Below are 144,179 nucleotides of genomic sequence, written 5' to 3'. Positions count from 1 at the left end.
GTTATCTGTGCCAGATAGCTTGTTTCATGTCTCTTAATTTTAGACCGATCATTATTCGTTCCATCGCCCGTTCAGCCGACCCAAGTTTGCTTTCAACTTGTTCAGCAAAGCGCCTAGTTTCCACTCTATAAGTGACAGCCACCTCACATTTATTTTCGAACTTCGACCTAAGTTCTGCATTACTGCCAGTCCCAGATCGTTTTGTCCGGAGGCTTTCACATCTCTCCCAAAGTGAACCGCGTTAGCACGCGCTAGAACTCGCGGCCAAGTGCGAAGCCAGCACCCGCGCTACGAGCCCAAAGGAACTGCTGTGCGCTCGGAATGCGATGATAGCACAATCGAATCGACGCCGGTTTCCCGATGAGAGGGACGCATGTTCAGTTCCTATCAAGGGAAGCGTTTATTTCGTCCCAATTGGCTGCAAATGTTATGGCCACCCGAAACGCCCGAGGTCGCTTGGGGTGGCCCAGTTGGGAGGTTGCCGGTTTCACGGCGTAAAGGTTCCAGGTTCGATTCATGGCACCTCCCTAACCACATTTCTTTCTTGAGGTTTGGACGGATTGGTGTCGGCATAAAGGGCTCTGCTGCTAAAGCCACGCAGTATGTGTGGATAAGTTTTAGTGTTATCTTTTATGAACAAAAAAAAAAGCGAATTACGGATGTCCCCGGATGTGGCGAGAATTTCAGGGTTAAAAATGAAGAAATTCAGGGCTGCCGAAGGGAGCAAAGGTTTGAAGCGTTGCTAGCGCGGAAAGGGGCTAATTCATGACGTTGCACGTACCTTTCTGTGTTGTCTCTCAAGGGATATATTAAAAGGCCTCCCCAGCCATGCGGTTTAAATGATTTGCAATGATATTTCCGTTCATGCTTTTGAGATGCAGATGACTGCATATTATTTAAGGGCCTACGGTCATTTCTCTTGCCGAAAATCCCGGACGGTGGCGCTAATGGGTCCAATTATGTTTCAGGGGTGGAACTGCGCCTCGCTGCTCTCAGTATCGGACTATTGGCTCTCGTGGATCTTTGGCTTTCCAAGACCCTCAAGTAAGCAGTTTAAAACTTAACGAGGCATGCAAAATGTGCATGTTTATGTTGTTCCCTATTGGCGGTGAGCTCGACCACGGGCGGCGCTACGAAGCGTGCCTCCGTGACGTCGGCTTAGGGATTCTCGCATTTGTCGTCTTCTTCCCTCGGGCTCGCTCTCCCCGCCATTTCTTTGCGCTCTGTTGACATCTGATGCTATTCCGCACCAGATTTTGCGAGTGCGTAACTTTTTGTCATGACAATTGGCTTGAAATCGCATACACCAGCTCAGGGCGTGCGTTTAAGTATACTTTTGGATACCACTACGGAATAAACATTGCCCGCGTCGCCTTGCGAACCGGCTTCGCAGGACCGGTTCCTTGCGAAGCCGGTCCTGTGCGGAGCGCGAAGAGTCGGCGCTAGGCGTCAGCTTCGGTATTAAGCAATCCTTCGAACAAAGGCAATAGCGAGCTGCTAGTAACCGACAACAGCGAAAATACAAGACCAAAACAAATTCCAGGCCTTTGGGGCGGTCGGCTTTGGCAGAAGGTATTGCGATTCCCGGTAATCATATGTAAGGTAGAACAGTTTTTGCTACCTTGCCGAACGCTCGAAAGTGTTGCGTCACATCACTTTACGTTGTCATGGCACGAAAGTATGCCGACATGCGCTATGGCACGCAAAAAATGTAAATTGAGTTCCAAATAACCTACTGTAAGTACAGGCCCGTGCGGGCTTTATACCAGGCTTCCAATCAGAATGGAGGTTTATTGAGCAAATCGAATCAAGTCTACGGTAAAGATAGTCACACTATGCTTGTTTAGACCGGGGGGGGGGGGGGCTACTTTGGTACATATCCCACAGCCATTACTTCCCAATATTCAGATATGCGTTATAGGAAAACTGCCCTCAAGAGGAGGTGGAAGAGGAGCAGGAGAAGAAGGGGGAAACTTTAACTTTAAAATCAAGCTGCTTAGTGGGCTGGGTCATCAGTCCAGGACAAGAGAGTAAGAGTAATTGTTTTCAATTCATCGGACGCCATCCCGACTATAGACAAAAATTTCTTTTTTACGCCTGGAAGGGTTGGAAAACGATAGAGAGCTGCTTGGAAATATTCATCAGGTTCGATTCTTGTAATATCTGCACGTATGCTATTTGTTCTGTTTGTTAGCGTGTATATCAAGCCTTCAGCACCGTAATCATGTCATAATTGGTCGGGTTGAGAGTCAGTTCGTTATGATAATGATGGTTACGACAAAAATTCGGAGCACAAAAGCTGCCTTCGGGTACTCTGGGCAACGCTGTCTGGGGCGCGATAGAGGTGGCGTAGCACAAACCTTCTGTTTGTATTTGCATGTGAATAAGCAACGCACGCTGCGAATATGCACCTTCTTGCACGAATTCATAACGAAAGCCAATATGGGAAAAAGGGAATGTGTGCCATACAGCCTTAAGAAAATATACAAACAATCTTCGTGAGCCTACCAAATATTCCCTAACCTACTAATAAGACATTTGTGATGGCGCAGAAAAATTAATGCGTTGGGAACAGAAAAAAAAAATTCATCTGATACTAGTCAACAACAATTAAAGAAATAGCAGACGGCTGTTTTATTTCCTGCTGTGCGATGCGCGTGTACACGGAGGGACCAGCTTCTTGGAGCGTAGCATTAGACTGTTGAGTCTTCATAAGAGCATCTCAAAAACAATTCAGGGAAGCCTACGCATTTCGAATACTTATCGAGGAGCTCTGAGCGCTGAACCCCGCGAATAAGGAAGGAAGGACGAGTTATAAACGATCTTCTGACCGAACCTATCAAGAAGGTTGTTCTCTCTCTCTTCATGTGTTGCAAACTTGTGGGGGATACGGATTGATGTTATTCAGATGTGTCAGAACCTGGCAAAAATAACGGAATCACTAGAAACACGCTTTTTGATGCCCTGAAGCATCAAAGCAGGCGATTTCTAGCGCAGGCCGTGCTACCCCTCACAAGCGGAGTGTAGCAGACGACAGCGGCGCGAATCCCTAAGCCGACGTCAGAGCCAGGGGGCGCCACTCAAACATCTCATCGCCAATTGAAAAATGCTGGCAGGAGCACGCACGCACGCAGGCAGGCATGGACTACGGTAACTACAAGAGAGAGAGAGAGAGAGATAATGCTGAGATATCACAAGGAGGAGGAGAGAGGCATAAATGTAAAATAGATAATTGAAGGTACACGGCAACACCAACGTTATTATGCATATGGTGTTAAAAAAAACCTAATATTTATTTCGACAGAGTTATTACTGCAGTTCATTAGGTTAGAAATACTTAGTGGTGTCATTGCAGCGATAATCGTTTGCTACACATTGGCCTACCTGCGATCCGTGATGACATAGGGTCTTTCCATAGCAGGGAGAGCGCTGACGCGGTAGACCCTTTTGTACTTTACACTCGTTGCCTCGAAAATATAACAGATGTTCGCCACGGAGGCGAAAAGAAAATACAGTGTTGAGGGTTTTCTGCGACCTTAACACTGAATTTGTATATGTGCACACGACGTGACCCGAACCTACCACTTCAGCTTAACAGACAGCTCAAATATATTCATTCGTTACTACTGCGAACAGCCGGTTGTGTGGACAGCGGCGTGATTTTTCCAGCGGGCATTAGCGGCCTTCTATTGTAGTTCGCAGCGGAGGAAATACGGCAGGGAATGTCGTTGTTTCTCATACTGAAATCGTCAACACATTAAGTACAAAAAAGTTCAGGTGTCTAAGTCATTTGACTCAGAATTAAAAAAAGGCCTTTTGTATATATTACAGTGACTAAGTAATCGTTTCATCTGCGAGGTAAATAAAGAGTGAAATCGTAAATTATTGCAGCAATTTAAAGTTTCCCGGTTTCGCCGCTGTTAAAGACCCCACTATTTTTTTATTTTGAACTATATTACCTAAAGCTGTGAATACTTTCAGGTGCTAAATTGAACAGAACAGTGCCACCATTCTGAGTGTAACATAACAATGTATAATTAAGGAAGACCAATATTATTTGAATATTAATTTATTTGAGAGAGTTAATTGGTGTATCCATGGGATGGTGGCCATTATTACACCAGGGTGGCCAATCCTGTTCTGGTGAGGGAGTGCGTTACCGGCAATGGTCGCCGGGACCAGCCGCACCCCAAGCCTCCTCGTGCAATTCCAACATGCGGATTTGTCTAATCCAGTGGGAATTATGCACCGTTATTCGAACTACGTTCCCCCTGCCCGCGAGGCGGATGCTCTACCTTTAGGCCGCCGCTGCGTGGGGGCAGGGCATGTAATGCGAAGGCAAGGTAACCGTTGGTCATTAAGGGTAACAGTGGATTCCTAGAGAAGACAAGCGTGGCGGGGGGCGACATAAAGTTAAATGGGCAGATGATATTGTGGTGACCCGGAGGTTCCGCACCTGATACCAGGCTAGCGGCACACCGACCAAATCCTTTCCAACCTCATCGCCCGCTACGCCACCATCGCTCGTAATATGCCCAGCAAAGTTTACAGACCGCACTGCTCCATTGCAGTCGCAGCATGACTCACGCGAGACGCACGTCGTTGCGCCCCACACCAACCCCGATGTGCTCACGTCTCCCGTCCTGCTGCAGTCAACAGTGCAACCTGGATTCTCAAGGACGTGAAAATGCCACCTGTGACGACTACATTTCGTCCCTCCGGCTACCAGCGCAACGCCCAGAAATCTATGCACAAGAGCACGTCGACAGCACACCCAAGGCCCCAACATCGCGAGACCATGCTATCGCTCGCGACATAGATGACCAGACCGCGGCCACACCTCCCGAACAGACAGTCTGACACGTCGGCGGCACACGTCCACCTTGAAAACTGCTTGATTTCGCAACCAACGGAGTGCGTTTCTGGTATTCGGCGCCGCCGACGTCGTCACCGACGTCCTAAGCAGCAGTCGCCAAAGCGAGTTTCGCCGCTGCGGCTTCTTCACTGCACACGCCCAAGCCGTCAATGGCATCTTGCCCAACGCCCTTGGTACGTGCCCGGTCGACGGCGACCACGGATTCGTGCAAGTACTCATCGGCGTTCCGGGACTTGGATTTCTCGCTGTAGCCGACGTCAGTACAAGCGTCTTACCACGCCCTCACGTCTAACCCGCGCCACGAGGCTTACCCTGAACCCGTGCTCAACACTTTCTCGTCAAGAATATTGTCGCGAAGACAAGAACGATGCAGTTGTCTTGAATGAGAAACACGTTTATTGGAGCGAACTTGTGCTCCCCTAACAACTCAAAAGAATACAGAGGCGGCGAAGCAGCGGTTAACAAAGTGACTTGCACAGGCGAGTGTCGTCGAATCGAATGCTCCGGCGTCCGCACTGCAGGCTTTTTATCTTTCGGCGCGCGTGGTTCTCGAAACGTCGATTCACATCGAGAGCATAGTAGATCCAAGAAGATTATTCCGGGCTGTTCACGTTAGATCGGAATGCTCTCCCTATCACGACAGATAACACATGCGGCACAGAAAGAAAGAATGGAACACGCGCTTCCCTTGGCGCAGAGATAACACAGACCGGCGCAGCCGGGCGGTAAAAGCAAAAGACAAATAAACAAACCCAATGTATGGTTCGCGGCAATATCAGCCTGTTCGTACATGCAGCCGAACGTCAGAGTACCTGCGTAGCAAGTGGCTGCTCGACGAGCACCCATTCTGCCAACATCGCCTTGTCGTCTACGCAGCGGCCGCAGATCGCGTCACTTTTACTTCGGGACTTCTGCATCCTACTCCAGTTCGCCCCTCCTTACACTCCCAGCCAGGACCACCTGAGGCCAATCTACGCTCCGGAAGGAAGGAATACGTTTTTTCGTCCATCGGGATCAGGTGTTGGGGGTGGAGGAGGCCCACAGGGCCGCCGCGACCGCGAGGGCCCGGGAGGTGGTCAGGACTTGGCCTGACTCCCCCGGGTCACGCAACATCTGCTCCCAGTGGTGAGGGGAGGGAACGGGGGGGTACGGGTCTGCGGGGCATTCGCAGAGGGAATGGTAGTGAGTGTCGAGTGCCCCGCAGGATGAACAGGTAGGGTCAGTAAAGAGGTGTGGATGACTGTGTATTAATTGTGTTCTGTGTGGGAAGGTGTGTGTTTGTAGGATGCGCAGCATGTGGCCCGCCTCCGGGGAGAGGTGTGGGTGCGGGGGTGGGTATCGGCGGCGGAGAAGGGAGGCGCACAACGGAATGACCTATACTGCTTTCATAGTTTAGGCACGATTTGACCTGGACTGTCTAAGGACCTTTACCATGGATGTGCCTAGTTAATTATGTACATAGGTTGTACTTCTAATTGTCCTAACGCGCTATGCTCTAGGGTTAGCCCTGTAGTGGCGGCAGCTTCATCCACTATCAGCGCCACTATCATCACCACTGCATCCCACAATCAACATCAGTGGTGCCTGGCCAGGTCAGCAGTGCCACGCGCCACGGAAGTTCGAACAGGACTGCGCTCCAGGGGCGGTCGTATGTCTATGCCGCTCCACCAGTTCCGGTCGGAGCTTGCATACCAACAATAAATGTAGGAGAGCCACAGAATCACCGAGTCCACAGCTACCTTTCCTACAAGTGGTATCAGGTGCCGGTTATCAGTTGCGGAACGTCCGGGCCACCACTTGTAGGAAAGGGAGCCGTGGACTGGGTGATGCTGTGGCTCTCCTACATTTATTTTGGTGTGCAAGCCCCGGCCGGAACTGGTGGAGCAGCGTAGACATGCGACCGCCCCTGGAGCACAGTCCTGTTCGAACTTCCGTGGCGCGTGGCACTGCCAACCTGGCCAGGCACCGCTGATGTTGATTGTGGGATGCAGTGGTGACGATAGTGGCGCTGACAGTGGACGAAGCTGCCGCCACTACAATATCAAGAAGTACGCGGGGATAAAATGGTCGCAGTTAGCACAGGACCGGGATAATTGGAGATATAAGGGAGAGGCCTTTGCCCTTTGCCCTGCAGTGGGCGTAGATAGACTCATGATGATGATGATGATGATAATGTGAGAATTTGAGAAATTTCTATCTAAAACTATAACTGCCCAATCAATCACTACATTTTATGCAGAAATACCGAATTAATCGCTAAACAGTATCACGAAACTGTCTGTTCAACTGACTTTGTAGACTCGTATCACTGGATGTGATTGCCTCGCATGGTTTTTGTCGAATTTCGTGTCTATCAGAAGTACCACCTGCGTTATTTCGAATTCGTAGTGCACCTTGGCCGCATAACCTCGGTGTTCACAGTGCACGTAACCAGAACAACCATAGCTGAACCTTCAATTGTAAACGCAGGCATCGCTTTGTCTAATACTAACCAACTTCAACCGTGCTGCATGTTACCACGCCAGTTTCACACAGTTCCAGCCTTGTGACTAAATGACGTTCGACAGTGGGAAACGAATACTTCCGAAATCCATCTTCACGTATAAAACTAGTCAACTGAAGGCTTTGGTAGCGAAGACTTTTTAGCACCTAAGTTGGAATGCGTTTGTATGGCGGTACGTTACAGGCGACCAACGTTTCCTTATGTTTTTTTTTTTCGCAGGCCACTGGAGCGTGAAAACGAGCCTCTGCTTTATCAATGCCTCCAACGCACTGACTGACATCATCCTTGTATTGGTTCTCTACTACGTAAGTGGATAATATTAGTTCAGCCTACAAATTTAATGTTCTGGACATAGGCTACATTATGTGGTGAACTCTAACAGTATCAATGAGTTTACGTCAACTAAAGGAACGAACGTTGGTTTGGTCAGTTTTTAATGCTTTACATTCTTTGCCCAGTACCCCCCCCAGCCAGAACCGTGTAACGCCCTGCACTTCCATAAAAAATCTGATTTCGTGGAAGTTCCAACCTGTAATCGCTTTAATAGCATAAATGAAGACAACGGCTGGAACAAAATTTTGAAAAACTAAACAATTAGAAAAAATACAATAAATGGCGAAACGTGCAACGCCCTGCATTTCTACAAAATGAAGATTTCGCGAAAGCTTCACCTGTACTTCTTATAATAGTGTAAATGGAAATAAACGGTCGAACGAAATTTAGAAAAAACTAAAAATAGGAAAAATATAAAATCACTAGGGAAACTGGCGACCTGTGTAATCCCCTGCATTTCCACAATAATTCACATTTCGTGAAAGTTCAAATTTAATGGTTATAATAACGTAAATAGAGATAATTGACCCGACAAAATTTTGAAAAACCAGAAAATAGCAAAAAACATTAAAAAATAACGAAAAATGGCAATAGGTAGCGCATGGCATTTCCACAGTAATGCAGATTTCGCGAAAGTTTCACCCGTAATCGTTTTAATACCGTAAATGAAGATAATTCGTCGAACGAAATTATGAAAAAAAACTAAAAACTAAAAAAAATTAGATACTGGCGAGCCCTGTAACGCCCTGCATTTCCAAATAATGCAGATGTCAGGAGAATTCAAAATGTAATGGTTATAATAACGTAAATGGAGATAATTATCTGGACGAAATTTTGAAAAACTAAAAATAACAAAAATGTAAAAAAATAAGAAAAATGGCAACATGAATTACGCATGGCATTTACACAATAAGGCAGATTTGGCGAAAGTTTCACCTGTGATCGCTATAGTAGCTAAGTGGAGATAACTGATATGACGAAATTAAAAAAAAGAGACAAATAATAAAAATATAAAATATTTATGGAAACTGGCGAATCGTGTAACGCTCTGCATTTCCAAAACAATGCACAATTTGGGAAGTTCTAAATGTAATGGTTATAATACCATAAATGAAATTGGTCGGACGAAATGTTTAAAAACCAGAAATTTGCAAAAATATTCAAAAAATTACGGTAGATGCAAAATGTATAATGCATAGCACTTCCACAATAATGCAGATTTCAGGAAAGTTTTACATGCAATCATTTTAATACCGTAAATGGAGATACTTGGTCGAACGAAACCTTGAAAACTGAAAAAATAAAAAAAATATATAAAATAATGACGTATATTGGTGAACCGTGTAACTTCCGGCATTTCCGCAATAATGCAGATTTCGGGAGAGTTGTAAATATATTGGGTGTAATATCGCAACTAGAGATAATTGGTCCGACGAAATTCTGAAAAACTAAAAAATAGCTGAAATTAAAAAAAAAAACATTACGGAAAATGGCAAAATGTATAACCCCTGGCATTTCCCCAATAATGCAGATTTTACTAAAGTTTCACATGTAATCGTTATTACGCGTAAATGGAGATGATTGGTCGAACGTAATTGCGAAAAACTAAAAAAATTGGAAAAATATATACCTACGGAAAAACTGGCGAACAGTGTAAGCCCCTGCATTTCCACAATAATGCACAATTAGGGTAACTTTCAAATGTAAAGGTTTGATAACGTAAATGGTGATAATTGGTCGGGTAAAATTTCGAAAAATAAAGGTTAATAAATTTTAATAAAAAACATTGCGGAAAATGGCAAAACGTATAACGCATTCCATTTCCATTATAATGCAGAGTTCGCCAAAGTTTCACCTGTAATCGTTATAATAGCGGAAATAAGGATAATCGGTAGAACGAAATTTTGAAAAACTAAAATATAACAAAAATATTAAATATTACGAAAAATGGCGAAACGTGTTTACGTGTTTACGTGTTTACAGTATACGTCCCGGCATTTCCACAGTAATGCAGATTTCGGAAAGGTTCCACCCGTAGTCGTTATAATAGCACAAATGGAGATATTTGGTCGAGCTAAATTTTGAAAAACAAAAAAAATATAACACAAATATTAAGCGATTACGGAAAATGGCAACCTTATAGGCCCTCCATTACCACAATAATGCAGATTTCGCGAATATTTCACTTTTAAGCGTTATATAGAAAAATGCAGATAATTTGTCGAACAGGATTTAGAAAAACAAGAAAAATTGGCAGCAAAAACTCACTCTCAAGACAGGTGGCATAAGAATACTGGGCATTAGTAGATAATTCTCTGAATTTCTTCCAATTTTTTTATTGAGTGTAGGAAATTAGAGGTATATTACTGACTAATTGATGAAATTATCATTTAGAAGCATAATACTGTTGAGTTCAGAGCCATGAATTAGTGTTTTGATGTTTTTATAAAATGTAACGTGTTCGAAGATATCATAGGATTTTTCAAGTGTGCCGTCCGTGTGGTGTTCGTCATTCGCTTATAGAAATCCCGTGAAGTTTATTACAATTTATTACAAGTTTTCCGCGAGTGTGGTACTCAACTTCACAACCTGTAAAGCATAATATGCTTGTAGAGGGTTGCTTGTTCCGGTCGTTCTTTTGTCCCTCTTTGCCAAAAATACTGCGCCTTACACGTTGTTATTACAAGTGAAACGCTGTCGTAGATAATTATGAAATGGTGAAGTACTTAGGGACTAGAAATGGGTTTCCGGGCGTTCAACTTGGAATCCCATCTAGTGAAGGAGCTCAATTCAAAGCTAAATAGAAAAACATGGCCGCGTATCTGCCCCTTTCGTTGCGAACGCCGACAAAAGACGATAGCCTTTATCGAGATTTGTCAATTAAATGTCTCCTTTCACTTTACCGCTCACCTCTCAAGTTGTCCCTCTTGCGTCGTGCTCCCCCAAAGGTACTGACGCCAAAGGTTTGCTTAAATCAATTTAAATTTACCGCGTTCCACTGCTCCAGGCCGGGTGCCTCGATGCCAGCGCTGCCGCACGGCGGAAACGCGCGTGAATTGAGACGCCCTACTTTAACGTCTATACAACCACATTGCCCTAGTCCACTTGCGTTCCAAGCAGAACGTGGAGCCTATCTACTGGAACCTTTCGTAACTGTTGCCGCTTAATTTCTTAAAATGCCGCCAGAAGCTATAGTGGCGAGGGCGATTTTTTTTCTGCAGTGGATGAAGTATTTAATTTCGCAAAAATCAAGCATCTATGATTTTTTATAAAGGAATACTGCAAATATCACTTACGTATTAATTTGTTGCCTTATATTTGCGTAATGCCTTGTTCTTCTTCAACAATGTTGACAAGTATTAACATTACACCGGACTTAGGCGGGGAGATTTGGCTTTGACTAAGACAATTGCGCAGGTCTTGTTTAACTTTGGCCGAGTGGCCCTCTAAACCAGAGTTGCTACCCACAATTGAAGCATTGTTGGTAATGAAATAATTTTGAAATCACCCCGCTTGCCCAAGAAGGGCGGCAGTTCTAGTGTTTGTATTGAGTATTGAGTGTACAAATTATCAGTTACGTGTGTTTTTGTTTTGTCATCCTGTCAAAGAAGGCAATAAAGAAAAAAAAGAGTGGCTGAATTGAGTCACAGACAAACAGACATTCAGACAAACCAAAATTTCTGGTTATAAGTAGCCCAAGAAAGACTATCGTCTTTAAAAGGCGTTCTAAACTAGAAGTTAACGCACGTGCAGAAAGGAGGAAATATGTAAGATTCTTGTACAAATGTATGCGTTATTATTACCCATTAAAGAAGAAATAAACTTGATTGCTTGTCTCATCGTAAACAATTATTTTACGGGAGCCGCATGGGAAGGCAATTTTTTAAGTACCCAGGAAGGACGGTGTGAGTTTTACAGACGGGGTTGGTTTGAATGTATACCGTACCGCTAATGTTTTAACACCATAATGACAGTAATCATCTGCTCATCTTTTCATAGCAAAATGTTCTCGTTAAAAAGAGAACCAATGACTGGGTAAGTCGGAAGATCGGTTTGTTTATACTTTAAAATGATAATTCTTTCTGCGGAGAACAGTTGCTCACAGTGATCATTCAATGTTGTAGTTACAGGGCAAAATTATAACACCTATAAGGCGAAACGAAGAACCAAGCCTGTTGGCTTGGCCGATAAAAAGTTTGTAAACATCTTCATAAAGAAAACAACAAAAGGAGATTGGTAGTGCCCTCTGAGGTAGTTCAGTAAATAAAATTTAGTGGCACGAAGCTGAATGAGTACTACATACTTCCGGTTGAGTAGATCTTTTTTAATTACTGTGTAGAGTATTATATTGCAGGGCATGAATACACACTTCGATCTGTGGCAATTGTCAGTGCGATGGTTCAAGCTTCTAACAGCGCTACTTGCAACAGTTTAACAGATAAAGCAAATGGTCGCCACGTCATGCGCCGTGTTTTCTGTAATAGTAGCGGGATCATTATGGGCATTGAGGTGAAGTATAACTAAGAAGACCCTCGCAAAGGTATTCATGACCTATGATTCTCTTGCTAAGCCTGCTCATTCACATAGATAGAATGATGTCTTTCACAATATTGTTTATGCAGAAATCGTTTTAAACTTGTGAATTTCTAATTGCTTTTATGACCGCGTTTACTTTCAGCCACTCGTGGGATTAGTCAAGCTATTCATTTGTTGGAATGCTTTCACAACTTCCTTGCTGTGGATCGTCTTGTGCTTAGACTTGTTTTTCCCATCTGAAAAGGTGAGTGTTTTGCAAAAGGGAGGAGAGTGAGGAGACTCGACTTGTACCCTGAGAATTACTCAGAATTTGTAATGGTGGCATTGTAGTATTGGTGTGAGGGGACACAAGATTTAGGATTTCATAACAGTTTTCTTTAGCGTAAGAGAAAGTTAGCCGGTACATACTAGCGCCGTGAGCAAAAACAGGCTATGCGCTGCAGGAGTTTCTTGTCTGCGCGGAATATGCGAAAACTTGAAAAAGAGGTGTCATTACCGTATGCATTTTTTGCACTACGATTTCTGATTTCCTGGATTGTGCATGGTGAAATGGCATGGCTGTAGCTTCGTGTGGCTACAAGGCACATGAGGGGACTGTGCCCCAAAAGTTCATTTCAATGAGTGCCTTTGTAGGGAAGTACATGATGCAGGAGTTGCACGGTTCTGCAAAAGCGTAGTTTACAAAAAAGTTCAATTAATACAGTGCGATCAAAAGATGCGAGACAGTATATTCATTTTTAGTCGTTTCATTCATCGGCCTCGGCTCTGGAAACAGTGGAAGTACAATTACGGCTCTTCTATCAAAGCGAGAAAAAACTTCACTAAAATAGAACATTATTTAACAGCAAGCGCGATCTTAGTGCGCTCTCCACGTGGAAGGTGTCCTCAGTCCAGTATACCGTCGTGCTTGCTGGCGAAATATGCCTTATCCGCCAGAATACGCTGGGCGGATAGCCAATTTTTGTCATTGGTGCTTATCCCTTGATGATGTTGATGATAGTGTTTCATTGAGGCGGATTGCTTTATTGCTAGCGGTAAAACATTGCCTGTATGAAACACTGTGATTACCAGCTGCACCAAACCATATTCAACTCGAGAGCAAGGAAAAATTGTGATTACAACCTGCATGCACAGCCACATCGATTATTATGCACATTGCATCCCGACTACACCACTAGGAGTTGCGAATGGCTTGTACATTAATTGTATTCAATACATTAGCACTGCGAACAGCTTGGAGGTACAAGTAGACACAAGAAATACACTAATTCGTTGCGTGTACTTCAAGAGAGCGCCAAGAGAAACGATCTCCCACCAATGCACTCAATGCCAACTCAAGCTCTCCTTTCTGATGCAACATTCGCGAAACTAAAGACATGTCTCCTGGGACGTGGGCATCTGCTTCTGTTGTGGATTTTAAGAGCAGAGGCATTGTGCTTCCATGAGCGTGCAAAGGTTCCGCTTTAACTGCGAAACACACTATGCTGGCATAACTAACTGGGCGTTCGTTTCCTTTTTTTTTGATGCTTCAGCCATCATTTCCTTCAAGATTGGACGCTACTATTCCCGACCATCAGCACAACGCCACCACTACTGCTGAGACCAACAGCCTACAAGCGGTATGCACAAGGAAATATCGAGATATTTGCATAGCAGGACTCCATTTGTGAACGACTAAAGCCCTGACACGGCGCTGTACGTTGCCTAAGGCGTATCTCAGAAGTTATGACAGAGGTGCTATTACACAAATATGCACATATTAGTAATGCGGAAGTATCACGTGCCCCATGAAGCGCGGAACGTGCCGCTGTGAGCAGCCGATGCTCCGAAGTAATTATCTATCATTAAGCAGGAGGAGGCAAACGCTTTAATGAGAAAAAAAGAGAAGGGGGGCGGCGTATTCAGATCATGAAGCATCGCGCTTGCGCAACAGGGTGGCCTGGTTGATTAGGCATCGCTGGTCCTCCGGTTGCAAGCTGGTAAGCGCCCTTTACACCTTATCAGGATGTAATGGGAAGAACCATACAAGACGGGCTGTTGTGGAAGAGGGAACGCAGCGGTGACAGAGGTAGGACAAGGATATAGGGCAGATCCACGAGAGTAAGATGGAGAGTACGTTCCGGTCTGTCCGGGCCCCACCAGTAGTGAGCAACAGGTGGGTATGGGGGCCGTGGAAGCGTCTGTGGCGGTAGTGAGAAGGTAATTTAGTATATATGAGGGTCTTCATTGGAGCGGTGGGGTGGAGTACAAATATGCTGTCCTCGGAAGGGAAGCCGCGTAACTTGAGCTCGCGGGAAGCGGCATGTGCTGCCGTATTCCCTGACATGGAGGCGGGGTCAGGTGTCCGCAATATCTGGGTGGTGGGTTGTTGTGAGAGGTCAGGGGACTTTGAGAGGCGGACGAGGGATGCAGTCGAGAAAATAGTAGCGGTAAGCGTGGTGAGAGTCATTTAGGATGCTTAGGTTATCCGTACTCCCAAATGCGGTAGCCGCAAAGGCTATGGCGGTTGTTTCTGCTGTTGGGGTTTTGACGTGAGGTAGAGTGGGAGGTGAGCATGGTCCCCGTTGTAAACAGAAACTGCTAAAGTGGCATGGTATTTGGAACTGCAGTAAAGGATGTTTGTGTTCGGTGTATGGTTGACCAGAGTAAGGTAGGTTGAGGTAGGTGACCCAAGCTTCACGGTGGCCTTTGTTCACTGCGTGTGCATATGGAGCGGTACTACCCTGAATATCTTACGTAGGGCCGGCGGGAGGGGCGAAAGCGGTGTGGCACCCGGTGGTAGAGTTGGTTGGGCTGAGCCTCCAGGAGCCGACAAATGTGCTCGCCGGCAGCTTTTCGGTGGGGGTGAAGGTAGGAAGACCGAGCCCGATTTTGTAAGCTCCATGATTAAGTTCTGCCTCGCAGAGTTTTGGGCCGTCACCTGGAACCACGTGGTCCTAATGTGATCCGGTAGATGACACTGGCCTTTACGATACGGCCGGTGTCTTACTCAAGAACACCGTCCCTGCGGTCGCAAGCGGGCTTTATGGGATGCAAATGGAGCAGGGACCCAGTCAGGTACTTATGTGTACATTTTTACCCGTACCCTTAGTCTTTGGGAAAATAAAGAGTTTTTGTAAAAGCAGATAAAAATTGTGTAGCATTGAGGTGTGAAAAAGCAAAAAAAAAAAATTGGGAGGGGCGGTATTCATACCCGCGAACATGCGTGAAGAGTTGAGGGATTTAAGCACACAAGAAACAGGGTTTTCAAGGTATGGTGAATGCTCCTCAGCTGCTTCGGACATGGTAGGATTACGCTTCCCCTTGCGAAACTCAACTGGTACTTTGAGATTATGTCATGCGGATTTCATGAAGCCGTAATGCAGTCGCCAATAAAGCCATTTTTTTTTCACTTCACGTATTTCTGGAATCAATTCACGTATTCCAGGACGGGATTACTGAAGCGTAGCTTTCGCCTATTTCAATTAAAATCATTCTGTTTCAGGGAAGCTACATCTTGGCTATCCTCGAGTTCACTGGAATAGCTACATTCAAGGTATGTTTCTGGGTATTTTTACACGCGTATTAAATTTCTGTGGAACATTTATGCAGCCTGAAATAAATAGATGGAGCCATTCGCTGCAGTAGCGTGTAGGAAGCAGAGGGGTATACGGGAGGCAGTTACAAGGCGCGAAAAAGGGAAAAGCACGGGTAGCCCTAGGATCTAGTACGCGTTGATCTACAGTTAAACAAGGCAAAAGACGAAACACAGTCACCTTCTGAATTGCTGCTCCAAGAACTCCTTTATTGTCATGAAGATAGGAAGGAGGGCAAAATGTCACCTAAGAAGATTACCACGCTTGAAGAGATGTTCTTAAAATCCATTTGTATAATAATTTGAAATAGGATGGGAGTTTAGTGAATGTTCCGTCTATTTACCCACAATAATAATTTACCCAGCGCATTTGAAATGAGCGAATGCTCTCAGACTTCCCGATCAGGTGGCAGATTCCGCATTTATTGAAGGAGTGTAAGTCTCCAAGGCTCCAAAGTAGGCTCCAAGGATAGGGTCCAAGGTAAAGATTTCATGTTCGGAGAAATCTCAGATTACACGTCAGGAAGGGTACATCATGGTTTCTCATCTTTTAATACGAAAAGATGCTTTGATGTGATTGGTGCAGAAAGTTTCCTGTCGATACTTTATCGTAGGAACAGCAGCCAACACAAAAACACCCTAGGATAAATTTTTATACTCTTATCAGACCCGAACCCCCCGGTTGTGAATATTTTCGCGAATGGAACGCAGCCCATTCCCACAGTGTCCAGTATACGGGTTCTCGGTCTCCGAATACAGGCCAATGGGCACAACTCAGAAACCGTCCTCGCGCTCCAAAAAAGCGTGCATCAGACTACCCGACTCATATCGCGAATCGCTAACCGGCATCACGGCATGAAGGAGCACAACCTTGTTCGATTAGTTGAAGCCTTCGTCCTCAGTAAGATAACCTACGTCACCCCTTTTCTACACCTCAGAAAGGATGAAGAACTCAATATTAACGCCCTTATTAGACGGGCCTACAAGCAGGCCCTCGGCATCCCGATCACTGCTCCGACCGAACGTTTCGAGGCGCTGGGGCTTCTCAATACCGTTAGCGAACTAATAGAGGCTCAACGGCTGGCTCATCGGGAACGGCTTAGCCACAGCCGGACGGGTCGGCATATTCTCGGCTCCCTGGGCATCAACCACCTGCGAACAGGCACTCACAAGATACCCTTGGCTCCCGAAGTGCGCGATAAAATTCACATCCCACCGTTCCCTAAAAATATGCACCCGGTTCACAATCAGGAACGCAGGCAGGCAAGGGCGAAAGCCCTGCACAAACGATTCAGAAATTCGGAGGACGTGCTGTACGTGGACGCGGCCGACTATCCGGGTCGCAATGCTATGGCAATTGCAATAGTCAATCACCAGGGCAATTCCATCTGCTCCGGGTCGGTCCGCACGAGCGAACCGGAGGTGGGCGAAGAGGCGGCCATTGCCCTGGCAATGACGTCATCCGCAAAAATCAAATACGTGGTGAGCGACTCAAAGTCTGCTATTATAAATTACGCAAGGAGGCGCATCTCCCCAGAGGCATCTGCAATTCTAAGGAGTGGGCTCAACAACATTCAGCGTTCGGGCAAAGTATGTCTAATATGGGCACCTGCACACTCTGGCCTGGCTGTAAATGAATGCGCGCACGACGCCGCTCGAGGATTTTCTGACCGAGCTGGTGACCACAATAACGCTCATTCACTTCGCTGTTCGGGTAGGGATCGCCTTGTGTCCTACAGGGACATAACTAATCATTACAGGCTAGAGCGGACCCGCTTCCCCCCGGCTCATCCTACCCTCAGTAAATGACAATCCGTGGCTTGGAGACTTCTACAGACCAACTCGTATCCCAACCCGATTGCGTACAGTCACTGTTACCCTGGGCAATATTCTGACAAGTGCCACCGGTGTAAGGACAAGGCAGACTTAGCCCACATGCTATGGGCTTGTCCACAGGCGACAACGTTAGGTCGCAACATCGCTACTGTAGAGCAATGGGAGACCGTATTGCTCAGCTCCAACCCAGCTGATCAAGTCTGGGCCATTCAGCTGGCCGAAGACGCTGCTAGAGACCAAGGGCTCTTGGCCGACGTCTAGGATTACTGGCTGTTATACAATAAAGTTTTCACTCACTCACTCACTCTTATCAGTTATTAGCATTTTACCTCTATTTCATACGTTTGCACATATGTGCCGGGATCAGTTTAGTAACATTTTGTGAAAATGTAAAACGGTGGCTGAGATACTTGATGACACGCCTGAAATGTTGGAACAAGATGAATTGTAAGGTCTCAACTGCTTGACCTACACGCTGTACTATCACTGTCTGTTCCGCAGGCGTTCATCCTCTTCTACGTGTACCTGGACTATTTAAGGTTCTTGCAAGAAGACGTACCTGGGACTACAGCTGAAAATGCTATCTCGTTCGGGGGTTCCAGTTGCCTTCACACGGATCTCGACGCCTCCTGGGACCTGTTTGTCTGGAGGCGGAAGCAGTCTGGTCATAGTTCCATCTCGCAGCCACCGAAGCCCACAGCCATGGACCGGCTGCAGAACAACGTAACTTCGCCACGGCCAGTTTTGCCTGCACGTGATGTGGATCACCCGGGGTCTCTACAACCAGTCATACTGGAACACTGGTTTGATCAGGGCGCCCCGATCTCTGTAGGCGCTCCTGAGGAAGGGACCGAAAGAGCACCACTTGCCTTCGCGCCAAACAGGACTCCTGTCAATTACATGATTCCAGCAGGTACCCCAGTTCGGGAGAACCGGACGCACTCGTCACAGCAGCGAGCTGCTCGGCCCGTATCCAGCTTTGAAGCTATGCATATGGCACTGCTTGGCGGCATGCTGAAACGAGGCAGCAGACGTGGACGTCGGCCAGGGGGCAAGAAGAGCGAAGCTGAATCCACGTATGACACAGGGAGCAGCTCAATGTCAAAGTTACCCAGCGGAGAATCAACCACGCTGCTGAAAAGTTCCGCAGCCTCAACTGCAGAGCTAAACTTCGAGGATGACATCGAGCGGATGCGGCAGCGTATGCTCGCTGAAAGGCAAAAGGCTTCTCAGAAAGCAGGAGACCACCCCATTGGGGTCAGCGCCACTAACGTCGAGTTACCAAAGCCAATAGTTGTGCCCGTAGTAGCCCATACCCTCCCACAAGATGGACTGCGGTTTAATCAACCGCGACCTCACCAGGAGGGAAACCTCGGCAACACACATCTGAGTCAAGCAAACGAGGAACAGACCTGCAAAGATCATACAACAGCTGGTGTACCTCAAACCATACCCGCTGGGACGTCCGGAGTGGAACAGCCACTTCCGCCAGCCTACGACGGCGGGCAAAGTCATACCACCAAAGCGGGACAATCCAAAGAACAAATACCAGCAGGCTTTGGATCAACACCCGCGGATATGCAAAGCAAGAAATATGCTGCAATAACATCGAAAGACCAGGCAAAAGATACGGTCCCCTTATTGCCTACAGTTGAGATAGCCGACGTGCCACTTGCCCCACAAGCGACTGAGGGTCGGCAGGCTCGCGTCACTTTTGCACAGGAGATTGATACGAATCCGCCAGAGGGGCATCGGATTGATAGAATTTGCCCTGAAGATGACAGCAGGCATTCGCTATTACTTTGCGGACCTGACGTCGATTTGAACCAGGGCAGTGTAGGTGGAAGCAGCATTCTGACGGAAGCCAGCAGCGTAGGCAACGAAGTTGTCTGTTCGTCCGATAATGCTCCTTCAGTTTCGTGGCTCAGCGGCGTTAGCAAAGAAACGCCCGCAGACTCCACAAAGGACAGCACGCATGGTAAAGACGCAAGTGAGGGACAATCACCAAAGGAAGAGGACCACAGTACCGAAATGGTGACAGGGAGTTTCTCTGTGGAAACTGCTCACACTGACAAAATGTAGGAGAAACCGACGCAAGCACCAATGCAGGAATGCTGCGTTAAAAGCAACGTGCCCCTCACATCACGGAGGGAATTAAGCATACTGCATCTTAAATCTTTCCGTTGAAGCAGACGGTCTGCATATCAGTTTTGAGACTTGTCCAGTTCAATGAAGTGTTTGTATTGGTCTGGCGGTAAAGACTGCGAATGACGATTAATGCTCTTGTGCTAAAAAAAGACAGATAATTGAGGTTTTTTGTTAACTTGTCTGTCAAAAAAGAGAAGACGCATTATGAAATGAGAGATATGGCTCTCTGTATAACACGAATATTTTCCCCCATAATGGGAAAATAATGGTGGACCTGCTACAATGCGTTTAAGTTATAATCCCAATTACGCCCTGGCTTTGTAGATTTTTATTCTCTGTTGACAGATATATGTCCAGAAAGCACTGATGGTACTATCACATATGTTTGTAGAAAGTCTGGGAGTTTAGAAAACACCGAGCCACTGTAACGGACCTTTAGAGAAAGTCAATTATTCATCAGTTTTCGCAGACCACAACCGACGCTAATACTGAATAAAAATGACGTAAAATTTGTTCTTGCTTTCTTGCACGCCTTCACTGGGCTACGGGTTGTGGTAGTAAACAGCTGTGGTGAAATTCATTGGTCTCGTAAATAACATAATCAACATCAAAAGGGATTAAAAGAAATAGAGTTTGCTGAATGACGTGATGTAACTGTACTTTTTGTATGTCTTCGGAATTTGCGCTATATATATCCTTCGTACTTTGAGGAAAAATTCTGTTTTATGGTGAAAAGTTTTGTTGGTAATGTTAATTTTGCATGGCATAATATGCATTTGTGTTCGTAGTTGAATGAAACGTTGCTGCAAAATTGTGCACCTTCTTCGTGTAGTGATTAACAAGGTTAATGGACGATGTCCCCCGGTGTGTAACTTTTCAGCTACATAAGAAAGTAAACAAACCGGCGTCATACCCCCGTGCTGGGTATTTGACGACTGGTGGGCCAAACTCGCGTCATAGGGGGGAAAAGTGCACTGGAAATTCGGAATAAAATGGGATCCATGTTGTAGGACTGCTGCCGCCTTTGGGCATGGCGGAGGAAGGGAGATTGAGAGATAAGATGCGCGGGACGCGCGGCTGCGCGCATTGCCGCCCTCACTTCTCTTAATGGCCGCCGCCATAATTGGTTTTTCTTGGGGGGGAAAGCGGCTTCCCTTTTTGGACGCCTCTGAGTGACGCGCCCTTGAGTACTTCCGAGGTCACCGTGTCACTCTCACGGTGCCTATGTCGGGACGCCGTCTTTTGTAAACGTCACCCCTGCTTCTCTTTGTGGCCGCCGGACTAGTTCTGAAGAGACTGGCTCCCGTCTTCAGATGCGCCGAAAGGGCGCGGCCAATTAAGGCAGTAAAACGCCGTTTTGGGGTTGCGTCCCTTGGGGCCACCGTGTTATGCTTGGAGTGCGTAAGCCCGGGCGGCGGCTTTTGAGAGTGCCGCGCCGCCTAATGGCCTCCCTGACACCGTGACAAAGCTGTCCCGTGCACGTGCACGCGTCTTCCTGCGTCCGCTCCGTCTGGGGAGAGGAGAAAAGTGCGCGAAGTTTGAGAAGGCGGCGTGTGGCCCGACGATTGGTGGGAATCGAGATGTCGCTCTTACCAATCAGATGTGCTGTCCGGATCACAATGGACACGAGGGATTATACTCCCGGGGATAACGGCCAGCGGCAGACTTAGCTGAGACTTAGCTTCGGGCGGGAGACCAGCGAGCCTCCGTGCTTAGTGCACGTAATCCTGGCCGTCTAGGGCGTAACCCAGAGTCGATCGCTAAGGTATGGCACCTAGGGCGTAACTCGGAGGGTCGATCGCTAAGACGGCCATGTATAACCAACCCTGTAATCAACTTTCTGTAACCAACTCTTGTAAATAACTGTAAATACAGTTTTTGTTTGTCATCATCTCTTCGTCCCGTCATCGTCTTCTCATCTCTTCTGCTTCACCGCCAACACCGCCGAATTCTTCAAGCGAAGGGTTCCTTCGCCACCGAAACCGAACCTGGGTATGTGCTATGTCAGCGGCCAGGCTGCGCGCGCCCATCTCCACGTGCGCGGACATCGCCGGTGGACGCAGGTTCAGGGTCGCTTAAGAAGTGCATTGCACTTAATAGGCTGTACCATCGTTATCCTCTCCTCTTACGGCTACCACCCCATGCAATTCAAATTTCCCGCCTTCGCAATGCTCGCGCTCCCCTTGCCTGAAACTGCGCCAGCAGGAGTTCTGGTTTGCATTAGATTGGCTTGGCTTGGCTTGGCTTAGATTGGATTGGATTGGTTCTGGATTGGATTGGATGATAAGCAGCAGGAAGCATGATAATCAGGTAATCCTAGATAACCAGGAAAGCTAGGAATAACCAGCTGAACCTTAGCTCACTCTACGTATATCCTGGCATAGCCGCTTGGCTTTCGGAGCCTTTGGGTTACGCCACGGCGAAGGGACCGTGGCAGGCTACACCGTAACGCCGTGGCGATATGTTTGCTTCAAGCGAGCGAGCTAGGACGACAAGGCGAGCGCCGAAAGTGCTCTGCACTTAAAAAATTGGCGCGTTCGAAATGACACAGAAAGGCTCCAGCCGCGCAAGAAAAAAATCGCGCATTCGAATTGCCACAGAAAGGCTGCAGCAAAGCAAGAAAAAAATTACGCGTTCGAAATGAGGCAAAAGAGCTCCAGCGTACAAAATTAAAGCAAGAACAAAAAGAACCGAACTCCCGCTGGCGCAGTTTCAGGCAGGGGGTGCGCGAGCGCTGCGAAGGCGGCAAATTTGAATTGCATATTCAACAAGAGAGGAGTGAGACAGGGCGGGAAAAGCGTGATGGGTGGCAGGAGTGAGCGGATAGCGGCGCTACAGCCCCTAATGGCGAATCACTGCTCTGCACTTCCGACAGCTTTCGAATTGAATGGAACGGCTTTAATTTTTTTAGTACACGGAACACAAATTACCCAGCTTTAGTTTTACACGGGTGGGGGGTCGCGATGGAATTTCAGTTGATCAGTCTGAATAAACATTGTACTAAAGCTGAAGTGGAAAACCCCCCACAAGAAGAAGGGGATGCCATCCAGGATGCCGGGCAGCGCTTGGAAGGAAATGCGCGATATCGTTCAGGGGAAAGGGGTGGGCGGCATTTTAAAGGCAGACATGCGGGAGCATCTATCATACAGGGGTCGAAAAAATGGCAGCATCTCTACTCCGTGGATGATTGGGAGGGTGCGGTCTGCGGGGACTCGAAATGACATCCAATCTGCGCCCCGAGTGACATCCGATTAGCGCCCCGACCGTCATTCGATTTGAGCCATGAGTTGCGGCTTGATTATTCCCAAAATGAAACTGCAACTCACGGCTCAAATGACATTTCGCTGATTTTCGCTTGATGGTGGTGTGCGCACGGATGGACGGGAACGGACATTGGGAGGCCCTAAGGTACTCCGCACCGGTACAGGCGAGGGAGTAAGCCGTTTGACCCTCGGGTACTATCTCACGGTCGTAGCCCAATGGTCAAGACGACTGTCACTAACTCTGTCACCCCACACAGGCTCGAATCCTGCCGGTGCCTGTGTGATTTTTTGCGATTGTAAATGCCATGCGCATGGACGCGGACGTACATTGTGTGGTCCTAAGGTATTCCGCACCTATTTGTACCCGAAGAGCATTTGTCACACACGCGACGTTCCACGCTGCTGAAGACTCTGCTGCCTCTTTATGTACACCACACAGCTCTGGTTACCCCCGAAAAAATTTCGCCAGCACGGCAGGTTTGTATTAATTTTTCGTCACAATAGCGAGCGATGAACTAAGTGAAAACCTTTGTGTCGGACGACATTTGCAACGAAAGGTGCAGATACGCGGTAAAATTTTTTAACAGCAGAGCCGTCCTGGCTGATCCAAATCTGTCCAGTGGAAACAGAAAACCCCGAGCGCGCGTGAGCGTTGGCCTCGCGGGGACCGCTCAGCGAGCAAAAAAAAAAAAAAAAAACCCTAGCGCCCGCAAGCGCCTGTCTGGCGCTGACTTCCCGACTGAAAAAAAAAAAAAAATTGGCCGCGTATCTGCTTCTTTCGTTGCAAATGTCGTCAAAAGATGATAGTCTTCGTAGACATTTGCAAAGGAAATGCCCCCCTTTGCTTTACCGCTCACCTCTCATGCCGTTCCTGTACCGTCGCGCTCATCCCAAGGTAAACACAGTAAAGGTTTGCTCAAGGCGATTTGAATTTACCGCGTTCCACTGCTGGTTCCTCGATGCGAGCGCTGCAGGTTCACAGAACCGCGTGGCCATGCTCCACGTGCGTTCCAAGCAGAACGTGGAACCTAGCTAGTGAAACCTTTCGTTGCCGTTGCCGCGTGATTTTTCATATGCCGCCAGGAGGCGGCGGTTTTCTGTAGTAGATGTAGAATATCATTTGCTATCGAAAAACCAAGTATCCATGAATGTTTTGATAAAGGAACACTGTAAATATTCCTAATGTACTAATTTCCTCTTTTATATTTGCGTAATTTATTTATTTATTTTTTAGAATACTTTCAAGGCCCGGAGGCTTTACAGGAAGGAGTGGTACAAAGGTGGTACATACAGAGGAAAAAAAAAGCACAGTGCCAATTGTCAATTCAGGGCATTTTGTACAGCAATCTTGAATTTAACAGCATCACGTATATCAACAATGGAGGCAGGAAGGTGGTTCCAGTCATTGCTGGTTGTAGGAATGAAGGAATCGTAATACATGTTAGTACGGCTTGTCGGTACGCCTGCTTTATGCACGTGGTCAGATCGAGAAGATATGTACGAGGGACAAGTGAAAAGTGAATTTTTCAGAATGGGGTTGTGGTAGAACATTTTATGAAATATGCAGAGGCGATAACATTTTCGACGCAGTGAAAGAGCAGGAAGGTGAAGAGATGTTTTCATCGTGGTTACGCTGGCGTGCAGGGAATAATTTGACAAAATAAAACGAGCTGCTCGGTTTTGTACGGCTTCTAAGGCTGTGACGAGTTAGGTTTGTGAAGGGTCCCATACGGCGCAGGCGTACTCTAGGTTCGAGGGGACTAGTGTTTTGTACAAGGTTAATTTAAGCGAGCTAGGCGCAGAGGCGAAATTGCGACGCAGATAACCAAGCATGCGATTAGCATTGTTAGTTACGTAGTCAACATGCGCATTCCAGGTTAGGTTGCTCGAGATATGAAGGCCGAGGTATTTGCACATGTTAACAGGCAATAAAGCGGAGTTATTAAGAAAATACAAACTTGAATTCTGTTTGCTGCCCCTAGTTACACGCATTGTTTTGCACTTGTTAACATTTAGTTTCATCAGCCATTTCTCGACGCATTGTTAAGATCTTCTTGAAGCCTGTGGACGTCACTCGGTTTAGTAATTTTACGATAGATTACACAATCATCCGCAAAAAGCTTGATTGATGAGAATTTAACACAATCAGGAAGGTCATTAATGTAGATAAGAAAAAGTAAGGGCCCCAGTACTGAACGTTGCGGAACTCCCGATTTCACTGTACGAATATCAGATGAGTAATTGTTCGCTGTTACGTATTGTGTTCTGTTTGAGAGGAAGTCTCTGATCCAGCCAAGAACGTTCACATCAATGTTAAGCTTGCTGAGTTTAAGAATTAATAGGTCGTGAGAAACGGTGTCAAATGCTTTAGAGAAGTCGAGAAAGATGCAATCGGTGTCAGCTCCTGTGTCAGCGTTACTGAACAAATCATTTGTAAAAGATATTGGTTGGGTTTCACAAGAGAACATTCGTCTCAAACCATGCTGGGACACATTAAAAAAGGAGTTGGTCTCGAGGAATTCAATAAGGTGAGAATACAGGATGTGCTCTAAAAGTTTGCAAGAAATGGACCTTAAGGAAATGGGGCGGTAGTTATCAACCGAATGAATATTGCCTGATTTATGAGCCGGAACCACCTTTCCCGTCTTCCAATCGCTCGGCATGGTACAAGAGAGCAACGATTGCTGAAAAATCAGAGCAAGGATTATGGACGTAAACAAACCCGTACATTTCAACATCTTCGAATTGATCAAATCCGGACCTGTGGTTGAGGAAACTGACAAATTATTAATCAATTTACTCACACCACCCCAGTCTATAATAATTGGCTCCATATGTGGGAAACTAGCATTGTGTAGTGGTGGATAACAGGTTGGAATACATTGATTGAAAAAAGAGGCAAACGCGTTATTTAAAACAACACAACACTTGTCAGGCGCAACAACCACATTGTTAGGATCAATTATTGTAATCTGTCTATTTTTAGCTCCACTAATAATGCTCCAGAATTTTTTCGGGTTGTCTTTCAGAAGGGAGGGAAGCGTGAGGTCAAAAAATGTTTTTTTAGCGTTTGTGGTGGCCGTATTGTATTCTGCATTTATTTGACAATAAGCAGACCATTTATCGGGGTGATTTGTAAAGTTGGCGCGACGAAAAAGGCGTTTCTTTTTGTTACACAGTCGCTTTAGGGTTGCGCTAAACCATGGGGAGCGGGGATTAGAAGGTACTCGTCGTTTAGGCACATGGCACTGAATCAAGTGTAGCAACTTGTTTTTAAAGATTGACCAATTTTCTTCAAGCGATCGTTCCCAAAACTTGGGAACGTAATCGTCGGTAAATGCTTCTAGTTCGTTGGTAATTGACGCAATATCGGCTCTGCCAAAATCTTGTATAATTTGTGTATGCTTTTTAAAAGGGATTTGAGCTTTTAAGGTGAAATGAAGTATCAAGTGGTCACTAATTCCAGGAAGGTATGTGATAGGAGAAATCAGGTCCGGTACATTAGTAAGAACAAGATCTAAAGTGTTTGCGCATGTGGCTGTAGTACGCGTAGGTCTATGAACAAGTTGGACGAGGTTGAAATCGTGGCAAACGTTTAAGAAGTGTGTAGACTCACATGTGTTTTGTCTAACAGTAATAGAGTCCTTGTGCCATTCGATGTTGGGGAAGTTGAAATCGCCAAACAATAATAGGGGAGAATTTGGGAATCTGACGATAAGTCTGTTTAATAGATCATGTAGGTCTTCACAAAATGATGTCGACGCAGACGGTGACCGATAGCACGCACAAAGAATCAATTCACGGCCGGCTAGCATAACACGAGCACAAACAGCTTCCAAAGGCGATACAAAAGCAACAGAATTCGAAAAGAGGGAATTATTAACCGCAATCATTACACCTCCGCCTGACCGACAATCGCGGTCGTATCGGTATATGGTGTATGCCTTTTCACAATCTAGAATTTCATTGTTCTGTATTTTCGCAGACAACCAAATTTCAGTAATAACGGCAATGTCAGCCGAACACGAGTCGATTATTGAACACAAAGCCGAGCGTTTGTTAAGCACACTGCGCGCATTGGTGTAAAAAACGGATACATTGTTTTGCTGCTGCCTGGCTGCAGAGGATAGCTATGGCGATTTAGGATGGGGTTCGGTCGAGACTTGGGTGCTGTTGTCATCGTTGTTTGGGTCAGTCGTTTGGGACGGGGTTTATTTCACATACAGAATCCGTAGCTGTACAGTACACGTATTTCTTCTTGTTAATTATCAATTTATTTGCGCGCAGCGAATAAGTTTCACCGCTAGCTTTTCCATACTCTATTAGTTTTTTTTCGGGATTGTCGTGTAGCCCTGCAAAAATCTTCACCTACCGAAACGCCAACCGTTTTGAACTTAGATTTCTGAGAAAGGATGTTCTCTTTAGACTTCAATGACGAAAATTTAACTATTATAGGTCGTGTTTGGTTCGGAACATAAGCGCCTAACCTGTGTGCTCGCGCAATTGCGTCATCAGTAAGGGCCGTGTTGAGGTGCTCAGAGACAAGGTTCCGGATGTGAGCCTCCGATTCAGCCCACGTTTCCGATGGGCGGTCCTGAACACCATAAAATAGCAGGTTGTCTCTTCTTGAGCGATCCTCAAGATCGTTTAGGCGGGAATTTATCTCCGCATTTTCAATGCGGACAGCATCAGAAACGAAAGGCGAAATATCTGATGAAGTAGGCTGAGTTCCAATAGTTTCAATTAAAGACTCAACGGTTGTCACTCTAGCCGTTAAGTCGGATACTTTTTGCATGAGCTCGTCTTGGTTTTGCTTAAGTGCTCCTATAGCCTGCATTACATCAGCATGTTTTGAGTCAAACTTAGACGAAAAGGCGGCTATTGCGGTGAGTAGTTCGTTATGTAAGGCAAGAGTTTCCTGGTCAAGAGGCCTGCAGGGTTCTCCTCAATATCACCGCAAAGGAGCCGCTCCTTAAAAAAATTGCGCCAATCCACCCCGTGAATGTGGTTGGAAAGCCAAGCTGTAAACGGCACCCATAACGATTACCCATGCGATGTCACTTAAATTCACTCACATCGCTCTACAAATAGCAAAACCAGAAAGAAGTGAAATGCACTTAACCACACCATTTATTACTTCAAAGAGATATTCTTGTTAAGTTTAAATCAATGCATGAAACATGAACGGTGGTTGGTTGAGTTGTATTGCTGTATCACAAGGACGGAAACTTTTTTTATAAAATTAAAGTAAGCTCCAACCCGGTGTTAGACGATCTGTCTTCTCCGTCTCTGCGCCGCAGACGGAGGCGACGAAATTTGCGGCAGAGAAGGAGGAGAAGGAAGAAATACTTCTGTACAGATTTCTGAACGGCCCAGAGTGCAGCCCTGGGGAGTGATTCCTTCTTCAGTGGGGCCCATATGCAGTCCGCGCGGCCTGTGTTCTGTCCACCCGCTGAAGCTGGGTAGGTAGAGACGGCCTGGACAGCAGCATCTCCCATTGCTCTTGTTGGGTAGTTGACGGAAAGAGAGGAGGGTGCTCAGGGCTAAAGTCGCACACCTCGATTACGGGGCGGAGTGTTCCTACTTCTGAGCAAAATTTACATTCAGCGTCGTAGCGATTCGGATACATTAAGTGAAGACGCGTAGGCTGTGGGAAGGAGCCCGGATTGTATGAGCCGTAGGGTAGTTTGTTGTTCTCTCGAAAGGTCAGGGTAAGGCGAAGGCACGGTCTGTCTCAGAAGGCGGTAATGCTGGGTTATCTCCCTGAACGTTACAAGCGGGTGACTGTCCTCGTGCAGCTCCATAGCACGGGAGGTAAATCGCAGGCTTGTTGGGTGGGCGTATTTGTTACCCTCCATTGAAGTGTGAGGGGGTGTCGAGATGAGCTGAATGGAACCGTTTGGTGGTGGTTTTTAGCACGCGCAGTGCAGGTCAGGACACCCAACCCTACTGGTAATTCCAGTAGGCTTGCTGGGAATCTATGACTACCCTCCGAACCCCTGGTTGAGCGAAAGCCAAGGTGATGGCTGCCTCGTCTGCTGCCCTCATTTCTTGGGTCCTAAGCGAGGTACACGTGAGGAGGTTGGTTGTAGAGGTAGCCACGATGATGGCGTATTGCTGCCCTCGATGTTTGGAGGCGTCTGTGTAGATAACTGCATGATCCCCACCGAGGGTGGTGTTTAGCGCTTGAGCCCGTGCTTTCCGGTGACCCTCGTCATGTGAGGGGTTCATATTTCTAAGCAAAGGGAGCATCTTTACTTTTAGTCACCAAGAGTCAGAGAGTACGTCAAGCGTAGTGACATTCTCGGCTGCCCAGCCAATCTGGTGAAGCATGCGGTTACCCATCACAGTTCTGAGTCAGACCTTCTGGCTAGAAAAATGGCCTTCTATCAACTCTTCCACCGTGTTCTGGAGCCCCGTGCTAAGCAGCCTCTGTGTGGACGCACTCATGAGAAGACCGATGGCCTGCTCAACCACCTTTCTAATCATTATATAAAGCATATCTATGTCTTCCGTGTCGAGAAGAAGACAGGGGGTTGACGTAAGTAACTTTCGAAAGGACAAAAGCTTCAATTAATCGAAAGGTATCGGATTCCTTTAGGCCTCGCTTATTGGTGGCAACTCGCCTGATCATGTGTATGATTTGATTAATGCTGTTTTTGAGGCGCTGCAAGGAGACGTCACTCTTGGTGTTAGCCTCGAGTTGTAGGCCCAGGATCTTGATGCTGGGGCTTGGAGTGATGGCCTGGGCATCAAGGAGTATTTGAAGGTATTCCTTGGTTTGGCGTGAAGGTGGACGACAAGGAGCTGTGATTGTTTACGTGAACACTGAAGGCCACAGGCTTTAGCACATTGGCGTACTAGAAGTGAGATGCCATGCATTGGTGTGAGCTTCCTTTAATTTTTGTAACTCTTAGCACATGAGCAAGGTGCGCACAGGGCCGCTAGACGGGCGTGAGTGGTCGCATGACGCTTTCCCGTGGCATTCAGCGAGAACGCAGGGTGAGTACCCGCAGGGTGAGTACCCGTAGATGTGCTTGGTGAGTACACCACCTGTCTTCCCGGACTTCGCGTGGGCTCGTAGCTAAATCGGTAAGACAACGGGCTCTCGCTTTGTTAGTCTAATAGTTCCAGGTTCGATTCCCGGCGGTGCCAGTAAATTCTTTTATTTGTTCGCTGGAGTTTTCTGGTGACACCAACGGTCGCGAAAGAACCCTTGGGGGGTAGAGGTAAAAAGCTTTGCTTTAAAACAAGAACACAGGCACACAAGCTTTCATGTAAGACACTTGGGCACGGGAAGAGCAGCAAACAAACGTTCTTAGAACGCGTGCTATAAAGCGATGGGCGTTTCCCAACCTGCATGTAGAACAAAAAGGGGTTTTGCAGTGACGACCACATCGTTGCTGCTCTCCCGTGCCCACTGGAGGCTGAAGGGCGATGCCAGGTGTGTATATCCTCCCGCCATGGTGCTGTCACTGACGATGCTTCCGGTTTGTCGGAGAGTGGATTGACGATGGTGCCGAGGTTAGGTTGATAGCGTAGACCATGGCCGGCAGTATATATTCGCAGAAGATAACGCCGGTGTTGCTGATACCACGGAGCAAGATAAAGAGGAGCGCCGACTGTGACCCAGAAAAAATCATTTGCTCGGGCCGATAATGTCCACGCGCCGCCGGCCGCCCAGCTTTCCCTTTGCTCTCTTCCTCCTTCGTTCGCCCTCTCGTCGCTGTGCCTCCGTACATGGCTCTTCCCTTCTTCGCTCTCCCCACAGGCGTCTATTCTTTCGCAGCGACGCCTGTCGTATGCCTGTCCTACTATGCAGGAGGAATGCCTGCACGCGCGGAATTTAAACGCCCGTGCGCAGCCGGAATAGACGGCGCAGATAATCGCACGCCACCGCATACATGGCGATTGCTTATTCCCTATCAGGGGGCGTTTATTCTGACATTATGAAGACCCGCTAAAAATATTGTACTAACCCAGCAGATGTAAGACGCAACTGAACGACCACGACTTTAGAAGCACCAAAGAATGAGCAAGAGTAATGTGAAACGCCACAACATGCAGTCTAGCGTGACTATGCTTACGACAAATCGATGCAGCGCAGAAATTGGCCTCTGTTGTTTGTCCGCTCTCCATCCGCGTGCTTAAATATTTATGCTGCTTCTGCGCACGAACAACGCTTACAAGGGTCGCCCGGAGTCTCCATCGGCAAACGGCAATGGGCCTCTTCGATTTTCCACTTCTGGCTCCCCGCGGGCTGCCCGCGGGTAGTCCGAGGATTCCCCGAAGCCATAATGATACACGGGAAAATCGAATGTTGGACTGCTTCTCGGGGAGTCCGCGGTGAGCCCGAGACTGTAAATCGAAGAGGCCCAATGATACACACATTTCTGTGCCAATGACTGAATTGGATGGCTGCCCTGTTGTAATAAGCATACAAAAACACTGTTGTAATAAGCATACAAAAACAAAGGCACCCAAGAATATCAAACGCAACCTTCATTGTAACTCATGCCGCAAATTACCGCCCGATGTTCACTGTCGCTCTACGGTCGAGTTATGTCGTTGATAACGCTGTGGACTCCAAATAAAATGCTGCGATTTGTATGGCTGCAATTTTGGGCCTACTAGGGTTCACGGCGTTTTTTTTTTCTTTAAGCGGCTGACCAACAAAACAACCGGCTCGTCAAACCTTTTCTTTCGGTGAGTCATCACCACGGAGATATAGGGTCCGGACGAATTCAAATATCGCGAAATGAAGGCCTGTGAAAAGACCACACTGTCAGGGCCTCGATCTTGAGCAGATTTCTACGTCGCGGGCAGTCTCGGGCGATGTTATCGCGTTTCTGTTATTTTGTGATGAGCGTGTGAGTGCCGGTCTGTGTTCTAGGCACACTCTGTTTTGGACGTAAGTTGGAGAACGGCGAGAAAGCTGAGGGAACTTTTATAATCGCTAGTGATCAGAACCAGTTGCTCCTTTCGCCTTTTGTAAAACCTGTTAAAACACAGCCGAATTGGTGTTCACAAATTTACAAAACGGAGTCACATTTTCGGCAAGCACTGCGTAAAAGGTAGCGTTTGTATAGCAGCCATATGTCTATATGTGGGCTCTACATTTTGTTTTCCCGCCATGCAAACCAATCCTTAACGTATCTTTGCCGTACGACCACTCAATTCCTTCGGGTCCGTGTTACCCAGAAGGTGCTGTCGAACAAGTTAATCAAGCCGTGTGAAAGAGGAGCGCAATGAACGCGAAGCGGCGCCAACGCAGGGCCAAAGCACTCCGTGCCCAAAACTACCGTCGCCGAAGCAGACGACAAAAGCCGACGGAATGCGTTCCGCCAACGCGACCGCCGGCGCACGGGGAACGCCGGCCGCTTAGCCGGCGGCCCATTCGCTGCGCCATCTACATTGTGCTCCGCGAGTGATGAACATTAGGGGCCCGCAGGAGAGAGCGAAGTCGGCGCTCCTGTTTATCTTGCTCCGTGCATGGGAGTATTCCGGACGGGCGTCGAGGCGGTGGCGCCATCTGTCGGCCCAGTGGTGTACCTTGGCCAGGACGGCCGTTGAGGTGGTGGCGCCATCTGTTGTCTAAATGGGGTACCTTCGCCTAGCGTGACGAGCATCGACGCACATTGCGAGGCCCTTAACATGGAGTTTATTACAAGTCCTAAACAGTTCCGCCGTTAAAAGTGCTTTATTGCTGCCTCTTCTCACTTGAGGCGCTAAAATGTGCCATGCTAAATTAGGGCAGAAAAAAACAAGCACAATAATTGTTCGAGGTCACGGCCAGCAGAAAGGTTGACTGCTTCTTTAGCTCCAGGAGCATGAGAGAGAGAGAGAGAGTAAACGTGTTTATTGCGAAAAGCAATGGGGAGGAGTCCTCAGTCCGAGACCCCTTGAGCTTTCCCCGCCTCAACAGCCCTCAACACCAGCAGGCGCTGGTCATTGAGGTCAGAGCTGGTCAGAGCTCTCTCCCAAAGCTCGCAAGAAGGAATTGAGGGATTTCGCGAATGTAGTGGGGCGTGCGCGCAGCCCCCTACCATATGAAAGAGCGTCCCGGGGGCTCCGCAGAAGCGGCATAGCGGGGAATATACGGTGGGGTGCAAGATATGGCATTTAGTGGGATGGGGGAAAGTATTCGTCTGGAGTGCACGGAGCTGCCGTTCCTCCTCTTTCGTTAGGTGTTTATGCGGTGCTGGGTAGGTGATACGTCCCAATTTGTAGTGCTGCGTTATTTCCTGATACGTTATCAGCGGGGTTGGCCTCTCTTGCTCGTTTCCCGGGGCCCGGCGGGATAACTCTCGGGCCAACCGGTGGGCGGTTTCGTTGCCCGGGACGGCAGAGTGGGCGGGTGCCCATTTGATCATGATAGATCTGTCTGGTGGACGCTGGCAGATGATTTGGTGGGTTGTGCGGTGAATTCGTCCGCATGAGAAGTTGCGGCACGCTTGCTGCGAATCTGTGATGATTACGCTGGCAGTAGTTTGCGTTATGGCGAGAGCGATGGCCGCTTCTTCCGCTTGTAATGGGTCGTATCCGGGTAGGGTTAGGCTGGTGACGTGCTTATTGTTCTGGACAACCACGGCTGCCATTGCTCTTATGCCGGGATAGGAAGACGCGTCCGTGTACACTGTGGTTGGTTCCCTCCCGTAGTAAGTGTGGATGGCCTTGGCTCTTGCTTCCCTGCGCCCAGAGTGATGCACAGGGTGCATGTTTCTAGGGAGCGGTGAGACGTACAGCTGTTTCCTGACATTGTGGTCGAGAATTCTCATTTGAGATGTCTGACGCTGCAGAGGGGATGTGAGCCCCAGACGAGAGAGAAGAGTCCTCCCTGCGCTTGTAACTCCCAGCCTCAACCTTTGGCTCGAAAGATGGGCTTCTATGAGCTCGTCGGCTGTATTGTGCAGGCCCAGCTTCAATAGCTTGTCGGTGGCCGTGCTGACGGGAAGTCCGAGTGCCTGTTTGTAGGCCTTCCGAATGATGACATCCAGCCGTTCCATTTCTGACTTGGAGAGAAGAGCGTAGGGTATGGCGTATGTAATTCTTGAGATTATGAATGCTTGGACGAGGCGGAGGGTGTCCTCCTCGCGCATTCCCCGTGTTTTGGTGGTCACACGCCTGATCATATGTGTGACTTGGTCCGAGGTATGTTTCAGCCTATTTATTAGGATGGAGTTTGTTCGATCGGCTTGAAAGGTCATACCAAGGATCTTGATATGCGAGGAGGGAACGATGGTGTGGCCCTCCATGTGGATGGTGACAGTGGGTGGCCTCTGGAGGAGTTTCTTTCTTGTACAAACAAGGAGGAGTTCCGATTTTTGTGGGGCACATTGGAGGCCGCAAGACTTGGCGTAATGAGTGACCGTGTTGGCTGCAGTTTGTAGGCGCTCCTCTATCTCGCCTAGGGATCCTGTCTTCGACCAGATGGTAATATCATCTGCGTACAAGCCGTGATGTATGCCCGGAATAGAATCCAATAAGGGAGGGAGACCGATCAGCGCAATATTGAACAACAAAGGGGAGAGCACTGCCCCTTGTGGTGTGCCGCGGCTGCCCAGCAGGATGGGATCTGTGGCTAGGTCTCCCACTTTAAGTATTGCCCTACGATCTGTGAGGAAATCTCTTATGTACTGATACATTCTAGGCCCGCAGTCGAGAGCATTTAGTTGCGAGTGGATGGCGGCGTGTTTAACATTGTCAAACGCCCCCTTGAGGTCCAGCGCAAGGATGGCGGTGGGTGAGTTGCGGGTGGCAGGCAGCATAACCTCTTCCTTGAGCTGGAGTAAGATGTCTTGCGTAGACAGACGAGGGCGAAAGCCAAACATGGTCGTAGGTAGCTTGTCGTGATCTTCGAGGTACGTTTGTAGCCGGTTTAAAACGATGTGCTCCAACAATTTGCCTACACATGATGTGAGGGAAATAGGTCGAAGGTTATCAGTGCTCGGTGGTTTGCCCGGCTTAGGTATGAGCCTGACTTCTGCTGTTTTCCATTCATCTGGGAGTAAACCCGTCTGCCAGATGTGATTGAAATAATCTGTTAGCTCAAGCAGGGAAGGGGTGTCCAGATTAGCGAGGGCCTTGTTGGTTATTTGGTCCATTCCGGGCGCCGTATTGCGGCGAAGCTTGTCCAGAGCGGCCGTAACCTCATGCAGATGGATGTCGTCGTCCAGGAGCGGGTTGAGCCTTCCAGAGTAGGGGGGAAGGGGCTCCGTAGGGTGAGTGGGAAGATAGCGGGCCGTAAGAGTGGCGAGCAGGTTTCGTGTGCTTCCCGAGTGTTGATGAAGGATTCTGGCCATTGTGCGTTGGGATTCAGTCTTGCTCTTGCCGGGGTCTATAAGAAAACGCAGCAGCTTCCACGTTTTGGAAGTGCTAAGGGAGTTACCCATACCATCGCAGAGGGCGAGCCAGTTTTCTTTGCACAATGAGGCGGCATAGCGTGCCGCTTCCTCTGTAAGGTGAGCAATGCGTTTTTTTAACTTACGGTTGAGCTTTTGTTTGCGCCAGCGTTTAATTAGACTGCGGCGAGCTTCCCACATGTGGAGGAGCCGCGCGTCCACGCATGGGGCGGTGGTCGACGTCTCAATTACTTTTGTGTGATTTTGAACGTCCTGGTGGAGACGGGATATCCATTCTTGAAGAGTGATTGGTGGATGATTTGTCGGTTTTTCTCTTGTTTGACGTTCTTCTCGGAGTTTGGTCCAGTCAGTGAGACGCGCCGTGCCGAATTTGACTCGGTACTCTGTGCCGTGTATGGTGGTGGCCAAGATGGCGTGGTCACTTCCTAAATATTCTCCGAGGTGCGCCCAGTCCGCATGAGAGATGTGACCAATCATAGCCAAATCTGGTGAAGTGTCCTTGGTGACGCTGTTGTCCATGCGCGTATGGGAGGCGGGATTAGTCAGGAGAGTTAGGTCGTAGTTTTCGATGATGGGTTCGTATCCCGGTGCTGAGATCGCCTCCATGATTTCTTCAGGGGTGGCTTCCTTGTGAATATTGTGTATGACGCCCTTACAGGAGTTGTCGGGGGAGATACCATACGACGCATGCAAGTTAGGATGCTCTGGTAGTAGCTGCAGCCACGCTCCTGTGATTCTTTAAGTGTGAACCCCGTAGCACCCCTAGTACCTATCGAGACGAGCAATCACGCAGAGCCCCACCGTGCTTGCGATAACTGCAGCTTTCGCAGTGCTTCTAGACGCTAAGGAAAGGGTGAAAGCGGCAAAATAAGCCGGGGGACGCGAGCGCGTGGCAAAATGCATCGCCGCGCTCTTGCACTTCCGGTGTCGAGACAATGTGCACGTTCGCGTCCAACCCCTGAACGCTACCTTGTTTTTTTTCCTTCGCTTCAAGCGGCAAAGCTGACAGTGTTGAGCGCTTGGCTCTAGGGCGTCACTTCTATGTTCAACACATATCGCTGGTAAACGTTTCCACGGCGTACGGCCAGGCTAAAGCGTGCTTTGCCTCATCTGCCTGGCTCTGACAAAGAAAGCATTGCAACGAGATTTTGATACATTAGTTTTACTTGCGATAGCACATGTTTGGCTGTCTCAAAGCGAAAATTTTGATCTGCGTCAGTGCTAATCAATTCAAGGCGCATTGCAGCATTTGTTTTTTTTTTGTCAAGCCCACGACTGCGCCGATCTCTCGTCGCGTGTTTCCCCATCAATACCGGTTTTAGTACGCGTGCAAGGTGACCTCTCATCGCACTTAATTCAAATAAACTATTTTCGCCTCAATTCCTTCCCGTTGAGGTGTGCTTGTTTTTAGTTACCAATCAACTGCATGTTTCAGGCGAAAAATAGGAAGAGGCGATGGAATATATGTGGCCCAAGTTAGTCTATGTTATCTGTCGGATAAGGGCAGAGCGATCAACGCGCACTACACCCTCGCCTCTCGCCGCCGAAGCCTGTGCGAGCGAGGCATGTAAACGAGGAAAGTGACCACTATCGCCAAACACTGCATGTGATCAGATTTGCTGCATGAAGTGAGACAGAATTGCGAGGGTGGTTGGACGCGCTCGCGCACATGGATGTCTCGACATCAGAAATGCAACGCCAGATGAGCGGCGAACATTTTGCCACGTTCTCGCGGACATATTTTGCCGCCTGGTGTACATGCGAATCCTGAAGGCCAGAGTTCTAAGAAATCCCTTATACCAGTGGGTATACGCTATCTCTCCCCCCCCCCCAACCACAGTAGTAGTACATTGCGTACACTAAATTCGTGTTAATTCGATAGACAATGTGCTCAAGCCGACAGAGCCAGCGAGCACAGGAGTCAAAACAGGGGCAAGTGTTGAAATAATAATTTAATGCCGGTAGATGAAGTAAAATGTAAACACAGAATGTCGGTTGGTTGGAAAATGGTCATTCAGAAAAAAAGGAGAGGCGAGGAAGAGTTGGGAGCGGTGGGTGGTCAGGTCGACAGCAGGTTCAGGCACTCGAGCTCGGAAACGGTGAGTTGAAGCGGGAAGGCAAGTCCTGGACGGTAACCCGAGAACGTCTGCCGCGTGTCGTACACCGCATTCCCTGCGAAGAGAGGAAAGGTAAGCGGCAGTGCCAGGAACCGAATTCAGGACTCACCGTAACGGGGGCCCATGAACAACGCCAGGCGGGAGGGGAGGCTGGAAGGGAATGCACCACAGGAGACCAAAGGCAAGGGAACGCACGGGAGCGGCTTTATTGGCAGAACACCTGTTACAAGGAGCGGCGAGCTAGAGAAAGGACAGATTTGAGACGTGTACCTGCCTGGCTAAACGCCCATAGTGAGTGTCTGCGTGAAGAGAACCAAATGAGACAGTACGCAATGGGAGGGGAACGCTCCGCGAACTGCACCACCGCCGGCCAGGCACCAAGCTGAAACAAACCGAGGACAAAGAAAGCATGCCCTCACCTTTGCCGCGGCCCCTGAAAACACCGTTGGGGGGCCGCGAACCGCCGAGCAGCGATCCGTGCTTCGGTGGTGCTGGACGATTATGGCGAGAATTCCGAACGCCGTTAGCGTCGACCAGTCGCCATGCCACTGTGCTTTAGTTGCAAGGCGCAAAGAAGCCTTTGGACTAACATTCACACGACGTCTTTTCAGTCGTAACGGCGTTCGGAACGGGACATTCAGCGTCGCGTAAACCTTTCGTGGGCTTGCAAGCTATCCCTATCAAGGCAGCAACGCATAGGTCCTAAGAGACCACTGCGTTTCCGTCCCGGAAACTAGCCGACCTAGAAGCACCACCGCAGAGTTGACCACGACCACTTCGGCGCTGCCTCGAAAGCTGGCGCCTACCGCCCGACGCGAGGCTTGCACGACGACCGATGTCCCATTAGTTGCGAACCAAGAAGCTCTGGGCTCACGAGCGAGTGCCGCTCCGTTTTAGACGACGAAGTCTAAACAGACCGAAATTATGGCTGAGCCCAGCTTCTTCGCACGCAACTACTCGCCCCGCGGCTTTGCCACGGAACTCACCGCTTCGACGAGGTTCCGTGGACGCGGCGCAGGGCTGTGAAAGGGTGTTCCAAAGAGCTCCCTCAACGAAAGACGGTCGTCCAACTCCGAAGTTCGCGGCGCACACAGGCACAGAAAGTACGGTGTTCTTTTTTAAGAGAGGCGAAATAAACGTTCGCATCCTTCAACGAAAGACGGTCGTCCAACTCCGAAGTTCGCAGCGCACACAGACACAGAAAGTACGGTGTTCTTTTCCAAGAGAGGCGGAATAAACGTTCGCATTGCGGATCGTAGCTAGAATGCAGCAGCCTCACCCACAGGAGACGACTCGGAACGACGCAGTAGCAGCTCAAATATGGTGACGACGAGGCGGCGAAGTCCGCGTTTTATCGCCCGCCGCGCATGCGCAGATGCCAAGTGCGCTTTGCAAATGCGTGGACAGTGCTTCTGCTTTCGCTCCTTCGTTGCGTTATCTGCTCCTAGAACGAAGGTCCGGCAATAAAAATACCAAACTAAATTGTCAGGGACGACCGCCTAGTCAGTGGGCCGGCGCGAAGTCGCGGCCGGACCGTGACAAAGCAGGTTTGCTGACGCCGCATCGGTAGCGTTCGCTTAGCTCAGGCGTTTTGAGGCCTGCAGTTGTGGTGCACACACGTGGCTGATACCAAGAATGCCGTCCCTTGATGTGGAAACAGCAACGTGCATAGCAGGGGAGTTATCTGTATGTAGAAGAAAAAGGGGTTTTGCAGCGACGACCACATCGTTGCTGCTCTCCCGTGCCCACTCTTGTCTTGTTCTTGTTCAACAGAGGTGACAAGTAAGAACATATGAACCGGGCTTAGACGTTTACATTTGGCTGTGAGTATATAAGACTATTGCGCAAAATGAATTTTACTTTGATAAGAAAAGTGTGAGTGAGGTGGTAAATAATCAAAAGCGATTTTGCAAATTGTCTGCCAGTGCAGTTAACTGTAACAAGTGCATAGGATTTCGCCACGGTGACTGGCAAAGTAGGCCAGCGTTTTTCGAGAAGATGCCTTGGACGACAACTCCGACCGGGGTACCTGGGAATCCGGCTTGAAAACTATCAGGACGCTAGCGAGTACTGGGACAGAGAAACTGATAGAGTTAGAGAGAAATTAACACAATGGGGGGGAAGGGATCTGTCAATGTTTGCCCGTGCATCAGTATGTAATGTGTTTGCCGTTGCCAAGGTATGGTACGTCCTTCAGGCGATTTGTATGTCAAGAAGGAACATACAAAAGCTGCACAGAGTGGTCGCGGTGTTTTTGTGGGGCTCAAGTTGGGAGCGCATGAGCCGAACTAATTTGTTTCGCTCGGTTAAAAGTGGTGGATTGGGACTGGCACATTTGTTTATCCGACAAATAGTTTCCCGGTTTATGTTTCTGAGAGAGAAGAGAGATTGCTTTCTACGTACTGTGGTGCAAGTCCGACTGCGTGATGCTATTCCAGACTATGTAGTTTCAACTTCTGAAATCCGGTGTATACGCGTGCGTGGGTTCTTGCGCGAAGTCGTGGATGCTTTTAAGATTTTGAGGGTTAGGTTTTCCTCGGAGTATTTGAGTAGTGTACCACGGAAGAGTTTATCCAAAGATATGATTGATGTGTGTCTACCTGTACCGGTTTATTGTCAGTTGTATGCAGTAGGCTCAGGAAAAGATGTTATAAAAAGAGTGAAACGAATGCCAGTATGTTCATTCGTTAAATCTTTTTTCTTCAAACTTCATAGCGGAACGCTACCGGTAAAACCCTGGCTGCAGGAAAAAGGACTATATGTGCACCCATGGACACTTAACTGTCGATTATGCCAAAAGCTGGAGACTATTGAGCACATATTTCTGGACTGTTGGGACGCGGTGTTCCACTGGGAGATCCTCCAACGAACCTTGAACAAAGACTTACCGTTAACGCCTTATGGCATTCGCTTTTTGCCCGTAAACAATGATGGAGGCGTGCCCTATGATATGTTCATGGCACTTCAAAGTGCCATGAACATATCATAGTTCAAAATGCTGAAGAGGATGCTCGCAGGGGTCGGGAGTACTTCATTGAAAGCGTTGTTTATATATAAGAGAAGTGTATAGAGTCATGCCGGAAAAACCTGAGTGGTTACCCATTCTGGATGATCTAGCGCAGTTTAAGATGTTTTAAACCACCCCCATCAGCCGACTGGTGGCTGGAGCTACTAATTTGTGTACTGTGCAGTGCGTTGTGTGTTGTCGCCAAGCAGGCAATAAAGAAAAAAAAAACTTTGGCCGGGTGGCTGAATCGAGTCACAGACAGACAGACAGACAGACAGACATACAGACAGACAAAAATTTCTGGGTTCAAGTAGCCCAAGAAAAAATATCGTCTTTACTAAATACTGAGCGGACGTGCGCGCATACCTCGCGCCGACCACTCATTGAGCAAACAAAAAACGCAGTGTCTAGAGTGCCGTCCGACCGTACTCTAGCTGATCGCTGCATGCATGGCTAGAGTGCCGTCGGACGACATTAGAATATTTACACTAGGCCAGAACCGCCCAAAGCGTCTGTCGTTGTAGTGTAGAGGATCTGTCTCAGCTTCTTGGTCCCGAGGACGCTGGTTCGAAACCGGATCTTGTCGGAATTGTCCTTTTTTCATCTCTGAATTATAATTCTTATGACTTAGGTTATTTTTGGTGTTTTAAATGATTTATTTGTGTGCGTTAGGTTATCTTATGTTATGTTTAGGTTAGGTTGCCCAGCTTTACGTTATGTTGAGCATGTAGTTCCAGACGCTGCAATTTGGTCACTAAATGCCGGTGGACGTCGATATAGTGGTGTTCTTATAATACCGTCGGACGGCACTCTAGACATGGCCAACAAAAAAACACCCAGTGCACGTGAGCGCCTGCCTGGTGGCAACCACCCGGCTAGCCAAGATAATATCGAGCGCACGTAAGCACGTACCTTGCCGCGACCGCCGGGTGTAGACCAGTCGTGCGCGTGGGCTTGCGCCACATCAGGAGCTCCTGCCTTCGTCTTCGTCGTCATTGTGCAGCTACCGGCGGGCCACGGGTCCGCCACGCTGAAGGCGATGACTGAAAATCTGCATAAGTAGTTAGCAGTGGCAGGCCGCATCACTCAGCTCTCTTCCCGGGATACAAGCTGCTGTCATTCAACTGGCAGAGGACGCCGCCAGGGACCATGAGTTCCTGACCGCCGTCTGATGGGACGAAGACTCCGGGCATTCCCGCGCGGTGGATTCGTCTTAAAAGGCATAACAATAAAGTATGTTCTCCCTCTCTCCACCCATCCCATCGGAAGGCGACCACGAAAGGGATAACGGTGATTGGTACTGAATAAAACACTGTAGTCAAGAGTTCGACGAAAGTTCGTCTGGTCAGGTATCATGATTAGGACGAAATGCAGTCACTGACCAAGTCAAGGTAAAAAAACAGAGACGTTTCGGAATCCGTACGGGTTCCTTGATCACACTAAGCAGGCAAGAGCCGTAAGTCGCTTTTTATTCTAAAATGTGACGTATTGAACGGGTGTAGCTTGCCGGCAGATTGCCATCTGTCCTATTGATAGTGTCCTTGGTCTTTTAAATGAACATGGACTTTAAAAGTAATCTCGTGGCTGCGTTCTTTTCCTTGGCTATTTTAGCGGTGTTATCCCAGTCAATGGAATGACCGTGATCATCGGCATGCTCGGCCTGTACGGGTTCCGAAACGTCTCTGTGTTTTCGCCTTGACTTGATCAGTGACCGCATTTCGTCCTCATGAATAAAACACTGTACATACTTAATAATTTTTGCTTTACACTGCAGTTCAAGAGGGCTTTGCACTGCTGAGCTCCGGGTGCTGCATCTCTCCTAAGGTCCGCTGTCAATGTGGGGAATAGCTAGGTCGACCCCCTAGCCCTTCTGTTTCTCCAGGCTTGCATCATTGGTGCAAGATGGGGAATTTTTTATGCAGGCATTTATGAAAATACCACAGGGCCTTCCTCCTTTGTAGCCGCGCTACTATTTCTGTGTATAGTTGGTATATTTGCTAATATTTTTACAGCGAAGCTGTTTACAAACAGTTATCTTTTCTGTTTGCAGGTAAAAATACGCGAAGTTGGTTTGCGAAGTTGGTATCAACACCTCATCCCGTACCGCTCGCCTGGGCGTACTCCACCCACCACGGAGCTTCGGAGTGGACGCTCCGTTCCTTGCGTAACAATGCCTGGTGATGGAGCGACCGCGTCGACAACCCTCTCGTCAATGTGTCTCATCCCCGAGAGCCTGGCATATTCACCATGACGGACGACACTCATCTGAATGACTGGCTCAGGCTCTTCGAACGTGTTAGCGCTCATAACAGATGGGATCACACCACCATGCTCGCGAATGTCATCTTTTACCTGAAAGAGGAGAGTCCTGCATGCAAGTGGTTTGAGACGAACGAGACCGAGTTGACCAGCTGGGAAGTCTTCAAAACGAAGCGGCGAGAAGTGTTCGGAAAGCCTCATGGTCGCCAGGTTGCTGCCCGCAAGGAGCTTGCATCGCGCGCACAGACGTCGACCGAATCGTACGTCGTACTCGAAGACTGACAGCACCATGCCGGAAGCCGACAAAGTCGGTCACATACTGAAGGACATTACGGACGACGCATTCCACCTTCTTATATGCAAAGACTATGCCACTGTGGATTCCAGCATAAAGGAATGTCGGCGATTCGATGAGGCCAAAGGACGCCTTATAACCCACTACTTCACACGACTTCCACACACAGCAGCTACCTCGTCGTGTGGAGATGGCAAACTACAAGGACGTCTTCCTCGCCTGCAAGATCCCGTTCCGTCGTCATCGGATATCACCAACATCGTGGCCCGATAACTGGAGGCTATGACCCCTACTACTGCGGTGCCATACATGCCCGATCGGACCGACCTCGACATCGTGGCCGTTATCCAGGCCGTTGTTCGCGACCAAATAGCCAACATGGGCCTTCACCCTGCGTCCGCGATTATCTCTCCGTTCGGACAAGGGATTGGGTCGCCCGGTCCCCACAACGCGTGTCCTCCTCCACGCTACCCACGCCGCAACCCCGCTGAGTGGCGTACCCCTGACGATAAACCACTTTGTTTCAATTGCTGCAGAGTTGACCACACTGCCCGGTGCTGTCGGAACTGTCGGGTCTCGTTCTTCCGCAACAGTTACTCCGACTATAGTCCTCGACCACCCTTTGGCTACTCCGATGTTGTTGTTGTTGTTCCTTTGTATAATGGCGCATACCCAATCAGGGGATCGGCCAAACATCAGTTGTTAATTCGAATGAGATTCAAAGAAAATTAGAAAATTAGAATGATTCAAAGAAAATTATAAAAATTTGGAAGCTTTTCTTTTTCTTGTGTTGGAGGTATTGAGTTTGGAGTTTGGTTAATATTGAAACAAAAAAAGGAAATAAGTAAATAAATAATTAAATAAAGAAAAATAAGAAGAGGAAGAAGAAAAAGGAGGGAGAGGAGGAGAATTAAAAAAAAATCAGAAATGGATGCTTTTGGAGGGCTCAGGTGAGGAGCCAGAACAAGATACGAATTAGGTTGTAAATCTTTTGGAATTTTCTATGAAGCGCAGAAGAGCAGAACAAACATCCCGGCGGCAATATCCCGTTTCTGAAGCCCCAAATGATAAAAGAGCCGGCACTGATAATACCAACCCCAGGCGATGAAGCGGCACTTCAAGGAGCTGACGTCTGAGGCTTGAAAATCGCCGACATGACAAAAGGAAATGGTCGACAGACTCTTCTTCATTACAGTAACTGCACATGGCAGTCTGCGCCAGACGAGACCTGTGGAGGTATCTGTTCAACTGGGGCACACGACATCGAAGGCTCGTTACAATCGCCTCCAGGTCGCGTGAGGGGCACCAATTCGGATTCCAGGAGAATTTTAGATGAGAAAAATCTCGCATTGACAATAAGACTGATTCGTGCTGCCCTTGAAGCTTCAACAATCTACGGAATCTTACAGCGGCTAATAAAGGCGTTGTCTCAATGACATCGACAACAGGCCCGGAGAGTGCTACCCTTGCCAGTGAATCTGCGGTTTCATTGAAGGTGATTCCCGCATGCCCAGGGACCCAAAGAAGGTCAATTTCAGTAATATGAGGTGGCAGAACAGCTTCTTCTTCCCGTGACAATACAAAGAAAATACCGAGCAAATATGAGCACGTGCCTCGTGGCGGCCACCGGGCAGTTCAAAAACCAATAAAATGCAGAGCGCTGGGGTGTGCGCGCCATGCGGCGATTGCCTAGCGTCGCCGACGCGCGTTTGTCAAGCCAAGCATAACCCCCAAGGGAGATTGGCCAAGATTGGCAAACAAAAAACGCCAGGGATCGCCGCGATCGTGCCAACACTTTGGCTATCGCAATAACACTGCTCACGCCACTCGCTAGTTATGGCTCCAGCCACGATAATGGGCCGTGCGTTCTTAATTCGCATGCGCTAGGAGGTATTATAATAATCTGTCATAGAAGTGCGCCGCCTGTGTCGCACGTATGGGCCGGTCACGGGTCGTCCAGCCGCGAAATGAGGCCGCTCGCCTCGAGGCTTGTCACGGTAGGGAACAAGACGGGAAACGAGTAGAGAGATCCAGCATGGATCACGTGGCCACAGAGAATGCTGCCCAGAGACGTTGGTGGGCCCACAAAGACGAATCGCTTCAACGCAAATACGACAAGGTGCGTGAGCGGTACCGGAAACGTCGACCTGATACGGCTTATCAGTGGTGGAAACGTTAGTCGGTAACGAGAGCCGACGCTCGGTTCAAACGTGCGTCCTTCTCACTCCAGTTTGGACACTCATGTCAAGTGTGTGATATGTTGTGGTTTGACTCTAATTTAATGGTGATAAAATCCATTCGCGACCACGAGAAACACACGGTGATGATGAATAATAAATCAACGTCTAAATCAACGGTGTCAGTGTGGTAAAAAGGGCCAATGCATACATTACGTTCATTTTCCAATGATTATAACTTACGCGTCACTTTGGGATTACATATAGCAACATATCAGAAGTAAAGATCATTGCGGCACTGAAGGAGAAGCAAATTTGCAGTAATAGTGGGCTTCAACCTTCTTGATGGTAGTGACGGTTGTGTACACCTTCGTTTTCAAGTCTTATGCGTTAGTGTGATCTTGCATTTTTATGCGTGTTTGGGATGTAAGTCAGTTTTTCGGGTTTATATTGCTACGTGGTGGCACGACAGATGAGACGAACAATGGCGAAGAATGATGAGCGATCAATTTTCTGTGTTTACATTGCAGCCATAAGATAGCGCTCTCCAGGACCCAGCCACTTGTTCGTCGTCTTCCTCATCTCCTGACTGAACACAGGCAGTATGGGACATCACCCGCCTATGTGTCCTGTGACAATATGATTTTCGGAGTTATTCAGATGCACTTCTCCCTCTATTTCATGTGTTTGTATCACTACTGCTGAAATAAAACATTATAACAGTTTTTACATTGGGGACAATTCCCAGTTTTTTTTACTGTCATTGATTGGATTTCTTATGTTTTACAATGCTGCATGCATTTCAAAAATGTACCGTAATTACCCGATTCTAACGCGCCCCCGATTCTAACGAGCACCTGATTTTCCTGGCAAAAAAACGAAAAACTTGCACCTCCGATTGTAACGCGCACGAAACTTTGTGACCCAGACAAACGAATGCGAGAGAAATGGGCGATTTATTTCCCGAAGTAATCTCACTCATCTCACTCCTCGTCGCTTTCCGCTGACCACATTATCTCGTCCTCAGTGCCGTCAAGAGCGTTCGCGATGCCACACTTCTGAACGAACGTTCAACCATGGTCAATGGGATCGCACGCCCATCCCGCGAGCTTTTCCAGGGGCGCACGCTTCGGCCGACCGCTCGTTTTGAACGCGTGAGAGCCGCTGCTGCCATTGCTGTTATCAAGCGTGCAAGTGGAACGATTTGGCGATTTGTGTGAACGTCGATAGAAAAGCCTAGGCGCCTATGTTTCCTGCGTCCAAAAAATCGTTGCTAAAAGCTTTGGCGCCGTCTTGAGATGGTGATGGCGATGGGTGGGACGAAATTTTCGCTGTTTCGGCAGTTTCGGTTTCGTATCCGATTCTAACGCGCATGCGATTTTTAGGCCTATTTTTCCGGAATAAAGGTGCGCGTTAGAATCGGGTAATTACGGTATGTGCTATAAGCCTTCGTTCGCACTCTTAAAGGGGCCATGAAGACAAAACAGGTTTCTGTTAATCAAAATATTTGGTGCTTTATAGTGCCCTCAGGGCTGTCCGGCACCAAATGATGCTTATTCACATAGAAATAAACAATTGAAATCATAATTGTAATTCTATCGGTGAATTGTGTGTTCTGTCACATCTGCGATGACCTATACAAGACACGCACTGAAGCAAACGTAGGTATGCAGACAGGGGCTTTAGAAAATGACAAACGCCTTGTTTGCTGTTTTATCTCCTACACGGCGCCACCATGCCGCTCGAGACCGCTATCCACCCTCGCCTTCTTTTTGACCCTATTTGTGCCTGGGTAATGTTTGTTACAGTTGACAGCACTTGTTTCTTGGAACAGTGGGTATGCTCGACAAACACTCACGAAAGACAATGTCGTTTATGCCGGTTGGCCAGTGTAAGCTCAATTCAGCGGACGGATTTGCAGCTATAACCGGCATAGTGCGCGCCGTATGCACAGCTGCCTCTATGTTTACGTCCGCGTTCGTAACTTCCATTGTCTGCCCCACCATCCTTACTGTTATCAAATAAATATGCATTAAATGTTAGTGCAAATAGTTAGTTCTGGAAGCTTACAACCGTTGTTTATTTGCGTTGGATTTTGCCCGCCGCAGTCAATTCCACAGCTGCCCATAGTACGTCATAGGTTCTAGCGGTGGAAATCAGCTAGTGGGCCGCATGACCATTCTATTTTCCAAATTATATAGCTTAGTTGAGTGAAGTTTGCGTTAAAAGTGGTGTCGTTAAATTTCTAATGAGGTACTCGGTCGAAGGAATTAAACTTGCATTTTGTCTGCATGACCCCTTTAACACCTTTTCTGTCTGTAAAGGACTAAAGTATTCATGACATAAAAAGGAATGCAACATAAAACCAACAGTGCTCGTGAGATCTTTCCACGTCATTTCTATTTATATTGGTTTCATTTTCATTACAAGCAATCATAGAACCAAATGTTCATCGGGGCACTTGAACCTGCTTGCGTGCTGTGGAAGCGAAACCCTTGCTGTAATTCTACTTCAGCGCAGCTACATCGAATTTTCGCCTCTTCCTTCCCTCTTCTTTTTGTCTGGCGCGAAATATTCAACACGCACACTGGTGAGAGGCGCTATGGTTTGCCCACAATCATTTTGCACGGCGAGGGTGCAATTGTTTTATTCATGTGCCGGCACAATGACTTATTACGCGGCACACACTGGCCTAACGTTCGTACCACAGCTGGTAACATGCGGATGCAACGCAGTTTTGACACAATGGGGTATTTACTCCCGAGACCCAGGTTCAGATCATATAAGAACTCGATTATATTCTTTTCAGTGAGGTCAATTTTCTGTACGGGGCGCAACTGCAACAACGACGGTGGTTTCTCGTTTAATGCCTCACTTAAGGCTGTCGTCTTTATAGTTAGTTACCATCGCTGGTAAACAAATAGAATATAACGCGGCCTATCCCACCAATGTGAGCATGTTGCAGCCATATGAAGAAAGTGCACGCGAAGCACGCGCAAGAAATAGAAGGAACAAGAAGAAGGCTTGCGGTCTGCGCAACGCGAAACCCCAGGCCAAAACGACCCCTATGGAGCCTCTCGGGCGCCCGAAGGAGAAGCACGGGATGAGGTCCCAGTCTGTGAATCGCCTCCCGATTCCCGATCCGCCGAGCTGTTCGTCCTTGATTGGGGCTGGAAGGATTCTTCAGGAGGCGCGTCTCAGCGGCAGCCGATCTGGACGAGCCATGAACGAGGCACGCCGGGAGCAGGTGCTGGAGCGTTTCCGCAAGGAATGGAGAACCGGCCTCTTCACCAGCGTCTGCCTTGTGAGTCTACGAAGCGCGGACATTGCGGGGTAGAAGGCAAGCATAGAGGGGTTATGATAAGAATCAGGGCTACTTTACATACTAGCCGGTTACGTATGTCTTCAGGCGACTAAGCTGATTGATTGACTGATAGATTGACTGATGGGTTGATTGATTGTTGGATTGATTGATTGGTTGATTGATTGATTGATTGACTGAGGAGTTTAATGCATCGAAGCTACACCTGAACAATGAGGCGCGCCGTAGTGGGGAGCTCAGGATTATTTTCGACATACCGGAGATCATAAACGTGCGCCGAGATCAAACAAACGGGTGTTTTCGGTTTTCTACTACATCTGAAACGCTCCTAGTGCGGGCGGCAATTGAGTACGTGTCCTCGGGCTCAGCAGCACAATGTTGTAGCCACTAAGCCACCATGCCGGGTTAGGTTAGGTGATTAATAACCTGAGGAGTAGCGGTATCTACATACCATCTATCTACTTCGTGGTTGGGTTGCGTTGTAGCTGGTTAAGTTAGTAAGCCGTTTCCAGAGCTTTATAGCTGAACGCCGCAAGGGAATTACTGATGACCAAACTCCGCAGAGTAAGAAGAAGACAGGAAGAGACATGTTGTCTTCTAGGGTGTCCAGATAACACCTCAAGTGCCTGGCACCGGTTGAGCTAGCGGAATCTGTCGCAGTAGAAGATACTACACGGCTGCCGCCATCGGCATTTCACTGCGCAGCTCGAGAATGAATTGTGGTTGCTATGAGTTTGTCCATAAGGTCCCACCACCGTCGCCTTCGCCGCTCTCCCGTGCCATCCGCAAGGGTGTTTTTGCCTCCATGTATTCTTGCTGAGTGCTGAATACCTAGCATTACTCTTATTAGTAATACCAATGGGACTGTAAATAACAAGGTAGCACCCCGAAAAGTGGCTTAAACGTGATCATAAGAAACGACGAAAAGGATTTCATTGCTTCAGGAAAGATGAGTTCGTTGATTCATTAAACAAGTTCTACTAGTATTATGCCCAGCAAAGATGAAAGTATAAAAAAGCGCTTAGGAAACATTTCTTTCCTGCCGTGTCACCTGAACGCCACAGTTGACAGAAGTCACGACTCGTGTATATCATGAGCAACTGTAAAGACCTCTAATGATGTGAATCCTCTTTCATTTCTTTAATTTCTTACGGCCTTAACTCCTAGGAGGTCCTCGGCGAAACATTTGTTACGGTTTATCAAAATTACTTGCTTTTACTTCCTATTTGTTTTGAGCAGCTCTTCGCGAAGCGATGATTTAATGACGATCTAAAAGAGCACGCGAGTGGACTAGATCTTCCCGTGCTTTTGCGTACAGTTGAACCGCGAAATTAGGAAAGGGGGTTTTACAATTTGTAATTTCTATGAATTCCTCGTTTGTGATAACCATTCCTTTCGGCGAAGTTTATTTTTGCGGTGTAATGCATATAATAATGCATATATATAAATATAAACAAAACAACTCTTGTCCACAATAGAACGCTTCCATATCGGAGCTGGGATCTAACTCTCTTATGGCGCCCTGTAGTCCGTTAAGACGTTCGTTGCTCTGCATAGGGCAGCTGAACACAAAAGCAGTCGCTTTCGTGGTACTTAAGAATTTGCATTCGAAGATTAAGCTCACCGCCTTATAGTTGGTCCTAAGTGAATGAAAAACGTCGGGGTGAATGTGGATTTAACGCGATGCCAAGAATTGGCAGAACCGAAGCGATGTGCGTAAAACCATTCTGGTACTGTGCCCAGAGCACGAGAGTCATGTCCAGCGAAGATAGCACATAGCTCGTAAGCCAAAGCATATAATGTTTTATGTAACGCGAAAACTCACCGTAGTCGCTGTCGGATTCAACACAAATGGGAGCAATATGTCGCTGCTGAAGCCAGATAAGAAATAAACAAAAACAAATGTAGGCTGATGTAGTGTTTGAACCGGGGTGGCCCGGGAAGCAGCCAAGTATGGTTACCACTGCCCTAACCTGGAGATGTTCCAGAGTGGAACCAGAATTAGCCTAGTTCGTGCCCCTTAACAAATGAATGGGACGGCACGGGAGAAGGACAGTTGCGTGCGGAGTAGAGCTATGACTGTGGGCACGGTGCTGCCTGAACTGCAGCGACTCTGCCTGTCGGAGCAACTGGAGTGAAAATACTCAGAAACGAAAGTGAATAAAGAGACGCGCGCACGATGCACAAGTGGAGGTCTTTGATAGTCGCTGGCCCTTTAGTCGCCCTTTCAAATCACGAAAGCAGATATCAGTGTCCAAAAAATGTTTTAGCAGCTGGGTTCCCAGCGTCGCTTGTCTGCTTCGGTGAGGAATATAAAAAATGTAGACAATGTGTGTGGACAGGTTTAGGTATTATCTTTTATATATAAAAGGTAGTGCACTCTTGATTTTGCTGGATTTAGCAATGGTTTCAGGCTTAAAAATAGACATTCCGGGTTCACGTCATTTTCTATATCATCTCTCAATAGAGATACATATTATAATTATTCCCCAGCAAACCGGTTAGAATTACTCGTGCTTATATTTGTTTCCATGCTTTCTAGACGCGGATGCGTACACAATTATACAAAGCCTTCTGTAATCTTGCCGTCACTTCCAGGTCAAGGTACTAATCTGTCCAATTATGTTTCAGGGGTGGAACTGCGCTTGGCTGCTCTCAACATCGGAAAACTGGCTTTCGTGGCTCTTCGGCTTTCCAAAATCCTCAAGTGAGCACTGTTACGTTCGAAAAGGCGAACCCGACCCGGGCTCCATCACCTCCGTCATGTGAGGTGGCGTGGTAAAGAGTGGCCAGCAAAGAGTACTGCTTTGGAGGCAACGACAAGAACCCGATGTGAAACTTCACTGGTTAACTCCATGGCGAGATATAAGCCGAAGAAATAGAGGAACGATGCCTTTCCGGGCGAGGTTACAGTACAGGATTCGAGTAGAACTACAGCATGGAGTTGCTACACCAAAACAAATCAGTTTCTGCGCTCGGGGCCCCATGAATTTATCCCCGTCGCGCTAACTGTCAAAACCATTCTAGTGCTTTTTGCACACGGCGCGAGCATATTACAGACACACACAACAGCCTTCTCAGGGTTCGTGAGGGGCCGGCAGTAGTAGCGCACGCTGAGTCTGAGAGAGCGGGAGAGGAGATCTCGGGCGGTATTTACGAGTTTTGTCCCTTTTGAATCCCTTTCAAAAGTGTCCCTTTTGGCGAGCCCTGATTGGCTAAAAGCAAACAACCGGAAGTGACGTAACACAAGCGCCGAAAACCTACTGCCAACCTTCCTCCATGCTGCCAACGTCCATTGCTTAACCGGAAATACGTCACGATGAAAGGGACACAAAAGGGACGTTTTAAAAAGGGACAGTTACAAGAATACCGCCCCAGAGCGGCGGCCTCCGCCTCGCCGGGTTAGGTATCCACATGCAGCGTTTGCAGCCGCAGAAGTTTGAACCACGCCGACAGCGAGGCGGCCGCAATAAGGCCGTTCCCAGGAATGTTGCGGCTTGTCTGTGGCAGCTTTCCTACACATCGGGGAACTCCGCTAAGCTTGCAGCAAGCGCGAACGTGGTATCGGGGCGCAGAATCGTAACAGCACACTAGGCGTTTAAGACCTAATGGTTGCAGGTAATATTTACGCGATTACTTTGTTCACGATAGAAAACGCTGGCGCGCGCACGCACGCAAACGCGCACGCACGCACGCACGCACACACGCAAACACGCACTGTAACTACGAAAAAGACAAAAAAAGGTATGATGAGATATTACCAGGACAAGGCGAGAGAGGCATGAGCGTAAAACAGATAATCGTAGCTTTACTGCAGCTTTAGTGTTATCATGCATATATTGTAAAAATACATATACCAGTACCCTACGGGCTTACTACTGGAACCCACTGCGTTATCGATAAATTATTGATGCCAATTCAATAATAATCAGTTGCCACTTATTGGCCTACTTAAAATCAGGCTGGGGTAACATTACTGATGTCTTCCCATATCACGGATTGCGCTGGCGCGTTTAGACATGTTTGTACTCCACAGTTATTACTTAAACAATGGAAGGGATGTTCCCGACGTAGGCGAAACCAAAACTCAAAACACAGTTTTATCCGCCCGAAAGACTCAATTTGAACAACTTAAGCTTCACACTTCAGGTTAGCCACTTCTGCTTTGAAGGCAATTCAGAAGTATTGCATGGGTGTTGATTGATTGTGGGGTTTAAAGCGCCCACGCAACGCAGACGATGAGGCGCGCCGTAGTGGAGGGCTCCGGATTAATTTTGACCACCTGGGGATCTTTATCGTGCGCCGAAATCTCGTACACACGGGCGTTTTTGCTTTTCGCCTCCACCAGAAAAGCGGCCGCCGCGGCCGGGAATCGAACCCGCGACCTCGTGCTCAGCAGCGCAACGCCTTAGCCACTGAGCCACCGCGGCGGGTATTGCATGGGTGTTACTTCGAACATTCGTTGTACGGAATGCGTCGTAACATTTCCAGAGTGAATCTTCTTTTGTCGTGTGCCACATATCAGATTTCGCCGGCAATGTCGTTCCATCAAATAGCCAGTGGTCTCGAAACGTTTCAGCAACATACGCAGTAGTAACAATTCAGTGGTCGACTGGTCTAGACTGGGAAAAGGAGTACTTGCATTTTTTTTCATGTTTGGGTACACTCTACCAAACTTTTGTTCCACGTGGTATAGCTTCCGACAGGATATCCGGGAGTGGTAGCCATTGTCCCGGGCTGGAATGGCCTCTGCTACTTTGCGTATCTGTTGAATCTGGTCTTCACAGCAGTCGGTGGCCAGCTGTGTCTCCCAATTTTCCGGTTTAATATTTCTGATTTTTGAGACACCCGTAGTGCTTTGGTATTCCCATATTGTGTGGTATAGGGTTGCTTCTCGTTTGCAGCATGCGGATGGGGCGGCCGTCGGGTAAATTTCGCTGAGTTTATGTAGGTTTGGGAATGTGCTTGTCTGCAGGAGACCACAGTTGGCGGCTTGTGCCCCGACAAGCATTAGCGTGGCGGTAGATATCTGTTTTTCATACCCCGGCACTTCTTGCGAATATGGCCGAGTATTCCGCGGGGACTGGCGTGGGTTCTTCGAGGTCATAATCATCGGTTGCTGAGTTTGTGGTGCAGCCTTGAGCGACCGTGTCCGCCTATATGTTCCCTTTTATCCCGGAGTGTGGCGGGGACCACAGGATCCCGTGTTCGATCATAAGTGGGTGCTCTGGGTGTTGGGGTACGCCTCCTTCACCCTGGAAGAGTAAACCGAGTGTGCGATGGCTTGCTCGTCCATTCATTAAGTGTCTAGAGGCCTCTAATGAGTTGGAAATTTCTACAAGTTATCGGCTCGGCCAGAAGTTTTCCGCGCTTCCCGAGTGACAGCTGGCTCCTCGGCGTCTGCCACAGTACAATTACGTAGCGAACCACTTATGATTTAATTGAGCTTTGAGTCTACGACTACAGCCACCCTGGGTGCTTTCCTTCGATGTTATATAGCTGTAATCACGTACATTCAGTTTTTTAGAGGATAGCGTGCGGCGTACGAAGTCCACTCGTGCTTTGCGCCTGCCTTTGTGGAAGTTGGGGTACATGTTTTTAGGTATCGGGGTCACGTGGAACGTCCGGCGGAGTTCGCCAGGAATTTCTGCAGCATGGGACATTTTTCTGATTTGTTCCATGTAATCCAGCTGGCGCAGGAACGTCCTCCCCGTCGGGGTGTGCATCAACCTCTTATTCTGGGCCTTGAGCTGGGCTTCTCTAAGTTCTTGAAATGTGTTGTGTACTACTAAGGCCAGTAGCGTTTATGTTGACGTGCATTTTGGCAGCGTTGGCGCCGTCTTGTACGCTGTCCTTATGATGACTTCTGCCTGTTGCCCTTCGAAATAGTTCATGGTCTGGTTGGGCAAGCTGCATGAAACTCTGCTTCCTCTTCCTCTTTCCTCTTTCCCTCCTTTCACTCCCTCTTTCAGATGGAGGAGGGCATCCTGTGCGGAAATGTTTCTCGAAATCCGAACATTGTGTGTGGCACAAGGTCATGATATTCCACATAGTTTTGAAGCCGTTCCGTTAGTATTCGCTCGTACAGTTTGCCGAGGCAGGACGTGAGGCAAACTGGTCTGTGGTTCTCAACCTAGAGTTTCTTTCGTGGCTTGGGTATGCGTATGACCTTGGCGTGTTTCCACTCAGTTGGATCGGTCTCCGCTTAAGGCTTCAGTTTCGGATAGTTGGGTGCTCATTGCTAGAAAAAACAGGGTAGAAAGTTGAGACGCAGTAGACGACCACAAACACGATTGCTTGTGGATTTCTGTATACCGCGTCGCAGTTTTCGCGAGGTTTTTGCTAGGAATGAGTCGCCGCCTCGCAGTGTGCGTTTATAAATGCAGGGAGGTCTTTGGTGACATCATCGCGTAAGTTGAGTATTGTGGCGTGTCCTATGCGATGGAAGACAATTGATACGAGATAAAAAAATGGCTGCGGCTTAGCTCAGATAACCTTGGATATGCAAAGCAAAAGTTGGACTTAGTCTGGTTGAGTCTTGGTTTCGCTTCTTTAACCTTTGATGTTGCTGTATTCCCGACCACGTCTTAAAGCCGTTCGGTCCCGTGCAACGCTTGCAGAAGGAGGCCGGGCAAACGCGGCGTTCATTCATGGAGAACGCACCGTTCCTTTTCGCCTGGCGCGAGACGAGTCACGTTGCCCGAAACGACCCACCGCGCATGCATGGGAGGCTGTGGGGGTGGTTGGCTGCCTCGGCCGCAGCGGCGGTGGCGACCTCTGTCGGCGTCCGCAGGCGCCCAAAGCGGGCCCGGAGAATCACGCGATGCGCTTAGAGGGGTGTGTCGCCGGGGAATGTGTCTCCGGTCAAAAGGTCATTTGCGCATCCTCCACGACATCACTGGACGAAAGTAGTAAAGCTTTCTTTACAAAGGCCTGTCGTATTTATTAGAGTAGCCAAACAATCGCTTCACCCGCTAAGTGAACGAATTGTGCAATCTTAAAGTAGCGGCGCAATTGAAGGTTTCCTCGTTTGGCTGCTGTTGAAAACCCCAGTGTTTCTAAATGCTAACTATATTAGCTGAAGCTATTAGCACCTTCAGCTGCTACATTAAAAAATGAAGGATGCGCACAGTAATGCGTAAGACTTGAAGGTAGCGAAGCTGTTCGCAACCTTGAGGACCACTACGACGGTTTCAGTCCATGATTTCAGCCGATTTGCTTCTTGTTCGCTGTTTCAACAACTTTTATACCATCATTGTTGTGCGACGCCCTCGATAGGGGGATAGCGACACGCTACCACTAGGGGGGTCCACACGGAGTCAAGTGGAAAAGAGGCAACGCAGGTTCGGCTACAGTATACTGAACTAGAATACCGAAGTATTCTAGTTCACTGCAGGTCCAGAGAGGGCGCCGCCATCTTGCGTGCGCCGCGCCCTCAGGTAGCTGGCCGATTTGCTGGCTTTGGCGTTTGCTCTGAGCCGTATGGGCGCCAGTGGCACCTCGGTGAATGTTCCTTTGTAGCGCGTTGTGAGTTCTTTTCCTTAAGATACTTCAAATGGAAAAGGTTTTGCATGGACCAGTTAAAGCAATCTGGCTTCAATGGGCTGCTGCTTGGGCCGCGTTGGACCTTAAAATGGCCTCGACGTAGCCTGGTCCACGGTGAGTGAACGATTCCGTGTCGAATATAATTTCCAGTAATTCGTCACAATTTGTTTGTTGATGTGTGTGTGCCTGGGATCACGCATAGCGGGTATTTTGTTTGTTTTTCTGCAAAAAGTTATGCTTGTTAAAACGATCAAAGCTTGATACGCTCCGTGCCTGTGGGCAACAACAGAAGCGCGTGCATTTGCAACAGTCTTCTTGCTTCAAATCCCTGTAGGGTGCAATGCAGGCAGTTTTGGGTGAACTTGGAAAGTATTTGGTATATTATATTGGTTGTATTAAATCCTATCGATATATGGACACCTTAACCGTAGCCGTCACTGCCACCAACTATAAAAATACTTCCCCTGTCTAGAATAACAGGCTGCTCTGGAGCGCAATATAGCAGTGCAACTGATGTACAACATAAATAAAATAAACAACGTGGCTCCTGGAGAGCGTCATATAAGGATTTAGTATGCGCCTGCCGTTCGGGAAACAGACAAGCGTTCGCTTTTGTGTTGCCTAGTTTGATTTTACCGACAAAGAGACATAACATTTGGGCAATAGACCGAATTCTTCTCTGGAGTGAGTGAGTGCCCAAGTCGGGGATGAGGGAAGAAGGGAGGTGGAATCGTCTTCAGTACCGCCCCCTCCGCATTCCCCTCAGATTGGCATGAGAAAGGTACAACCTTTGGAGGTAATAGTCACTCTGAAAATCGCAAAGGCCATCCTACGCAATACTTTGAGCTGGGTATGCCGCAAGGTGGCCGCAACAACGGTGGAGGTGAAACTAATACCACCTGCGGAACAGGCAAGTTTCAGTGACCCTTTTCAGTTTGGAGAGAATGTACGTATAATGGCAGATAAACCACCGTTATTTTTTATTCACCCGCGAAAAGGTGCCAACCGTTCCAAGCTTTCGAACACAGCTACTAAGTGGTGGCTTTATTCTGAAGATATATAAGAATGGTCTAGCTTTGTTGGCACTGCTATTCCTTTAGGCCGAAGAGACATTCTAACTTCGAATACTCGATCTAGAATTAAACATGATTGCGAGAATTGCGTCCCCTAATACGAAAACAGGACGCGTTTTCGCGAGACCCTGATGACATTTCGGCAGGGAACGATCGAATCACTTTTTTTTACTTTCCCTACGAGCAGTGGGTGGCACGGCTGACCAGGTAAAATCTCGCCGTCCAGCGTTCCCTGGCGGAGTGGGCCTGGGTCGCTAGTGCAGGCCAAAGTATCCTGGAGTAGAGGATCCTCCCAAATAGCGGGTGCCCATTCAGCAGCACCCAAGGCTCGCCTGAAAACCGTTTACGTCCCCCTTTTGTCCAAGCAATATTGTACCGTCAACCTGTATCAAATACATATGCGGTCCCAGCGCAGAGACCATTACATTTTGCCTAATTTTCTGCCACTATTCCAAAGTAGGTGTACAGAAAGAGCTCAGCAGAATAAAATTTCCAAAACTGTTTTGTGCTTAAAAGTGTAGAACTCACAAGCTGCCAGTCTGGCTTATGTATTAGCATCATTTCATTGAAATAATGCGTAGATTAGCAGTAAACCCGCCCGCGCAATGTATACAAAGCGTAGTCGAACAACCGCGCCAGGCGCGCCGTGATCGGCACGCAAATTCCAGAGAGGCGGAAAAGCGGACCGCGCGCCGCGACCCCTGGGGGCGACAGTACGTTTCCCGCTTGACCGAAGGAACGGTCTATAGAAATAATTTAATGAAGAATGAATTTGGGCTGGTGCCAACTCCCTCACGCGGCGAGATGATGCCACTCGTAGAAGGGTACAGGAAGGCGGCTGGTGCTGGACCTCGGACGCGGGGCCTCCCGCTCTGTGGCCGGAGTGCACGAGGTACACTTGCTCTGTAGGCCGAACAAGCGTAGGCCTGCTTAGGCGACGCGTCCACCGGGCGCCGGGGTCAGCATGGGGACGTCTCCCGTGGGGTAGTATGTTCGTCGGCTTGGTCACAGTTGGTACAAATGTGAGTACCCTTCATTTGTTCGGAAGTGATATTTATTGGACATCACGTTGGAGGGGCGTACGCTATGACGTGTCTTTCCCGTTCCGGGAAAGTTTTGCAACGATTTTCGCGAACGCTGCAGCCTTACTCGTTCTGAACAAGTGTTTCACACTATTACGGCGAACCCCGGAGTTTTGTGTGCGGCCAATCTGCAAATCTCCCTAACTGGGTATGCTTGGCTTGACAAACGTGTGGCGGGTACACGGGGCGATCGCCGTGAGGCACGCACGCAGGAGCGCTCAGGATTTTCTCGCTATTTTTAACTGCAGATAAAAAAAAACAGCTATTTGCGACACAGCTTCGTTGTTAAAAAAAAGGTGGTATCATTCTGAATGTAACATTACGAAGTATAATCAAGGAATATCAATATAAAATGAGCCCTAATTTATTTGAAAATTGAAGAACCTTTTATAGAAAGCTTTATTCTATAAAATGTTTGAATCTCAAATAAATATCTACATTCTATTGCAAAGTTATTGAATCAGCCACTACTTAATATAGCGGAACTCTTGCTTTAGCTGACGATCAACTCGTATCTTGCATTGTTTTTTTGTGTTTTGTGCCTACCAGAGCTACTGAATACGTCATTTCGAATTTCTCGAGCTGCTTCACTGCATAACGTAGCGGGTTTACAGTGAAGCCGCCTGTTGGTTTTCAGTGGCGTCATCACGTAATCAGAGCAACCGTAGCTGAACATTTAATTCTTAACGCTGGCGTCATATTGCGTCATATAGGCCCCTCCGGAATCGTTTTGCATATGACCGCGCCTTTTTCATGGTGTTCTATCCGCGTAACTGGATGGCATGCTTGACAGCATAAAAAGGATACCTCGAAAATTCCTCTATTTGATTGATTGATTGTAGTGTTTAACGCGCCGACACAACGCAGGCGATGGAGTGCGCCGTAGTGGAGGACTACGGATTAAGTTTGACCCCCTGGGGATTTTTAACGTACGGCGAAATGTCGTACACTAGGGCGTTTTTGATTTTCGCCTCCATCAGAAAAGGGGCCGCCGTGGCCAGGAATCGAACCCGCGTCCTTGTGCTTAGCAGCGACACGCTTTAGCCACTGAACAACAACAGCGGGCCCAAAAAGTCCTCTACATAAATAAAATTTCTCAACGTAACGTTTGGTATCCAACACTTTCTAGAACCTGAACTCGAATGCGTTTGTATGGCGGTAATGGACATGTGATCAAAGCGTCCTTCTCTCTTCATTTCGCAGGCCCCTGGAGCGTGAAAACGAGCCTCTACTTTATCCATGGCTCCAACGCACTAACTGACATCATCCTTGTATTGTTTCTCTACTACGTAAGTAGATAGTATCGCTTCAGCCTACGAATTTAATGTTCTGTACATAGGCTACACTATTTGCTGAGCCATGGTTTGAGCTCTGACAGGATAAATGAATGCATGTCAGTTAAAAAATATAACATTTTTTGTTCTGGTTTTTTATTCGCTGCTTTGTATTGAGGTATAATTCTGGTAAAGTGATCAACTTGATTTAAAATCGTAATATTCCTAAATTTAGTTCCGTTAATTAGCACCGTTTGTATTAAAACAAATTTAAAGTGCTCAAAGATATCGCATGATAATTCTTTGAATGCCCCGTTTTGCGTGGGATGGGTTACTTGCTTATAGAAACAGGTGAAATTTATTACAATTGATGGAGCCTTTTGGGCGGGTATTTGAGTTGTTGAGGCCACAACGAGCACAGTTCAGAAGGTTTCTCGAGAGATTTTCGATCGAGCCGTTTTTTCGTTGTTCCCTACCCCACACGCCATTATTACAGCTGAGGCGTTGTCGTAGATAATTAAATTTTCAGAATACTCCCTATAAAGGTCTTTCTGGTCCGTCACTCCTTACCCTGACTTAGTAACAAAGCTCTATAATTAGCTGAAGCCTTATTCTAAACAGATTTTACACTCTCGTGCGGAAATAAAAAAATTAAGATATTCGCACAAATGACTGCAAAGTTAATACTTATTTACAAGAACTAGAATAACTAAGCTGTCTAATCTTAATAAATATTGTTGAGCATACCGCCGTGAGGGTACTTTTCATTGAATAACTATCCTGCTGGAACGGCATGAGCTTTCCAACCGTGGTTGGTTTGGACTTATACCCTACCGCATTTGTTCTGCACGCTAATCAGGGTACCCATCTGTTCGAACTTTCATTAGCAAAATGTGTCAAAAAAGAAGACGAATGACTGGGTAAGCAAATGTTGGTTTTATTATTCAGCAGCATTTTATGTGCATAATGCTTCCCGTTTGCCATGTGAATGTTAGAGTTATGAGGGCAGCTCCATAGCTTCGCAAAAAGCAAAAGATAGCTGATTGCCTAACGAATTTTTGTCAAAATGTTCGTACAGAAATAAAGGAAGGGGTTGGCCGTGCCGTGTAACACAGTTGGGAAAACAGAATTTGGTACAGCGAAGCTGAATGAGTAATAGGGGCTTCCATAGAAGAAGATCAGTCTAATCACACGAAAGAGGTTGTTTCTTGACTGAATTCTTTGACCTGCACATGTACTTTGGTACTCGGCCGTGAAAAAACTTAAGAGTGTGTAACGGGACAGTTAAGGCCAATTTTTTTTGACGGATAGCGAATGGCCACCTCGAGCTGCGCCATGTTTTTTTGTGCCCGTAGCGAGATCACTGTGAGCTTTGCGGTGCATTATAGCCAAGAAGATTCACTGGAAGTTGTTGAGGCTCAGCCTTATTTTTTTAAAGCAGGCTGATCAATTTAGATCAAATACATTTCTCTGTGAGATTTATGCAGAATAGTCCTAAAATTAGAATTTACAGCTGCGTTCATTGACGATTTATTTACAGCCACTCGTGGGAATGGTCAAGCTATTCATTGGTTGGAACGCTTTGACGACGTCCCTGCAGTATATCATTCAATGCTTAGATTTTTTCTTCCCGTCTGCACAGGTGAGTATTTTCAAAAGTGAGGAGTCAATTAGCACCCTGAGATTAACTGATACTCGGTAATGATGACCGTATTGTATTGGTAAGAGCAGATACACGATGTAGGATTTAACACGGCTCCTTAGCGTGGACGTATGTTACGTGGTATATGCTAGTCGCGTTAGCGAAAACATATCATGCCCTGCAGGAGTGTCGTATGAGCGGTGAATATGCGAAAACCTACACATCCGGTGTTGTTTCACGTGGATTTTTTACACTGGAATTTCTGATGGCTTTGATTATGAGTGGCGAAGTGCCATGGGTGGATATTCGTATGGTCACAAGGAACATGAAAGAACTGTGCCAAGATGTCATTGCAATACGCCCTTGTTAGGGAAGGATATGATGCAGGAGTTCACGGTCCCGCCAATGCTTAGTTTCTGAAAAGCCCATTCACAATGATGAAATCAAAGTTGCGAGGCAGGATACCTATTCTTTATAAAGTTTTATTCCTCAGACTCGGATTTGCAAACAGTTGTAGTATAACTACGGCTGTACTACAGAAGCGAGAAAAAAGTTGGGTAAAGCCGGTGGGGTAGTGGAGCGGATAAAGAATATTTAACAGCAAGCGCGATCTTTGGGCGCTTTTCATATAGGAAGTCTCCTCATTCCAGAGTAGTTTTGTGCTTCCTGGCGACATTAGGCCTTACCACCATCCTACACTGGGTGGCTAGTTGATTTTTTCATTTGGTTGGTGCTAATCTGGTGATGTTCGTAATCATAATATTCCATTGCCTTATTGCTCACGGTAGGAAAAACCTTGCCTGTATGAAACACCGTTATTACCCGTTGAAAGCAAGAATACTCAACTCGAGAGCAAGGCAACATTGTGGTTAGAACCGGCAATGGTTCTTGGTTCTTTTTGCGCATTGTATCCGGACTACGCCACTAGGAGTTGCGATTGGCTTGTGGAGCAATGGTCTCCTATACATTATCACTACGGACAGCATGAGTTTATTAAGGCACCAGAATGACATTCACTCGTTGCATGTACTTTCGGCAAATTCCAGGACCAGCGAGAGGCAGGCCTTAGTCGCTGAATATCAACTCACGCTCTATACGATACACCAATACAAAAGTTAAGGACCTTTCCTCTGAGACGTGATCCTCTGCTTGTGCAGTGCCTTGAAAAGACGAGGTGTTGTGCTTCCATTAGCATGCCAAAGCGTCTCCTTAAAGAGCACATGGGACGTTGGAACCAAAAAAGTACCCAGCAAGCATTGTTAGGTATCACGTTTTGCTTGGTTTGTACAGTGTTTTCTACAAAACGTCGTTACTGCAATAGTTACAAATACTTATAAAAGACGTACAGGCCCTATTTATACGAAAAAAAATGTTTTTCACTAATTGCCCGTTTCATCAGAACGAGTGGTATCGCAGCGATAGGCAATTCTGGAGAGGTACATCCCAATATGTGGGGCAGCAACAAAGATGACTTTTCTTGCATCTTGAATGTGAATGTTTAAACCCATAAAAAAATAGATTCTCGATGCTCTGTTTCAATAAATATTTTATTTGCGTTATGTATATATTTTTAGCAGCGGTACCTTACACATAGGAGTTAGAATCGATGTAAACTTGAATGTAATTGCGAGAGAAAAAACTGCTTCCAACATTGCATTCCACGATTTTTCTAGCGTCCGGTCACGCCGATCTGGTAATTTTTATTCAGTAGTTTTCTATTGCTGCTATAAACAATGAAGGAAAAGCTGTTAATTATATTGGAAACTAATTACCTTCCATCAAGGCTGATTAGTTACTTGAAATCAGGTAAAAAACCGAACAAGCCCATGACGTTCAATCAAAATTGGTTGGAAAGCAAAAAACAGTTTCTGAGACAAGAGTGCTTCCTTAACTGCCAAACACGCTGTGCTTGATTAAGTAACTGGGACGGTTGTTTTCAATTTTTATGCTTCAGTCATCATTGTCCGGCAACTTTCAGGTGGCTATCTTAAGCCACAAGCCCAACGCCGTCACAACTGGTGATGTCAGCCACCAGCCAGAGGTGTATGGATGGCGATGTCGAGATACTTGTATAGCAGGGATCTGTTTAGAAGGTACTTCGCCCTTTGCCGCGGTGCTGCATGTGAGTTCCAGGTCTCACGCGTCTCCGAGGAGTTATAAGAGGGCTGAGCTTACATTAGAATGATGGGCCGCATGATGAGCGAAATTCGCCCTTTTGAGCTGCGTGTTGCCCGAAAACGTTTTTTTGTCTTTAAGCAGTAGGAGGCAAATGCTTTCTTGAGAACAAAAGAAGCGTGGGTGGTGTTCTCAGTTCAGGAAGCATCGCACTTCCGCAAGGCGTCGCGCCCTGGTCGCTGGCATCGCAACCTGCTCGTACTCCGGTTGCAAGCTGGTCAGTGCGCATTGCAGCGGCTCAGAAGATCAGATAGCGATTACGTGGACAGAATCATACATGATGGGCTGTTGGGGTGGATAGACAGCAGAGCGGTAGAGGTAGCAGTAGGCAGCAGAAGGTGATGGAGATCTATGAGGGTACGGTGGAGTTGAAATACGTTTCGTTCTGTTATCTGCACCAAATTTGGTACTCGGCAGTAGTGATCGACGGGTTGGTAGGGGTTCCTGAAAGCGACTGTGGCGGTTGTGAAAAAAGTTCAGTATTTCTGGGCGATAGACGATGGAGGAGTGGTGTGGATGCCAAGTCGTCTGTCCTCTGACGGGAAGCCCCGGAAGCAGAGTTTGGAGGAAGCGGCATGTGCTGTATTATTCCTTGGGAAGGAAGCGGGCCAAGTGTCAGCACTGTCTGGGTGTTGGGGTTTCGGGAGGGATCGGAGGATCTTGAGAGCCTGGTGAGGGCCGCGGCCTAGAAGGCAGTAGCAGCAAGTCGGCTGAGGATCTTTTAGAAACGCGAGGTGACCAATACTGGAAAATCTAGTAGCCGCCAAGGCTATGGCGGTTGTTTCGGCTGAGGAGGTTTTGACGTTAAGCAGAGTGTCCGATTGGACTATGGTCCCCGTCTAGTCCGTAGCTGCTGGGGTAGTACGAGATTCGGAACTGCAGTGAGCTATGTCTTTGTATTTGGCGTTTGGTCGGCCAGAGTAATTTCGGTTGAGGAATGTTCCCCGTGCGTCACGGTGGCCTCTGTTATACTGGGTGCGCATGTGGAGCGGTATTGAGATACTCTATAGAAGTTACATAGGGGTGGCAGGTGGGAAGAAGTGCGTCGGCTAGGTTTGTTCGGTGTGCGGGTGCGACGGCCAGGTGGGAGAGCTGGTTGCAGTGCTCAGCACCCATGAGTCTAGAAAACGGTGTTTTGCAGATCGGTAGCTTTTGGGTGGGTGAGACCGAAGATCGAGACCGAGTTCTGGGGGAGGCATGAAGAACGAGGACGATTTTGTAAGCTAGACAGTGGAGTGCTTCGATTTCCAAATGTTCTTGGGCCACGAGCAGGACCCATGGGGTTCCGTGTGTGATCTGTCTGATGACAACAGCATGAACGAGGCAGCGGGTGTGTACCCGAAGAAGACGTGCAGGTTGGTGCCAACGGGCTTGATTGAATGTATAAGTTGTGTGAGTTTGAGGAGTGAAAAAGAAACGAAGGAGCGGCATTTAAAGTCGCCAACATGCGGCGACAGTTGAGCGATTTAACCCTTTCTTTACACCTGGGCTACACACAAAACGTTTTTGAATGCATGGTTTATCTTGGTTACCTGCTTCGTAGACGGTCGCATTCTGGGCTCCCCAGGCGATACTCTACTGGCACTTCACTATTTTGTCATGCTGATTTCCAGTGGCCGCAATACAGTCGCCCATTAAGCCGTTTGTCCTCACTGTATTTTTTTTAAAAATTAGTATGCATTTTCTGTGGCGGGATCCCTGGAGCATACCTTCCTCCATTTTTATTGCCACTCCTTCTGTTTCAGGGAAGCTACATTTTGACCATCCTCGAGTTTACTGGAATAGCTGCGTTTAAGGTATGGTTGTGGTTGTTATTTACGCGCATAATAAACTTCTGTGGAACGCTTTGCAACCTGTATGATATCATGGAGCCATGCGCTTTGCTACCGCTTAGGAAGCAGAGGGATGCGCGGGCGCCAGTTATAAAACGTCTAAAAGGGGCATACAGTCTATGGCACCCTAAAGCTCTCAGCACGCGATTATCCCCAGTTTAACTGCGAAAAGAACGAAACACCATCACCGTCCCAAATGCTGCACAAATGCCTCCTTTACTTTCGCGGAGATAGAAAGAGGGGTATAATAAAAGCTAATGAAGACTACCATGCAATCAGTGGATGCTGGTTAAACCAATTCTATCATAATTCGAATTAGGGTGCTAGATTAGCGAATCCGCAATATGTCAACCTACAACATTATTTTCCCGAAGAAATTACGATGGGCGAATGCTCTCGGACTTCAAGCTATCGTGCCGTGTTCGATACTTTTTCAAAGAATTGAAGGATAGTATAAGTTGTAAGGCGAAGGTTTTTTGTTTGGAGAAGTCGCAGGTTATACTTCAGAAATGATGTTTTTACGAAATGATGTTTTCACTGCAATTGTTTACGATAATTTTCTGCCAGTACTTCTTTTGTTTGCTAGAGACCACAGCCAAAAGGAAAATTCCTGATGATAAAATTTTGTGTACTGCCATAAGTTATTGTCATTTACCTTGTATATCGTACTGTTGCACATGAGTACCACGATGAGGGAAGAACCCTTTTTCTAAAAATGTCGAACGATTCCATATATATATTTTAATATGGGTGACTGACAAAGCCTTTTGATGAAACGTCTTGAAAATTACACCGAATAAATAGTGAGGCCCTAAGTGCTTGACCTTCACGCAGTACTTTCACTGACTGTTCCACAGGCGTTCATACTCTTCTACATATACTTGGACTATCTGAGGTTCTTGGAAGAAGACGTGCCTGTGACTCTAGCAGAAAATGCCATCTCGCTCGCGGGTTCCAGTTGTCTTCAGACGGATGTTGACCACACCTGGGATCTGTTTGTCTGGAGGCGGCGGCGGGCTGGTCGTAGAACCGTGTCGCAGCAACAGGGGCCCACGGGCACCGACCTGCCGCAGAAGAACATAACTTTGACACGGTCAGTTTTGCCTGCGCGTGATGTAGAACACCCGGTGCCTCTCCAATCAGGCGTAATGGAACACTTGATTGATCCGAGCACCCGCATCTCTCCATACCCTTCCGAGGAAGGGGCCGAAAAAGCACCACTGGCCTTCGTGCCAAACAGGAGGCCTGTCAACTACATCTGGAGTACTGCAGGTAACCCATTTCAGCAGGAACAAACGGGCTCATCACAGGAGCTATCTGCTCAGCCCTTATCCAGCTTTGAGGCTATGCAGGTGGCGCTGCTTGGCGCCATGCGGAAACAACTCAGCAGACGTGGACGCCGGAAAGGGGGCAAGAAGAGCGAAGCTGAATCCACGAATGAATCAGCGAACAGTTTAATATCAACGATGCCCACCACAGGATCGCCCACGATGTTGAAACGTTCCTCAGCCTCAATCATAGAGCAAAACGTCGAGGATTACAGCGAGCGGACGCGGCGGCGTATGCTCTCTGAAAAGCAAAAGGCTATCCAGAAAGTAGCAGACACACCAACTGATGTTGCCGCCGCTGATACCGAGTTAACAAAGCCTCTAGCTGTGCCCGTAGTAGCCCCTAACCCCACGCAAGATGGACTCCACGGTAATCAGGAGCAGCCTCACCAAGAGATAAACCTCCACAACACGCATCTGGCACAAGCAAACGAGGAACGGCGCTCCACAGATCATCATCCTACAGCTGGCCTACCTCAGAACATCCGCGCTGTGACGTCCCGAGATGAGCAGCCATTTCCTCCAGACTACCGCGACGGGCAAAGTGATACCACCAGAGCGGGAGAACCCAAAGAACAAATACCAGCAGGCTTTGGATCAACACCCGTTGTCATGCAGAACCACAAAAATGCAGCAATAACATCAACGGAGCAGACAAAACATATGGCCGCCTTAGCACCAATAGTTGAGATAGCCGAAGTGCCACTTGCCTTAGAAGCGACTGATGGTCGGCAGGCCCCCGTCACAGTTGCACGGGAGATTAAAAAGAATCGGCCAGAAGGGCATCTTGTCGATAGAATTTGCAATGAAGATGACGGGAGACCTTCGCTGGTACTTCGTGGAACTGACCTCGATGAGCACCGGGGCAGTGTAGGCGGTAGTTGGCTTCTGAGGGATGCCAACGCAGGTCACGAACTCTTGGCTTCCTCCGAGAAGGAGCACCCAAAAATTCCTTGGCTCAACGGCGCGAACAACGAGATGCCTTCGGGCTCCACAATGGACAACACTCATGATAAAGATGAAAATGAAGCACATTCGCCGAAGGAAAAGGACCACAGTACGGAAATGGTGACCGGGGGTTTCTCTGTGGAAAATGCCCACACCGACAAAATGTAGGATAGTCTGGCACAAGCTCCGAGAGTGTGGAATGATGTGGTAACAACAACGTGCACATGATATCAGAGGCGGAATGAAGCAAACTGCACCCTACATCTTTTCTGTGAGGCAGGAGGTACGCACATCAGTTTTGAGACTCGCATCAGTTTTGAGACTTGTCCCATTGAGTTTAGTGTTTGATTTGAGCTGGCGGCAAATACTGCAAATGACTACTAATACTTTTTTACTGAAAACGGAATATTTGCTGTTTTTTCTCAAACTGTCTGTTGAAAAAAGCGCATGTATTAATAATAAGGGATATGGGCTCTCAATATACCACAAATAATTTCCCCAACTATGCCAAAATAATGGTCGACTTGCTGCTCCGTGTTTCTGTAACGGCCGCTTCAGGTTTTCAGTCTATTGACAAAGACATGTCCAGAAAGAACTGATTGCTCTATTCCATTTATTTGTGAGAAATCCGGGGTATAGAACATATGGAATCATTACAGGGGCCCTTGAGAGGAGTTCACTTATTTATCAGTTTGTGTAGAGTACAGCTGACGCTAATTGGCACGGATAATTATGTAAAACTGTTTTTTTTCGTCTTGTATGTATCCGTCTCTCAGCGGGTTGTAAAGGTAATTCAACTCAATAAAGAAGAAACATGATTAAACGTGATTCTAATCAAGACATTTCGCCTAATATCATCATGCAACAGGTACTGCTCGTATTTCTTAGTAATCCGCCTTATGTACTTTTGGCACTGTCGACATCAGCTTGTTTGATGAATGAATTTTTCCTGGTAACATCTTTTTATGCCATAAATGTGCCGCTGTATACATAGTTGAAATGTTCCAAAATTTTGTTGCGAACTTCTGTATGGTCTTCATGTGCGAATACCGAGATAAAGGATGTCTGCCAATATGTCACATTTCAGCCACGCAGGAAAGTGAATAAACTTTCATTTGCACGTTCTGGAAATTAAATGATTGGTGAGGCACTCTCGCGGTATACTTGGGGACAAGTGCATTGGGAATACGACATGAAATGCGTTCCGTGTCACACAGTAAGAATCGGCACCCTGACATGGAAGTCGTGCCTCGAGGGTGTCGGATTCTTACTGTTGCGAGTAAAGCGCAACACCATAAGTAATTAGCGTCAGCTATTTTGGCAAAGTCTGTGCAGAAAATTCGGGTGCTGGACCATGCCTCTCTGGGCATGTAACGCTGAGTAATTATTGGGCTCCGCTCTACATTAAGAAATCCCCGTGGTAAACTTTGGCTATTAGTATATCTCGGCGGGTATGGGAAATTGCCCTTGCTAGGCTATGGTGACCCTTAAGACGTGCTAAACGACGTCACAGATATCTGCTAACGTCGTTATACAATAAAGATAACATATCGTGCACCCTCCCCCCGCATCCTTTCTATCTGCGGTGGGAGTGCAAAACGGAAAATGCCGGGGCCAAGCCCTATACGATGCATTTCTCAGGGTAGGTTACGCTTTCCGCCTTGATGCTGATGCTTTTGGGACTCGCACGTCGAAAACGAAATGTCCAGGGAGTGATCATGATACGGTTAATGCGAAAAAAACTACCTACGGTGACGACGCGATCAATGAAGCCTGTCAAGGAAGCCTGGGAATGCGCTGTGAAAAAAGCCTCCTACCGATTTTAAGGGATTTGCCAAAAAACGTACCATGAGAGGCGGACACTAACTTGTGCGAGCCCATTACAGGGACTTCAGCCATGGCACACACTACTTCTGAAGTTGTTACTTTTCAAGACGGCTGCCATAAGGGCATTATTACACTGTATCTCTCCTTAGGTGTGGAAAATAGTGTGACAGGGGGGGAGGTGGGGTTGAAAGAGCGTTTAACATGCGCTATCAGGGGTGGGACGCGGACGGCTGCCATACGGCGTAGTTGGAAAGGTGGCGCATATGAGGACCTCTCTAGGGGTGAGCCTCCCTCTAGGTGGTTCAAGTAAACTCGATGTTTACGTTTAGATGTGACGCCACAACCGTGGGCGCAAAATTTCATTTAGCTGTGGACGAGGGTATGCATTGGCTCCGAAAGCGAGTATGTGTTGGCCTGCGGGTATGCATTGGCATGACGCCTCTATTAGGTGCGAACGCTAGTTTGCGCCATCCTTACGAACCCACTGGCTGATACGCCAGATGTGAGTGAGAAAAAGCTGTCATGATGTATTATAAAAATGTGAGGAAAAAGGGGTGGCCCGTAACCTAACAAAAGATCTGAAAATCTCAATGTAACCAGCTGAACGTGTGGATAGGAACGGCTGGTCATGGGTATGCCACGGCCCGAGAGTAATTGTATCGTGCACGATTTCAGTTCTCACGTCTTCATGCAGTACCCGCAGCTTGACGTACCATGAGTTTGGCGTTGCTTGGTACATCGCAAAGCTGAACGATAAGGTTGCCAGACGTTAAGCCTGAACATAGGCCTAGCAACTGCGATTAAGGAAGGCTCTTGGTCATAACAACCGATAGAAGAAGGAGAAACGCAAGGGAATAAACGGTAACGATGAAGAGGCCAAAATATGGCCTGTAAGTAGTGTCGCATGTTTCGCGACATCATACACGTAGCAAAGCTAAACGCAATCAGCACAAACGTCCGCGGCATAAATTTAGCGACACAACTCGGTGACATAACTCAAATAGCACTGATGCTCGCGCATTCTCACACCGCAAGAGAAAGCCTCGTTGCCGCGATAATATTTTACATAACGTAAAGCTCCGAAAGAACGCCCTCCCCCCAAAACATCGCCCTCTCCCTTTAGGGGTGAAATATTCAATTTACTAAAAGAGCCCAAAGTTCGCCACCCCATAAAAACCTGCTAGCTTCAACGCCTTCGAAAGCCTGGGCAGGTCCCTCCGCCAAAACGTCCCGCGGTAGCGAACACCGCCCATGTCTGTATTTTGAGCAGGAGACCCAACCTGACCGGCTTGACTGGCAAGAGGAGGAAGAAGGAGTAGTAGACGAGGAGAATAGAAGAGCAGTGAGATACCTTCCTGGCACGTTTAAGCGGTGGGGTATTTCGACAAAGCCTTGACGGTTCTGAAGCCGGCGAGTTCCACCAGTGCTTGGCCCTCTGCGAACAAGGAACCGGCGAGGGGACCCGGAGCTCTGAAAATGTCGCGTCGTTCGAAGTCTTTAGCCACGATGAGGGAAAAAACAAAACCCGAATAATCTATTCAGTTGTCTATGCCTTCACGTATTTGCCCTTTCCACACATGAGTCGAAAGTTCGCCCATCTCCTATTTTTTTGTTGGTATATCCGCAGTTTCAGCTGTTTTTCGCCCCTGACCCCAAAGTTGGCCCATCCCGTATCTTTTGATCCATTGATATCCTTGTAGTTTGGGTGGGCGTCCTTTCAAAATTTCACTGTATATTTTTCCCTGCACGAGATGTCCGCAAGCTGCTGTCATTCGTTGACCTTGGCGATGTACGTAGATGCATAGTTTTGCAGTTCTAAACGTGTCTGATAACGTCAGCATTATTTTGCGTCCGTAACCCAATACAGTCAGCAAAAAGTAATATCTGCGTTGAGGAATCACAAGGATGGAATTGTACGTCCCCGACTATTTTAAGAGTGGTAACGGGAAATATTTTTGGCCATCCGCGGAACTGAAAGGAATGAAATTTCGTAAAGTTTTAATTCCTGAGAATGAAATTGCAATGGAATTGGGCTGCCCATTCCACAACACTGGTGTGCGTCCGTGTATGTGTGTGTGTGTGCATGTGTGGGTGGAGTTTGCATATGTGTCTGCGCATGTGTTTGTATGTGTATGCTTGCGGACGTGTGTGTGCGAGTATGTGCGACATTTAATGGCATAAAAAAAGTCGGACGGGCAGGCTCTGCGCTGTCCAGTAAACTTGCCTTCCCGCCAGAAAGGCTGCCAGACAATGCACTATTTCGAGGCGAGGTCCCGCCCATCAGTGGTCGGCGATGGGAGTAAAGCACAATGCAGCACCGCGGCGCCTACATACAGCCATTGTTTTTGTTTTCCTCAAGAAAGCAACTGTAGTCTATGAAACGGCGTGTTTCTGAGACAAGAATAAAATTGTTATAATGAACTAAAATAAATTAGGTGTAAACGTCTGCCAATATGGAGTAATCCTTTCACACGCAGCCTTAAGTGTCCTTGCGAAAATTTTATTTCGCATTAGTTAGAATCGTAATAGTGGCCCTTCCACGAGAAAAAATATTTTGCAGTGGATTGGAAAGTAATGTTGGCCAAGTCAACATTTACACAACAAAATACCTTCATTAGGATTGTTTATACCGACCAGACAGAGAAACAGACAAAATTGGCTCCAATCCACGCTGTGAAGGGGGTTGGAAAGCAAAGCTGTAAACGATACCCACACAATCGCCCATTAGACGTCACTTCATTTCACACACGTGGCTCTACAAAGAGTTAAATCAGAAATTCTGCCTGCCGATACCTAGAATTTGCAGGGGAGGCGTCCTAAACGCAGAAGCGTCGGCCACGGCCGGGCTAGAGCGGCGGACGCCGTCGCTGTATTGCGGATGTGCGTCGGCAGAAAAAAACCGGGAAGAGCGGAATTCGAAGGGTGAGACAGCAGAACCTAGCCATCCTGATGTGCTAGCTCGGGGCTACATCACCGCGCGACACAGCGCGGACACCCAACCAAATCGGCATGTGAGCTTAGTGATTCCCATTTATACCGATTTAAGCCAGTTACTTTAGTAAGTTTGAGAATTGCCAGAAAGCTGAGGAAACTCTTATAATCGCTATTTATGAGAACCAGTTGCTCCTTTCGCCTTTGGCAATACCTGTTAAAACACAACCGCATGGGTATTAACTAATTTAGAAAACAGAGTACCATTCGCGGCAAGCAGTGTGCGAAAGTTAGTGTTTGTTTAGCGGCCAGGTGTATGTATCGAGTCTCCACATTTTGTTTTCCTGCCTTGAAAACAAATCTTGAACGTATCTTTTCCGTATGACCACTTAATTCCGTCCTGCCCGGGTTGCACAGGATGTGCTGTTGAACAATTTATTCAAGCCGGGCGAAGAAAGCCCACAATGGACGCCAAACTGCGGCTAAACAGGCCCAAAACAGCCGTCGCTAAAGCAGACTACAAAGCCGGGTCGCGCCGATGCTCCCGCCGGCGTAAGCGCGCGGGTAACTCTGGGCAAATTCTCTGCGCCATCTACACTGTGCTTCGTGAGTGAAAACCGCCCTTTCCTCCACAGCCGCGTTGGGAGTTTCTTGTCCCGCACGCAATAAACGAATAGTTGGCTGGTAAAGGTAGAAATCTTTGTTTTAAAAACAAAAACGCATAACTAAAAAAGTAAACCTAAAAAATCCTGCTTGTGTTGTCCGAACGCGTTTAAACCCATTTGAACAGATTTGAACCGGTTCGAACGGTAACAGAATGGTGCTCCGTGACGGAACCTAGAATAAAACCCGGAAGGCTTCAAACCGAACCCGAACCGAACGAGAAAAAATTCCGCTTCGACACCCTGAGACTTTGAGAGAATGCCCTTTGAGAGATTGTAGTGATGGTTACTCTTCTATTCAACACTTCTGCTAGTCGGATTACCAAAAACAGTTCTGTTTCTTTGGTCCTGTATGAAGAATGTTCTTGCAGTCACAAAGATTGCCTACGAAGTCAACAATGATAATAGCTATCTCGTAGTTTCGTACATGCCGAAGTCGCTGTACACTGTGGCTGTGAAATTTTGAAACTTTCTAAAAAAAAACTTGATCCTGCATATTGCCTGTTCCTGTGTAGTTTGTATCTTTGTTTTTGGTAGAAAATATTTCATGCGGATTCGCTGGATTGGTGACATGGCTATCGTGGCGTGAGGTGGTTTTTTTCGGAGTGATGCCTGTCTTCCATACGATTGCCCTTCCCGATTTTGTTTTTCCAGCCGCTCTCTTGGGGCTAGGAGTGTGGCTTCTCTGATTTGCTCTTGTCCGGTGGTGCCAGACTCTTTTTTCGCTTACGAATCTTATTTCATCACTCCATGGAGGTAATTTCCTTCCCCTATTTCTAGAACCGTCTCTGGCTGACATTTTGTTACCTTAGTGGTCCAATGGTTCTCAGTTGTTCTCAAGGAAAATTGCGACGTTAACCAGAGCCTTATATGATGTCGCGATGATGGTGTTAGGGGAAAGCCAGGTGCTCGGGCTGTCGGCGTCTCCTGCCGTCGTCGTCGTTTCAAGTACTCACGGTGCTTAAATACTGGGACACTTATTGTTTTACAAGGCTTCATGCAAGAACGTTTTGTGCTTCAAAGACGCGCGAATTTTACAGATAGCGGTCTACTATTGCCCCGAAAGGTTGCATCTCCGTTTGCTAATACTCCAAGGCGCCTAGAACACACTTATACACTGGATGCTTCACCCTTCCCCAGGTTTTACGTTAGTACTGATGGCCCGTATTTTTGTTATTTTTAGGTGCGGGCGAATGTGCGGTATGGCAGGGTCTGCAATATCCGGTTCATGATAAATAGCTGAACTAATGAGTGTTACCGTTTCTCCGTTCTTTTTGCTCTCTCTTAGGCGAGGCGTTTTATAACGAGGACGACTGGTCAAAGATTTTCCGTTTTGGGGAAATTGTGAGTTCGACTCTGCCGCCTGACTCAAGAGCCAAGCCGAGCATTGTTACGTGGCTGTTTTCTTGGACCACATCAGTACCTATCTTAGGGTAATTTTTAAGTTGACTGCATGGCGCTCCGCGTGTTTGCCCAACGGAGCTTGCAGCGGAGACAGAACCACGGGAATATTGAAAAACAATTTAACATTCTTGTGATTCGACCCCCTATGCAGAATTTTATGTTAGTTCTTTTATACCGCTAATCGATGCTATCCTTCATTGTTGAGAGACTGGCGTTAATTCTTTGCCTCCTGTTTTAGCTAGGTGACCCATTGTTTGTGCCGGCATACGTTTAAAAGGAACAAAACGCCCCGGTGTATCAATGGGTAAGCTATGGCGCGGCTGAGGACAAGGAGGCGGTTTGAGATCCCGGCCGCGGCTGCCGTTTTCCTTACACAAGCAGAAACTGAAACGTCCATATGTCGAGATTTCGGCGCACATTAAAAGTTTCCACTTTGTCCAAATTCTCTCGGGGCTTTTTATTATAGATTGCATCGTAGCCCTGGTTGCCCTTCGGCGCGTGAATTACTACAAATGTAGATTTTCTATCTTCCGGTGGAAAGACGCTTTGGTGTGATGGCGTCAGTTAGCCCCGTCTTGCAACCAGTCCGCAACCACCGTCACGGCGTTCAACGAGCTTCAATGTGCAGGCACGGCACCTGCTGGAAATACGTGTCCTGTGTTTCGTCTCCACCGTAGTTATCTTTTTCTTCTTTGCACACTTCAGTTGCCCCCATGCTATACTCCAGAACCAGTCCGGCCGTCGAATCTCGCTGTCTCAGTCTCAGCTTCCGGGTGGCAGCGTTGACGTATTTCCGCGGCCGCTTGATGAGCACGGCTGGTAGGGGACAGTAGCAGCCACGGAAAAAATCGACAAATGAGCCTAGTAACGCTATCGCGTTAAAAATACCGAGCGCACGTCAGCTTGCGCCTCGTGAAGAACGCCCAGCGTCGTGCAGGCTTGCGCGCGTGCTTCTCCCGCGCGAGGAGCTCCAGCCTTCGTCGTCGTGGTCGTGTAGCGTCTGGCACGCCACGGGCTTACCGCAACTAAGACAACGACAAAGGAGAATCTGTCAATCTATCCCTTCTAACCAGTCGCAAATTCGTTACTGCTCAGCGCAGAGCTGCATACTCAAATTGCAATCAAACGCGAGGCTTACCTCAAGGATCCTTTCGGTCTCCTGTTTTATTTAATGTGTTTCTCAGCGAGGTTCCCGTTATTGCGGGCGTACAGTCGTACCTGTATGCTGATGATCTGGCATTTTTTTAGCTCTTCAAGTAATGTACATTGCTTGTTACAGTCACAGCAGCTTTATCTGTCGACCTCGGAATCATGGGCTGTATGGCCACTGCCTATCCTTATAAGTCGACCAGTGTGCCCCTTGGCATTCCCGGTGCAAGACCCAGTTTGGATAGATCTGACATGCCGACAGAAAATAATACCATAGGTTACGCCTCTGAAATATGTAGGAGTGATATATGAGACCAGTGTGAATTGGCATCGTCATATTGACTTCATTGCGCTGAAACGGGGAGAGCGGTTTCGCTGTTAAGATATTGCAATAAGAAGTCGGGTATGCGCAGAGACTTCCTTTTTATGCTCTATCGCCTGTACTTTCGGCCTATTCGGGAATTCGGCTGCATCTCTTCTTTCATTTATCCGCTTTACACGTACCGACCATCGATTACTTCAGAAAGACAAGGTTTGCGATTGTATTTGGAATTGCCAAGGTACGTACTCATTCGGGTATTGTACTGGGATGCTCTCTTCCTTCCTCTCATTTCTCTCTTTTAGGTGTACAGGCATGCCTACGTGCAAGGAATAGCCATACCACGACCACAAATGGTTTTTGTGCACTCCCCAGCGTCCTTTCTGGCCAAGCCATGGCCAACTTACAAGCGTCCACAGGTGGTGTTCGTCGTCTTTGCTCGCCCTTTAAATATCAACATATTATCTGTACCTACGTTTGACTATCGCAATGCGATGGTGTATACTGACTTTATTTTCCCCTTAAAATGCTTGCTGCAGAGGACGATATATTCCCTTTTAGCAAGCCACCTAGACGAGTTCCCGACACTTGTGGTTGTAGACACAGATGCTTCTGTTCGGGACAAAAAGATGGTGTAGGTATCTTTTCACCTTCGATTGACTGGTCATTTCATCTACATCTTCCAAATTTCACGTCAATGTAATTGCTAGAATTTTTGGGAATCGCGGTGGCTTTAAAAAAACTCAGCGAAGCGCATTCCCAGGGGATCATTGTGACGGATTCTTTTTCGGTCTATTCCGCTTTATCTACTCCAGCCGTTACTCCACTTCCCCGGTCGCTGTCGATGTTTCTACGGACACATGTCAGGGAAATTAGTCTGGTCTGGGTCAAACGGCACAGTGGTATTGAACCGCTGATTGCCTAGCAAGAGTAGCAATGAATGGTCCTCTGTTTGACACTGTGCCACCGATAGCCTACGTTGTTGCACCTAAGTTTCGAAGGTACAGTTCACTGGTCAGCTTCCCACCTGACAGTATCTCTGGGTGCCCTGAGATTGAGCATCTTCGGTGCTCGTGGAAGTGTGACTTCGCATTCTCGACTGTGTGAGGTTACACGGACTTGCATTCGCTACCAAACACCTAATTGAAGTTTTATTAAGTGCGAATGCACTTTATAAGCGACCCTGAATTCCGGTGACCGCCGTCCGTCCACATAGCAACTGCTGCGGGTGTGCGCGCTCCTCGTCTTCCTTGGCAACGGGGGGAGATGGGCGCGCGCTGCCTGGCCGCTGACATGGAACATACCCACGTGGGGGATTGGCCAGGAATCGGGCGTGAGAAGGGCTAATGCACCCGCTTAAAGGAGTACTGACACGAAATTTCAAAGCTGAGATCCGCTCTAGCAATCAAGTACAACGACAACACAAATAGGTGTCTGTGCATGGAACATACCCACGTGGGGGATTGGCCAGGAATCGGGCGTGAGAAGGGCTAATGCACCCGCTTAAAGGAGTACTGACACGAAATTTCAAAGCTGAGATCCGCTCTAGCAATCAAATACAACGACAACACAAATAGGTGTCTGTGAATAAATGCATCTTTCTTTCTTTTAGTTGTGTGTGTGTGTGTGTGTGATCTCTCTTTCGCGAACATTACCGAACCGCGCAAATTCAACTCCTGCATTCGCACTTTCACATTCTTCCCCTCGGGGAAATGCGGGGAAATTTTCTACACATCGCACGCATTGCGGCATCGGCCATGTGCGGTGTGTGTCAAGAGGAGGAAACATTTGACCATTTCCTATTGTCTTGCCGGCGGTTCTCCACCCTCCGGAATCGTTACTTGGAGGTTCCCCTGCGGCGCTTGGGCCTCGCCTTGTCGGTGCCTAATCAATTGTCATTTGGGGTAGTGGGGCTTGGTTGTTGCGACGGGTATGTTTGTCGCGCTCTCCACTCTTTTATTGCCGAATAAGGTCACTCACTTTGTTAGTCACTTGCATCAACAAATCTTTTTCTAATCGTTTATTAGAATGCCTGTGGTAATGGCAGTTTTTTTTTGTTTTTTAAGTTCTGAAATTATTAGCATGACTTTACCCACTGTTATTCTACTTCTATTTTCCCTTAGTTTTTATTCGTAAGCTTTTTTAACAATAAGACCACGATCAGACTCGGCCAATTTCCCGAGTGGGTACGTTGATTGATTGATTGATTGAATGTTTATTAGCATTTGTCACATGAAGTTTACAAACACTGATTGGACCCATAGCCAGAGGCTAGTGCAGGGTCCAATAAGAAAAGTAATGGACAGAAGCGGGAACTATCAATTACACATAATACAGATGTAGCTATACAGACACTGTAAATATATACTTCCACGTAATTATGAGCATACTCATTTACAGAGTAGAGAAGTCTCTCTCCTTAAACAATTGGGTCACAAAAAAACAAAACTACACGTGTGCATACAATCAAAAAGTTATGACAGATCACTTTGTGGACACACCAGAAACATCAGTTAAAATACGAACACACTAGAACTATCACGGGTTTTAGGAAGAGGGAAAAAAGGCTAGGTTTACAAGATTCACCAGTCTATAATTATACAAATATAAGCGTTTACCACCAAAAAAAAAAGCAGTTACAGCCTGGTCAAGAATCGATTTTTTAGTTTTACCGCAGCATTGTGTGATGTCTTCAATTCAGCGGGCAAACTATTCCAGATCTTTATCCCTGTGAATTGCAACAATCTCTCCCCATAAACGTTATTTCTTGGTGCCAAGTTAAAGTTGCCGAACGTGATACTTCTAGTAGGGCGAGAAGAGGAATAAAATAATGAGACATCAAATGGGTTATTGTATTTTACAATACTATTAACACAAACAGTGGTCTTGTATTCACGCTAAAGATCGAAGGGTCGTATTTTTAGGGATAGAAATAACGGCCGGCTTGGCTCGTTGTGGTTACTGTGACTTATTATTCTTATGGCACGCTTTTGTAACCTCCAAAGGGGATCCAGATAAGAATTATAAGTCCAGGCCCACGATTCCATGCAGTAAGTTAAATGGCTATTGATGAATCCGAAGTAAAGCGCCCGCAGAATACTTTTATCGAAGTAGCCTCTAGCTTGTAAAAGCCCGTGACAGCCGGAAGCCAGCTTTACACCGACGGAATTTATTTGACCTGCCCAGTGAAAGTGATTATCTAGTATAATCACAAGGTATTTAAACGTGTCCGTACGTTCCAGTATGCAGTTGTCAATTTTAATCTGAAGATCTAAGTAACTAATTAATTTCCTGCGGGAATGAAATATAATGTACTTTGTTTTATTGGCATTAACCGTTAATCTGTTAGTAAAAAACCACGGGGAATTTTTTTTAAGTTCTGAGTTTACTTGTGTTTGTAATTCAAGAACATTGTCGGCCGTACATATTAATGCTGTATCATCGGCATACGTAATATTTCGGAAGAGCTTAATACATGAGGCAAGTCGTTGATATGCAGTGAAAAGAACAGCGGCCGGAGGACCGATCCCTGCGGCACCCCTGTGTTCAGATATTGCAGTGTGGAAGTAATATCGGTCATCACGACCGCCTGCCGTCTATTTTTGATGTAATTAGAAAATAACTCATAGGATTGATTACGTATACCGTAGTGCTTTAATTTATGCAAAAGAATTGAATGATCTACCGTATTGAATGCTTTTTGTAAATCAAGGTCTTTTACTATTTACTCTTTTTGTGGCTCCAACCAACCAACCAACCAAACAACCCACACTTGCAGACGGCTGCTGGACCAGTTGACGTAGATGTGAAGGTCTGCGAGGCCACGGTGCGCTGCAAGGAGATTTGCCCTACGTGATTATGCCACCAGACGATGACGAAAAAAGGAGTGACCAAGATTGTTACTGATTAAAACACTGTACATATTTTAACCGTATTTGATTTACAGTGAAATCCAAAATGAATTTGCACGGCTGGGGTCCAAATGAGTTCCCACTCGCCTGGGATCCACAGTGAGTGTGGGCAGAAATAAGGTCAACCCCAGCTCTGCTGTTACTCGAGCCTTGCACCACCAGTGCAAGATGCGCCAATTGTTCTCACATTCGAAAATTATAAAGCTGCACTATGTGTGCCACTGGAGAGTATCTGCTTGATGCTAGCCATAGACAGGTTCACCGTAAACACAGTTTCGCAAGTGGCGTTTCACAGTACGGAGCCTAAACTCGGCCGTTAGAGACGTGGTCGTCCCCGTCACTATTCGGCATTAGAAAGGGGCCGCAAAATCAAGCAGCAACATTCACCAGAGTCGTTCACTGTCCCCTTACATGATGGCGTGAACGAGAAGCGGCGCAACGTATAGGTAAAAAATCGAAGCCACTAGATGGTATTAAGGCGAATCTCAAAGTAAGACAGTGCAGAGCTCTTGGACAACGCAAGACGAAACAAGAAGTGTTTGGCGGTCAGCTCGACATTCTTTCTTTCGCATCTACAACCCACAAAAATTTCTTTCCTGTCCTGGGATTTTCGCACTGGCAATGGGACATTTGCTTCGCTTGAGACAGCCCGAAGCAGCGACTTTGCTAACAGCTTGCAGTACTGGTGCATGGTCTGGTTTTGGAGACGCGATTAACTGCTCCCGCGACGTGTAATGGAAGCAGAACGGCGCGTTTCGAGGAACGCCACACCCATCTCGCTACCTCTGTACGGCCTTTGTCGGTGTCATAGCTGAGCTCGTCAGAGTTTACAAAAACAGTGACAGAGCAATGTCGACGAAGCGTGGAAGTCGACCGCGCACCCGTTCCTCCTTGCCTCCACGTTTTGCTCTTGCATCACAGTCATGCCATGCTCGCCAGCTCGAGACAGCCTTAGGGAGGAAAGTATCCACTCACGGGACGCCGTGAAACTAATAATATTCTTAGCACTGGCACTGGTTTCATACTTAACTTGATATCGGCGTTTCCGTAAAAAAAGGTGCGAAGGATGAGGTGTGCCGGCGTTAAAAACCAGTGCGGGATTGTTATCAACAGTACCCCCGCATCAGCTCATTTTTAAACCATGACATTCTGCGGTGGCCCGTTGAAAAAAATTAAAGCAGTTCCCCTCATCGCGAAAGCTGTGAAGTGTGGACTAGAGATTCGCCAAAGGTGGTTTCGTTCCTTCTCTTGACTTGTTTCAGTATCAGCCTGGCGTTTATACCCGAAAGTAGTCAACAGAGATCGCCGCAGCCCCCGAAAAACGCCTGTAATGAGACGCTTGGTTGCGTTTTCGTTATTTTGGTGTAATTACGGCGTTAATGCAGGACGTTGTCCTGGTTTTGTATTAGAGGTTGCTTATGTGCGGCCTAGCAATGGTAGCCTCTGCGGAAACTGCCCAGCTCAAAGATCACCCCAAACGCTTTGCCTATGAGTAACGTGTGCTTGCGTGGCCCAACGGGAACGACAGCGTTGGGGCCGTGGAATAGCCGGTAAATGTACAGGTGCGGTCAAAAGTAATTGGAGCACGGGAGCGGCGTCCGCACACTGCCGGAGCGCCATGTAGCAGCGCCGGGTGGAACGAAAGGGATTTGACAGCGCATGCGCGCGTGAAGAACCGATTGCCCCACAACATCTCGGAGTGCCTTGGTTTGCCTCTGCCGCGAGCATATTCCTCTGCAGCTGAGCGAGCACGCGGGCAGTGGTGAATCGTGATGGCGCTGATAGCAGACCCGCATGGATCGATGTCGCGCGAGCGAGCTGCCTATGAAGCGGCCGTATCAGCGCTATCTGAAGCAGGGCATTTTCGAGCACTTTATATTGTTAATCAGTGGGTCAGGGCGGTGCTGATGCGGCCCTTGTGTTGATAGCTTTCTGTATACTATACAAATGTGAGGATATTGCGAACACATCCTGGAAAGAGAAGGCCTCCCAATAAATTACATTTGAGGATGGAGGGCACTTTATAACATCGGGGCTGTTCTAGTGCTGGGCCTGACGGCAGTCTCGGCTGGTATCGTTTAACGTGAAGCAAGTTTCTGGCGCCGCGTCGTAGGGCTCAGCAGCACAACTCCTTACATATTTTATGATTTGTAGCAGGCAAAAGAGCATACCTTCTTGCTTAACCACATGATATTTATTGATGGTCATGTATATACAGGCAATGCTTTTTTCTCAGTTTGTTCCGAAATAATAACAGTGTATTTGCATCAGCACGACGAAATAAAGATATGATGCTTCTCACTACTCTGGAAAATAAATTCATCCAACAAAGTGCTTCGTGGATTTTTTCATGGTGCCAAGTGCCTGCTTAGTACCTAGTGAAGGCTCCCTGCACGTTTACTGCTTCAGCCATGCGTCGTGGCAAAGACTCGTACAGGGATTCCACGAAGCCGTTTGCCTCACGGAGCTTGTTCCACTCAGCTTCCACAGCCTGCCACAGGTCGTCCGAGGTTGCTGTGCGGAGGTCAAGCCTTGACAAGCGATGCTTCATTGTCCCCCAAACATTTTCTATAATGTTGAAGTCCGCTCCTCTTGGCGGCCAGTCCAGCACTCGCACAGCGCGTTCTTCTAAGAACGTTTTCACCGTCCTTGCAGTGTGTATAGGACTCAGGTCCTGCTGGAATAAAAAAAATCCGTCCGGGAATGGGCCTCCGCAGATGTAAGGTAGAAGATGCTCGTCTAGCAGGTCGCGGTAGGCAGCTGCATTGAACGCCCTGGGCAGCCTCACTAGCGGACCCAGGCCTTGAGCGCTGATAGCTCCCCAAACGTTGACAGAGCATCGGCCGCTCGCCAGGACGTCGCGCACGAAGCTGGGCAAGTACCTGACACAGAAAATAACGAGATAAATGTATCAAGCGCACGCACAATCGCTTACTAGCATAAAATGTGCAACCTTCAAATAGAGCTGCAGGCAAACGTATGTAGTGACAAAATTTCTCCCAATAAATGAAGAATCAGGCAAAAATCTTCTATCGAGAGTTCAACACACGGAGTGATCAGCCGCAGCTGTATCGAAAAGTGACTATGAAGGTTTAGTGCAACTTTTTTGTAAGAGTAAGAAGTTAAGTCTATGCACGGGCGAAGGGCTAATATACGGCTAATGTAGCGGTGTGCGTGCGCGCACACAGCTTCGTCGTAAATGCTTGCGTCCATAGCGGTCTGCCGTACTGCCCGCTTCTTCATCTTATCGTGACAATATGCTTTACGCTTCCCATCGTGAATGGACTTAAGTCCGCAAAGATAGGGTGATGTTACCTGCAGTTGTAGGGCCGCCAGACTTTCCGCTGTTGGTCCCACTTCGAGGAAAAGGTACTTTCGTCGGTGAAGACCACCTCGCCCCAGTCGGTCACGCTCCATTGCTCGTGCGCACGAGCGAACTCCAAGCGTTGGCGCTTTTGTCGATCAGTGAGATACGGCTTTTGGGCAGCAATACATGAACTGAGCCCAGCCTCACGTAGTCGCCTCCTGATGGTTCTCTCACTGATATCAAGCTGAAACATGTCCCTGATCTCTCGGGAGCTCAAAAAAGGATCATCAATGGCAGCGGCAACAATGAGCTGGTCCACGTCTTGCGTGCTTGACCGGGGTCGTCCTGCCCTGTAATCGTCATCGATGCGCCCACCATCATCTCTGAAAGCCTGAATGATGCGGTTCACAGCACCAAATGACCGTCTTGTTATGCCACATATCTCACGCTGAGATCGGCCTTCTAATGAAAGTCTAATGATGTACTGCCGCTCAGCGCGTGGCACTCTTGAAGGCATGACGGCAGAGACTAAGCAGAAAACTTCTACGCGAATAGTATTTTGTTTAAATCGACACTTAGCGTCCGCGAAAAAGAAGTGAATACTCGCTGCTTTCAACTTCCGCCAAAAAATACTGCCCCCTCAGCATGTGGTTCTCATGCGTTGGCATGCCTTATCTGATGAGCAGCAAATCTAAGGCGACTGTTTTCATGGTTTGTTCTTTTATTGATGCGCTAGGACCCATTCAAACCTACGACTGTGCGTTCTTCACGACACAAAAGCTACATCAGTATTTCCCTTGCTCATTGATAAAAAAACCAGCGCTCAAAAATACGCTGCTTAAGGTAGCGCTGATACCGCCGCTTCTTTGGCAGTTCACATGCGCGAGTTACAGACCCATCGCGGTCTTCTATCAGCGCCATCACTGCGGCCAGCGTGCTCGGTGAAGTTCATTGGAAAATTATCGGACTAGGAATAAAGAAAGACACTCCGAACTGTTGTAGGGTCATCTGTACGTCACGCGCGCATGCGCTGTCGGGTCCTTTTCGTTACGCCCGGCGCTGCTACATGGCGCTTCGGTAGTGTGCGGACACCGCTCCCGTGCTCCAATTACTTTTGACCGCACCTGTACCTGCCAGTCATGTAATATCAAAATGCCCCGAAGCCTATTGCGGGTGTTATTCAACCAGCCACCACAGAATTTCCCACTGAGCCAGATGGGATAAGGAGGGTGGATGGTTTATAATGCAGCATTCGCTGCGCTGCCCGCAACCGTAAAATAAATTAAGGAGGCGTTTCAGCATGAGAAGGCCAAGTTCTTAACCTCGTGATATTGCGTCTGTCGTTGTGAAGCCTGTCAATCGAGGTTACAGAACGAAAGAGTTCCTGGCAAGGAGGAAGGTCATTGCTTGCGCGGCTTGCTACGCATGCGGAACATAATCGTTGATGCCGGTACGTTTCTGGCGAGGCCTACTTACTTCGGCTATGGTACAGAAATTTCAGCGAGGGGTATTGTTGGACATAATAGGAATGTTTCAGTAAAACAGAAGTTGCCTCTTGAGATATTTTTTGCTAAAAATCAGCTCGACACTTTTAGCGGTGAGAAAAACATGTGCATGATTAGTATTCAAAACGCTAAACAGTCTTGCGTTGCATAGTAAAAAATTTCCCGTTAAATCAGCAATTTTTGTGGAAACTGGATGATAGGGAGAAAAAGAAAGATGTATAATTTTCTTTATGTAACTTTTGTTTGTAATCATACGTGTCGCGATGAACGCATACTCAGGGTAGTGCCTATATGACACCTTATGTTCACATTGGTCAAGACTTGCGTACAGCGTATTGCATTTCCTTAGCTTCTCTAAACAATTGTACAATGACGACTAACTCTTTGTCCACTTAGGTAAGGGGACTGACGACGCACGCTTCATTATGTCTTCTAAGATTTTACTTGAAAGAACGCGCAAGGCATCACTTATCCCTTAAATGTCATTAATAATCCCAGGTTATCTGTATTGGCGCTCCACTTATTCCCGCTGGAAAGGTTCTTAAGTTGGTTGCCCCCGACAAGATGGAGACCCTGCACGAGTCTCTGCTAAGTGCTTCCTACAATCTCCAGTACCCGAAGAAACTCGGCAAAGTCTGCACCCTGATCAGCTATTTTAAATCCCTTGGATGGGAGGAATACCAGCAATGTAGGGTGGGAACAACTTCGGGTCGACACGTGCATAGGGGATGACGACAAGCGAAATAACCCAAAGCTCCTGGAATGATTGACCTTAAATTGCCCGGTTTTTCGGTGCGTCTGAGTCTATGCAATTATGTGTCTTGCTTTGCGATTTTCAACCAATATTCCAGAAGGTCGGATGGTGTTTCGTTGAGATATTTCTTGTCTTTTTATGAAACGAGAAAATTTTGCTCCAGACGGCCATCACTGGGCAAAGAAAGATCTACGGCGAAATATTTCTCATTATGGAGACGGTGCTGCAACACCTGGTGTCGCAGGGAATACGAACGGAATGACAAGGCATTCAGGTACAGCAGCGGTTGTGTGGCAATGGAAATTTCGCGGACTCGAGAGGAAGTGGACAGTGTAACAACAGTTTATTGAGAACAGTGATCAAGGACCAGATATAGTTCTTTTGCAGGAGGAGTTATCAAAGACCCGGCCGTTACATGGATACAGGGCAATTTGGCAGACAAAAAAGGATAGCAGGGTCCTATGCATCATGCCCAAGAAAACAAACACCGCATTGGAAATAGAGCTCAAGAACGTCACAACCGACCACGTATTCGTGACATTGGGGTCAGAAAAAATGCCAAAAATGGAGAGCATATATGTGCTCAATATCTATAGCAATCCGAGCTAACGCAAGTAACGCTTCTGGGCACTCTTCAGCAAGGCAAGCGCGCAAGCAAAAGGGGCCAAATGGCTCGCGTGCACCGATTTCAACGCGGCAGAGCAGTCTTGGGGTTACATAAAAGGCGACGCGAAGGGCAAGGATCTGGCAGAGGACGCGGTCTAAACGGATATATCATAGTCACGGACCCGTCCAAACGAACCAGAACCGGAAACTCCTTGTCCCGGAACACAACGCCCGTCCTCACCTTCGTTACGAACATTGCGGATCAACAGGTCACGTGGAGGAATATCGGCACGGACCTAGGCAGCTATCCCGCCATAGTAGAGTCCAGGATCAGATTAAATAATAGTAGTTATAGTAGAAAACGTTTATTGGAGCAAAACGGTAAAGGAAAAGGCTGGTGGTGAAGCTTTCCTAGTCCAGTAAGCCTCTTGACCGGGCCGACTCGATGTCTTGAGAAACCAAGACACTCCGGTGGTCCGGGTCCGGGCTGGTAAGATCAGTCTCCCACTGCTCCTGGGTGGGGAATAGGGGAAGGTTAGGGAAGTGGGGACAGGAGTATATGAGGTGGAATGGGATAAGGGGTGTGCGGCAGTGTTGGCATTGGCGGGGGTAGATAGTTTGTGTGATCTGGTGGAGGATGATGTGATTGTAAAAGGTATTGGTCTGAACGCGACGATAGATGATGGCTTGCTGGTTGGTTAGGGATAGGTATGGAGGGGAATAGACTCTGCGGGTAAGGGTATAGTGTGACAGAAAGGCATTGTGCGAAATATCGAGCGTAATTTGGAGGTCGTGGTTATACGTGCGGGACGGTGGGATCACTTCATAATCGGTGGAGAATGCCCGCGAGTGCGGGGCTCGGGCTGCAGTGTGAGCCGCTTCATTCCCCGGAAGGCAGGGGTATCCGGGAGTCCAGACAATCGTAATGGTGGTGTTGTCAGGCAGACGCTGGAGGAGAAAAATCGGCGGGGATTGGGTTAGACCCGCCTGGTCCTGGTAGAGGCGGCATGCCTGCTGAGAGTCGGAGACTACAGGGACGTATGCATGCTTGGCGTGGCTAGTAGCTGCGAAGGCGATTGACAGACATACTGCGGTCTGTATTTTGTTGGTGTGGGTGGTAGTGCGTGGTGGGTGACCAAACTTGTGCGTAGAGTGCAAGAGTCATAGGCGACGTCAGTGTAACGGACGTGAGGGTCATCCGCTAGCTTGTAATGAAACAGCGGACCTGCGGCCTTAATTGAAGATGGGATGCATATGGCGCGGTATCAATCAATTATTCAATCAATCAATCAATCAATCAATCAATCAATCAATCAATCAATCAATCAATCAATCAATCAATCAATCAATCAATCAATCAATCAATCAATCAATCAATCAATCAATCAATCAATCAATCAATCAGTTTTTTCGCTCCAAAAAGTACAGCGAAAAAAGGGAGGCCGGAGAAAAAGCCGCTCAGGTTGCCAGTAATCCCTTTTTTCTGTGCCTCCACCTCTTTGCCGAACTAAACACCGTACACCGCAGGCCCGTCACAGAAGGGAGGAGCTTTGCGCCGGTGAAGACTGTCTAGCATGCGTAATCATGCGAACGGCAATTAAACTTTTCCGTTTGATATCTTGAAGTACGGATGCGCCCGCAGAATTCTGTCAATTGAGACTGTGAAGAAACATGATTGCGTCTAACTTTCCAATAGAAACATGCCTGGTTACTGTAGCCACTAAAAAGTTAAATAATCAATTTTAGTTAAGTAAGCATCCGAAACCAATAATTACCTCCTCTTTATGTGTGCCCCTGGGCTCATAAACTCACTGTAGAGGTCGTCTTCGCGTAAATCTAAGCACCTATTTTTTAAAAAAAACCTGTCGACTTAACTTTGATCACCCTGTATATAAGCCCTGTGCGTTAGTAAGGTAATTTAGGAGAATGTTTTATATGGTCCCCTTAGGTAAACAAGGGTGACAACGCCGTAAGAGTCTTCAAAAATCGACTTTTTTGTTTGGGTTTGTGGTGCGCGTTGTACTGTAATGAAAATTCTATATGCTTCAGCTGTAGTAATAATAATGTTTATCGTGTATTTAACCGATGTCATGTGGTCGTTGTTTACTGTGGAAACTAAATGGTTGATGAATAAAAATTAGGGCCAAATGCCGAGCATGACAGTTAAGTAACCGACTAGGGGGCCTCAGTGCAGAAAGTGGCGCGAGGCTTTTTGCTAGAAGAGAACAATTTTTGGTGAAAGGAGTTCTCGTGGTAGGTTTTTGAATGTGAAAGCCATTATTAGGGGAAAAGAGACACCTGGAATCCGTAACAGAATCACGGCTCCTTCAGATCCATGCACGAGGTGTTCTATATGACGAGCGTTCCAGGGTCCGAGCTTTGGGATGGTTGTTGTTGTAATCCTTTATTATCAATTCAAGGCCATGATGAAAAAATACTGCAAGAGGGGGGATGCAAGGAGGAATAGCCGAGTAGCATAGATAGCATAGGAAAAAAATCCGGCATCGGCGTCCCTAATTGAAGAATATCCCGGGCAATCTGGGCTAACGTGAAACCTGGGGAGGGGCTAAGCACGCAATGAATTAGTTTATTTTTGGCGGCTTGACGTTTTTCCTCACAGAAACAAAACCGTTGAGGGGTAGAGGCATACAGCTTTGATTGAAGCACGAATCGTTCTAGCGCGAGGAGTTGGAAAACGACTGTCCCACTCTGTTCTTTTAGTGCGCGTTACGTTCTAGCGCGAGGTGTAGAGAAGTGTCCAGGTGGTTTAGTACCGTGACTAGCGCGACGCGTAAACGAGTGTCCCGGTGTTTTAGTACCGTGACTACATCGACGATGAGATGAGACGACATGACACGTCGACAGCCTCAGCCTCTAAGGGGCTGCGCACCTAAAACGGACCCCTAACGAGGCGTTCGACAGTGCCAGCTTAAACTCGGCCGTTGCGAGAGAAGGTCGTTTACGCCAGTGTACCGAAGATGAAAGGAGAGAAACAACAAGAAATGAAATTGACCATCATCGTTCACTCTCGCCTTTCACCGCCGCATGAATGAGAAGCGTTGAAACATGTTGGAGACCGATGGAAGTTATTCGAAACAGTATGTGTGAATGAAAAGACAAAGTGCTTCGAGCGTACACATTCCAAAGACATTCGACAACGAAAGGGAAAGCTAAGCGTCTCAGTCATTCAGATGAACATTCATGCGTCCGCTTTCAAAACACTAAAAAGTGCTCAGCTGTCCTCACAGTCTTCCGTCTTTATGTGAAAGGTGATGTCGCTCGCCACTGGCTGCAACTACAGTTTAGGACTGAGATGTATATAGAACTTGCGTAGGCGTCATTTTAATTAATCCCGGCGTTCCCCACTGACGTGAAACCTGCGGAGGGGCGAAGCGTGCAGTGTACAAGTGTAATCTCGGCGCCCTAGTGTTTTTGCCAGCGGAGATGAAACCATTGCGGGTTGAGATATACAGCTTGGGTGAAAAAGTCTCGTCTTTGAAGCACAATTCTCTCTACCGCGAGGCATAAACGAGCGGCTTGGTGTTTTTAGTACGCATTGCGAAGCCCTCCAGCGCGAGGCGTAAAGGACTGTCCCGGTGTTTTTAAGGGCAGAGAACTTTAGGGGCACGCTTTGTCCTCGTATCACGCTCGCTCGACCCAAGAAGAGCCTAAAGGGGTTTCGTCGTAGCGGCTGTCCTGGCGGCGTAACCCAGAAGCTTCGAAAGCCAAGCGGTGTATATAGTCATAAGCGTTAGAAACTCGTGAGCCGCTGACGCTTGTCATACATCTCCCTGTTGTTTAGCGGAAAGAAAACTGCACGTACATTTGCGGCAAAATATTCGTAATTAACTGGCAGCACCCGTTTTCATTTAGTTAAGAACACTCGTTGAGTTGATTTTTACGATAGTAAGCGTAAAAAAAGCGGCAGTCCAACGTCGGCACGTGCGGGAGGAAAGGCAAGCAAAAAAAGAACAGAACTCCCGCTGGAGCAGTTTCAAGCAATGGGCGCGCGAGGACTGCGGTGGCGGGAAATTTGAATTGAATTGAGTAGTAGCAGTGAGCGGAGAACGGTGCCACAGCCCATTATGGCGAATCACTGCTGTGCTCTTCCAATGGCTTTCGCAATGAGTGGAACGGCTTAAATTTTTTAGTACGCATGAAGTTCTAGAGTGAGGGGTAAACGAGTTTCCCGGTGTTTTAGAACCGTGTGTCTGCATAAGACGACGATTTTGATGATGATGACAGGAGACGCCAACAGTCCCAGCCCCTAAGGGGTTCGCCCCAAGAACCTTTACTCTTTGGATTGCGTTTTAGATTTCAGAAAAAAATGACATAGAATTGGAAGGAACATTTATGACGCATTTCTGTCCACCGTTTTTTTTCATAAGTATAATGGAGGCTTTTGAATATTGACAACTTCAGAGCTTACATTTCCCGAAAACACTTTTGAGAACTTAAGCACACCACGGTAAAACTGCTTCTTCACCTAAGGCGATTAACGGACGACTAACAACACGTCAATAAATATTCACAGACATAATATCTCGTATCGCGAAGACCGAGAAAACATGCTTATCGACTCGGGCCATTTAAGCTTAGACCTTCTGACGAAATTCGCAAATGTCGCAACAAATCAGCTTTGCCACATGGAGGACTGGCGACACTGTGCCGAGGACATGTCGCGTCACTGTATCGTATTGTGTTATAGAATTCCCGAAACACCATAAATATGAGCAGACAGCGAAAAAGTCGTTAAAGCAATTTTCAAGACGTTTTCAAAATTAGTATAGACACAAATGATGCCGAAGGATCGCATCGTATCTGAAAACATCAGGCCAGAAACAATGTGCAATAATGTAAAGGAAAGTTTGACATCCACCTAAGCCATACGGGTACAAAGGAAAGCTATACAGCTTTCTCGGAAACTTCGCAGCTGAAGAAAAATTCGTCCTGGTTCCTTTGTAGCCGTAAGGCTGCGTTTAGGTGGAAGTCAAACTTTCCTTTACAGAAACTTACTCCACTTTGGGGATTTCCCCTAAATCTGGTCGATTAACAAATGTGCAATAATACTTGACTTTTCTGTGTTCAAAACAAAGGAATAAATATAATCCGATGGTTTCATGTCAATAGAAACGCCGTACAGTGTTGGAGAAGGTTAATACATGAAAGCCGGCACTATTTATGGGGGCGGCTTCATTTTGCGCCTATCCAAGGCGACCCCTTGCTGAGAAGGTGGCCTCCAAGAATTGATACGATGCATTAAGACGATTGAGAACGGTTTTCTGGGACTACATGAGAATGCGAAATTAGTGACAATTACGTCAATAATAAAATTTTGTTTTTCTTGCAACTCTTTTGCCTGTAATACGCAAGCTTTCCTGGGCAGTGGAATGTTTGTTACCAGCAGTAGCTCTTATTTCAGTGAACTGGCCACGAGTTTTTGGCGTTGCGCTTAACCCAAAACTCCGGTTATCTCAAAATTTTCAGCGGATTTCACGACTTTGAGTTAGGGATGGGTGACAGTAATTTTTCGAAAAAATTTGGAAATGAAAACAATACAAAAAACACGTTCCCAAGAATGATTTCATACAATTCAAAATATGCATCTTGTATATTTCCCCAAAAAATGAATAAACAAAAAAGTTCCCAAGACCTTCAAAATACGAATAAAAAGTAGTGAAAATGGAAAACATTGCAATGCCCCGCATGTCAATCAAAACACGGATTTTGCGAAAGTAACATTTTGAATAATTAAAATGGCATAAATGGATACAATTTGTCGAACAAAGTTATGAAAAAATAGAAAATAACAATATTTAAAAGACTTTCTCAGAAATAATGAGAGAAACCTAAAAACATCCTCCTATCTATCTTTCCCCGAAACCGTAGATTAAACAACAAAATTCCACAAGAAAACTTTAAAAATACGCATAACAATCGCGTAAATAGGTCAAGTCTGAAATATGCCTTGCTTCTTCAGAATAAATGCATAATTGGCGAAGTAAATGCACTTCATCGCTACAATGATATATATTAACATCACTTGGAAAAAGAAACAAAACGTAGAAAGAATAAAATAACCCAACGTCTTTCGTTACTCATAGCCATATATGGCTCAAAACCTCATACCTCACACTCTAGGGAAGCGGCACAAGAATGCTACGCATTAGAACACAATCCTATAAATTTCTGCGGATTTTCATGTGAAAGTTACCCATTTCGAATCCCGGTAAGATTATCGCCAGTCACTTACCTCTCTCGTCATATCTAAACTCAGCCTTCAAAATGGACAAATGGCGTACAATTTTTTTATTCTTTACAATAAAATCCGAAGAATCATGCAGTAACAAGACGCAATATGCCTTATTTGACATATGATTACGACGTCGTAATGTTAACCCACACATGGTTTTCTGCCTCATAAATCATTCTAAAACACTGCAGTTCATGTTCGATTTCCCATTGCATCGTTGTGATCATTTATTGAATCTAAAACACAGAATCAGTTACCTTTAAGTTGGCACTAACAGACCCTCACAAGCCGTGTTCGCGGCTTGTAAATTAGCCGTAGTCTATTCACACAAGGTGTATGCTACCGTCCTCCCAAACCGATTCTAGATTTAACGCGAACATTAGGATTGTACGCAAAGGTATCCCCGGGCAAAGTATATACCTTACGGTGACATTGACTAAACTGCTATAAACAAGGTCGAGTACTCTGTAACACCCCTGTGTGCTGGGAATTCATAGCCTGTTTGCAAAACCACCAGTTAAGTAAAGTTATTACTCAAGCAACAAGACAAACATCCCACAGCTGTAATATAGCAGACCTCATTCTTATACCATATCCACGTAGCCTGCAATAGGTTCATCATCCTCCCAAAAAAGCTATCCCAAAACGTACTGGCCTTTTTTTGTTTTCCTTTTCACAAGATTACTCTAGATGAAAACAGAGAAAGCTCTACGATCGTGGTAATTACGAACAACAATCATTCAGCTCGAACAACTTCGCCCCGACAAGGGGCAGGAATTCTACAGCCGATTTGTAGAAACTGAATGGAAATAGTAACAATTGAAACCAATTAGCTGATGCATACATACCAAGTATAACAATAAAAACTATCAGCCCCGTGGTTCAACAACTCATTTAAAAGCTAATAAAGCGTAATGTAATTTAACAGAATGTAAATATTTTTTCGCCTTTATATATCGCTTATTTCATTCCCTTCCACAGAAGCACTTGAAGAAGCTTGACTGCGGACGGGGCAGTCCAGCAGAATGCACCAACATCAAACACCCAATAAGGTTACAACAATAGAAATGAAATGGCAACTGGTGATGCAATTGTATAAAAACTATGCTTAAACTATGCAGAAGAAACAGGCTGTGTAGACATGTAGAAACTATAAAACAAGCATTTTTGGAAGGCATATTTTTACGCCGTAAAACGCCGTTCAGTTAATATTACGAACGCCAAACGGGACTTGTTTAACAATACAAGGCCTGCTCAAAGTTAACAACACGAAATTGTGGAGAACAAAAAACGCAAGTAACATCTTGCCTAAATCTTTATCTGAACCTAACGGCAGGGGCGCAGCGGAAAGCCCTCTTTCGCCGACCTTTGCAACGAAGGGAGCAAATACGTGGCTAGTTTTCTATCTGATTTGTACGGCCACCTGCAACAGCCTGACACGCTTTAGTCCAAAGATCGACTAAAGCACCTGAGGGGAAGAAATATTTCCGGAACATACAGACGCTGGCCAAATGAGCAAGTGTACAAAAAACGTGATGTTATCCGGTCCCGTATGGATTCTTTGTTTACACATCAACCTTGAACAGGGGACCTATACAGGCCACTAAACGTCACTGTTTTATCCAGAAGTTCTTTATTTCGGGGAATGTCTATTCCCGGCCACACATTCGTTAGTTGATAGTTTGATCCTGACTGGCAATTTCAGCAGGGATGTGCCATTCACCAGGATGTGCCTACAACAAAAGAAACGTTCAGCCAGATATTAGTATGTTCGCCCGAAAACGCTTGTCCTATTACTTTGACATCACACACGTGTTTTATGGGGTGACAAGTGTGTCTCTGTGTGTCGTAGCCAGAAATGACGCAAGTGTGTGCAGTTTTCGGAGGTGGGAATTTGCTATAAGCCACATCTCCAATTGACCTGATGCAGAAGGTGTAACCGGGGTATCCCTAAGATTTGATGTTTTCGCTTCCGTTGCGCAAGACCTGCCGTTTTTTTTAGGAATTGTGAGGGCAGTGTCATTAGCCGGCTCCGCTATTCCACTGCTCTGGTCTTAGAAAACAGGGGGAGAGCTTATTTTTGAAGCTTTAAAAACTGGTGATTTGGTCAAAGCGGGTGGGTTCGGTTTGCACAACTGTGTCGAGCTTTATCAAATATGTTGAGGTTAAGTTTAATATTTTTATAATGCAAAGATATGAGACAATGGGTGTTATCGGTATAATTACGATAACAGGCATTCATATATTCTAACATCAATGCGTGATGCAAAATCATTCAGAAATAATTTCAATACGTAGTGTTAGAAATTGTTTTTAGATAGGCTCTAGAATTAGTAGTTTTTGTTAAAACACCGAAATTCCTACAGAGAAGCACTGTAGGAAGCCAAAATTTAGGTAATAAAGTTGCTATGAAAACAGCAACCTCGTGCTGTTATTGAAACATTTCAGTGTTAATATTTGCGTCAAATCTTTTTCAGTTCCAAAGGACGTTGTTTTCATGAAAAAGATTCCAAATGCCAACAAACGCGAAATTCCTTCAACACATCATCAGTATTGACGTCATTAAGTTCATTACTACTATCGTTTCGCCGATGCAGTCAAATGAAAAACAGAGAACACTGCAATCAATCATGTGCATTCGTGGTAGATGTCGTGCAAAGACACTAATTACTTCCTTTTAGGCCACTGCGTGCAAACGGACGGAACGTGGCTTTAGAGTCACCATTTGTTTATATGTATTTACTGTCTAGCCTCACTTCAGCGTCCGCTGTAAAATCTGCGCAATTAATATTCTGACGTGGCAACCTTCGAATGAACAATATTGCCATTTTCGTAGTTGCTTTAAATGATGATCTGAGAGGAATCATTCGATGCGCTGGATTGTAAGTTGGATCGTAAATGTTCAAAAATTAAAAGCTCTCCTAATGATATTGTGAATGCGCCCGGATTAGTGTTTTATTTCCAAATGTTTCCTCTTATCATCATCATCATAATACTTTTCTTGTCATGTCGTCTTCTCGGTTATTATGAAGGGGAACAATAAAAGTTTTTGACAGCAGGCAGTCTTGTGGAAGAATCCTCATTCCAGGACACCGTGAGACCGTCCGGTTTCTTGCACTCTCTTTACAAGCCAAAGCTGGTCCTTAGGGCCCCGGCTGGTCAGCGATCTATCCCAGTGCACAGGAGAAGGGAAGGGCTGGGGGCGTGAGTGAAAGTTTTTGTCACAGCACCACATAAAATTGTAGAGGGTTCCCGGAGCCTCGCAGATGCCGGACACTCGATTACTGTGAGTAATGTTCATGCGCTGTTCGTGCTTCTTAAAGTGGCTATGACGAAAAAAATAGAAGTATTATCCATTGAAAAGACTGGTTTGTCCCTATAACACTGGTGCCAGTTTTATTGCAAACGTAAAAAAATAATGGTACGAGTAATGAAAAGAGATGACGCAATGGTGACTCCTGGAAGTTTCCTGCAACGTTGAGCGATTTACTAAATGGCTAGGTCGCTCAAATTCACCCGGATTCTATTTTGTCTTCGTAGCCCTTTAAGCCTATGGCCGGGTTTATCCTTACGTGGCCGTGGAACCGAGCCTTGCCACGTTCTGGCCTACGTCAATCCTAATGTACGTAAAGCTTCAGGTACAAAATTATAACGTTACAGCTGGTGAGCCCGGCACATACAACGGCACACCTGGGAATCCGGCACTTAAACCCGTTAGGACTTATCACATACCTTCGCGGGGGGGAGGGGGGGGGCGTAGCACCGTAAAATGGCAGGATTCACCGCAAGGCACATAACGATGCGCTCAGTGAGGCCCAATGATGCACTCATGCTCTCATGGACAACAAATAATTTGAATGTTGTAGAAACGTACTGTGCTGCTTTCAATTGCTACTTCTGTAATTACCATGCTCAAATTGGTAATGTAGGCCTCCGTTATTTATAAGCGATGGGTGAAAAATGAATGCAAATCTAAAGATTCCCGCGATTGGAAATTCCATTCTTTCACATGGCGGAGAACAACCACATTTTCCGGATCTAATGGCGCCGGATAATGATACATAGCGGCGAGTGGTTGCCGGCAACTACAAAACATTTTCACAAAGCAAAATTTGCTTATAGGTGGTTCATTGATGACTGATTGCAGGGTTTTACGTGCCGCCGCAGCGCAGGCGATGGGGTGCGGCGTAGCAGCGGCCTCCTGATTAATTTTGACAACCCGGGAACCTTTAACGTACGCCGAAATCTTGTACACACGGCCATTTTTGCTTTTCGCCTCCATCAGAAAAGCGGCAGCCGCGGCCGTTTATCTAACCCGCGTCATACTGCTCAGCAGCACAACGCCTTAACCACTGAGCCACCGTGGCGGGTAGTTGCTCGTAGGTGAATAAAGGTTTCTTGAAATTGGCGTTCAATATGTCAGCTGCTTTCCGGCCATCATAGACGACACACAGGTGTGATTTGTTCATATCAGCCAACAGATAATGCAGTTGAAGGGATCCTAATTGATGTACGTCAGTTGATTTTTAAAAGCGTGGCAGGATTTAACGTTCTCAGAAGCCCGTAAGTAATTATCAAAAAATGGCTGCCTAGTGACCTAGAATCTGTTAAAACATGCACAACTGCTTAGTTAGCCGGAAGCCTGTAATAAGACTTCAAACCAATAAAAAATGATTGACACGCCATTTTCAATATACAGTTAAACGTGGACGTAACGAAGTTGAAAATAAATTCGACATTTTTCGTTACATCTAGGTATCCGTTACATGCAGGTTTCGAGTTAAAGCTCGCGTGAATGAAGCTGAAACAAAAGCAAAATGCTAGACATCAGTAAAGGTGAAGTAGTTATTTGTCAGTGAAAAACCACGTGATTTGGGCTTTGTCATGACCGGGGTGCGGACCCGGCACACCCAAGATCGAACGTCGGCGCTAATTAGCGCGTTTTCATCGCCAGTCCCATCATCGCCCTACGCTTTGTCGGTATCGGCTCGTGCCACTTGCGAATCCGCTTTGAACACCGTGAATCATGAACCCTGCGTCGTCCGCACACCTTCAACTCTCTGAGTGAAGACAGAAGACAAGATAAGAGACGACTTCGGCAGCGCGGGCCATGAAATCGGTAACCAGCGAGCGTCGTGCGTCAAGCACTGTGGTGTGCGCCGCGCTGGGACAAAACGCCTCGCCGTCACAAAGACGTCCACCCCTTTTCCCCCTCGTGTTCACGTTGGAAGAATAACCAGGACTGCTTCGAGTGGTAGCGGGGGCTATGTGCGTTACATTATAGATCCCTGATTGGACGAGACTTTTGGAAGTGGAATTCCCTGGGAGAAATCTAGAGATGTTTGCTTAAAGAAAAAGGTGGTGTTGCGAGCCGTCGAGTGATGATGGCTGTGCGATTCGTTCGAGGCACAGCATCCAAAATTGTACTCATCATGTAAATAGTCGTATAAAGTTCTTCTTCTTCATCAGCACGCTTCGGTCTCCTGATCAACGCATCGGGACACTAGTCACCCTACCAAAGTGGATTCCCGAACCCTGATGCCGCCACAACTGGTTGCAACGGTGCGACTGAAATCGCGACAGGCTGCTACTCCGACCCCAAAAATGTAATCACTACACGGCGTTCTAAAGACGCAAGGTAACTGACCCCCGCATTGACGAAAGCAGCTTAAGTATCCTGTATGCCTTTTGACAATTTTCGGTGCCCTAACCCGTTTCACGGACCATATTTATGCTGAAAGGGCACCTTTTTGGGAACTTGATATTCTTTCCGCACTCGTAATTGTAGAGATGGTGCTTGCCGGAATACTCTACCGGGCGGCGACGTTCTTCTGTCTGGTCGGGCGTGACGCATTTAAAATTGCGACCTTGCATTGAAAATACTGAACTTTTCGTTTTCTCGCAGCATAACAAATCACCGACGAACCAACACCACAATGGCACTGGAGACTCGTGACTACACGTCGATAGGCTCGCCTAGAACCTAATCGACACCGCATTGATACTAGAAACGTACCGCAGTTTGCGGGGTAGGTAAAAATCACTAAATTAGTGCATTGCTCCAGGTGTTTTTTAAGAAAAAATACAAAAACTATGCCTCATTAGCCTAGCGAATTTGTTACGTCAAGGTTAACCGTCGCAACCCCTTTGTTACTCCGACATGCGAAACAAATATAATTCAATGGGGTTGGGGATAGGGAAATGATAAACTTCGCTAAATCCAGGATTTCGTCACATAGACATTCGTTACTTCAAGGTTTAACTGTAGCGGCGCCAAGGAAAAGCCAACAGTAGCGTTTATTATGCGGAAGTTTTTTCCCCGCTGCTTGAAGCGTATGTATTTTTCGAAGCCAGAAAAGAAAACGCTTTACGGTACAGTAGTTTCATGTGGGGATGGCTGACCGTGCAGTGGGCGCACTCCCAAACAGGACTAATCTCTTGCCGCTCTTCATAAGCCAAAAAGCGTCTACTAAACCGTGTATCTCTTAAACCGTGGTCGAGATATGACGGAGAGGTGACTTTCGAAGAAATTGTGGAGTCCCGTTAGTGAATTTTTGTATGAATACAAATTCAGGATTTCTCCATAGCACTGCAGATAAAACAACGTAATCTAAAGACTGCGCAAGTTCAAAAGTATGACGATTTCACAAAATTGAGCCGTTGATATCAGCACTGCAGGCATTTCATGTTTTGTATCCCATCCCCAGTTTCTAAGAAGTCTGCACATACATTCTAGTGTTTACGACTCTTCGAGGTTAATCAGTCAAAGTTCTGTAGTTTCTTTTCTTTTCTGTATTTCGAACGCATATAAATTGGTCTCAATATTTATTCCGGAAAACATTAAATTCTTAGAATCCGTCTATATGTCAGATTTCTCCCTTTTAGTAACAAGGCGAAGTGGGGAAATATGCCAGAGCGAATGCCCCCGTATACGAATTGTCGGCTTTAATAACCACGGCTTTGCGAAAAAAGAATTTTTAATCCACTCGAAAGGCTTCATAAACAGGAAAATCAACAGAAAATGTTTTTGTGGCTCATTCTGCAAAGTAAATTTACTTCAATACGAGAAATCACAAGACGGGATACAGGAAAAATCACAAATGTCTCTAAATGATGGCATCGTAGAAGCTTAGACTTTCTGTTCGGCATTGAATTCCCAATATGACTTCTTACATATAGAAAATTAGTTGCGTTATGGAACGTTTTCTCTGCTTTATTATCGATTCTTGAAGTTTTCGTTGTTACCCTACGCTTTCTTTTTCTGCCCTAATGTTTGTTCAAATGCATCTGGCTTACCCATGTGGTGTGCTTTAAAACGCTGTTATTTCATGGCAGCAAATAGGGCTGATTTTAGAGAGTCCAAGTAGAGAAATTAAAACCTTGGGTTAATAATACGACTGCTTTGAAACGACAACAATGACGTCTTTTTTTTATCCCAAAAGGTCCACCTTTCCGTCGCACCGCAGTTCCTTCAGAAGTGATTGCTCCCGAGTTTAATGCAAAATATTTTCGCCGAGCTAATATTGGCGGCAAAACCTTGCTTCTTGTGCCGTGTCAAGTTCGGGACAATGCTCTACAAAGTTCCGGAGCGCGTGAAAAATATTCTATTGAAATTAATCAGTTAATCAGTTGAAAGGTAAATCAGTTGAATTAACGGTTAATCATTTGAAAGACTATATTTTATTTTATTTTCTGTATTCTGGAAACATATAAATTCACGTCTCAATCTTGTTCCCAGAAAACTTTAAATTCTTAGAAACCGTCTATATGTCAGATTTCACCATTTTAGTAAAAAGGCGAAGTAGAAAAATCTCCCACAGAAAATGTCCTCGTATACGAAACGTGGGCTTTAATACCCACGGCCGCGCGAAAAAACATTTTTTTTTAATCCAGTCGAAAGGCTTCATAAACAGCAAAACGAACAGAAAATGTTTTTCTTGGCTCATTCTGAAAAGTAAACCAAGCATTTTTACGTCAATACGGGATATAAGAAAACGGGATTCGCGAAAAGGCCGAAACGTCTCACAATAATGGCATCGTAGGAGCTTAGATTTTCTGTTCGTTGTTGAGTTCACAATATAAGTTCTTTCACATAGAAAATTAGTTGCCTTATGGAACGCTTTCTTTACTTTATTATCGATTCTTGAAGTTTTCGTTGTTACCCTACGCTTTCTTTGCCTGCGTTAACGTTGGATCACATGCATCTGGCTGACTCATGTCGTGTGCTTTAAAACGTTGTCATTTCATGGCAGCAAACAGAGCTGATTTTAAAGAGGCCAAGTAGAGAAACTACAACTTGGGTTATTAAAACGACTGCTTTGTAAGGATAACAATAACGCCTTTTTTATCGCAAAACGTGCCCCTTCCCGTCACACCGCAGTTCCTTCAGAAGTAATTGCTCCCGAGTTTAAAGCAAAATATTTTCGCGGAGCTAATATTGGGGGCAAACGCTTGCTTCTTGTGCAGTGTTAAGTTCGGGACAATGTTCTACAAAGTTCCCGAGCCGTGAAAAATATTCTATTGAAATTCATGTGAAGTACATTTGACAAAAAATAACTCAAAAATGCTGGGGAGCTCTGCAAATTATTTTTACAATGATCATATTTACGTGCGCTCAGTAAAGGTTAAGTTCAATTCAGTTGGTTCAACATTATCAGGCCTAAACGCAGAAAAAACAGACAGAAGAACAAGACACGGGGAATACGGAGCGCCGTGTCCGCTGCACGATCACGCTTTTATTTTCTTGTGTCTGTTTTTGTGCGCTAAAGCCGTGAATTAATAGATACCTTGCTACGAAATATTCCTGCTCTTTAACAGTATTACTAGGTTCTTGATTGGTCCAAACTTTGAGTGAGAAAGCTGCGGATGACTTCAAACAAATAGTCTAAATATAAAGGAAACATAAAAAACGATCTACCTACCAACCGACATACCGACTATATCACATTTCGGGCACTTCTATTTATATGCCGACATACCCACACAGAATACCACTTTTATCCTCATCTTCCAAAAGCACCCCGGGCCTCTGGCCTATTCCTAAATATAGTCGTTCATTTATTCAACCAGGCCGTCATGTTCTCCTAACAAACTCCATTTCGAGCATATGCGCAAGTTATTCAATCATACCTGTATAATAAACAAACATTTAGTGATACGTACGGACGCGTAAAAACCATGCACGATCATGGTGCAGTGCGTCAGCCTTCCCAGTCTGCTGTAGGTCTGTTGTAAACCTCCTCAACAGTACTTTCACGCAGTAAGCGGGCCTAGGTTACTGTGTGGCTGGGCTTAGATGGCTGCGATCAATGGTATAGGAAATATAGTGCCCTGCTAGACCGATTTCTATCCTTCTAGGATTGATTAGCAGGGAAATTTGCTATCTTTAAACATCTTTATTCTTCAAACATGTGGTAGACCCCTCAGTAAATACTTTGTCACACCTTATTATTATAACAAAGTAAAAAAAGCAGTTATCATTTTTAAGATCGTAAAAATACTTATAGTGTTTGTCAAACCACTTTGAAACAGGAGCTCATCATTTAACATACTATCGGATTTATAAAATCCACCGAATTACTTTTATCATTTGCGCCTGTGAAAGTAGAACTGAATGCAAACAGAATTATTCAGGAGTTGGCAGATGTAGGACTACTTACGCTCTAGTTAAAATCAGGTGCCACGTTGATAGGGACATCTCGAAATTGTTTCTTTGAATTCATTGGTGCGTTCTTAAAACTAGGAAAGATTTTGTGTTATTGTACGGGCGTAAATATGCTGCGCGCGTTTAAGAATCGTTGTGTGGGTCGTCACTACAAACTAAATACGCCAACGCTCCCTAAATGTTGGAAATAAAGTGTGCCTATTTGCAAGCGCACTTGAATTCGCGCAATAAATTTCTTTCTTTGTACATTCAACCCCTATACGCGGGGAGTCAGATGATGATTTTCTATATATTCGTTTGAGGTTTTTTTCCTAAAAAAACGTAAACCCAAAACTTTCGGTCGATCTGTGGTCACTCGAAGTAAAAGATTGCTTGATCATGAAATATATAAATCGGCAGGAATATTGAAAAATATCCAGAGGTCCGGCATAACAGGTCGACGACATTCACCGCAAAGTAAATCTGAAGCTTATGTGTTGTGGAATATAAGTAGATAATGGAGACTACCGGCCTCCTTTTTATTAAGGATACAAGTTATATTGGTTTTTGCGCAAAAGCCAGAGAACAAATGCTTTAATTTCCACGGGTGAATACTAATCCCTAATGCAAAATTCGGGCGCAGCGCGTACTACGTCTTCTTTCACGGCGCATGTCTGCGGCGTCCCAGGAATCGGTCGCATGATCCCCAAATGCACAGCGGCGCTATCGACTATGCCGTTATCTCTCTGCGCCTCGCCGGCAGCGAGAATTTGTTCTCAAAGTGTGTTTGAACCTTCTGCGTAAATGTCACGTTGTTTGGATGAGCCTCGAAAGCACAAGCAGCACTTGCCGAAAGTGTTTGTGATTGGGTGCTCCTCCGCGGCAACGCATGCCGGAAGTGTAAGAAGAGGCAATTCGAGAAATGTTGGTATAGCAGCTCGTGCAACCCTCACTTTGGCATGTTTGTTACGTCAAGATTAACCGTCGCAACCCCTTTGTTACTCCGAGGTCGGAAACAAATGAATTCAATGGGGATGGCAATAGAAATATGATAAACTTCGCTAAATCCAGGAATTCGTTACATTGAGGTTTGTTACATCAAGGTTTAACTGTAGCGGTGCCAAGGAAAAGCCAACAGTAGCGTTTATTTTGCGGCAGTTTTTTTGCGTTACTTCAAGCGCAGCTCTTTTTCGAAGCCAGAAAAGAAAACGCTCTACGGTACAGTCCTTTCATGCGATGATGGCTAACCTTGCAGTGGGCGTACGACCGAACAGGACGAATCTCTTGTCGCTCTTTGCAAGCCAAAAAGCGCCTATTAAACCATGGTCGAGAGATGACGGAGAGGTGGCTTTCGAAGAATTCGTGGAGTCGTGTTGGTGAATTTTTATACGAATACGAATTCAGGATTTCTCCATAGGACGCGGAGATAAAACAAGGTAATCTAAAGACTGTGCAAGTTCAAAAGTACGCCGATTTCAAAAATTCAGCTTTTGACCTCAGCAGGCATTTCGTGTTTTCTATCCTATTCCCAGTTTCTAAAAAGTCTGCGCATACATTCTAGGGTTTACAATTCTCCGAGGTTAATAAGTTGAAATTCTCTAGTTTCTTTTGTTTTCTGTATTTTTAACACATATAAATTGACGTCTCAATCTTGTTCCCGGAAAACTTTAAATTCTTAGAATCCGTCAATATGACCGATTTTTCCTTTTTAGTAAAAAGGCGAAATGGGAAAATATGCCTCAGCAAATGTCCTCGTACATGAAGCGTGGGCTTTAATAACCACGGATGTGTGACAAAAGAATTTTTTATCCAGTCTAAAGGCGTCATCAAAAGAAACATTAACAGAAAATGTTTTTGGTGGCTAAATCTCAAAGTAAACCAAGCTTCTTTACGTCAATACTAGAAATCAGAAGACGGGATTCACGAAAAGGCTTAAATGTCTCCAAATAATGGCATCGTAAGAGCTTAGACTTTTTTTTCGGCGTTGAGTTCACAATATAGCTTCCTACACATACAAAATTAGTTGCCTGATGGAACGTTTTCTCTACTTTATTATCGATTCTTGAATTTTTCAGTGAATTCATACGCTTTCTTTGCGTGCCTTAAAGTTTGATCACATGAGTCTTGCTGACTAATGTCGTGTGCTTTAACACGTTGTGATTTCATGGCAGCAAATAGAGATGGTTTTAAAGAGGCCAAGTCGGATAACTACAACCTTGGTTAATTACAACAAATGCTTTGTAACGATAACAATGAATCCTTTTTTATCGCTAAAGGTGCATGTTTTCGTGGCACGGCAGTTCCTTCAGAAGTGAGTGCCCCGAGTGTAATGCAAAATATTTTCGCACAGCTAATCTTTGGGGCAAAAGCTTGCCTCCTATGCCGTGTCAAGATCCGGACAATGCTCTAGAAAGCTCCGGAGCCGTGAAAAATATTCTCTTGAAATTTATGTGTAGTACGTTTGACAAAGAATAACGCAGGAATTCTGGGGAGCTCTGCAAAGTATTTTTAAAACGATCATATTTAGCTGCGCTCAGTAAAAGTTTAGTGCGATTCAGTTGGTTTAACATGATCAAGACTACAGCACAGTAAAAAATAGACACAAGAACATGACAGGGGTCATACGAAGCGCCGTGTGCCCTGCACGATCACGCTTTCGTTTTTTTTTGTGTCTGTTTTTGTGCGCTGAAGTCGAGAATAAATAGATAACTTGCTACGAAATGTCACGGCTCTTCAACGGTTTTACTAGGTTCTTGACTGGTCAAAACTTTCAGTGAGAAAGCTGCGGATGAATTCAAAAAATAATCTAAATATATAAAAAAAACATATGAAGAAGGCCCGACCTACCAACTGGCATACCGGCTATCTGATATTTTGCGCACTTCTCTTTATATGGCGACATACCCCCACAGAATATTACTTTTTTTCATGTTTTCCTAATACCTTGTTTCCATTCCATGTTTTCCTAACAAACTCTGTTTCGAGCATATGCTCAAGGTATTCAATTATACCTATATAACAAACAAAAATTTAGTGACGCGTAAGGACGCGTAAAAACATGCACGAATACGGTGCAGCGCGTCAACTATACCAGTCTGCTGTAGATGTGTTGTACACCTCCTGAACAGTTCTTTCACGCGGTTAGCGGCCGTGGGTTACAGTGTTGCTTTGCTGCGGTGGCTGGGATCAATGGTATGGGAAATATAGTGTCCTGCTAAACCAATTTCGATCCTTCTAGTATTGATTTCCAGGGACATTTGCTATCTTTAAACATCTTAACTCTTCAAACAGGTGGCAGACCACTCAGAAAATACTTCGTCCCACCATATTTATAGCAAAACTTATAAAGCCTGAGTTGTCAATTTTAAGATGGTGAAAAGTACTTATAGCATCTGTGAAGCCACTTTGGAGCCACGAGCTCTTCGTTTACATGCTATAAGATTTCTAAAATCCTTCAAAATACTTTTAACGTGTTATATTTACAGCGCAATAAAGACAAACACAAGTTCAAGTAAGGGACATACGCAGCGCTGACTTCTAACTAATACTTTATTGACACGTGAAAAAAACATTCAAAATATAGTGGCACTACAGCATAAAATCAGCTAAACAAGATAAAGAAGGCATCAAATGCACTACACTTTATCTGCCCGCCGTTGCCGTCCAGTGCCAACACGTGCTTCGTGTAAGTAAGCCATTTCATTTGCAGTTAGTGAGATAGAAGGAACACTGATACGGTCGTCCCCCAGCCGTACAATCTCTTCTGCTTCCATTATCCCCCTTATGGTCTGATTGCCACTTCTGCTCAACACACCACACTCTTCAAACTTCGGTACACACTTGTGATTTGGGCAATGCGCTGCCAAGTGCCCTGTCAACCCCGTTTCACACTGCAATCGTGTTCCCGCAAGCGGTCATGTAGGCATCGGCCGCTCTGGCCTACGTAGCACTTTCCACATGAAAGAGCAATACGTACACCATACCTTCAACACACGTCTAATAACGGTTCTGGTGCTCAGTCTGACACTCTCGAGGTTGCTTGGTGGCTCCACTATTTAATCGGCACAGGCCTAACAGTTTATGTGGCGCGGAAAGGGCCAGGCGAAAGTTGTCTTCGTGAAGACGCAGGGGCAAAGTATTTATTAGGCGAGGTGCCTAATTTGGGGGAAACATACAAAGAGCACCGGTTGGTGGCTAGCAATATGCACACGAGCCGCTAGCTAACGCGCTCCTTCGTCATTCTGTGCTGTGCCATCCCACGGCACGTGGCAACATATATATATATATATATATATATATATATATATATATATATATATATAAATCTAGAGAAAGATAAACTCACAAAGCGCGCAGAAATAGTATAAGTAAAGAATCGGATACACAGCAAGAACAATAACAAACAATGTTTACTTACGTAGCGGCAACGGGACTTGCCTTCATCAGAGTAAAGTGACATGATTCTGCAGCAAAATCATGTAACTTTACTCTGATGAAGGCAAGTCCCGTTGCCGCTACGTCGGTAAACATTGTTTGTTATTGTTCTTGCTGTGTATCCGATTCTTTACTTATACTATATATATATATATATATATATATATATATATAGATATCTATATATTGTTTGTGGACCCGCCGCGGTGGCTCAGTAGCTATCGCGTTGCACTGCTGAGCACGTGGTCGCGGGTTCGATTTCCGGCCACGGCGGTCGCTTTTCTGATGGAAGCGAAAAGCAAAAATGCCCGTGTGTACGAGATTTCGGCGCACGTTAAAGATCCCCAGGTGGTCAGAATTAATCCGGAGCCCTCCACTACGGCGGGCCTCATCACCTGCGTTGCGTCGGCGCGTTAAAGCGTACAATCAATCAATATTGTTTGTGGGGGGACTCGATCTTTTGTTTGTATGAGAAATAAGAGGCCACAAATCTGTAATTTTACAATTTAACCGATCGAAAGTTCGCAGTCTTCTCTGGAGCCTCCTCCTTCTCTCGCTCCTCCTACTCCTCCTCTTCTTTCCCTCAAAGCGTTCTGATTGTAAGACCGAACTGGTGAACTGTCTTGGCAAGAGATTTATACCTTGAATACCTTGAGCCAATCCGTTGAAAAGCGTTACGATATGAATCGCCAAATTTGGCACATTTCAATGGGCCGCATGATGCGAAGTCGCCCTGAGCGGGAAAGAAATACCGGCTGTGTCTCTGCTATGAAAATACCGATTATTCTGCGATGTTCAGGAATCGTCGCATAATTTTAGAAATTACGATCTTACCAACTACAGCCGTTGGTCTACGCTTGTACCGCAGAGCACGGCGAAACGGATTATGCAGCTGGCAGCCGCAGCCGTTTGATGATGACGACGATTAGTGGCTTTCCCTTTGGATCGGGACGCCGGTGTCAGCAAGCGACTTGCGTATTCTATTTCAGTTACTGGCCTTACTCTTAGTTAACTTGATAAATTTGCTCCCCCAACGCTCCCTCCCCCCTTTTTCTTCCACACGCTATTTTTAATTCAAATCCGTTTTATTGGTCACATGCGTACCAACCTCTTCCCTACTTTTTCTTCATCACCATTCTAGCCGCCACTTTGTCACCTCTATGGCCCGTATGTTGAGGCTCCCCCTCAGCCCAAATCCTAAAGTTAACGCCAATGTCATTTCCCCACCACCCCGTGGCTGTCGTATCTCTGTGCAGTCTCTGACAATATGATTCATGGTTTCCAGACCTCTGCCGAAGCATACGCATGTTTCATCCTGCTGTCTGCACGTACCCGTGTATGCCCGGGTTCTCAGGCACCCGCCCGCGCTTCAATAAGCAATGCACCGCCTCTCGTATTGCCATAGAAACCTTCCTTCCGAATTCCTAGTTTCTCTGTCCTATAACACCCCAGGGTTTTTTTTCGCGTCCATTCTCTGTGTCCACTCCATCGTATCTGCGGCCTTTACATGCTTTTTTACTTTTGTGTAAACCCCACTTTTCCTTACCCGCTTTCTGTACCGCTTGGTCAGCTGTCTGGTCCCCCATCTCCAACGCGTCTCCACGCTTCTCATGTAAAGGTACTTGAACACTCTCGCGGGACAATTTTCTTCCTCCATGTCCCAAATCACTACTCAAACTCTATCTTGCATCTTTGCGCTTCCCTCGCCTTGAAGGAGGACCAGCCCTGTACCACTTTGTTCGCAGTTTTGCTGTGGGCCCCTAAGGCCAGTCTGCCTACCGTCCTTTGTTTACCCACAGCGCTCGGGTCTCTGGTTTGATGCAGAGAACCCAATTTTCGAAAGTCAATCTTGGTGCTATGAACCCTTGGCAGCCGGTCCTTATCACTTCCTATTTGTTGCAGCCCGATAGTGCTCCATGCTTTATTATAGACTCGTACCGTCTCCCCTTCATCCTACGATGAGCCTCCTGCTCATGCCTGTAGTCTCCGCCGTCGTTAAGCCATACTCACGACTATTTATGCTCTTTTACCCGAAATTTTTCTACTTGTTGGGGTGATGCTGTTTGTGTTCCGTGTCAACATGATGCCCCATTTTTCTCTGCTAAACGATAGTCCTAGGCGCATCGCTTCTTCCCCGCATATATCCATCAAGCCCTGCATACCTATGCCGTTGTCCCCCAACCAAAGTGTGTCGTCTGCATACATTAATCCTGGAACCGGAGGTTTCACCAACCACCGGTTTTGCATGCATTAGACGAATACCAGGGTAATTCCCTCTAGCTGCCTTTTAACCCCGCTATGTAGACCGTGATCAGCTGTGGAGAGAGAGGACATCATTGTTACGAGCCCTTCTATCTGTATACAGGCCTATTGTATGTTACCCCATCCCACACTATTTGGACTTGCTTCTCCTGGTAAAGGTCCCTAATTATGCTTATGGGGGTTTGGGGCGTTTCTACACCCATACGCAGTGCTGTTGATGCTCCGCAATAATCTGATAACGGTGCGACGGCTGCTGTCAGCCGACTGCGAAACTTGTAAAAGGTGAATAACCTTTGTGATAACCGTTCGCCTTGTTGGAGCCCCGGAGTGGCGCCGCGGAAATCAGCTTCAGCGGAATGAAAACTGGGGGGGGGGGGGCGGGCGGAGGAAGGAGGGGGGAGGTTTGAGACATATATTGCTTCGCAGTAAAAAGACACTGCTCAGAACACGAGTCCTCACCCGACGGCTTCTCCCACCTGCCCGATGAAGTGGACTCTGACCCGTTGGAACTGCCGCTTGCAGCCCACTCGTCGGACATGAATGTTGATGTCAACGACTGCCGATGATCACCGATGATCAGAGCCACTGCCGACGCGGTGGCGGAAAGAGAAACTAACTCCGTTTCTGGCGGAGAGGCGCATTCGGCAGGCCGTACCTCCTTTTCACGGACGGGCCATCAAGCGGCCGTGGTTTGCGCCTCTTCAATGTGGCATGACATGATACATTACCGGGGGATTATATTCGCGTAGGAGTATGGTGTATTGCAATAAAGTATAACGACATAATTTGATCCCCGTAAAAACAATTAGAAGGACATCGGGTAACTGCGTCGGATGCGGCCAGAATACTTATGCACGGTCACTATATTGACTCTTTAACATATTTTCTGATGTAAGTTTATTAAAAACATTGCATAATTTTATTTGGATTGTCTTTTTTGTACCTATCTTACGCTGCTCTTTAGTAGGTATTATCTCCAGCAATATTATCGCAGTAACATTACTTTCATTTGCGTAATTTACATTTGTACGACCAAGTCTTTACCTAAGTCCTTACCTAATTTATTCTGGCAGTTATGAAATCTAATTAGCAAGGAATTGGGTTTCATGTCATCTAAGCAAACTAGAAAAAGGATTTATACCTGTTTGCCGTTAAAGCTAGCTCGTGTACCTACAATGAGGAGCACAAAATAACTAAGATTCAGTTTTTATCGTCAGGAGCGTCAGAATAAAGGGTATATACTCAGATTACGTATGCAGCGCGTAAAAAAATGTATAAACGACTTCACTCCTACGTTTTAGCAATAGCTCGGCATGGGTGAATTGTCAGCGGCACGTGGAATTTTAAAATGCTCACTGGCCTTTCTCTGGCGAACATGTCCGACCAGATGCTAGAATTGCGACAGTTGTAGAAGAAAATGCCGTAGTACGCATATAAATGAATGCAGAAGGAAAACAAACGCAAAAACACAACAATTCTGGCTACGAGGAATATATATACTGGCACACAAGAACCGTGGAGGAGGAACGGCTGATCTTCTAGTAAAGGGAATGAGGCCCACCATTTTAGCCTTCATAGTGGCACTGGTTGCTGCTGCATGCACAGCGGACAATGTACCAACCATTGATGATCTTCGTGCGGTAAGAAAGATATTTTATTATGTAGGCGTTTTGTATATATAACGTATACGCTCAGAGGGTATGCTTCCCCTTCCTTGCGGGAGAAGCCAAAAGGTAGGGTTCCGTTAGTACAACCGGGCTCATTTAAAGGAGCCATGAAGAGAAAATACAAGTTTGGTTCATTCAAAAGATTGTCTCGTTAGAATCATACTGACACCACGTTTAACGTAAACTTCGCTCAAATAAGCTACATAATTAGGAAAAACGGGAATGGTCATGCGACCCACCAGCTCATTTCCCGCAACAGAACCTATGTCGTCACATGAGCTAAGCTCTGCGATTGGCGGAGGCTGGCAGAAGCAGACGCAAATTAGGTAGAACTTACAAACTAGATGAACGAGCGATTTGCGCTTAAATTTAGGGCACATTCTTTACAAAGCAATAAGAATGATGGGACAAACAGTGGAAGTTACGAAAGCACATGTAAACATCGAAGTACTGATGCGTTCTGCTGTTCGTACTGCGCACAGCATGCTTCGTTTAGCTGCACAGCACTACGGGGCTTGGGGTTGTCTCAGATGACACTGGCCGATTGACGCAAGCAACGGTGTCTTACGTGACCCCATTTGTAGAGCGAGCACTGTTTCAGAGAACGAATATTTTCGCCCAGAACAAAAACAAGCCAGGTTTAAATGCGGGCAAAAACAAACCAAACGCTTGCCACGGTATGGTGGCGCCATCTAGGTTACGGAACGTAAAAAAACGCGGGAACAAACCAACACCGCTGTACAGGGTGGAGACAACCTTTGAACGGTCCCGTGCCGCCGCAATTGGGCCAACGGGCTCAACGCGTTATTCTTTTCGTTTCCCACGAGACCTAGCAACGCGAAACAGACAATATGATTCAAACTTCTTCAGTAAACCGCGTTGCGGCGATAATTTTAGCGCGGTTTTGACACAATGACTTGCTTCGGCGGCGAGCGAGCAACCGAAAATGGCGGCGCCAGCGTATACGTGTCTCTACCCTGTACGGCGGATGCGTGAATGAAGGTACTCTAGGCTGCAGAGCGGTCGGTTCCAGTGATGTCACTTGGGACCACGAAAACGCACGATTGAGCGGGAAAATCAAAATTTTAACCTAAATTGTTGAATTTATCAGTGAATAAAGCACCGTTTGTATCCGGACAAGCGCTGGGGGCACTATAAAACACGAAATCTTTCGAATAAAACCAACTTGCATTTTCTCTTCATGGCTCCTTTAAGCAGACCGTTTCTCGTTTGCGAGGGTCCTTTACGAACTTCGGCAGCGTCGATCTCCACAGGGCTCGTGGAAGTGTCGTTTTTATGTAAGTCTCGTGTCACGGCTGAAGAAAGGGCTGTGAAAGGTTTGTGCGGCGACCACTTCAAACGCCGCTCGTGCCCTTTACACCACCAAAACCATTGTTGCGGAACGGAATTCATGTAATCAAAGCTTTGACTATTTCTTCTAGGCGCGAAACCAAAATGCGCTTGTGTTTAGCCGTGCAGCGTTCAGTGGTTCTCGCCTGGAAGACATGAAAAGGTGTCGTGCGTTTCTGCGTATACTGCATTACACGTGGTTCTTGTGAAGTGCTCTCGTCGGATCCTGCGAACGCTTGTGGAAGGCTCAGCGTAATGCTACCTCGTTTGCAACTTTGTATAGGGCAAACTTAGTATACTGGGCCATTTTACTCCGCAGAGTTTAGTGATTTTACTCCACAGATGTTAGTTAGTGTTGGCCAGCACGTGTTCTTTTTTGTGAAACCAAAGAGCAGTTTCGTCTGGGATGACAATCAGATGTCTGGTTCTTTTTCCTGGTACAAAATCTTTCGAATACCCGAAAGTTTATTTCACAGGATGCGTTTGGTTCAAGGTAAAGCCAATTTATCCGCTCTGAGGGGGAGTAGAGTTATTGTACCTTCCTTCCGCACCAGTTTAATAAGCATTGAATTACTATGGCAGCCACGGTGTCGTTGTTCTACCGGTTCGGCGGCCGTTGGGCGTCCTTCTGCGCGGCCAAACGTGCAGTGAGGGGTAACCCAAGCCACTGTAGGGATGCATCGCTCCGCGCAAGGTACGTTCTCAATACAAAAAGGTTATTGCACACAACATCACGAAATGCTACTTTTGTGGTGGGACTGAGCGAAGGATTGACCGAGGTAATGAATCACGCCGTGAGGCAGTAGTTTAACCATCTCAGCAATTCTATTGTGAATGTAATTAGCTTCGTGGCGTTATTGCAAGTCTTCTCGCCTCGTCGACTTTTTGCGGTTTTCTTGTATTTTTCTGCGGTGATATTATCTTTCATTTCTCCTGTATACAGCCTGGTACAAAAAGGTTTTTAGTAGTTGGCGCACGCGTTTTCAAGTTTTTACGGTACCAATCTTCGCGCCATTTTATTTAGAATGTTGTAACAGAGCCATGCAGGCCCAAGTGAAACCTTCAGTCGAGTTAGGCTTACTTGGTTCAATCAAAAAATGTTATAGCGAAACCTTAAGCAAACTAGGTGGAACAACTTGGTCGCAACAAGTCCAGCTGAAAACACTAATCCTGCTCACACTAGCGCCATCTTTCAAGGCGCTCGACGCTGAGCTTCCAGTCTGGTCGTTCACAAATGCAAAGCGACAAAAGAAGTGCCACGTGCACATCTGACTTGCCGATGGCAAAAAAACAGCATAAAGAAGCTGAACAGAAGAGAGACAGACAGAGAGAGAGAACAACTTTTATTAGGAGCATTATTCAGAAGATAATGTTGGAGTGTTTCCCTATTCCTGGAAATCCATTGGCCGTTTTGACCACGGCTGCCCTCTCGACGACAATGAGCTGGTCTGGGAGGGAGGGGCTAGACAGCAGTGTCTCCCACTGCTCTAGGGGGTGGAAGGGAGGGAATACTAGGGATGGCAATCCTGGCGTAACTTTGTGTTCTACAATAATGTGCCTGGGTGTACCTGGCTGATTGCAGAATTTACATCCGGCTGAATATTGGCTTGGGTATATTAGGTTAAGTGGGTCACCAGAAAGAGACAAAAACGGGCACTGTTTTTGTTAGGGTACAGAGCCCGTGTTTGTTTGTTTCTCGTCTGCTGTTCAGTTTCTTTGCGCTGTTTTTCGCCATCAGCATTAACCAACTAGCCCGTCTTCACACACTAGAACAATGGGACTGGCGCAGTACAGCAGGGAAAAGGCCTACCTTCTGAGATACCGTAATAATAACACCATAATTAACAGTAAACGCCATAACCCTTGCATGTAATTATATTACGATAATATTTACGTCTAAATTAAATTTGTTTTTTGATTTTACGCGCAGTAGCTTCCCCTTGCTTATGCGGAGCGCCCTGGCGATAGGCTACAAACCGATTCAGAGCACCTGGAAATATTACTCGCGCCGAAATCTGTACGTTGGGTAGTTTTTTCGCCTCCAGCAGGAATCCAGTCGCCGCGAAGATAGAAATATTGTTCTTGAGCACAGCAGTATGTGGGTAATTTGAAACAGCAGAACGGCCAAAGTTATGGTGGTATATTTTCTTTTCTGTCATCTGCCCGGTGTACCAGGAGCTTTCGTTTCATTATCTCTAAAAAGTTCTACCTGCAACGTTGAAGAGAAATATTCTGTGTAAATGACCATAAAAATGATGTTGGCAATGACGTTTGGCTTGTGTTCTGAGACTCATAGTGCTGATCATCATGTTTCGTTCCACCTTATACGTAATGCTTAACAACAAATTTGATACCGTAAAAATATTGTTGCCATCAATTAAACAACCAGTTTATTCTTTTGTTTTCTGCAGTCGTTAAATACAACCCAACATATTTGGAAGAAGACCCAGAACTACACTAGTTAGCATTGTAGGTTTGCCCACTTGACACCTTCTAGACATTTACTTGCATTTTTATTGTCCCAGCAGCGCCTAGAAGTGCCTGCTAGTTCTCCTCCCTGCGCTGACCTGAGTGTTTTCGGTTTGTTGCAGCATAGCACCACCATCTGTTCCCAATCATTCCGTGCCCATAGCTCTCAAGCGCCACATTTACGGGCGATTGAAACCAAATCTTTATTCTTTCCGCGCACAGCTGTTCATATTCTTACCAACTCCTCCAAAGTCTTGCTTATAAAGCCGGAGAATGAACACCAGCTGAGGGAAAATCGTGCTTTTTGTCAGAATCAGTAAGGCGGACTCAGCTTGCCTGAGTTGCCCGAATAAAAAGGCGACGTTTTTCAATCATAGGAGTAAAAGCTAACAATGAGATCGATGCACTTACCTAAAGAGGAGTATATAACCCTTCTGAGTTGGGCTTCCACAGAGAAAACTGTATCGACTGAATGTGCTCAGTAAAAGGTATGATTTTCTGTCCATGCTAACGAGTTATTCAGAAGGGGGACAATGGAAAAGTCTTTGTAGTTACCCAGCTAGTAGCCGTATGCACCACCTCTACAGGGAAGCGCATCTATGACTTTGATGGGAGATGCTAGTGTTGTCACGTTCTTAGCCACTAAAAGCTCTCTGAATGGATTTTTCCAGAACACCCACAGTCGATGGTACGTAGCATAAAACATTGTGATTGAAAGACCAAAAGTGTTTTGAGCTCTTTGGCGGTCGCACATAGGGGCTCGTTGTTGCCCCTGCCACATACCACATGCATGAGTGCCGTTAGTCGTTGGCACCGTATCCATACTTCATTCTAAATATACCTTGAATATAGTCGACCGGTCGCCACAGTGCTCGCAATGCAGCATGCTTCGAGGTGAAGGTATTTGACATATTATTTACTGTTCATCCGAAAATAACGCGCGCCTCTATAGGGCTACAACTCTGTACAGCCCTACTGTGGAAATCACGGTTAGTTCTTCAAATAAATGCCCACCTAGAAACAGCCACGTTTTCATTGGCAGCCTCGAGAGAAAATATCCACCTGTGGGCTTGACATAACCCGCACCTTGGGGAGAGTTGGGGACTTTCTACAGCATGTCAAAGAAGTAGGCGTGCTACAGTTTTGTAACGAACTTCTTTACTCGCATAACTGCCGTTCTGTGCACAACACTGCCGACCAACTCCAGCAGTGTCCGCCCGATTTTACAGCGAATCTGCGTCCAACGTACCGAAAACTTTCGTTTTTCTCCGTAGGCAGTGGTCACTAAACATTCCTCTACTTCTTTAACCGCCGACCTGGTCTTTTTTTCTATGCCTCGTACTCTACTTTTCTTACAAACTTGCACACTACGCGTGCCACATTAATGGGAAACTTGTCGGCAATTTCGGCTTGTAGGGTGAACAGCGCCCTTCTCAGTGCTCGTCAACTGTCTGGGGTGTTCGAATGAGTTTTGAGATGGTGATATACTCGGTGACAACTTAAGAACGGCACCAGAAGTTGCCGCTGCGCCTTATCACCGTAGCCGGATGTTTCTCCGCGCCGCAAGTAGGGCGTTACTGGGAATATTTTGAACATGGCGTAAGCCGTTCCCGTAATTATTTGGACTTAATATGCTTATAAACAACTCCAGTTACGACAAACAAACTGCGTGAGACAAGGCAGACGATATCACGCATTCATAGCAAGCCCCTTTTAAAACGCACGCGCACTGACGTCACGGGTCCGGCGCTTTGGCGGAGTGATACAATACATGAGGTGGTGCCGTTCTTAAGTTGTAACCGAGTATAGTAGTCCCTGACTGCGCTCTTAGCTAGATGGCGTTTCCTGAGAGGGAGCGGTAGGCGTAACACTGCTAAGCTTCGCATTTATGCCACGTAGGCGCTGTCGCCACTGTGTCCTTCGCCTGAACACGTAGTCGGTGCCCTGCGTATTGCCTTTCGCATATATCGTAGTTCATTATACTTCCGGTGTTCCCCCGTTTCGCCCAGTATCCCGCTTAGCGCGGCATTTGCGGAAACTCTGCCAAACAATTTGCAAGGTTTTTCCATCCCTTGCAAAGTGTCACGATTGCGAATCTATGTTTCGTGCGTGACTGCTCGATCTGTCAGGTGAAGCGGGGCACCCGCTTCAGAGCACCGCGTTTGGTTGAGCTGCCGGGCTGGGCTCCCGAACTGTCTCCACTGAAAACCAGTGACGCGATAGGCAACGATATTCAGGCGCTGTTGGTTGGAGAGGTGGTCTTGTGGAGTATAATATTCATATTTTCTGCTGTTGCGCCGAGCAGGTTTTCAAGAAATTATGCAATATCCCGAGAGAGAATTGAAGGAGCTTTGCACAATAAACGTCACCGGGCGTGTGCTACTTTGTGGTTATGTAACACAGATAGACTTCAAACTACACGTGCAGGATTCGAATTAGACAGATATTTGCTCTCAAATTGATGTACCGATTTACTAGTGTATTGATTGCTTTAATGATTGAATAATGAAACTGCCCGGATGAAAAGGAAGATGGTTGGAGAGCCGTCTTAATGTGACAGTTTAGTCAACTTTGTTGGTCATAAATCAGACGGTCCAAGCCCAAAGGCCCATGGATTGCATGCAAGTTGCCCAATGGTTGCAAGAAAAAAAGAAAAGTTTCTGTGCGTCACAAAATTTATCCGGAACACTCCTATGAACAGAGTAACTAAATGCATTGAAAAACGGGCAAATTGTGGACTGGGTGCGATTACAAGCATGGCACTCGTGAGTGCGAGACCAGCAAGCCGCCCATGAAACATTACCGCGGTAATGAGGCTAGGTAACTAATTGTGAACATAGTGATCTGGTCGTGGAATATAATTTGAATCGTACGTCAGTGACGTGTACCAAAGCATACCGTAACATTTCACTACAGGAATTCTACAGGTGTCACCTAGACCCTTTGAAGAATGGCCAAAGCGTAGCGTGGGAGCAGCGAGCCTCTCTGGCAACACTGTACGTGCACGTCATCTGCCATTGGGAAGGAAGCGCTGCGAAGTATTGGGAAGGATTGGGCTGCGAACGCTGAGCATATATACCCCAGTACACGTTAAGAACGTCAATAGCTTTTGCCCTGCATTAGTCCGCTGAAGCACCCTGGGTGTCGACGCGCGCATGCGTTTTTATACAAGACTACATTGAATGCCAAACATCGCCTACTTTTTTCCCACGTAGTTTTTTTTTGTCCCGGCTGCAGACATTTATCGGCATATTAAGTGCCAGAAATCACGAAGACAATTAATGTCGCGTTCATGATACCCATATCCAGATAACACTTCGCAAGGCTCGACCTTTACTCTAGCGGACACACAAGTGTTGTGTCCCTTTGGCTTCCCAGTCATAGGAATCTTGTATATCTGCCACACACCAACCCGGAACCAAACCGGTCCATTGCAGAGGACCGGTTACAGGGCGCATTGATCCATGAGACTCCCCGGTGTAAGTCTCTCACCACTACAACTGGTATGCCATCGGCAGCCGCATTAATCCCTGCTTTGCGTGCATGTCCCCTCCCTCCACCTCCAACCCGTGAAGCCTAAACCAGCAACCGGCGATGGGCCCATAATTAGACGTGAAATACACTGGCGAAGGGTAAGAGAAAGACTTTAGATCGAGCGGTACTAAGGTCTCTTATTATCCTTCTGCCACAAGAACTATGACATGCTGGACAACGAGAGCCACGACGCGACAATGACGCTCAGGATATATTTCAAAGTAACGAAAAATGACGTGCTCACGGCAGTGTTCCAACGGGGAAAGTTGGTTTCAACCACCACGGACCTGCAGGTAGTGGGTGCACCGGTGTTTCAGGCAGCACCAGCCAGGGCTACATTATCGCGGTGGTAGTGGCGGGGCTTTCTGGCGTTTTTACACCCCTTCGCGCTGGTGTTGATTCCTGGCAATCACCTGATAACGGTGCTACGGCCGCTGTCACCGGACTGTGCAACTTGTGAAAGAGACATCGGTAATGGCGATGGGAATAACCATTGTGATAACCGTTGTGGAAGAAGGGAAGGTGGCACCCGGAACGGCGCCGCGTAAATCGGCTTCAGCGGAAAGAAAACTAGGGGAAGGGCGAGTTATAAAACGTTTCGCAGTAGATACACTGCTCAGAATGCGTGTCCTCGCCCGGCGGCTTGCCCCACCTGCCCGGTGAAGTGGAATCTGACCCGTTGGAATGGCCGCTTCCATCCCACCCGTCAGACTGAATGTTGATGTCAAAGAAAGCCTGTGATCACCGATGATCACAGCCATGGCTGACGCGGTGGCGGAAAGAGAAACTAACGTCATCGCTAGTGGAGACGGGCATTCGGCAGGCCGTACCTTCTTTTCACGGAGCGGCCATCGAGAGGCCGTGGTTTGCGCCTCTTCAATGCAGCATGAGAGGACATGAAATCGGGGCATTATAACCGCGCATGAGTATGGTGCATTGAAATAAAGTATACCTACATCAAATGATCCCCGTAAGAACAATTAAAAGGACAAGGTGTAACTGCGTCGGATGCGGCGAGAATATTTACCGTATTTGCCCGATTGTAACGCGCACTTTGTTTCCGAAAAAATAGGCCGAAAAATCACATGCGCGTTAGAATCGGATACAAAACCGAAACTGCCAAAACAGCGGAAATGTCGGCCACCTATCGCCATCGCCATGGCGCCAAAGCTTTTAGCAACGATTTTTCGGACGCAGGAAGCCTAGGCGCCTAGGCTTTTCTATCGGCGTTCACACAAATCGTCAAATCGTTTCACTTACGCGCTTGATAACAGCAATGGCAGCAGCGGCTCCCACGCGTTCAAAATGAGCGATCGGCTGAAGCGTGCACCTCTGGAGAAGCTCTAGGGATGGGTGTGCGAGGCGTGGGCCACGATCCCATCGACCATGGTTGAACGTTCGTTCAGAAGTGTGGCATCGCGAACGCATTTGACGGCACCGAGGAAGAGATGTTGTGGTCAGCGGAGAGCGAAGAGAAGTGAGATGAGTGAGATTACTTCGGGAAATAAATCGCCCGTTTCTTTCGCATTTGTTTGTCTGGGTTACAAAGTCCCGTGCGCGTTACAATCGGAGGTGAAAGTTTTTTCGGTTTTTGTGCCAGGAAAATCGGGTGCGCGTTAGAATCGGGGGCGCGTTAGAATCGGGTAATTACGGTACGTACGGTTAGTATATTGCTTCCTCAACATTTTTTGTGATGTCGCTTCATTGGAAACATTGCATAATTTTATTTGGACTGTCTTTGTTGTGCATTTCTTACGCTTGTACTTTGTAGTTATTCTCTCCAGCAATCTGATCGAATAGTACTTTAGTTTGCGGAATTTTCAATTTTTAACGAAGTCTTTACCTAAGTCCTTGCCTAGTTTATTTGGCAGTTATGAAATCTAATTAGCAAGGATTTAGGGTTTTATCTCGTGTGAGCCCACCAGAAAAAGAATTTATACATGTTTGCCGTTAATGCTAGCTGGTTAACCTTGGTTAAGGGTAAAAAACCACAATTAGGTGGTTTTTGTCATGAGCGGCAGAATAAATTGTATTTACTCAGATTACGTATACAGAGCGCAAAAAAACATATTGCATAAACAACTTCAATCTTACGTATTGTCAGCGGCACGTGGCATTTTAAAAGGCTTCGTGGCCTTTTCTTTGCGAACAAATCGAGCCAGATGCTAGACTTGCCACAGTAGTTGAACAAAACTCCGTCCTGGGCATATCAACGAATGCAGCAGGAAAACAAACGCAAAAACACAACAATGCCGGCTACAAGGTATATATATATATATATATATATACCAGCCCCTAAAAACCGTGGAGGAGGTACGGTTGACTTTCTAGTAAAGAAAATGAGGCGCATCATTTTAGCCTTCATGTTGGCACTAGTTTCTGCTGCATACGGAGCGGATGAAGTACCAACCATTGATGATCTCCGTAAGGTAAGAAAACTATTTTTATTAGGTGCGCGTTTTGTGTAATTCATGTTTTGCTCAGCAAGGGGACTTCACTAGTTGCAGCAGTTTAAAAATTATATTTTCGTTTTATTGGAGACATACAGACAGACAGACAGACAGACAGACAGACAGACAGACAGACATACGTTTTGGTCTGCTTTTGTTTATTTCCCCGTGGTTCTCGACATGCAGAATGTGGTAGAAAGAATGAAAGAATTTGGGGAGCGAAGAGAGCTAGGGGACGGTTGCGTAAGACGAGTGCACGGATGGTGATGTTCGGTCATCCTGGAGGCAGAACAAATGCGACAATTGCATCAGGTATCACCCCCCCCCCCCCCCCCCCCCCTTGGCGTCGTATTTGACCAGTGGAATTAAATCTTTTGCGTCAAATATAAGATTTGAGTGGCCCAGACACAGGTGAGTCTGGTCTGGAAGATTTTTATAAAAGGGAAAAGCCCGGATGATGGTTTAGGTATCGCCGATGTATCAGATTTGGTGCATATTGATTAGCTGGCGTAGTTTTGGTATCCGTGCGGTGTTTAATTACGCTTGTCTTTAGGTTGGATAGAGAGAAAGAGAGAGAAAGAAAACCCTTAGGAAAGCTTATGAGGCCAGCCGCACTAAAGGGAGACCTTGCTACACAAGATGGGGGTGAATTCAGTGAGATGAAAAAGTGAAAAAAAAGAGAACGGGGAAAAAACAAAAGAAAAGGGGGAAGCAAGTGTAAAACAATGCAAGATATATCGGAATACCAATGGCGATATACGCAATGGTACGACACTTTTAAATATCGTTGCACAAAACATATGTAGCTGCCCATTATAGGGAGGTGTACACATACATATAACGTACATGTTCACAGGGTACGATTACTCCTTCTTTGCGGGAGAAACCAAAAGGTTGCGTGCCGTAAGTACCGTCAGGGACTATTAAGCACGACGTTTCTCGTTGGCGAGGGTCCTGTACGAACTTTGGCATCGTCAATCTCCACACGGCTCGTGGAAGTGTCGTTTTTATGTAGGTCTCATGTCACGGCTGAAGAGAGGGTTGTGAAAGGTGACTTCTCCGCTGTTCGTATCCTTTACACAAGCAGAACCATTGTTTTGCAACAGAATTTATGCAAATTAACGCTTTGAATATTTTCAACTGGACGTGATACCAAAACATCCAATGTGTTTAACCGTGCAACGTTCAGTGGTTCTCGCCTGGCATTCACGAAAAGGTGTCCTGCGGGCCTATGTATACTGCATTACAAGACGGTTTTTGTGAACTGCTTTCGTTGGAGTCCGCGAACGGTTGTGGAAGGCTCGGCGTAGTGCTACTTCATTTTTTCTTTGTTATACGGCAAACCTATTATGCTGGGCGATTTTAATCCACAGATATTACTTAAATTTCAGCTAGCACACATTCTTTCTCATGAAACAAAACAGCAGCGTCGTCCAAGGTAACAATCAGATGTCTGGTTCTTTTTGTTGGTACAAAGTTCATGAAATACCCGAAAGTTTATTGCATTAGATGCGTTTGGATTAAAGGAAAGACGATTTATCCGCTCTAAGGCGTAGTAGACGTATCACTTCCTTCCTTCCGGACCAGTTTAATAAGCATTGAATTAGAATGGCAGCCACGCTGTCATTTTTCTACCGGCTAGGCGGCCGTTGGGCGTCCTTCCGCGAGGGACAAACGTGCAGTGAGGGGTAACCCAAACCATTGTACGGATTTTCCGCTCCGCGTACGTTCTCAATACAAAAAGGTTATTGCGTACAAACTCACGAAATGCTACTTTAGCGGGGGTACTGACCGAAGGATTGACCGAGGTAATTAATAATGCGTTGCGGAAGCAGTGCAGCCATCTAACAAATTTAGGTGTCAATGTAATTAGCTGCATAATGATGCTGAGCAGACTCCTCGCCTCATCGGCTTTTTTTGGTTTTCTTATGTTTTTATTGTGGTGACATAAATCTCTTTTTCCTTGTATACGGCCGGGTACAAAAAGGTTTTTAGTGGTTGGTGGAAGCGTTTGTCAGTTTTTACGGTACCCATCTTCGCGCCATTTTTAGTTATAGAGTTGTAACAGAGTCACGTAGGCCCAGGTAAAACGTTCACTATTGTTTGGCTTACTTGGTTCCGTTAGCAAACGTTACAGCAGAATCTTAAGTGAAGTAGGTGGAACAACCTTGTAGCGTACAAGTCTGGCTGAAAACACTAATCCTGCTCACACTAGTACCCTTTTAAAGGTCGCCACTGAGCTTCCGGGCTGGTCGCGCACCAATGCAAAGAGACAAAAGAAGCGCCACGTGCAGATCTGCATTGCCGATGGCAAAAAACAGCGGAAAAAAACTGAACAGAAGACAAGAAAGAGACAAACACGGGCGCTGTTTTTGTCACGGGACAGCACCCCTGTTCATCTATTCCTCGTCTTCTGGTTAATTTCTCTACGCCGTTTTTTGCCATCAATATGAACCAACTAGCCAGTATTCTCACTCCAGTACAATCTGACATGCGCCGTACAGAAGAGAAAAGGCCTGACTACTAAGATACAGTAATACTAACACCATTGTCATCGCTAAAGGCCGTAACTCTGCACGTAATAAAATTACAATAATATGGGCCTCTAAATTAAAACTTTCTGGATTTTACGCACAGTAGCTACACCCCTTGCATATGCGGAGCGCCCTAACGATGGGCTACAAACCGATTCAGAGCGCCTAGAAATATTTAACTCACGCCGAAATCTGTACGTTCAGCCGTTTTTTCGCCTCCAGCAAGAAACCTGCGTCCGCGAATATTGAATTAGTGCTCTTGAGTACAGCAGCATGTGCCCTAATTTGAAGCAGCAGAACTGCCAAAGATATTCTGGTATATTTTCTTTTCTGTCCTGTGCCCTGTGTACCAAGAACTTCCGTTTCATTCTCTGTAAAAAGTTCTACCTGCAACGTTGAAGAGCGATATTCTTTTTAAATGAGCATGAAAGTGATGTCGGCAATGGCGTTTGGCTTGCGTTACGAGACTCAGAGTGCTGACAATCATATTTCGTTCCACTTTATACGGAAGGCCTAACAACAAGTTTGATATCGTAAAAATATTGTTGCCACAAATAAACAAACATTTTATTTTTGTTTTTTTTCAGTCGCTAGAGACAACCGAACATATTTGGAAGAGGATCCAGAACTACAGTACCGACAACACTTGCATCAAAGCTACAAAACTTTTTCTAAATCAAACTATGTATGAATTCAACCAGACCTACAAAACTGGGAACAAAGAGTAAGTACTTGCGTAGAGAAGTGGTTAAAATATCTAAAAGTGTGCGACGAGCCAGTAGGCGGTAATAACATCAGCAAATAGTACTGAGTATGAGAACTTTAAAAATATCAGTACTAAGTTTGGATACAAAAGTAACCTTTGAAATCACAAGACACAAAAGGACTGCGTGAGGGCCGCCTTTGTAAAGAATAAAAATTAGTGCTGTAAATATGAAACCCTTTTACGAAGAAGGGCACTTCAACTGAAAAAATGTTTAATCAAAAGTCCAAATTTTGAAATAAATATGTGCGAGTTCCATTGGGCATAGAAAAATCCGTCAAACATCTACAATGGTCATTGGCTGCGTGGGGTAGGAAGTAATTTGTGAGCATGGACGAGTACGTACCAATATTTTTTGGAAACAAGAAAGAGAGAACATCTTAAATTGAAAACGTAAGATTTGTCGTTGTCTGATGCGCAAATACTTCTATCTTACACAGCACGGTGTGTCATTTTAAACACAACGTATGATTCTTTATATTCGACACAGTCGACCGAGTGTGCCTCATTTTTATATATTTTTAAAGGCGCTCAAATCACCTATACGCCACCCTCAAGGACGGTGAAGGAGGTCAGCCACCTGTAATGGAGATCAGCGGGACAGCAGGTGAGATACGCAACGCGCTTTTAATTGCAGATCATTTAAAGGGCTCGCCTTGCCATCGCAACTCGTTCGGTGTCGGGCTCGCCTTGCCATCGCAACTCGTTCGGTGTCACGCTGTTCAGTGTCAAGCGACTGCCGGAATCCGTCGGGGCCGTGCAATTACGGACACAAGTAGACCTCCACTGCGTAACTGTAGCAGCGTACCACACAAGCTTCGAAAAAACAACTGGTGGGTATAGCCATAACCATTCAAAACTTGTGCACCGCTGGCGCTCGTCATAGATCTGCCCGTTTTTTTTTACAGCAAAGAAAGCTAACGGTACAATTCAGCTATATGCAATTAACGGGCAGCCCCCGCGCCCAACTAGGTAGTAAAGCTCGTTGTGTTGGTTTTTACGATAGTCAGCGAAAAAAGTGGCCACAAGAAACGGCGCGTTCCAAATTGCGGAGGTTACACCGGCAAGTTCAACATGAAAGCAAGCAAAAAAAGAACAGAACTCCTGTTTGTGCTGTTCCAGGGGGGGGGGGGGGGGGGTGCGCGATCACTGCGAAGGCGGGAAATTTGAATTGAATTGGGGAAGCCTCCGTTCAATTCATCAAAGGAGGAATGACTGAGGGAGTCGAAGAGCGTGATAGGTGGTAGCACTGAGCGGATAACGGCGCCACAGTACTTTATGACTAATTACTACTCTGCCTTCCGACCGCCTTGCCCCGTTCAGTGGAACTGGGTTTACTTTTTTTATCAGAACATCAGGCCCCAGCTTTCAGGCATTCCACGCATATTTACTGTAATCACACTGCTCATTCAGCATAATTTCTGTAGTTAAAACTGTGAAACGAGTCTGAAAATTCCGGGCCATCTGCACTAACGTGAAACCTTAGGGGGGGGGGGGGCGAGGCATGCAGTCCATAGGTGTAATCTTGGCGCCCTGGAGTTTCGTCAATGGAGATGAAACCATTTGGGGTAGAGGTATACAGCGTTTCCGCACAAGTCTCATATCTTGAAAGCACGGAGCATTGTGGAACGAGGCGTAAAGAAGTGTCCCAGTTTTTTAGTACCGCGACTACATGAAACAACAATTACGACAACGACTACGACACGAGAAGCCCATAGCCCGAGCACCTAAAAATTATGGTCGAATACGGCTACAAAAACCGCCTGACATTGCACACAACAAAGTCAAGAGTGGACAAAGAAATAAGGCGAAAAGTCCATGCAGGCAGTCAGATAGATGTAGTTTGCGATTGCACTGCACAACATTGGGAAACCACAGAAGTCGGCAAGTTTGTAGCTGTGAGATTCTGCAAAAGAAAGTTAATATAATTTATCATATTTGATGGAGCAAGCAGAGTGTGCGAAATCCTGAAGCGAACGCTTTTTTCATAATATTGCCTGCATAAATTGTCTCAGCAGTCCAACCACGACGTGGTCTGATTCACAACGACGCAACAGTTGTCTAATTATCTCATTATGACGATAGCCAGATGCGTGCCTATGGGGTGGTATCGTGCAACAGGAGGCCACATCGTCTTTCACCCTGATAAATCTAGACGGAGTAATATGAAAAGCATGTGCTTCCAAAGGTCCCCATTAAACTAGTGCGTTATCGGCAGCTGAAGTTGACCCCACGTCTACGCTATATTAGAATAAGAAGCCAGTGTGACATGATCTCCGGTATAAGCGCAAATTCGCCACCGACTTAATAAGTGTAGACAACGGTATCACTCCACAGCTCTGTGTACGACACCAGTGGGAAATGTTGGCTAATTGCAGTTAGTTTCTAACAAAATGGGCTGAGACAAACATTAAATGAAACTATTTTTGCTACCTTGGACAACGGTTCGCGTGCAGAATTTGTAGAATACCTAGTTATTTTGATGAGTTCTTTTTTTGTGGACACAGGTTGAGAATTTGCCTAGTGTAAAGCAATCACTTCCAATTTATGGTCGGAGCATCTATATCCTTCTCGTTTGGTCTAAGCATTGGTACTACCACATTTAGAGGATTTTATTTAGGGATACTTTATCCGCCGAGAATAAAAACCGCCATATCAGTCGCATCACAGCAATGCGAGAGTTATTGGCGGGTTCGTACTTTCAGGCATGGCTTTCTGCTGTTTTTTGCTGAATTCGTTTGCGGAGTACTGACGTCAATTTTCTGTGGCTAATGTTTTTAACAGGAGCTGAAGGAAGACCTTACACACTGCGGTACTGGAATCTAGAAGAAAAGTGCGGTATTTTAACGTTCGTAGACAAACGAAAAGGTGAGTTTAAAAGTACAAGTAAAATAAACTACTTATAGCAAGAACTGCCTTCAAGATCCATAAAACAAGACGAGAAGCAGGCGCTCCACATTTGTGACGCATTGAGTACTAGCTATGATTTACTTGTATAGAATACGTTTATTTGCAATTCTTGGAGCCAAAAATATTGGGAAGGATTGGGAGCAAGGAACGTTGAGACAGCAATTAAAGGTGCTTATTATCTGACAGAAACGTTTACTACTAAATCCAACTAAAACCTTTTCTTATTATTCTTTTTGTCATGCATTAGCCCAAGTTCCCGTGAGACAGATGAGACAGTCAAAAACAACGTGAGAGCAGTTCTGCAAGATGTTTTCGCACTTCAGATAGATTATACAACAGAGAAAGAAATCAACAAAATATTTTAAAGACGAAACTTTGACTTCTTGCTTCGGAATTAGACCTGCTAATTATGATGAGTCGGGAGGTGAGCTCCATGATGCCAACAAAGAATATAAAGAAATTCTAAGAAACCAAAAAAAATGCAACATTTCAACAGGAGGAGGAGGAGGAGGAAGTGATTGTTGGGGGGGGGGGGGAGGGGGAAAGGGGCCGGTAACTCTGGCGTTTCGCCGACACCTCAACCAGCCGAACGGAAGCGAGGAGGGTGGGAGAGTCGAAAGAGTAGGTAAAGGGGGGGAAGGATGTAGGGAGAAGGTGAGTGAGCAGGTATCAGGAGTCGCACACACGTAAATGTCGCAGTACAGCAGGGCAGGCGGGAATACAGAATTGAGTAACAGGGAGTCACAACAAAAATAGCGGATGACATCGGCAATGAAAAAAAAAAAAAGAAATTAGCGGATGACATCGGCAACAGATGTAAGAAACGCGATGGCAACAGTGTGGACCATGACAACAACAGGTGTAGGGGAACGCGACGGCAGCATTGTGTACGAGCGACAGACATTGACGACAGCAATGCGAAGAACGACCGACACTGCAGAGGAAGGAAAAAGAGAAGAAAGACCAAACTGAGATGTGGAACTGATATAATAAACACACAAAACCCAGTGCTCTTTGGACACCAAAATTTATGACAGGCGTGTCTAATGCGTTTTATGCACAACATTTCCTAGTTTTTGTAACTTATCAATGAGATTTCTGTTACTGCTCTACATGGAGGTCCACCACGCATGCTCCATAATTTACTTATAGAACTCATTGTCGCGTACACATGAGCTGAACGCAAAACATAATTGTATTGTTCACTTACCTGCACAATTATAGGAATCATTCCTGCGTCCTCTTAAAGGGACACTGAAGTGATATGTAAACATTGCGGGATGACTTGCGCAAATTGTAGTCCGGAGTCCCCAGGCCATGTTTCGACCACCCTGGGCGCGTTTACGCGATTTTATTTAGTAGAAAAACTAATTCGAAAATGCTGTCCTCCTCTCTTTACGCTCGCCCATTTTCTGCGGCGTTTTCGTGTGACGTCAGGAGGGGATGAGCTGGCAATTGGCTGCGTTACTGCACGGATCCCCGTCCTTCAGACAGAGTCAGTCGGCCCAGCGTTTCGTCCGCCGGCCGCCGACGGGTCGTCGCAATTCGTTCGCTCAGTTGAAACGAAGCCAGGACACGTTTGTGAATGGAAGAATGTGCCTTTCTTTACTTGGTTAGTTTGTACACTGTATCTAGCTCCAAGTCAAGGTCGCTTCACACAAGCGCTGCACAAGCGCGCATGCGACGCTTCGGTGACTGGTACGCCAGTAGGAAAATATAAGGCCTCTTGAAGGCGGGAGAAGAGTCAGCGAAGTCAATATAGGTACTAAGGAAATAAAATCAACTGATATTTTTACCGTACAGCGTAAAACTAGGGTGCGGGAAGCACTTTTTTGCGCTGGGCGAACAAGCACAGCGGTCAGCAGCACGACTACGCATCTGCGAACGCTTTTCTGTCTACGAAGTGCAATTGCTAGACGTGAGCGATTGTGTAAACTCGGGGGACGCTTACTGCACGAGCGCAATACAACAAATAGTCACCTAAGCTACTTGAAATGCCAGAACTAAATAAAAGTGTAAACTGGTTCTACAATATATGCTCTATATTACCAGGGCAGCAGAGCCCGGCGAGCACCGGGGGCGTTTAAAGAAGAGATACGGGCCACAAAAGCTAAACTTGAGCAGATAGATGCGGAGCGGTATCACGCAGCGCTTGTCAGAGCGAGAGCGGAAAAATTTATAGCGGGCGAAATGCCCACCAAGAGAGCACTGGGGACGGAAAAAAGATACGCTCGCCGTAACGAAATAACGGAAATTGAATATAATGGCACAATTAGCAGTGAAAAAGTAGATATTGAACGTGCTTTTTTTGAACACTATAGGACCTTGTTTTCTCGAAGCCCTATTGAACTGGCAAAGTTTGAAAGTGAATTTGTGTCACTCCTGCCAAAAATTGATGATGAAGCAAAGTCACTTATGGAATCCCCTATCACCGTTGAGGAGGTTAAGGAAGCTATTGACAACTTAAACCTGGGAAAGTCACCAGGCCCAGATGGCCTAAGTGCTGCTTTTTATAAGGCTTTTAAACATGACATATCCCCTGTGTTAACTGCTGTGTTTGAAGAAGCGTATATGTTAGAAACGCTTCCACCATCGTTTTCGGCTTCCCACACGATCTTAATTCCCAAAACAGATGATATTGTCAAACTCCGCCCAGTCACATCGTACCGGCCCATAAGCTTAACAAACGTTGATTATAAAATACTAATGAAAATATTGGCTAGAAGGTTGCAGACCGTAATTAGCATCTTAGTGGGGCCGCATCAAACATGTGGTATTAAAGGCAGGTCAATTTTTACGAATATACACAAGGCACGGAGTGTGCTTGAGATTTGTGACGTGACGCATACAGGCGTCGCAATGCTACAGGTAGACGTAGAAAAGGTGTTTGATCGTGTGCCCCACGATGGACTTATTGCGGTTTTGGAACATAGTAACATCGGATCAGTTATTCTAGGGGGTGTGCGCATGGCTTATAACAACTGTACAACTAGACTTATCGTTAATAAAGCGGTTGGAAGGCGTATAGAAGTGCAGAGGTCCGTGAGGCAGGGGTGTCCTCTTTCCCCCCTCCTCTTTTGCATATATATATAATCATTATGTTTAAGCATAATAAAAAACGACACTGTCAAGGGATTTCAACTTCATGCAGCTGAAATTAAAGTTTTAGCATACGCGGACGATATCGCTGTATTTTGCGTAGATCAACAAAGCATTGCTAGGGTCATTAATACAGTTAAATGGTTTTGTTATGTTAGTGGATGTGCTGTAAACTGGGACAAGTGCCTGGGCATCTGGCACGGAGAGTGGAGTTCAACACCGGTGGTATTTCAAAATGTAAAGTGGGTGACGACACCGGTGAAGTACCTTGGTGTTCCCCTAGAGTATTATGCTGACAGTGACCCTTACTGGAGGAGACAAGCCGTAGAGCTTAAGGAAAAGGCAGAGGAGTGGAAGGGCGCCAATTTATCCATTTTCGCTCGCACAACGATTTGCAACCTTTTTATGGCGAGCAAACTTTGGTACGTGTTACAGGTACTCCACTGTTCACGGGCAAACGTCCAAAAGTTACATCGTGTTTTCGCAGTTTTTGTTTGGGGATCAACCTGGGAGAGGATGAGTCGTACAAATCTCTTTCGACGTGTACGGGAAGGGGGGTTAGGTTTAACGCATCTCTTTTTACGTCAGTTGGCAAACCGCTTTCTGTTTCGGAGGGATGTAAAGGATCCCTTTTTGCGCACCGTTTGCCAAGTGAGATTAGGCAGGGTTTTGCCTGAGTTGTCTGTTACGACATTGTGTATGCCAGGTGGTATCCGTGGCTATCTAAAAGAAGTTGTGGACTCGTTACGCTTTCTATGCGCACGGTTTTCGTTAGAGTATTTGAGCGCAGTGACTAGGAAGAGACTGTATAACGATCTCTGTGACACTGTTTTTCCCGTTCCTATGTACAGAATTGCTCACTCGGCTGGCACGGGTCGAGATGTGTTAAAACGGGTTAAAAGAATGCCAGTTGCACCGGGATGTAAAACATTTTTCTTTCAACTACACACCGGGACACTCCTTGTGAAAACATGGATGCAAGAGAAAGGCCTTTTTATGCCGTGGGGTGAACAGTGTTGGTTATGCAACAAACCGGAAACCATTGAACATGTTTTCATTGACTGTTGGGACGGGGTCTTCTTCTGGGATGTGCTGCAACGTACGCTGAAAAAAGATCTGCCAATCGATGCCCATGGTATTCGGTATTTGTCCGTTGAACCTGATGATGATGGCGTCCCTCTAGATCTAGTAATGTTACTAGGACTGCACAGTATATGGAGATGCCGAATGGCAGTCCGCCACTCGGACATTGATGCGCGGCCAGTAAATGAGTATTTTCGAGAGGCCATATTCTCTTTTCTTGAAGTTCAAAAGGCACGCCAATGTGTTCCAGACTGGTTGTCACAAATGAAGGAGTTAACAAAAATGAAAATATTTTAGTAGTCAGCACTGTACCCTAGAGTGGAACAGTGATTTTATGTCTTAGTGTAATGGGTTTGTTTTGTTGTTGTGTATTATGTTTGTAACAGCGGTGTTTGTCTGGAAATAAAGAAAAAAAAAAGCCCCCGTAGCCTAGTTGTCGGGGGCGCTAGGTATTCAAGTATTTTGCAAGTCACGAGTTCAAATCCCCACGGGTACGTTCTTTTTTTTTTGTAAGTCGTTTTCTGCCGATGTTTTCTACATTGAGTTCACCTTTTTTTCGGCCGCAACGTTCATGGCTCCACGAACTAGTTCACAGAACGCGCGCAGGCTGGCACTGGCGCGCTAGCGAGTTCTCGTTGGCGTGCAGTTGCCATAAGCACCGACTGCTTGCGGGCAGTGGGCACAGGCCAGAATGAACAGACCCTTGGCCTGGTGCGAACACGCTTTTTACGGTACAGGCATGAGTGAGGCAAGCTCCAAATATGGGGAAAACCGCATGACATTTGGGCGTCTGCGGGTACGCGGAGGGCTTCCATGCACTGCGTAGGCCTCGGCTAGTGAATGCTACGATTCCAACCCTTGCTGGGAGGCTTATCTTTATGCATTTTTACAGCTGACAACATGGCAGAAGCGCGGTACGATGATTACTGAGTTATTGAAAATGCCCATCCAACAACGCCACCGGTTGTTTTTTACAGAACCGAAACCGAAACCGAAACTTGTTTGGTTGCTCACCTTGGGCATCGTCCAATTACGGTGCCCCCTCCTCTCAACGTCACAGCTTAGTTGGTGCGGCCGCCGCAAACCGCGCATGGTAGTTTTTCTTCTTTCGCGCTTTGTAATATAATTACCTATTGGTCAACCGGATAAACGATGAAAAGTGTGCTAATTTGAGCCAGTCTACGCAGTACAAGCAAAAACGGGAGCTTGACAAATTCACTTCAGTGTCCCTTTAAAGCAACGCTTGTTTTCCCTTCCGCGCAAATGTTCAGGGGATGCTGTATTTGTCTGGCGGAACGCGCCGCTCATTTATCGGCAGCTTCTCATTGGCCCCCACTGCAAACGTTTCCCGTGGCCATAATCGAAACTGGATCGTTTGTTTTATGAAGCCGACGCCTACCCTATTGCTCCATTGCGACACGGTTCGTTTTAGGTTGAGGCAGGGGTTGCGTTGGGGCTGATTGATAAGGGCTTTGGTTTATTGAGGGGTGGGTTTTCGTTCAGTTAAAAATTTGTTTCGTTGTTTTCAGTTTAGGTATGGTTTATACTGACTGGTGACAAGCTTTTCGGGCATATCCGTTCTCTCAAAAGAACAGGTTGTTTTTTCAGTTTTTTTTATTGCCTGTACCCGGCCTCTTTCTGCATCCTTCAGATGCCAGCTCCATTATCCCCGGAAACAATGAACTGCCCCTGCCGCAGTAGTCTGCCCAGATTCAATTCAGACCAAGGGAATCGTTATTTTATTGCCGCACTTGGTGTGCCATTGACGAAGCGCATTGGGTAAGTTGGGTTTCTTAGTGCGTTTTAGGAGTAACGATGTACAGCACGAGGAAAACATAAAACACTTAGGTTTTAAAAAGTAACCGCCGGGACCAGGACACGCAGGCACAAAAGAAGTGTCGCAAAAGAAGATATCCGGCCTCGAAGACGTGAGTCAAGGCAACAAAGTGTGGCAAAAATAAAAGACGAAAACCTTAGTTATAATTACGGAAGGAAGCGGCAAGTGGAACAAAAAAGCCGCACGTACTTACGACTACACCAAGTTTTGGCCGTACAAACCCTGTAATCATTTCAACGGTGGTTCTTGAACCCCGTTGTGCACAAGAGGACCAGACAGGACAGCGTCGTGCTCACATTTAATTTATTTTGGAAAGAACGACGCCCTATATATGTATGTACATCGTTCACTCACGCGGTGCTAAATCTTTACAAAAAAAAAACGCAATCACAGTTACGTCTCCGCAAGCGTTATCTATTTCCCGACCTGGCTACACAAGGGTGGCTGCCACTTAGAGATGCGAATTTTCGGTCATGCATCGCTACAAAGGGGATGTAGCGGTCGGCAGATCGTCTTATTGGGAATGCCTCCATTATCGCCCAAGTTGTTTTATCTATGTGTTTTGACAACAACGCGGTATCTTCAAAAAACTGGTACACAGCCGTGAGTGCTACAGTGCTTTGCCAAATGACTGTGCTGGTTCCCACTCGGTGGTCGCTGGTTTTCCAACCATCTGGTGTTAGGCAAGTTCCGATTTCACCCACGTATATGCGCCTAAAGTGAAGTGGCAACATATACACAACGCCCATCGCCTATTCGACAAATGGCTGTAAATTGTCCATGAACCACGCATTTTATGGCGTTATAGTCTGGGAATGTAACCTTCGGTCGATCCTACTACACAATTTTCTTAATTTCTCTGGGGCCAAAAAACCACATGGGGCAGCGCTGCTTATACGGTATGACCAAAGGATATTTGGTCATTGCAGTGGCGGCTACGTCACGGAACGTGCCAAATCTTTGCGTTTTACCCATCCTACTAACTTGTGCAGAAGCTTGTGGTTAACAATGACGGGGTAACATGCCGGCCGCAATGTAGTTTTCTTATTTGAGAAGCTCCCCTTTAGCTGATGGTCCCAACACACCGAAAGATCTGAGAGTAAAGATGAAACTGTTATCCTGTGTTTAGTAACCGTGGAATTTCCCGACCGGCAGTTTAGAACAGGGTTTTTGGTAGCAGCAACGGTAATACAAGCGTACGTGCCCCTGATTGAGGGTTTTTCCAAGTCAAAAACATATTTTGTTTTTATTGGCAGCTTATACGTCAACTCTAATCCAAAACCACACTCAATAACCAGATTTACAAGGCCTTTTAGAATAGGTTTTTTATTCCAAATAATGATTACAAAATCATCCGAGAGCAAGGGCATCTTCTTGCCAATCATCAAACATTGCTTGTTATACTTCTGTCAACGCTATGAATTAGTATATTACTAAGCATAAGAGTCCCATTTGACCCGATACACACTCCCCGTTTTTGAAAGTAACATTCACTTTACTACTCGAATTCCAAAATTTCTAAACGGTAGAATTCCAAAATTTCCATCATACTGTTCCCTGACACGCCACACTTTTGTATGAAACCAACTTCGTCGTCAGCTTCACTAATATGCAGTTTTAGAGATTTCATTAACTTGTCTTGAGAGATCGAATAGAACAAATCTTGAACATCAATGCCCTGCGCCTTGCATATTTTGGGGATCGATAATACCAGATACTTTACCACTACATCTGAGTCCGGAATTAAGTATTGGTCATTCACGTGCCAGGAGGTGATCCTGTTCACTGCCTCTCAGCCCCTCCCTGATCACTGGAGAATGGTTATCTGGATTCGCCCATTGCCAAAATTATGCCCCCTTTGTTGTAAAACAAGTTTCTCGAATCCCGCGCGTGCTGATATTGTTATTATAATATGTAAATAGAACTCATGGTTCTGTCTAGACGTCCCCGCCATTTGTCTCCTGGCTTTACCCGACATTCGGGCAAGAAACGCAGGGTCGAAACCACCTGGATGACCCGGAAGTGTCCGACGGTGGGTTTCAAGACGATAGAGGCGAGCGATCACATTTACGCCGAAGGACGTGCTTACATAATAAAGGGCAGAAGAGAAATATGAACCACCGCGGAAGCTGTCGCTGCTGCGGAATGTGGTGAGGGAATCGATAGCAGGATGGACAGTTTAAAAAAACATAATTGGTTACCAGAAAAACAAGTTAAGTTATTTAATATTTGTGCTATCAGACTCTCTGCCATAAAATTACAAGACCTTAGTGCGTTAGTGCAGACATTTGGAGATGCAACCTTTTCTTAGTGACCTAGGCCTTCAAAGCCTGCTTCGCCGGCTCCGAGAACACGAAACCAAGCTGAAACTGGAATTCAAAGATCTTGAACCACACCTAACCTTCAAGTGTCTCAAGAAAGACTTTATCCTACACTTTGAAATGGACGAAATTATAATCTGCACCACAACGTGATTACGGTGTACTTTAACAGAAATAACCAAAACAGAATCTCAGCGTACTGCTGATGCATTATCTGGCATCTCCGACTCTTCGCTCGTAAAAAAGACTACGAAGGAACTGATAGATATTAGAGCTGCGTATAATTTAATTATGACACTACACTATTTGGTCGTCGATCCCGTTATTTAATACATTCCTGGTGAAGGCTCACCAGACCATTTTAAAACAGCAAGCCTGAATCCTTCGTCAGCAGCGCTCACAGAAGATGCCTAATGACAGTGTCCACCGAAGCGCGAGGCATCTTCACCAGACCTCGTCTTGAAGTATCGCAAACGTAACACAAATTACGGCGCGCTTCAGCCTGCCCATAACAAAATCAAGGAATACCAAAGAGAGTCCTCAACAAACAACCTCAAGACTTTGGTCCTCCGCAAAAGACATCCGCAACGACCAGGGCTTTTTCCAGCTCTTGGCTCGAGGAAGATCATCTGGAAGATCAACTGGAAGATCTGGAAGATAGAGGAAGATCAACTGAGGAAGATCATCGATCATTGTAAAATGTAGGAAGTCAAAAAACGTTGGACACCACCAAAGCCCTTGATTAGGCCACCAAACAGACGAAGCCCGGAGTGCGAGAGAAAACTGGTATGTTAAGCGAACAGACCAGATCAGGAAAAGTCAGAGAAACAAACACGTGCGATCTACACAAGTATCACCATAAATTTATTCAACAAATTCTGAAGAAAATCGGCAAATCTCATACGCAAACTGCAATACTAAAACAAGCTGGGGATGCAGTCTATAAATTTTTAACCGTACACAAGTCTGTCTACCGTAAGCATCATCGGCGCTACAAACCCCGCTGGAAGATTAAGGTGTCCCAAAACGGAACCACATGAAATTAGAAAGTGAATGTGCCAGTGAAACCGGGAGCAGTGACTGGTTAACTAGTTTACTCCCTCTATAGGGACGGAAAGGATGCTGTGAAAGACGTTCCCCGACTCCCGTGCATGGTAAATTTATCATCATAAAATGTAAACAGAATCCATAGTTCCCTCTGCACGTCGCGGGCCTGAGAGAATTCTTGCGTGTACAGATATTTCAGAACAACGGTGTCCTTAGACAATGAATTAAAGGAGTGCATTCGCGAACAGGAAGAGAAACTTTGGTTATAATCCATAATCTAACGAAGGATTCCTTTCAACATACTATTATTCTTGTTACGCCAGGAATATGTACAAAAATAAAGACAACATATGCCGTAACGAAGTTCACTCATGCGCAATTAGCCTTTTAACAATGATCGGACACAGAACGTTTAGGGAATAACGCAAGCAAGATATTTTGCGGAAGTGCCCACAAATGTGCGCCATGTGACTGTTCCAGGACATGAATTTCGGGTGTCATTGGATCGAGCCCAAGCGATACCCGAAAATACCCAGCGTTCTTTTAGCCCAATTACCCAGACTTTTAGCTCGCGGGAATGTGTCGTGCCGTCTCTGTGACAGGCACGCCGTAATGTTGAACTACTGATTTTTTTAAATGATATACAGAACTTCCAAAACCATTAAATCACACCGGGACTGGTGCAAAATTAGTGGAAGAGCTCATAACCTGCCTAGACGGCATCTAATGTATTCTCTTACGAGCCTTACAAAAAACCAAAATGACAATATGTAATCACGTGTTAAAATTAGACTTTGATTGATTGATTAATTGATTGATTGATTGATTGATTGGTTGATTGATTGATTGATTGATTGATTGATTGATTGATTGATTGATTGATTGATTGATTGATTGATTGATTGTAGGGTACAACGCGCCGAGGCAACGCAGGCGATGTGGCGTGCCGCAGTGAATGTCTCCGGATTATTTTGACTACCAGGGGATCTTTGACGGGTGCCCAAATCTCGTTCACACAGGTGTTTTTGCTTTTCGCCTCCATCAGAAAAGCGGCCGCCGCGGCCGGGAATCAAATATACTAACATTAAACAACTCTGAGAGTTTTGACAAAAGAGAAGTCACACAAAAAGTAGCATGAATGGGTTCTAGCTTGCGTGGTTTCTTTTAAGAACGTTAAACAGTGCGCCGCAGCCGACTCCTTACCCATCTAGTTGCTTTATTATTAAAAAAAAATCACTGTATTACCACCCACATGGCTGCTCAGAACGTCTATAACTCAGCAAACGTAGGGCTATAACCCATACAGCAATTGCACAATGTCCTCGGCAATGCGCGAATTAGCTTCCTTTTTGCACACTACTCGTGAAGACACGTTGAAGGAGACGTCATTTGACGCATCGGGTGCTAGTAGGGCTGCCTATCATGCAACGCTAGCACCACCTTCCAAAACGTTACCAACACCGCTGCCTACCTTAGCACAAGGCACCTAGCAAATGTCGTAACCGTTGGATACATCCCGTATAACGTTTTACAAAAATATATCATCGTCATTTAGGTAGGATGTTTCAGACAGACCAAATACACTTAGCAATAGATCAAGTTGTGGTGACAGAGGCTAAAGAATAAAAATATTTCTTGAAAATTGCAAGTGCACTTCTTAATGCATATTTATGAGACGTGCGTTACCGATTGACTCTATTTCCTTTCTAATCTTTTGCGTTTTTACGAAGCTTCACAAGCCCGCCTCTCATAAGCTGTCACTGAAAATCATTAGTATAGCAGCCTCGACGGCATAGGGCTTAAAACTGTACTCAGTATTATGCGCACGGGGCATGAGGCACCAGACTAGCATCGCCAACTAATGTTTAGTGTCCCTGCAGCTTGCCATTTTAATAAATTGTGCGAACTTTGTTTTTCAGGGACGAAAGGATGCGAACAGCACGTCTGGGATACAAAGGTTGGCTCAGAAACACCAGAATGCAATTTGAAGTACAATGCAACTTGTGAAGGTGACCAGTACACCGTTTACTTCGAAAGGTGCAAATCTGCAGGAAGTTAGGATATGGGAACACCCAAGCCGCATCGCTTGTTGTTATGGGTAGTGCTTTGTATGTTCTTAAGGTAAATCGCTACACTACTAAATAGTAGGTCCCTTTCCGAAAAGGAAATAAACGTTTTGGCGGCCACTTCTCATTTCTTTGTTTTCCAGCATGTGTCGAAAACTTCTATAAAACTGACATAAAAGGTTGCGTCCAAAAATAAACTTTTGAAGCCGCAGCTGTTGCAGCTAATATTCGATGATAAGAAGATAGAATCCCAATTCTTACGAGTTAACACTGTGAACCGTCTGAGCCCAGTTTTAGGCCAGCTTAGTAGTGTCATTTTTTCATGAGGATGCTTCTTTCACTTGAAAATATTTGGGATTGTATTGCAAAGGCGATGGCTGTAGAGCCTTGTAGGGCTATAGAGCCTTGTATGGCGATAGATACATTTTATTGAAGGTAAAAGAAGCATGATGCGATGAGAGAATAAGCTGCATTCATGCACTTGACAGAGCTTCCACCACCAAATCGCAGGGTCGGCAGTGAAGCAGTTATACTACGCATACAATGACATAATGAGTAAAGATGGCTTGTAAAAAGGCATCGCTAGTAAAAAACAAACAAAAAGAAAAAATCACAAAATACTTCTGTTTTCATAATAGTTATTGCTCAAAGTAATAGTTCGTCATCCTGTGATAAATTTTGGTCATTCCTGAAATAAAAAGCCTGCGGTAGTTCAAACAACACTTCGTAAACTTCGTGATTGTCGAGTTTGTCGACCTGCAGAGTAAAATGTACTGTGAATTTGGTCGCCACGTAAGCTCATTTATCAGGCACGAGAATACCTCTGAGCAGAAATAGCTACAAAAAGAATAAACAAGCAAACAATAAAATTACTAAAATACTAGTAAATTATAAAGAAAAATAACATACGTAGTATAGTTTCTATCAGGCCTTATTAGGTGTCCGCAATCAATCATTCTAGCTCAGTCATTGACTCTGATATGGCCTAGGGGGCCAAGTGGGAAGCACCCTTCTCGTGACAGCTCCATCCCAAGACAGCAGCACAGTCTACAATTCGGCCCCAAATACAGTAGCGAATGTGAAAATCGAAAGAATATGATGCACGGGACTCGCCGACTCCTTCATCAGCTCTGTGAGCCCACGCTTTGGAATTTCTGAAGCATCGAATGTTCCCAGCCTCGGAGCTCCCGCAAGATGGTTGCCGACAAAAGTGACTGCGTTGTCTTCTCGCGAGAATTCACAAGCAAGCAAGCTGCACTTTCTTCGGTGAACGCCTCGCGGCAGACAAGCCCACTCTAAATGTATCTAAAGGAGCTACAACGTCTGGTGTCGGGTCATAATTCCGTTTAGATGTTATGTGTGAGAACAATGCAAGCACATCGAAGACGCCATCCCGGCCGACGGGACCATTTCGGCGGCTCCGTCTCGGCTGTCCTGCGGCGAGGAAACGCTCGCTCCCCAACCGGGCGACCTTGACAACCGCCTCGGCGGGTTAAGCGAACGCGCTGGAGGGGATTTCTTTCCTAACAGATGAGGTGAACGCGCTGCGTCAGGAGAACCTGCACCTGTACGAGGAGACCGCGATGAACTCGAATCTGAAGTCTGAAACCATTTCCTGTCTTCAAGACGAGGTGCGTGCGCTGCACTTGGAGCTGTGGAGAGAAGGTCGCAACACCCCCCCTTTTCTCCCTGTGGTCCTGCCAAGCAAGACAATGTCACAGCAGCTACCTCGACCAAGGCCCTCCCCCCCGCAGTACAAGGTAAGGACAAGAGCGCGTCTGAAAGTGCCTCGTCCCCTGCTTCTCTGCTTCCGGTCATTGCGAACTGGGCCTTCTTGAGTAAAGAGCGCCCAGGTGAAACGCGGCGACGCGTTCGTGATGCAGCCGTCGGAGCGAACAACAGCTCGGACATCCTCAGTGTCCCCCGGCGACCCAGAAAAAAAGCGTTGTATCGCGCTTGCACCCTGACACCCTCGGCGCCCGACGTGATGAAGCTTGTGAAATCTGTTGCTACTGACAATAGCGCTGAGTGCACGCAGCTAAAAAGCAAATATCCAACCTATGCTTCCTTTCACATTAGCGTCAGTGCCGATTCCTTTCAAGCAGTGAACAGCGCTAATGTCTGGCCAAATGGATGCTTGTTCGGCCCTTATGGAGGGTTTCTCCGAGAGGACCGAGTGTTATGCGTTAATAACACCCATTCGGAATGAGTTTCACAATCGAATGTCAAAATGTTCGTGGGTTACGCCCAAAATTTGAGCACTTTTATGACAACGTCGCCATAAAAAATTATGACGCGTACTGATTGACGAAGACCTGGTGCTCACCACATTGTTTCTGCCGACATGACGCGTACTGATTGACGGAGACCTGGTTCTTACCACTTTAATTCTGCCGACTAATTTACGGATAAATGCACAGTTTTGCATAATGACCGAAATTATGTTGCGACAGGGAAAAAGTATGGCGGAGGAGTCTTAATTGCTTTGAAGAAATTTTTCTGTGCGGTCAGATGGTCTGATCTTCACCTGTATAGTGAATGCCGACGGGTTCAGGTGAAATTCAAAGCTGTGAAAAATGTTCTTCTTGGCGTGCACTATTAAAGGAGTACTGACACCAAATTTTGATACCTAAAAAATGATATAATTGGCTTCAGTAGTTTGTACAGATGCCTCACAGAAATTTTTGCAGCGATCCGAGGCCGGAATCACATCTAAAATCGATTTTGATTGTCCAGGCCGCGAGCTTCCACAAATCGGCAGCACTAGCGCAATCGCTTTCGGCGTGACGAAACATTGGCCTGCGTGTCTGGCCGGTTCAGGGTGACGTCATATAGTCGTTTTCAGAACCGGAAACGATATCCTGCACTGCTGTTGTCGGTGGTATTCGTTTGGGCAGGGGGCGTAGCTGTGTGAGCAATGCTTGTAAACGTTGCGTGTTCGACGTCTTTGCTCTTCATTTCGTTGCCCGTGCATGGTGTTCGGCACTGGTGCCGAAAACTGCTCGGTGCCGGCACCGCGCGGTGCGCAATGTCGACGGGCACCGCGGCGACGCGAGCCCAAGTTGTGCTATGGCAAGCTCGCGGTATGCGAAGTACTGCTCGTGGAAGCCTGTCCGAGCAAATCGACGACGACGCCAAGATGCATTATTTTCCACGCGACGACATGCAGCGCTAAACGTGGACTGAGTTTGTGCGCGCCGGCGGCCGCAAGAACTGTCGCCCAAGCCAGCGGGCTCGGGGTTGCACGGGTCACCTTGGGTGTTGGGAACTTAGTATCGTGGCGACTATTTGATCGCTGGTATCTGTACAACTGCGAATGACCATCCCTTACACAACTTTTCACTACACTATCATCCCCTTTTTCGCATATGAAGCTTTATTTTGGCCATAATTTCCGTTTCAGCGATCGGTGACTAAGACATCTGCCGCGGCCTGTTTTGATTCTAGTGCGCAGGTGGCGCCATCTTTCGGCCGCTCGTCGCACCGTGGTGCCGGCAGTACTGGGTCGGAGCGCCGAACCTGCGCTTCCGGTCAGCGTAGGCGTACCATCGCGGCAAATATCTGAACGCCACTTTTAAATTCAGCGCTGATAACAACTCCTAGCACAATTTTCAACATACTAACATCTACTTTCTCGCATGTGGAGCTTCTTTTTCGTGATCAGATTGATTAGAAGAGTGGCCACAAGCTGTTGCTATCACGGTCTGCGCCAGTTCGAGCCGCAGTGATATTCAAAAACGGACGACGGCGAAGACATCGTCGGCCTAATCGCCTGGCCAAATAAAGTTGTTCTGTCTGCCGGGTGGCAGTGACTCATCCGAGTCTGACGATTCAGACGACATGTCGACTGCGCGGGCGAGTCGCGGACCATGTGTAATCGTAGCAGACGATGCGGCGAACGCATGGAGGAAAGAAAAACGTCCCTGACGTCACGGGTGAGACCGTGACGTAAGGCTGGCCCGCTTGCAGGCTGGCCTTCGAACGGCCGTTTTCCCGCGCGGCGACCAAATTTGAAATTGATTGCAATAAACGTGCTATAATTGATTCTGTGTTGGCGGCTGACGGCTTTCGGTTCGATTTTCGTAATTACTGGGCCAATAGGTATTCTTTACCGCATAAAAACTGATAGCGAGAAATTTCGTGTCAGTACTCCTTTAACATCCGGCTCTCAGATATTCTCTGTTTGCTTCAGATCTACAGAATTCATCTGAGAAGTTAAAAACAGAAAACTACAAAATTCTTCTCTTTGACGATAATGTGCTTGGCTCTTGGTGGGACAGCAAGAAAATGTCAGTGGAAAGTCCAAAGCACACATGTTTAATTTCTTTTCTTTCAACGACATCCAGCCTGCTGTCTTGCATGTAAACCCTGCTGGAAATGTTTTAGACACTATTTACAAACTGCACCTCAGTCGATGTCTATCAATTTCCCAATCCGGTTGTGGCCGTTGATGTGTGGTACCCTCCTTTTGCAGTTACAGCTCAGGTATCCTTGGCGCGTGACAGGAGTTGCACCCTTCCTAGGCATGACTTTGCTCGCGGTTATTACACGCCTCTTTACCGATCTCTCGACAATGCTAACTGGTCCTCTTTGTACAACGCGCCGAGTGTTGACGTGGCCAGCCATGGTCTAACCAAATTTGGGCAAAACGCTACGGACCAGCACATCCCAGAGCAACGAAATTGCTCCACTAAGTTTCTATTTTGGTTCAGTGATGAGAGCGAGGCGCGCCTCGGAAAAAAACACCAGTACCACCGCTTGTTTAAAGCTCACACTAATTCGTCTTCTCTCACAAGCTTCAAGGAATAGTGGCCCTCAGTGGAAATGCTTCTTGCCGGCGACAGAAAGACGTTTACCTACTACACCGATTCATCTCTTACCCACTCCCCTCGTGCGTTCTGCCGGTATGTTAAGTTCCGCACAAGTCATGCACGCGATAGCTTTACTCTTCAGGATTGTTACAAGTTTGTGTCTTACCCGGAAGGCGTACGGGACCTTTTCGCACGTCATTTTTCTTCGACATACTCGACGTCTTCTCACAGTGGCAGTGAACTGTTCTTCCAGTTTCATGAGCCAGTATTGCCAATCCCGAACATTACCGACAATGATGTCTTGTCCGATGCTTGCAAACTCCCCTCCAAAACGTTAGCGGGCTACGACGGAATTTCCCTGCTTCATCGGGAAAAGCTCTTGTGCTGTCTTTGCACCAATGCTCTGCCACATCATATGCATGCCACTGGTTAAGCAAGATTTTCCAGCAGACTGGAAATTATTCGCTATTTTTACTGTGCATAAGTCCGGACAAGCCACTATCCCCGGGGGAAGGCCAATCTCCCAGTTATCTTCCTTTTTCAAAGTCTTCGAGAAAGTCATACATCGTCACCTTCCAGCAGCCATGCATCCATTAATCCATTCCAAATAACATAGCTTCATGTCTGAACGGTCAGTAGAATCAGATCTCAATTTTTTTCTAAACGACATCGGCCCTCCAGTGCTTTCTCGTCAACAGGTAAACACAGGTATATTTTGACTGTAGCAAGGCCTTCAGCGCTGTTAATCATAACTTGCTGCTTTCTAAATTGTCCGAATACGGTCTATCCAGTCATTTCTGTTATTGGTTTAGCATTTATATAAAAATCAGGTCGAATTGTGTCTGTTATGAATGCGTCACCTCCCGGCCTTTCACGATGATATCAGGGGTACCTCAAGCTCGACACTGGGCTCTCCTCTCTTTAACACTTTTGTTAACGACATCTAACCTGTTATTAGGCACTGTTCGCTCTTTCTGTATACCGATGATATCAAATTCTATAGCGCGGTGGCTTCACCGGACGATCACGTCCTACTACAAAAAGACCTCAAAGCAGTCTCGGTATGGTGCGACCGCAACTATTAAAAGCTCAATCTCTCCCTAACTATCGTGATAACATTCACTCGTAACACTGCCCCACTCATTTTCCCTACTGTCTGCTTGGTGTATCCGTAAAACGCGCTACTGTAGTACGTGATTTGGATATAATGATGGAGGTAAAACTACTTTTCAACTCAGGCGTGAGTCACCTGACCAACTCCTGTCTCCGTACGCTGGGCGTGATTCCCCGGGCCAACAATGAATTAACCGACTATTCATGCTTTGTCTCTCTCTATCGCGCCCAAATTTTACGGAATCTCGACTTTGCCAGTGCTATTTGGAACTGTTCAAGCCTTTTGTCGTCTATTCACCAGAAAGGATTTAAAAGCGGTTCACTACAACCGTATTTTATCGTTACTCACCAGTGAGCCACTACCGGCACGGTGGGCCTTGTCAAGCTCCGATATCTTGATGAGCTATGTATTAGACGCTCCCTTCGTGACCTAGTTTACTTTTTAACTTCATTTATTCCAAGTTTGATTGCCCGTGCCTTGCAAGCGCTGTTCGCCTGCGAGTGCGAAGCACACCCCGGCGGCCGCATGGCTGCTATGATGTTGACAGAACACTGAGCCTGGCACCAGCTAACCGATTCCAACATGCCTTTAATAGTCTGTTTTAGGCAGTGTTGTACACGTTCCTCCAAAATAGGAACGCAAGCTCGTTC

The sequence above is a fragment of the Haemaphysalis longicornis genome, unplaced genomic scaffold, assembly GCF_048455015.1.
Source record: "Haemaphysalis longicornis isolate Haplotype H1 unplaced genomic scaffold, Haemaphysalis longicornis Haplotype H1 scaffold_9, whole genome shotgun sequence".
NCBI classification, from domain to species: Eukaryota; Metazoa; Arthropoda; class Arachnida; order Ixodida; family Ixodidae; genus Haemaphysalis; species Haemaphysalis longicornis.
This window is presented reverse-complemented; position numbering follows the sequence as displayed.